The sequence below is a fragment of the Haplochromis burtoni genome, unplaced genomic scaffold (genome assembly GCF_018398535.1).
Source record: "Haplochromis burtoni strain Fernald_Lab_line unplaced genomic scaffold, NCSU_Asbu1 Contig_57, whole genome shotgun sequence".
Lineage (NCBI taxonomy): Eukaryota > Metazoa > Chordata > Actinopteri > Cichliformes > Cichlidae > Haplochromis > Haplochromis burtoni.
Genome location: NW_024582418.1, coordinates 1,204,568 through 1,331,262, shown reverse-complemented (window position 1 = coordinate 1,331,262; position 126,695 = coordinate 1,204,568). Strand labels below are relative to the sequence as shown.

The 126,695-nt window shown below is 39.5% G+C and overlaps 1 protein-coding gene and 1 long non-coding RNA gene across 3 annotated transcripts in view; both read left to right on the top strand.

The window, feature by feature from the left end:
- Positions 1-14,500: 14,500 nt before the first annotated feature.
- LOC102312708 (contactin-associated protein-like 4) lies at positions 14,501-95,033 on the top strand. 2 transcript variants are annotated; one of them, XM_005922451.3, is made up of 24 exons: positions 14,502-14,814; positions 32,335-32,445; positions 43,010-43,203; positions 48,226-48,373; positions 49,871-50,074; positions 59,275-59,450; positions 59,570-59,695; positions 61,407-61,671; positions 62,347-62,496; positions 62,727-62,898; positions 67,736-67,842; positions 70,059-70,178; positions 70,355-70,555; positions 71,187-71,349; positions 71,619-71,746; positions 71,885-72,055; positions 76,357-76,575; positions 78,368-78,607; positions 81,380-81,619; positions 86,917-87,050; positions 87,290-87,377; positions 88,731-88,949; positions 90,786-90,857; positions 92,667-95,033. In XM_005922451.3, exons 1-24 carry the CDS (start codon positions 14,580-14,582, stop codon positions 92,861-92,863), a joined length of 4,080 nt encoding a protein of 1,359 aa, XP_005922513.1. In that variant the 5' UTR covers positions 14,502-14,579; the 3' UTR covers positions 92,864-95,033. The 2 variants fall into 2 exon arrangements, with proteins under 2 accessions (XP_005922514.1, XP_005922513.1); XM_005922452.3 differs by lacking the exon at positions 92,667-95,033 and having other exon boundaries at positions 14,501-14,814; positions 90,694-90,789.
- Positions 95,034-121,351: 26,318 nt separating this feature from the next.
- The window catches only part of LOC102312491, a 9,699-nt gene continuing 4,355 nt past the window's right edge, over positions 121,352-126,695 (top strand). The window contains exons 1-2 of the long non-coding RNA XR_006054418.1: positions 121,352-121,385; positions 126,541-126,664. This is a non-coding gene — a long non-coding RNA (uncharacterized LOC102312491). The remainder of the gene's footprint in view (positions 121,386-126,540; positions 126,665-126,695) is intronic.

Below are 126,695 nucleotides of genomic sequence, written 5' to 3'. Positions count from 1 at the left end.
GCACTGAAGCACCAGGGCATCCATACGCGGCGCCATCTTGGATTCAGGTTAATCCTTTTCAAAGAAAATCAAAAAGCACCCACCTCAAAATGCCTTTATTCCATTTTTATAATGGTAAAATAGTTTTAAAAACATTTAACATAGGAGGTCTCAGTCTTAACTAACCCTAACTATGTTTTTGAAAAAAAAAAAAAAAAAAGCATTTATTTAGAATAAATAAAAAATGCTTTTTTTCTTGTTTGTGTGTTTCCAACATTTGGTAGAACAATTCTAAAAATAATAAAATAAAATAATATGTTCTGATAGCAGACGTTGTCATGGTTGTGAAACATTGCCTATGCTAAGACTGTCAAGCAAAGTGCTAACTCCAGAGCTATTAACAAAACAATCCAAGCTGCAAAAACTAAACAACAATTCAGCATAACTGATGACACTGCACTAAAATAAGTTACAGTCTTACTTCAGCAAAAATGAAGTTTTTTTGTTTATTTATTTAATTTTTTCATTATTACCACTGCAAGTGTCTTTGGCCCCACAGACAAAAGGAAAAGTTTAGTTATCTGATTTATCATCCTCTTCCTCCAAACAGACAGAGAGAGACAGAGGTAGAGGCAGGCAGCTAAAATTAATTTTAGCTCGGGTGAAAAATTGCCCACATGACGACCTTCAGTGCAACAGTGAGCAGAAACACAACAAAAAGACAATGCAAAGTCCAAAACTGCCACACAAGTAAAACAACTGAAGACTGTATAGTGTAATCAAATGGTAGCAGTACCTAAATTGTGGTTAAAACAAACAGGTTAAGGCTCTGCTTTTATGGTAAGGGACTCTTTACTCTAATATCCAGGCTGATATTAGGAGTGTGACACTGAATAACATGTATTTTAATATTGAAACTTGAAATATATGAATATCTACAGAAAATGAAAATGTCTGAAATATTTTGTCTTTGACATTACGCAGAACATATTAATTTTGTGTGTAATTTGTCTCAGACCAGAACCAAGATGAACAAAATAGATTTCTGTAACTGAGCAATCATTCCTATCATTTGGTCCTCCAGTCTAACAGCTACTACAGTCTAATAGTGAGATATTTATAATTAGAGCTATTTTGTTACATTTAGTAACTTTTGAATGTGTTGTATTGTTTAATATAGTTTAGTTACTGTCCCTACTTTCTTGGAGCAACGGTGAGCACGTAATTTCTTCAGGGATTGAATAGTATTCTGATTCTGAATACCTGTGAGCCTTTCTGAAATGACATATAGGGGCATTTTCACTAGTGAGAATCAATAAAATCTGTCTTATATATGAAGCAAGGGAGCAAGAAGCAGGACACACACGCAGCTTTTGGCCACTAGAAAGGTCTTTTCCATAGCAGTTCATTCTTTTCAGTATAAATGATAGACAGGCTGCTGACATGTGAATACCTGACTTTTCTTTGCTCCTCTGGATACACACCACACAAACTCAACATTGTGCACTTTGTAAAGAGCATGGATACACTTGACCTATCAGGAAGGTTTAGCAAAGTCTCTTTTGGACGGTTCACAGCTTTCTAGGTCTGTTCTGTGTTCCATGCACAGGCTGCAAAGTCACCTGCTCTCCGAGTCATTCTGCCCCACCTTTCTTCCTGGAGCTGAACTAGAGACCAAACCTCTGTCTCTTACAACTGCTTTTTGCTTTTGTTTTCACTCAAAGTATGACATTAAAAAATGTCAGAAAGCTTTATCCTCTGCATTTTCAAGGTTTCAGGTTTCACCCCGTCTAAAGTGGCTAGATTCATTTTCTGAAGTAGAATAGTCACCCCCACCCACTCCCTGTGTAACTAAACATGTAGGTAAACAAATATAAAGACAGAAGGTCTGGCGGTCACCACCTTGCATCATCCTGCCAGACCACAGAGTATGTTCAGTTTGAAAGTAGTGTGGAGCATTTGGTTTTGTTTCCATGAAGGTCATCACACTATTTCCCTCATCTAGTTTAATATTCCACACAACCAGATCCTTAACCTTCTGCTTTGGGTTTATATTGCAATTGATCAACGGCAATGAGTAGTTGACTGCAATTAAAACCAAACATCAGTGTCATCAAACGTTAACTATACTTATGAGAAGTGAGAACAGAAACAGTATCCAGATAATGCTTCAGTCTCGTTTCCTCTGTTTTCCCTTCTTAGTTTTGCATTTCTTCACCCTCCTATTGTCTCCTACATGCTTCATCCTGTCCTTCTCACATCTCTCTATAGCGCATTACTTGTCATCGCTGTCTTAGATAAGTAATACCCCATTAGCCTGGTGAACCTGGAACCACTGATGCACAAAAAAGCTCCATTACCATCCTGTAATGCCGTTAGGCTCTCCATTAATTCGTCATCTCCATACACTGCTGGTTTACCACAATAAACTGCCAGCAGCAGGCAGTTCAATCAGCCAAATGATTAAATGTGCACAGATTCAGTGACTGATATGGATTTGAGATGAAAATGTATTCATAACACTTCACAAAGCTATGTAAATTTTAGAAGATGAAGCTGCAGAGTTACCTACTGAGATTATGTCATTTGTTGGCTGACAGGAAGAAGCTTAAGGTTCATATAATTAAAAGAAGAGCTACTTTAGGAAGCTGTGTATGCAATAAGACACAGTTACATTTGGCTTACTGCTTAAGAATTACTTATGAGCAGCTTTCATTTAATGACATTACTTTAGCAAAATGCATGATTAATTACAAACTTTCACTGAGGAAAAGGAATATAAATCACAAATTAGTATCTCTCCTAGATTCATATAGTTATTTTCAATATTATTTGATCAATCATTCCTTTTTGGCAAATGATGTTGAAAACAACAGCTGAATATAATTTAGAATGTATGAAAATATAAAGTAGGATGGACTGATAGGATCTTTGCAGGTAATATAAAAAAGTAAAATAAGAGAAACTGCAATAGGAATTTATGGTGCACTGCACAAACAATTGCAAATCAAGACATATGGAAAGGCAATGAATTCAAAGTTTCATTCTTCAAATGACAAAAACGTCCTATCCTAAATACGAGATCACTGAAGGTCCTAAATTTAAAAATGTATTTTTATTTTTTTTAAATGACATCAGAAACAGCAGTATGCGACATTACGTGATGGCAGAGCTTCAGTTCATCCTTTGTCATTTTTTTTTTTTTTTTTCCTTTTTTCTTTTTAAGAAATAGGACAGGGGGAATGAATGAGAGAAAGAGGGGGAGAGAAAGAAAGAAAACCAAAGGGGAGAAGAGACGGTGAGAAGGGGGGAGAAAAAAAAACAAAAAAACAACAACAACTCCTGGGTCACCTGTATGGAGAAAAAAACAAAAAAAAAACAAACAACAAAAAAAAAAACAGAGGAGACAGCAAACAACAAAGAGCAACATAATAATAGAGAAAACAAAGCACCATCACAATAAACTAGCTAGTCAGTAGATATCAATAGTTACTAAATAATTCAACGATTTGTGCAGCACGCAGGATCAGACAGCGCACAGATGTGCTTTGAAGGTAGCAGCCAAGAAAGCGTAATTTAAGTCGCTACGTGAAACAGTGACACCTGTGTGCATCACCTGTGTGGATCAGCTCGCTTGCTATTCAAATGGTTTCTCCATGTAATGGTCTGCTAAGGGATGTGGGAGGCACAGCCCCGTCCCCCAGGGATGAAGCGGCATGGAGGAGATCAACAGGCTCCCAGACATCCAGAGGCCCCCAGAACACAAGAGACCAAGGAAGACCAACAGAGGGGCAGCCGCGCCACTGTCCCAGTAAGAGCTGAGGAGAGTCCCAGATGAGGGCTCACTCAGCAGCCGCGGAGCAGAAGCCAGGGGGAGTTGCAGTGACGCGCCCGTGAGCTCCGCCGGCACCAGCTGTGCCTGAGTGACCGAGCCCCAGGCCGAGAGGCCGGGGGCACCCCACCTCCAAAGGGGCCCGAGCGAGCCCCAGGCCCCAGGCCCCGACAAGCGGCCGCCAAGGAGTGAGCCGGTGTGTACCCGGACGCCCACCCCCAGACACAAAGAACCACCAACGCACCGACACCTGAGGGAGTCCGCCACTGGCAGGGGAAGTGGTGGTGGGTGGAGATAGGCCTCCAAACCTTGGAGGGCCTGAGATGTCCCCAGAGAGGTGGCGTCTGATACCCAACCTGACATATAGACACAGACATACAGGCACACACAGACACAAACATCCATTCCCACCCTCATGCTCTCATATGCACTTACTCCACACTCAACCAACGTGGAGACAGACATAAAGAGACGCTGTACACACGATCACACTCCCCAAGCGTACTCTACGAACCGGGTCTAGGTACCCTTGCCCCTGGAGGGGGGAACTGCACCCAGACCCAGGTGGTGTTACCCTTTTCCCTGCGGTGGGGAGAGGCAGACCGCCCCGACTCCGCAGCAGCAGGGAGGCCCCACACTCCAGACCGCAGTCGGACGGCCAACTCCTCCTAGCCCCTCCCGCTCCAGCAGGCCGCAGAGAATGGGGGTGGGAGAAGACTCCAAACCTCCCTCCACCCGCTCATTGTAGTGTTGATGCATGTGTGTTCTAAGGTGCAATTAAAACCCAGGAGGGCATGGAGCTACCTGCCAAGGAGCAGCAGGTAAGCGCATAGTCCCTCCTGATAGCCCTCAATGTCTAAGTGTATTTAAAATTGAGAGGTGGGCAACGACGCCAGGGGTGAGGTGTACACCCTGATGGTAATTTGGACTCCGTGATTGTGCCCACCCCCAAGATCCTATATGTATGTGTAATGAGAGTGTGAATGATGTGAATGTCTAAGTTGTGGGATAAAATTGAGGCAGAGGCAGCCAGAAGGGGACAGTGTGGGGGGGCCACAGCCCCCGTCCTCCAGGGTTTTTAAAAAAAAAAAAAAAAAAAAAAAAAAAAATGTATTTTTATTGTCAAGTTTGAATGAAAAATTAAGGATTTTACGTGTCTTTAATGACACTGAAATAATGTAAACAGCAAAAATAAAACCCAGAACTTAACCATCCAGTCATCCACGTATAGAAATATTGGATCGTCATATCTTGACTTGAAAAGTAATGTAGCTAACCCAAGTAATGGAGCTATTTCCTCAAGTAAAAGTTAGGAGATTATCACTGTGAGCACAACTGAACCTGAACAGAGAAACCCCGTTGAAATGGTTGGTTTTAGAAGAAAGAAATGAATAAACATATGTTACTTTACACTTCAGAGTTAATTGCAACTTGCAGAGTTACAAAAATAACAAAAAGGAAGGCATGCTGTACTTTACCTCCTGTAAGAGTGAAAATCAGTTTACTCAGATTAACACAGCTCTTGTCAGCAGGAGATTGTCTGAGAGGAAATTGGTGTTGGCAGTGACAGACAAAAAGGACGTCAGAGACACAAATGAAGAGACGACAAAGAGCTGAGGTAGACAGAGAGAGAATTGTTAGCTTGGATGTGGATGGAGAGTGGGTAGGAAACCAGAGGTTATCGTTGTCCCTGGTCTTGATCACTGCATCATAAGCCAGGATTGAGAAATCTGCCGAGCCGTTTCAGAGAGATTTTTGTCGCCTACATAAATTTAATGGATCATTCGCTGAGAAATGAAATGGCAGCCTCATATGTGGGATATTTACTTTATAGTGCTCCTGTGCCTAACGGTGGGGGAAGAAAGAATTCAACTTTATGAACAGATTATACACTAAACAAACCCACTATAAGGGTCAGAGGTCACCACAATGACAGATTCACTGACTGAATGCTCTTAACAGCAATGCAGGTCAGATAGAGTGAGAAATCCTTAAACCAATTTTGCTGGTTATTGGTGAGTTTTATCCACATCTCTTCCAGTATATTTTTGCCTTGCTGGAAACTTCCTTTTATAAACGGCAAAGCTAAGGTTGATGTGCATTGTCTCCCCAGAGTTGCACATTGAACTAAGGTCTTTCCTATCATCAAACCCTCTGACTCAACTCCATATTATCTCAGCACCAGTTCTGGCTGCAAGATCCTCATCTCGCTGGATAATGACAGAGTAAATAAAGGGTGAATGTAGCCTCAGCAGGTACAGGCACATCTTATTTGCAAGAAATGTGCTTGTTTTGAAGTGGTTTGCATACAAAAAAAGGAACCGCATGCTGAATTGATTTAAATTCATGTTATAATAAATGTTGCATGGTTTAGTACGTCCTCTCTGTCCCAAGCAAATTTACCCTCTGGCACTTATCCTGTTCTCTAGCTAGTAAAAGTCACACCCCCAAAGTGGTGTTTTCTTCCAGCTGAGTGGCTCCTGTCAGTCACTGCAGATGGGTAAGCATTGCTCCGAAATCGTTAAGGCTCTGAGGCATCTTGGCTCAGAGACTTGCAGCTAATATCACGCTTCACAAACCGGTCAATACCCAGCAGCTCCGTGAAAAAGCCCAGCCTGAGCCTAAATGCCCCCAGAACACTAGAGGACATGCTTTCATTCACCCCACTGCTCACTAAGGTCGGAGCCACCAAGAACAAATCAGCTGTCATATGTCTGGGAAGTGTAAGAGCAGTCACTCAATCAGCAAGACAGCCAGACAATAAATATGAAAGTCAGTTTTTCAGCTAAAGATCGCAGCTCGGGTGGTCGACTGCAGATTTTTGTTTGTTTGATGCCACAAGCTTTAAAATCATTAATCAGTAGTGACCGGCTGATTCTGCTTATAATCTTATCCAATTGAAAGTTAACACATTAACGTAATAGGGACTTTTTTGCAAAAAGCCCAGCTTAGACATTCGTGCCAAATGAACACGCAGGGACACACTAGTGAGATTTATAGAAAAAAGTTTTGTGTGGCCTGAAGCATGCGAAGATTATTTTAATGCTTTTGAACCTTCATTCACTAAGGACATAAATCAGCAATTGTGGGAGACTATCAATCCATTTTCTTCTGCTTATCCAACTAAAGGACACAGGAGCCTATCCCAGCTGTTTTAGGACACACTCTGAACAGGTTCCCAGCCTGTCATGGGATTAACACAGACACACATATGCACAGGGACAAACAAACACACACAAAGCCACTCTAAAATCATCAGTTGTCTTTGGATTGTGGGAAGATTTGGACTGTGGGTAACAGAAACGCACCCCATAAACCGAAATAAAGTGGTGGAAAAATATTGTTTCAAATCTTATAAAAACTTAAATGCATCTAAAAATTTAATATAAAGTGAAGAAGAAAAAAAATGCTAACAGGAGGTGAAACGGTCTGCTTCCAGGTGTTTGCAGCAGTTTTTCTTCTGAATGTATTAAATCTCTGCAGGATCAGTGTGAGCATCTCTGAAGTAAGAGAGCTGTGCTGATTTATGCATATGTCTCTGCAGAGAAGCAGCTTGGGTTTTATCCACAGCTGTCTAACATTGTGACAGGTAAGCTGTCAAACATGGAGGTTTCAAATAGCTTTTTGTTATTACACAGTGACCGTCCTCAGGATGAGCCCTTGGTTTCATCACAGGCATTTTATCTTATATCTGAATATTTTTTTATCATGCCAAATTATTATGATTTTTTTTATTATCCAGTCTCACAGTGGGCTGTGTGTTTGTAGCAGTAATTACATTATTATGCATACTTTGACATTAAAGCGTACACCAAAATATTGCCATATGTAGACTAGTAACAAGGAGTGCACAATGCTGATTGGATAAATTTCTATAACATAGAGAGTATCCAGAATTTTCATCAGCTTCACAGACAGATATGCTGTTTATTTGGACTGATATGGAACCATCCTCTTTCTTATGCATGCTCCATTGTGGTCTCATAATCAGTTTTTGACTTGTGTTTGGTGCCGTGACAGTCATTAAATTAATCTGCTGTCATGAGTGATTGCTGGGGCATTAATATATGGAAATTTAGAGTGGCTGATATTTTGGTAGGTTGAGCGGTGCAGTAGATCTGTCATGCAAGTGAATGGGGGGAAGGGATTGCCTTGAAAAAGTCAGAGCCCTGAGGCCCTGTTGTACTTTAATTTGCCCTTGTATTACAACCTCTGTTTTCTCCACATTCTTAGGGTTGACTGAAAGCTAAGCTACCAAATCTTACATTATGCATGTACACAGTTTTCATGGATGATATTGATTTTTCAAAACAAGAAACACAAGCGCTGTATGAATCAGTCTCTTTCATCAATGTTTATTAAAATTATTCATGCATTAGCTGTTTTGGAGGTCAGCTGAAATACAAAGAAACCAAGCATTTCTCATGGCCAGTAATGAAAGTGAAAAAAGTGAAGTCAATAGTGGAAACAGCCACTTCTGTGAAATTAGCCATAGCAGGCAGCTGCATTCCATGTAGATGAATTCTACCTAAAGTGCGCTTAGTCATATTATTTAAGAATTAGCTGCACATTCAATTGAAACAAATAATCAGCTAGGCAAACACTGCTGCTACCAAAGTGAAGATGCACTTTTCTGCAAGAAAGTGCTCCAGGCTGCCAAATAAACAATGCATGCCAGTGGTTTGCAGATACCCCTCATAAATAAGTCAGTTTCTGTGTTGCAGGATAAATTTTCATTAATATTCAAGGTGACCAAAGACTGAACATTAACAACCAACACTATTCCCCCTTTTAAGGTGTTAACAAAGAAATCTGTGAATTTCTTTTTTTTTTTCCAATGCAGTGAATGAAGAGAAAAAGAGCAACATCACCGGTTTAAATGCTTACCATTTCATGGCTATCACTAGACCTTGACTAAAAGACCATGCTTTTATTTATGTACAAATAACATTTTCTGCTCAGGAAAAAAATCTAACTCCAAGCAAATCCAAAAAACAGCTCTGCATTTGCTAAATACTTCAAAACTGACAGCATTTTTCTCAGTGGAAGTTACACTTAACATCTCTTCCTAATATTTATGATAAACACTTGTAATTGTAATTAGGAAAACAACCCATACATCACTGTTACCCTGTAACCACTCATACCCACTTCATAATGAACCGCAAAAAAGCAAAAAGCAAAATCAAAACACTGACCACCATTAAAAACTGTCCTTGGTCGTCATTACACGGGGTAAAATCAGCAGTAATTCCTGGATCAGATTGTTCTGCAGTGGTCATGAGTATTTATTGGCTCCAGCTCTCATTGTCAGTGATGGAAATGTGGTGGACATACAATTTTTTCCCCCTTTTTTTATTTCATGTCCAAGTACTTAAACCAATAACAGTGCATATGAGAAAACTGTTAAGAGATGCCTGACAACAACATGATAATAGTGTCAATAACCCATACGATTGTACCATTGACAGGATACATTTGTAACCTCACAAAATTCATATTTAGTTTAGACTGTGAGAAAAGTCTTGGATTTCCCTCTTTTGACATTTGGCAAGTTAATAATAAATATAAAAAAACAGGATGAATTTTAGCTTTCCCCAAAGACAAAATCTTTACACAGACAGTGAAGTGAAGCAGAGTGCAAGTACATCAGTCATTGGTGGGCTTTATTTGGTATGCAACAATAAAAATGATTTCAATAAATGATCCCTGACACGTGGCTTCAGAGGGCCTCAAATACAGCTGCAAAGCAGAGGGACAAAGTCAAGGCAAAATAAGCACTAATGCACCAAAAACACAATGTCAAAGTAATCTCAGTTATTTTCACTTTGATACAATTCATAGGAATTCATTAGCTGTTTGAGTTGCCACCAGGCAGATTTGGAAATGACATCCAGTCAACTACTATAGGAACATGCATAATTTATACCTTTTTTTTTCTAAGAGAGCAAAAATGGCATGGTTTGGTCGAAAAATATTTTTCACATTATAACCCAGATGGTAGATTTGTTGATTCAACAATGAAAAAATAATTCTGCATCCAGGATGAAACAGCAGGAAAAAGAAACTAGCAAAGATCTACTTAAAGGAACACTATTAATATGTGACTTAAGTAAATTAGGTTGGAAAAGGCTGTACTCAGTTGTACCACAAGAAATCGAATGGATGATACGTTTGTTGCATAATGTACAAAATACTGTATTTGTTAGTTTTGATCAAAAAATATTCTCAGCTCTCAATCTGAATAAAAAATATAAATTAATTAAGTGAATTTATTAATCAGATTTTTTAGTTGCTTCATAGGTGCAGCATATTTAGACAAACTGCTCTCAGTAAAGGGAACCACATATTGGAATAGCATATGAATGGCAATGAAAGAAACCTCTACACATCCTCTACACAAACAATGTATGATGGCAAACCAGATCTGTGGTCACATTTAGCTCACCTTTGTAAGATACTGAATTTGCTTTTGTTTTTGTTGTGTATCTTGGTTATTGTAAAGTTTCATTTGCCCAGGGACCACATATGCCTTTGTGCATGGCATTTGCCTGTTCTACCTGTGCCTGCATGGGTCGTCTCTGGGTTATCCAGCTTCCTTCCACAGTACAAAGGCCCACAGATGTCTGCTGAGCCCAGGACCTTCTGCATCACTGGGTAGCCTAATAAAGAAGAAAATCATCATATTTTTCAAAGATCCACTGAAATGATGGATAATCACTAGATGGTTTTTACATCAGTATTTACACAGTGAATCTGCTGATGACACACAGAAATATTTGAAAATGCTGAGTAAATATTATCCATGGAAATATTTACAGTCAGCTTGGTCATTACCCTACAGGGCACTGAGAGTCATCCTGTCACTTTATAAAGTCTATGCAGAGTAGAAACTTTTTGGAAATGTCATGCTTTTTAGAAATGAAGCAATGATAAGCTTAATGCATGGTAATTATTGCTTGCACACCTCCGGGATACTGAGATAAGAAAGCGTGCTCTCCCACCCATCCCCCTGGAGATTGCAGTTAGGGTTCATCAGGACAGATTCCTTATGACACATGAGCACTTTCCTTCCTCATGCAGTTGGACTTCTTAACATACCCTACACCCCACTCGCAACCACTCGCTACCATTGGGCAGGACATAGCTGATGTGTTACAATAACACACTTATTTGCTCAGGCTGTAACATTTTACACACTGGTTTCATTAGAAACTTTCACTTACATTTTGCACATCTCCCTGCCTGCTGTCAAAAACATGCATCCAGGCTCGAAAACTTCCTTAAATCTTATCCTTATCTGTCCCTTTGCAAGTTGTACCTCAATCACATGTTTTTAGTGTTTTAGTGAAAAGTGTATAAATATTTGCCAGATGTTTTAGTCAGTAAGCTTCTGTCATAATAAAGGCTGGAGATTTAACCACTCTTCTTAGCAAAATTGGTAGAATTTATTTAAGATGGTTTGTTAGATTATAGATCATGATGCTACCATCACCATGCTTGACACGAAGGTTACCATTATTCACAGCAGGTTGTCAAGATTATGAAGCTTCACCCTTACTCCTGTGTCTTGTCTTCTTGTCAATCTTCCTCCCGTCTGGGGCCTGGATCTCCTCCGTGCCTGCTTCATGCCCTTCATGCCCTATGGCTCTCTATATCCTCTTGCAGACCATTACATGTGGAAACCATTTGAATACAAGCACGCTGATCCACACAGGTGTGCACACGGGTGTTCACTGTTTGTAGACTTAAATTACACCTTTCTTGGCTGCTACTTCAAAGCACATTGTGCGCTGTCTGTCCTGCGTGCTGCACAACAACATTGAATATTTAGTATTTACTGCTGTTTACACTTAGCTAGATTAATGCGATGGTGTTGTGTTTAGCATGTTGCTTTGGGTTTTTTTTGCTTGTTTTCTATTCTTTTTCTCTCAACAGGTGATCCAGGAGATTTTTTTTCTCCCCCCCTTTCTCACTGTCCCTCTCCCCTTCTGTTTTTCTTTTCCTTCCTCTTTCTTTCTCCCTTTCCTATCCCTCACTCATGTCTGTCCCGTCTGTAACAACTGAAAATAAAATAAAATAAATAATAAAAACAAAGGTCGATCAAATGGACCAATACGGCAATGCCACGATGATCCATTTGGCAAAATAAATCCATTGGGTATCCTTGTTGGTCTTCAGACAACAATTCTGATGGTTAAAGAACCAAATGGGACAAACAAAAAAAAAAAAATCTTCCTCCCGTCTCACCATTAAACTTTTCTCCAGACTTGGGAAGCTTGGTTTCCACCCTCTTAGTCCATCTACAACTTGCTTCATTGTGGACAGTGATGCTCGTGTTACAACAATTTCCAGTGCATGGCAGGCTTGAGACTTTGGATTATTCCTGATCAGCCTAATCAATTTCCTAACTTTCCTCTTATCCTCTCAATTTTATCCCAACTTAAATCTCTTCTTTGTCTTCTGTCTCTGTCTGTTCACCGAGTTTGCTGGACTTTCTCCGTTCTGATTGTATTGGTCAATCAGAACGAATGCTTTTGGGGTTTTTTCTGGCAAAGAGAAACTATCAGTTTTACTTTATCATAATCACTAGTGTGACGTTAATAGGCCTTGGTCTTGTGAAGTTAAAAGATACTTTGGACTCTTCAATACCATTTATTCAAATATTTTAATGAGTGTATGCATATATTTGAGGCTATACATAGAGTTTTAAGCCTGTGTGGATTAGAGAAAATCCAAACTAAATTCAAACTTGTTAACCTAATTCTTTTCTTTAAAAGTCATTTTAAAGTCATTAAAGGTGCATGCTGTACAATCATTCCACCCTGAAAGAACAGAAATCAACCCCCCAAATTACCATGACATTCATGTTCATGATGGTTTTATGTAAACATCTGACCACATCTGGATATTCCATTTCTGTACCACTCTTTGCACGGCACCAAGCCAACGTCTCTTTGTGTAAAAGCTTGCCAATAAATGTAATTCTGACTCTGAATGACCTTTTTGCTGACATATAAATACTCAGAATACCCAGTGCATGTTCTATGTGCGTGATAGGATGAGAGTGGGTTTCAGCTTCTCACTTTCAGAAACGTTTAAAACTAAAATTACACTTCAATAAGATGCAGGCAGCTTCAGCCCGTATCTCTAGTTTCTCTGTCACAGTGCTTACTCATTCATATGCAGCCTGCCTCCCTGCTCCTGAAAAGCCTCTCTCACATTCCTGAGTGGCTGCATGGTAAGTCATCATGGCAGATAAAACAAGCACAGCGACGTGATCCAGGAATAGTTATATTAACTGTGATAATGCCACAAAGACCGCCGTATTATCTACTTCTTCATTCAGAAGAAGTGAGATATTTACACAGTATTCACATCAACGTGTGAAAACCCAATTTAGACAGAGAAATTACTTCTCTCACCTCCTCATTATGTGTTGGTTTCAAATGACAGATGACTGCGCAGCAATGTCGGACTTTTCAAGTGAACAATAAAGAGTATATTTTAGACATGTGGTGTTTTATCAGGCCTGTTTTTCTTGTCTTTTTGTTTGAGTACAAAGACTGGAGGTGGCGAGAAGAAAAAAAAACAATACCTGAGGCTTTCTGTCACAATCCAAGAGCATTGTTTCGATTTGGCAGTTTTTTTTTATTAGTGTTTTAAAGCTGTTGCCATATTGCCATATACATTTTAGAAGCAATAAATATTTATATCTGTTTATAATTGGTTGGAGTTTAGATTTTCCCATGCTTGGACTCGAATGTATCAAATGAATATAGAGATGAAGAAAATTTGAAGCCTAGATTTTGATTTCTAGCTTCCATGAGCAGAGAATAAATTGTTCTGGACATTAGAGGAGTTCGGACTAGTGTATATAAATACTTGCAAATTACAACTTCAGACCTAATTAAAAGGACTTATGTTTTCATGCTATGAAGCACTCATTGCCAGCGGGAATTTATGCTGTCAAACCAAAGCCAGTGTAGTGCTAAAATCTTTGGATGTGATTACAAGAGGGCGTAAACTCATTATAATTATAATTCTTCATTGATTAAAGCTGATTGACTAAAATACTTGGAAAATAATACAGATGGTGATTAGCTTGTATGTTCAAAGTGGTTATATATTTGTGCATTGACCTTATTTTAACCAGTTTATGGTGCATATGTTGCATTTATTGCCATAAAAATATTTTCATGTATTTTTGGGACAGTTTCTGGATCTAGATTTCGCTCAGAGTAAAGATTAAAGTAACAGCGCTGAGAATCAGACCTTTAATTTGAAGTCATCGTTTAAATTCCTGTATCATCCTTCACTGTGCTGCTTTGGCTGATTTGCAGTGACTGAGTAACTGTGCTGAGGATCCCGTCACTGACCACTGGACCTGAACTGTTGGATGACAAACAGACCGTGTGAGCAGGAGCCCCGAGCCCAATGGGACCTAAGATGACTCTTTTTCTCAAATGTTGCTGGAACACAATAGCCCAGCCTGCAGTGGGTTTTCCATAGTTTTCCACCAAAGGATTCGAGCACACTAGAATTTCTTTAAGTCCTCTTAATGACTAAAGTACCTTGCTTTGGCGCTGTGACATAATGAAAGCTTTCTCACTCCTCTCTCTCTCTCTCTCTCTCTTTTTCTCTTTCGCTCTCTCTCTCTCTGACTGTGTGCTTCTCTCCCTCACTTACTTCTTTCCCCTCACTCTGCAGAGTGCAGCCAAACAGAGAGCAGCCTTGCTTCTGGTGCTATCTCTTTGGAGCCAGGCGGATGTTGGTAAGCACGTTGGACGCAGAAGCAAAAAAATTCATCAGGGATCTGGGGAGTGAGAGAGTCTGGAGGACTGAAGTAAAGAGGAGTGGAGAGGCAGACTGTCTCCCTCCTTCCCCGTGCTTTTCTTCAGCATCATTTCACTTCGTCATGGATCTCTGGAGTAAAACAGTCCTGGGAATTAATGCACATGTCGCCCTTATATTATTCAGCTTGTATGGGGCAGTGAAAGCTGGTGAGTAGAATGAGATGTCATTTAAAGTTGTTTTTCAGTTTGCATTAATACAAGTAGCTCATTTGCCTTGGAGTTGGAGTTTTTGAGCTCTCAGATATTTTGCATTCTGTGTGTCATCCATAAAAACTAACTTTGCTGTTTCACATGCTTTTTACAAAAACAATATCTGGATTTGGGAAAATGCACTCAAATCTTTTCATTGAGTTTGTTTCAGTTAAAAGAAGGCACTGGGAACCAGTGCATGAAGCATGGGGTTGGGAAAAGCGAACAAGAAACAATTTCTTCTCCCAAACCTTATTAAGCAGTTGCCCTTGAGCAAGGCACCTGCTCCAGTGAAGCTGCATACTTTAGAAGCATGAACATTGTGAACCAGGGAAAAAAGATAAAATAAGTTGTTGTTTTTTACTTTAATAATTCTTCATTTATTTCCTTAGTAGAATATAGATATCAAAATGCTCAGAGTGTGAGAAAAAAGGCCTATTTGTTTCTGAAAACTTAAACTTCAGACTAAATTCATTACGTTTTACTATTTTCATCTTTTTCTCCCTGTTTGTGTTTTGCAAATTCTTTTGCAGTAACACGTTTCTTTTGATTTATTTCTCCCTTTTTTGTTTTAAATCACTTACCACGTGTTTCTTCTGATTTGGAACTTTTGAAGCACAATTGCTGATGATTTAGCAAAGCATAAAAGATCAACTGTACGCATGAATCAAAGTATCCTGCCCTCATAAAGTGAAATATATCCCAAAATGCTTGTGTCACATAATCCCACTACACCACTGGGATCCAGATCACACACTGTTTTGATGGAAATGTTAACAGAGGGATCACTTTACATCTGAGTTGTTTGCATGTGCCACACACTGGTGTATCAGTGACAAAGCTGCTAACACAGTGGAATGAAGTGGGCAAATTTCTCCTCTCCTAGAGGTGATGGTGTATTAAACTGTATTTTGAGTCAACATGCCTGAACAAATACGATTTATTAAGCTTTTCAGAAACACCACAGGCTTCATTCGGTGGAGGCAGCATTGGACAGGCAGATAAATGGTAGATATTACTACGTCAGGCTTATATTCCCCTTGACAGGCAACAGCCGCTGGACACGGAGATGTGCTGATATTATGGGCTTTGAAAGAGTGAAAAAAAGAGCTAAAGAGATTTCTCTGCCTTGGAGGAAATGGTTTGGGCTGAACAAAGTGCCTACCAGAAACTATAACTAAAACAAAAGAAAATGCAGCGGTCTCTCTCAAATCAATAAGGCGTACTTGTAACCCATTTCTGCACTCTCAGAAAGCAAACATACAGTACATCATCCACTTAATAATCTCCAGTGCCCAGACCTCTCTCCACATTTTATTTGACTTTGTGTTAGTGCTGAGCCAGTGCCATAGGCAAGGTCTGACTCAAGCTATTTGTCAGAGTGAACAAAGGAGGTAAAACCGTCAAAAGAGGGCAGATGCTTCTGTTTCTGCAGCTGGTCACAGTGACCCTGCCGTCCACCCGCTGCTTCTCCCAAAAGTACTGAAGCAGCAATGTTCTTTTGGGAGAAGCAGCAGGTGGATGGCTGGAGAAACATTTCTGTGACATGACAATTCAGGCTTCAGACAGGTCTGTGATGGGCAGCCTGTTTGCCCTATGAAGACTTCTAACGAATGAAAAGGCTCAACATCAACAACAGCAGGTTTTCTGATTAGTGGGTGCCAGCAAAGATTTCAAGAGAATACATGAATTATCTCAGGTTATAATCATTAATGTTGTAGGAAGTAGTTTGATATTAGCCATATCCCATCTTATGAATTCCAAATGATACCAGTAAAAAAAAAAAGTGGGTATTAAAGTGTACCCACATGGGAAGTGTTGTGTGAACTGGCGTGATGACCAAACACGGATGAAAATCAGTGACATTCTATGCCCAACTCTGAGGTAAGCAATTAAAGTAACTAAATTAAGAGCACAAGATACGAGTGATTGACACATGACAGAAGAGCATTAGAGGGTTACCTAGGCAACTGGAACCTGGAATGTGCGTTAGTAACCAATTGTCAGCTTCACAGTGATGTGAAAAAAATTGAATCGCTACCTGTGTGAAAGCGACTTTGTGATGGTCTGCACACATGGAAGCTTTGCTTCAATCAGTCATGTCCTACAGAATAATTTGAAAGATGCTAACAATGGACATACACGCACTGGTAATTTAATGTATTAAGAATTAGCATAAGTGTCCAGTTTTAACATTCTTAGGGTTTTAGGGCTGTGTACACTGATATACATTGATTGAGGAATAGTTTACAATTTTAAGTCATCCCTCTGGACCAAAGAACCACAAAGAAGAACTTTTTTTTCCCCTCCAGTGTGTTTCAATCAATTTGTGTTCACAATCTGTTTGTAATTTGCTCCTGATGAACTAAAACAGCTGCTCAGTTGGTGCCCTTGACTGTTTGTACAGTTATTTTCTGCAGATCATAGAAAGCGCAGATGCAATTTAGTGGTGGGATTTGTCCAGGATCACCAAGCTCCCTAATGAAGTTGTGGCTGTAGGAACAGCAAAGTAAAGACAGCTGATAACGAAAGTTCTGAGGAAGGAGGAAAGATGAAGCTGATATAGCTAATATCTCACTAACACTGCACCTAACTGTTAACATCTTATCAGAATCATTCACATCCCAGCGTGACTAGATATCCTGTTCCAAGTCTCCCCAGTCTCACCTGAAGAAAGACAACAGTGGTTGATTTTTGACTAAAGATTAAACGACATCTTGTTTGGATGATAAAAGGCCACTCACCTAAACACATGTTCCGTGTCTCCACAGGCCATTGTACAATAAAAATGACTCTCTTCTCATTAATTATGAGGCATTCATTAAATTCACATCCAACTTTCAATAACCGTTTGTTTCTCATTTCAAACCAACAGTCAAAGTGGTTCTTTTTACTCACAGGTTACAAGTCTGCCGTAACCAACGAGAGTGAAGTTTTTTAACAGTGACAGCAAAAAACCTTAGAGTGCTTAAGAAAGCCAACCCATGATCCTTCCCTACAGTATATATAAGAAAATTTTAAGCAAAACTTTCCCATCATATTGCTCCATAATGATGTGGTTATTACTATAGCTATGATCTTACCACGAATATGCTTTATTTATTTATTTCTCTGTCATCTATAAAATTAAAAGCTTAGGTTCTTTTTCAACCACAGCCTTCCTCTGTAACACCGTGCTTCAAAGACACGTTTTTCCGCTCCAAAATGGTCCCGCATAGGTTGTGTGAACCTGGCACATCCAGCTGAATGCACAGAACTACTTATCTCCTCCAATTATCTACACCACGTTCCTCCAAATTCACATGCTGACAAACACAGACCGCTAATGACGAGACAAAGCACGCGTCCAGACTGCTGTGTCTGTTCACACAAGACTTTAGACACCTAAAAGAGGTGCGAGGGATGTTTTTCTCTCTCTCTCTTCTTCTACTTGTCTCTAAAGTGCAACGTGGGATCATTATCTCTTCACTCAGCTGATTTTGGACTCTGTGAAATGTGTGTTTCACCCGGGGCCTAATGACAGATAATACCACTTCTCTTCTAACCTGTGTGTCTGTGCGTAGGAGCATGCATGCGCTGATGTGTGAAACGTGTGCATCCTCTGACAAGAGGATGTGTGAACATGATGAAAGCAGAGCAAAGGAATGCTAATAAGAGATGTGCCTGTGAATGCACACATGATGGCTAAAAAATGTTTACATAATGCATGAATCACCAGTCTTTCACACATACTAATAACCAAGAAGAGAGGTTTCCAAACTGAAACATATATACGGTACTTAAGTGGCAGTAGGTGCTGCATCTCGTAAAAATTAAAAAGCACAAGGAAGTGTTGTCTTCTTTAAGTTCAGTTTCCTTTTATAGTTAATGTCGTGCAGGCACTTGTGGAGATTCTGGGGAAAGCACAATAGAACAAGAAAAGTTTCCAGTGACCTTAAATAGATCACCTTATTTTCAGACAGGGTAAAAAACAAAAATCTGAGGATATTTCAGCCTAATAAACGTAAACATGATCAAAGGCACGGAGGCTAAAGCTTATAGAAGACTGACATTAATCTCAAGCACGGATATTTATGCCAGTAGAAGAAATTAGGAAAATATATGTACATAATTTAAAAAAACAAATGCAAAATGAACTTAAATTGCAGGAACTGAAACAGTCATATTAACGTGAAACTGCTATGTGAACCTTCAGTATTTCAGCCACCTTCTACTTTAACTACAATAATTGCTTGGCAATATTGTATCGATACAGGAAAACCAAATATTGCTTTTCTAATAAATTAAAATAACCTGGGAATAATATGAACAAGAGGATTCATCTCATGGATCACCATCTAATCTGCAATCATTCTCAGAGTGAGCTCAGCCAATCAGGAAGCTCTGTGAAGGTATGTCATTTCCTTTTACCTGGAAGCAGGAGGTGAAAGTTTACCATCAGTGCTTGAGCTAAGCTACCGGTGCTAAAGCAGTTGGTCATGAATGAATCAACTTTTGAGTACTCTCTGTGGGGTTTTAAAAATGATAAAATCTTTATATCACTAGCTGAATCGCTTGTTCTTATTATCAGCATAGCAGCAATGTATTCATGTTTAATATATATTATTAGCTCACTGATACAGTCACTACCCAATTTACATATTTTATGGAGTTTCCTGATTTTCTAATGGCTAACTCGAAATTTTGAGTTATTTTCTCAAAATGTTGCCTTGTTTCAAGTTGCACAAGTTGTTCAAGTTAGTGTATGAGGTTTGACTCACTTTTGGAGCCAGCCTCAAGTGGCCACAAGAGGAAGTACAGTTTGGTCAAGCCGACATTCTTTTGGTCACAAACAGACTGAAGATGCATTTTCTGACACAGCACATTTATGTGCTCATAACATAGTCTAATGTTCAAACGGTGGCACGGTGGTTAGCACTGTTGCCGCACAGCAAGAAGGTCCTGAGTTCAATTTCACCATCAGGCCGGGGTCTTTCTGTGTGGAGTTTGCATGTTCTCCCCGTGTTTGCGTGGGTTCTCTCCGGGTACTCCAGCTTCCTCCCACAGTCCAAAGACATGCAGCTTGTGGGGATAGGTTAATTGATTAATCCAAATTGTCACTAGGTGTGAATGTGCGAGTGAATGCGAGTGTGAATGGTTGTCTGTCCTTATGTGTTAACCCTGCGACAGACTGGCGACCTGTCCAGGGTGTACCCCGCCTTTCGCCCTATGACATCTGAGATAGGCTCCAGCGCCCCCCGCGACCCTGAAAAGGATAAGCGGATGGATGGATGGATGGATGGATGATTTTAACCAAAAACCCTTGAGCACTATAGAGTGTGTGTCTGTTTTTTAAACACATTTTGGAAAATAAAATCTATTCAGTACTCTCAAGATGATTAAATTTGGTTGAAAATTGCATGAGCTGGGTAAATTAACACCTGCCACAAGCCAAATTCCAGTAAAACATTTAAGTGGTTAGTATATTCCATTCATAAAATGAAAATCAGAAGTAATTATTTTGTCACTGGATGCTACATTTTCTCATTTTATGATGTTAATTTCTCACCCTAGTCCTCAGAAAGATGTAAGCTGATGGGTTCCCAGAATGGGCATCAAATAACACCCTAGGCAGATGACCAGTACATCATAGGTCCAACACATCAAGACAGTGATTGGCAATGTGGCATCACAGCCAAAAGGTCCTGGGTTTGAATCTATCGCCCGGCTGTCCCCCATCACTGTGAATGTTGATGTTCTCCCCGTCCCTGTGTGGGTTCTGTCTAGATACCATGACTTCTTCCCACAGTACAAAGACATGCACATTACATTAACTGGTGATGCCAAATTGGCTGTAGGTGTGAATATGAGTGTGAAAGTTTAGCTCAAATTCAAAACTAGGGAATTTTGTCGAATGAGCTTTAAAGAGATTTACACTAGACAAAGTGGGTAATTAATGAAATGCTGGATATGTGATTTTCCTTCAAGATTCGATTTGATTTCAGACTGTCCATTTCACATAGAATATCCAGATTACATTTTTACTTTTCACTGTTTTGATATAAACATAAACCTGCAAATTTCATTAGTGAGGAAAGTGTTGTGAATTTCTTTACGCCTTTGATGTGATGGTGATGAATGATTCATGAGACACTGGTTTGTGACAGCAGAGATGAGAAAAGTGAGAGGAAGCTAAGGAGAACCCCTTGTCATATTTCTTTAGTGTCATTTATGAAAATGTGTGTTCAGAGAAGGCGAGTCATGAATGTGAGTTGATGAAGTCAAGGCCACGTTACGGCGGCGGCACCCATCAGAGTAAACTTGGAGCTGTCAGTCAAGAATCAGGATTTATTAACCCAGAGACAAGTAGTTAAGTGATAAAACTGACAGTCCTGTGCGGTCCATCCATCTGAGTTTGTGACACACTAATATTTGCTCAAGGCCAATGCCCCTGAATCTCTGGCTCCCTAAACACACGCTCATTTATCACAGGGTCCTGTCATCACTGTAGATCATGTGTAGCTGGTCCAAGAATCTGTCAAACTCTGCTACGATCATTGTGTTCGGTCACCGCATTGTTGTGGGTCCTAGTTTGTATAAGAAGAGAACTTCAATTTACTGGTTGAAGATTTAAACCTTGCTGTAAAGAATCACTTGAGCAAAGTGTGAGAATCCCAACATACTAGAAGAATAAAGTGATGTTAAACCTAACTCAGGGCCAGATGTATTCTTTTCAGATTTCTAAAACTCTCAAGGATCTCAAAAGTTTGATTAGCCAGATTTAAAATCCCATCATTAGCTATGAGCGGAGTGGCTCCATAGTGTCATGGTTAATACATTCAGCTTACAAGCAAATATTCTTGTGAGCACTCCCAGCGGGGGAGGGATGTGTGTCAGGAAGGCCATCTTGCATCAAATTTGCGTGAAATCAAATATGCAGACTCATCATGTGACATTTAGAACAAGAAAAGGAATTTTAGTGCATTCTTATTTAATTTGGACGTAAAATCAATCTTTGCACAACAGGATATTAGACATGGTAATGAAGACAGCAGAAAACAGAAAAGTTCTCATAAGAAGATTGGAAGATTGTTCGTGAGTAAAAATCCTTTCTCCAAGGACACTGGCTTTGTTTGTTGGACCTTGATAGTTTTGCAATATAGTTTTTTCACTGAAAACATCGTTGAAGGGTAAATATGTAGGCCTCCACATTATATTTAAAAAACAAACAAAAAGAAGTCTCTCTTTTTGTTTTAACTTGCTCTTTTTAAGCTTGTGGTTAGGATTAGAAAAAAAGAAATTGGGTTAACCCCAAATAATAACCCCATGTTACAAAGGTCTATTTCTATTTTGCTACACTGCCAAGTCACACCCTGACAACTTGACCCCAAAAACAAGATTTTCACAGTTTTTGTAAAAATACTACCCTTGTACCAACGCAGCTGTGACATTCTGCTCCAAGTCTGAGCTCATGCACTGTATCTCTCTCATTAGCTGATAGACATATTGTACCTACATGCATTTCTTCACAGAAATTAGAATGTGGAACTCCTCAGTTACATAAAAGCCTTTCTACAGTACTTCTGGGTCATAGTTTATTATTTATAATGTACTGTTATAATACTTCTACTTGTTAGTTTTAATTACTAAGCATGCAGTATTCCTTCTGTGTTTGGTGTTGTACGTATTTATTCTGCACGTACCGTACATTGTTTACCGGTCATTTATTACATCTGCCCTGACTGTAATGCATTAACTTTAGGTTGATTTGTATTTATTCTTATTGTATTCTAATTTTTGCCTCATAACTTTTGCACTGTCCACTTCCTGCTGTGACAAAACAAATTTCCCACGTGTGGGACTAATAAAGGTTATCTTATCTTATCTTATTTAATGGATGTCGCTGACAGCTGAATGTCATCTCTAACATGCATATTTTACGAAGAACAGGGACAACGTAATGTATTCATAATTCAGAAATAATTTAGCTTGCCACATGTATGCTTTGTCATCCTCACATTCCTTTGGACTGCAAATCATCTTCTGCAACCTACCACACTCAGAGCTGCCACTGTAATTAGATTAGATGCAGCATCGTGGCAAATGTGAGAGCGGTTGAAATGCCAAAACATAATCTGATATTGAACACCTTGGGATAAAGCTGAGTCAAAGCTAAAACTTTGAGATGTAAGAGAAATGTATATCTGACAAGCAATTTAACGATTCAGTAAACGAGGCTGAAGAAATAGCAGAGAAAGATGAGTGTGCACGGTCAGAGTACTGAAACTTTCAGTTCCATTCATTTTATGTTACTTCACTATATAATCAGTTTGAGAATAGCATCCCAGCAGCTGGCAAAGATTCAAAGACAGAAATCTACACCAAACAGCTGAGAAAACTCCCACTGTAACTACTGTGACCCCAAATTATGAATAGGCTAAAACTTATGCATTTTACATAATAATAATTAGCTGGTGACATAAATATTTCTCACTGATTAAAATCTAGCATCATCTCATTTGAATTGTTTTCATCCTTCCCTCTCATGCATACTAATCCCTCTTCCAGAAGCAAGCAGAGAATTGTTTGTAATAATCATAAAATCTGTCAGAGACGCAGACAGCCACGGTTATAAATGCGTCTCTCTGAGATGAGATAATGAGCAGCAAACATTGTTTCATTTAGGAAAAACCATATAAGAATATGATCAGTAACCTAATTCAGTTCAAATTTAATGTGTAGAAAATAAGATTTCGCAGCAACACTTAAATAATTACAAATACATGCAAAATTAATTTTTTCTTCATAAATAAAAGAAAATATAACAGTTATTGTTGCATCAATGTTGCATCCTGTCATGTTGTTGGCTTTTTGGTGTATTCGTTGGCTTCTGGTTTCCATGTTTACTTTTCCTAGTTCTAGGGTCACTGCTTGCTACAGCCCATTTAATTTTAATGATATAGGTACACTAACCGGTCCCTTTGTCTGGTACCCCTGTTCAGCTGCTGGTGAACGTCCAAACCGAGCATCAAGATGGTTGAAGAAATACGATTTAAGTGACTTTGAATGTGAAATTGTTGCTGATGCCAGACAGACTTGGTTTGAATATTTCAGAAATTGCTAATTGCTAATTGCTAATAAAAAATATCCAATGAGCAGCACTTCTCTGAGCCAAAATGACATGATGATGCCAAAGATCAGAGCAGAATAGCCAGACTGACAAGCTGATAGGAGGCCAAAAGCAACTCAAATAACCACTGTTACAAAGGTGTGTAGAAGATTATCTGTAAACGCACAACATGTCGAACCCTGAAGAGCTACAGCAGCCGCAGAAGACCACAGCGAGTCCCAAGTGCTAAGAAAAGGAAAACTAAGGCTATAATGTGCACAGGCTCACTAAATTTGTCAATATGATCCAAACTCTCAGAGTAATGCTTCCAGTACCTTGTTGAATCAATACCATGAAAGTTAAAGTAGTTCTGAAGGCAAAGTGGGGTCCAAACTGATACTAGCAGTGATTGGTGAGTGTATATTCCAAAAATTTTCCTTGCGCTTGTTCCTTTTGTTGTTGTACTTCCTTTGTCTATCCACATGTTTACATTGTGTTCACATGCTCAAAAAATTAAGTGAACCTTCAGACATTGAATCTTATTGAATGGAATTTTAAAGTTTTAAATCTCTACTAACATATATTGTGCACTTTGTTAAAAAAAACAGGAAAAGGTCAGTGGAAACCAAAATAAGCATTAACCTTTTGAGGATTGGTTTAAAAAGGGGGATATACTTAATTTATCCCAAATTTAGGAAATTACTAATATTATCAAGTTTTGAAGTATGTCCTCCCAACAGGAAGTCTTATATCCTCTCCTGTGTCAACAGACCTTACTAAAAATGTGTTTGTGTGTAACGATGAATCCCTGCCAACTATAAAAGTGCTGATCATTAGTATATGGACTAATCTACTTGTGCATTACTAGTTCAGGAACCAATACAATGAGACACAAGAAAGAAAGGCAGATGAACGCTGTAAAATAAAATCTTTTGTTGATAGTTCTATAAACTCCTCGGGGTAGAGGCAGTAGCATGAAGCCATGATGAAGTATGGAGTTAAATATGGAGGTTAAGGCAGTTGGTGTAACTGTCATATAAGTTATGCACTCAATCTGTCTTTAACGCACAAATGTACAAAGATGAAATGGCTTCAGGTGTATAGCAACAGCTTAAGAGAAGTCCACGCTGTGCTGTCTTTGCACTGTTGTAAATTTATCTGCTGGTAAAATCCAGTTTTTGGAATTTGCCTCTTGGTTATTTTCTCAGATGGGAAATACTAAAAACTTGCAAAACGATAATAATAAAAATGTCATGCTGTGACAAAAAAAGGCTTCCTGTTCATGCATATATCATTAACTAGTAGCTCCCAGTTATTCCAACAAATGATAGACTTAATGTGATGAGCTGAATATTCAGTATTTCAAAAATGCAAAACAGGAACCATCAACAAGCTCTGCCAGCAATGAATTGTTTTTGTTTTTTTAGTATGTTCCTTTTGATTTCTATGCCGCATTACGTGAGTAGTTGGGAGTCCAATATTTCATCAGTAATTGAAGTCTGTGACGTTTTGCATTGCTTTGCCATATTCTGTAACCTTTCCAGCACTGAGGAACCAGGGGTTTCAGTTTTCTGTCACTGCAGATGGGATGGAAGTTAAACGTGTATGCAGAGTATTGCTCCTCTGGTACTCAAAGGATTACAGTCACCTGCACATCTCAAGTAAAGGTCTGTTTCTCACTTGAAAACATTTTCGTAATGTAGACAGCTCTCTTGATATGCTGCCAAAATCTTATTGAATCTAAATTTGGTCAGAAAATATGCTTCACCGAGCCGCTACTTTTTTCTTTGCCCTTGGCCTAAATTATATGCGAATGTGCCAAGGATTGTAGGACATGCATGAGCGAACACAAGGTTTTGCAGCAGCATGAAAGACTTCTACCTGTCTTGTTCCCTAAATATTCCTGCAATGAGCACAAAGATGCTTTGATATTGTTAGAATTCTGCACCATACACAGGGGTCAGGCCCTCCCACCAGGGGAGGAAGCCACAGTTTCTGCTCAGTGCAGGAGCCCAGTGGAGATTTAACGCGTAGCACATTTCTAGAGAGGACATGAACTACATATTTCTTTTCCTTTTTCTTCTTTGATTTCTCTCTGGTCTCTGTTTTATTTTATTTGTAACCAGAATTTCCAGAACCTCATATTTGCATACTAAAGAAAAACATTGTCTCTGTGAACTTATTTTTATCTGTTACTCTTAAAGAATGAACTGCGAAAATTCCTCAGTGATTGTGGTTCATATTTTTTTTTAGAATTGAAGACGTGTGTAGGATGAGTGGTGAAACATCTTCCCTAACTCAAAGAACTCCGGTTGGCTTTATTGTACACGTCAACATGTACAAGTTATTATGTCCATATTGACATGACACATCCCACAGCTGCCACAGATTTGTCAGCGGCACAACTATAATGCAATTATTGCAATCCAGCACATTCCAAAATTGCTCTACTGGACTGAAATCTGGTGACAGTGAAAACCATTTCTGTACAGTGAACTCACTCTAATGTTCAAGAAGACAGTTTAAGAGTTAGATTGAATGTTTTCCTGCTGGAAGCAGCCATCAGAAGATGGGTATATGGTCATAAAGGGATGGACATGGTTACACAACAGTACTCATTAAAACGATACCCAACTGGTACTAAAGTTTACCAAGAAAATATTCCCCCCACCGTTTTACCACTATGGTGATACATGGATCCATGTTGTTTACACTAAATTCTTTGTGTAGCCTCAGTTTCCCATCAGGAATGCAACCCAGTGTGGTCTTCTGCTGCTGTAGCCCATCTGCTTCAGTGTTTGATGTGTTCATTCAAACATGCTTTTTTTCATATCTTGGATATAACAATCGATTTCATTTGATTCTCTGTTGGATTTCTGTCAGTTTGAAGCAGTCTGGGCTTTCTCCTCTCACACAACAAGTCATTTTCATCTAGAGTAAGGCCTCAAGAACTCAAGAGATGGTTGTGTAGGAAAATCACAGCAGTTTCTGAAATACTCAGAGCACATCTGTCACCAATAACCATGCCATATTCAAAGTCACAAAAATCACCTTTCTTTCCTATTCAGATGCTCTGTTTGAACTTCAGTAGGTGGTCTTGAACATGTCTACATGCCTACATGCTTTGAGCCATATGACTGGCTAAACTGAAATTTATGTCAGCGAGCAGCGATTGTATTTCTGAAGGTGTTACACGATCAACAGCAACAGCAATGTAACACAGTCTAACACAATATCCAGCCTCAAATATAACTCTACTTAACATCAGCATTAAGACATTATGTGTCATTGTTAGGTATTTGAAAATAAATCTACTCATGTTGCCTCTTTAAAAAAGAAAGAAAGATGTAATACGCTTCCATTAACGTTTTGCAAGATATGACTTGCACTGGATACTGTGTTTGACAGTGAACTGAGCTACTGACTGGCAGTTTTTGAGTGGATAAGCATCCGTTTCAAACAATACCAGCATGCCAGAGGTGTTTATAACAAGGCAGGACTGGAAACATTTTTTTTAGCATTCAGTCGCAGCTCAGGAGCTATTCAATAGGCAGGCTCCTGTCTCAAGCCAGAGATACATGCTGGAATGAAGGCACGCAAGTCAGAGCAGAAGAGAGATCTCCCCGATGAAATGCCCCATTCTGCTACCTATATACACTAGCAAAAACGTGACATTACGAAGCTTATTTTAAATTAAAACACAACTGAAGACGCACATATTTAATTGGGTCTGTGTATGCGCGCCATCATGAAAAAATGCGGTCCTGAGATCCCAATTGTAGTGGGAAGTACCACAGGGATAAATTTAAGTACTTCAACAGGTGTTTAGAAGTCTGTCTTTCTCTCTTTGGACAGATTTGTCAATACAAGTAGTCCCTAGGTGCTCACAAATAGAAATATAAACATCGTAATGGGCATTGCTGCCGGTGTGATGTCACTGCAAAATGGTCTCTGGTGCACATAATTCACAGTGATCCAGAGACTCCACTATTATCTGTATAATAATTTATCACCTAGTAATTTTTTCAACATCTGCCCCTAAGCAATGCAAGCCAGCCTGGCATTGCAAAATCCGAAATAAATAATATGCCAAATGATTAAATGTTATCCCCAGAAATACTTTGCTTTTTCTTTGTATACTTTTGGTATCCTGTGATTAAAGAAAATGTAAAGGTGAGTGGACAGCTCTTTCTCTGGATGTCCGTATGTTACACCAAAACTTTAATAACTCCAATGGCAGTAAAAAAGCACAGGTGTTATTGTTTGTGGTCATGCTACGGAACTCTTACCCTGCTAATGGAAACAACTTCCTGGTGTGTATTACTGAAACAAACTGTTGTATTTGCAATAAGTACTTACAATTTTTGTTGGAGGATTTATTTAAAAACCTATTTTTTGCCTTTTTACAGCTTTATTTGAAAGGGTACAGTGAAGAGTGACAGGAAAGCAGAGGGAATGACATGCGGCAAAGGGCCACAGGTCGGACTCGAATCCGCCTCCTCATCCCAGTGAGCTTAACTGGCACCTTCTTGTTGGAGGACTGAGGAAGATTTGAGTTTGAGGCTCTAATATTTTTTGCTCGGCATTACTGGCTAGAAAATAGTCAGTTAGACATTAAGCACCACTGTATTGAGAGTCCAGTGTCATTAAGGAGCTCCATACCAATAAATCTGACAGCTCTTGTTCATTTAGGTGAAGCCACTCATAAATGCTTCTGCTATTTCACTGACAGAGTAAAGTTGACTCTATTTGGTGACACAACACGATGGCAGGATGCATGAGAGAATGTGTGTAAAGTTCATTCTTTTGGATATATATTTATTTCATACATGCCATGGGCGTGCAGAGCACTGGGAGGGGTTCTCTTTTTATAGCACTCTCAAAGTCACAGGAGTTATGATTATAAGAGCTGTCAGGGCTAATGATTCACAATATTACTATTTAGGCTGAGGGCTGTCAAGCTAGCACTCCATTACTAGCCCTAACATCCAGTCCTCTGAGAGCCTACACTGTCTGCTTCTACATGGTGTTAAAAATATGCTAAGGCTGGAAACATAAATCTGGAAAGAAATAACCAAAAAAGCAACATGGAGCAAACAGAATGAGTACCAGAGAATTTAATTGTACTGTGTGGTCTCTGTTTTATGTCTTAACTCTTCCATGAGAAACTGAGCTCCAGTTGAGTAAGCAGTAAGTGTTCAGAGGCAGCTTAATTCATTATGCACAATTCTGTGATTGTCTATGCAGCTTCACAGCTAACAACACCAGCTACTGGACCTATAAAATGTTATGATTGAGTGAGTGCAGACCTAATAGTTAAAGTTAGTTAAACTTAAGTTTTCTTAAGAGAAACCCTTAAAAGGTATTACAACCATTAGAATCCAATTTGGAAAAATTACAACGTTTATCAATCCACAGGTTTAGCTTCATATACATGAGTGTGAAACAGCAGAAGAAGAAGTTCTATTGGGCTTAGTTAGGTTGTGACACTCAGGAGGCAGCTGACAGGTACAAAAAGGACAGTTGGAGTGAGGTCCTTGCAGTACGTGAAGCAAAAACTTGGATGTAGGAGGAGTTTAGGTAGGCCATCGAGCAAGACTTTCAGCCAACATCACGGCACTTCTGAGAAACCGTCAGGTAACTGCAGAAGTGCAAGCAACCTCCTTTTCAAAGTGTATACAGTGGGGACAGAGTGGTGCTGACCTTAACTGAGGTTCTAGTCAGTTGTTGCAAAGAATACTTTAAAGAATGTGAGAGGAATTGAGGAGATCCTCAAAGTGGAAGCAGAGCAGGGGACGATGGGGATGACTCGCTTATCAGGGTGGCCGAGGTCACTGAAGCAGTCAAAAAGTGACAAAGCTTTGCTTTGGGTTTCTTAAAGTTGACTGACACACCTCTGCAGCGTCAGATAGACGTTAGGGATATTGCCTCTGTATTGACACTGGACAGTGGTCACCCTTTTCAAGAAGTGGAACCAGGAAATGTGGTCCAGTTCCAGAAGCATTGCACTCTTCAGCCTATGACTTTATCCTGTGCTTTCTGTTGCTAAATGTGCATAGGTGAACTCAGTGAAGGTCTTTAATTTCAACCCACAAAAAGCTGCATTTCAAATATGTAATAAATGAATAACTGGACACTGAACAAAATAAATAAGAACAAGGTCTCGAAGTTCTCTTTAAATTTCTTTTTAAATGGACACGAGAAATTTCAAATATATTTTAAATCATTAAAATGTTGACATTCAAGAATGCCTGAAATATCTTGTATTATAATGTTTCATAGGAGTTCGAACAATATATTCAAAGATACTGATTATTATTATTGCAGTTTTGAATTATATCTTTATCACATATGTTTGCTGGAAATACAACCAACGCCTAGTCATCCTGCATCATCACATTCTGCCTATTTGTGAAATACCTGTCTCACTATGTAGAATGTCACCTTTTCTTTTAGTCCTGGATGCACTTAATGCAGCAATATTTTTCCTGAGAAATTAAAACAGTTGTGTTTTAAGGCACAAGGTCTAAATTTGGAAGTTAGCAGGGTGTTCCGGTTAATGTCCTGTTTGGACGTTTGTGTTGCAAGTTTCTTTTTTTACTTAAAACTAACTAAAACTACATGGTCTGGTTTAACTTAAATAAATGTTTGAAAAAAAAATCAGGAAAGCGTGACGTATGAGTAGCCATATGTGACTAGTTGGAAGTGAGCTATCCATCTCACTACTGTTGCTACACACTGCCGCTAAAGGACACCTTGTATTCAAAATTAGCTTTGACAGCAACACAGAAATGGGAACCGACTACATAATAACTTCTCCGCTTAAAGAATCAAATGATCTCTTACTCATGAAAGCTTTATTTCTTATCTTTGCATAATTTTAGACGCACAAAACCACAAACAGTACACATTATACCTCTCTTTCATATTAATTTCCAAACTTGGCATTCTTGGAAATCTATATAGGTATTTTGTTTTGTGTAGGCAATGGCACAAACACCATGGTATGCCTAAATATATATACGGTTTTAATCTTCGGTGTTTCACCGAAAGAAGATCTGTTTACACCTTAATTTTCAAGTCCAGACTCTAAGTGTCTTTTTCATACACATTGAAAGGGGATGAAAAATGCAGCTGTCAGCTTCACCTCTCTCAGTTGATAATTGAAAAGATAGACTAGATGGCACTTTCATTCAGGAAGGGGTGGGGTGAAAAACTAAAAATATATTGCAAATCATCAATTGTCATAGGAACAGGAACACCTGACTGTAGACAATTGTGGAAGTCCTTTCAAGTATCAAGTAGACATTAGTAGATTTTTATAATTATGCATTCTCTTTAAGTTACTCCCCTTTATCAGCTGCCAGACACAGGTGCTTTTGTTTGGAGATGAAGTGCACAGATGTAGATCTTTCAGAGTAGAATCTTTTAAAAAAAAAAAAAAACATTTTATGCAAATAATCTTTAAACTGTGTAAACACACAAATGCCTATTATGCTTTATCAAAAAGTTCAATTGTATTTAGCTTCTGATCATTTTTATCCTTAATGTCAGTACTTTTGTTTATAATCCAGAGTAATTTTGTACTTGATTTTTAATGCTTTACTTTTTACATTGCAAAAATCTCTGTACCGTGTTGTTTAAGCACAATTAAAATGATGAAAGTGAAAGCAAAGTCAAACTTTCTGTCTAATTTCCCAGAACAGGCAGAAATCCAATATCAAAGCAGGAAGGCAAAGTCTGATTAAATCTTGACTAAACAAAGCTTAAGATGCTTCATTTATATAATCTCACCAAGAGATATCTCTCTCTCCAAGCTCTCTAAGATATTTGGCTCCTGGCCACAAAGATCATCTAGCAGGAGGATTTAGCTGAAGTCCAATCCTCAAGTCACTTCAGCGGATTACTGAACATTTTAGTTTGTTAAATAACTGTTTATCAGACATGAATGCACAAAAATCTGCATATTTCTTTTCTTTATTGCTTATAACTGACAAAATGTTGCCTTGAACTTACGCTTGCAGTGTTTTTTTAAATGAACGTAAAAATGTAATTATGTATATTCATGTAATCCTTGGAGAAACTGATAAAGCTGAAAGATGCTGCTGAGTCTGTAAATTGAAAGAAAGGCTAAATGTTGTATCGTACCACACTCGGCATCAATTTAATATAGTCAATAAGAATTAGACAGTATGAGTAGCCTCACCTGACATGACTGATCCACTCCACTGTTGGCCATTATGTTAAATGAATGTGTTTTGTCAGATGGCGAGAACACTACACAGCTTAAAGCTAATCATGAACATTAATCTCTATTGTTGTTTAACATTTGCAACAATGACGAGGTGTATGCTCACCTATTGTTTTAAATTATGTGTTCTGATTCTCAGAGGTGTGTCACAGTCCGCTAGTATCCAACCTGCCACCATCATCGTTCAGGAGCTCATCACAATTATCCGGCAGCCATGGACCCGGCTTTGCCAAGCTGAACCGGAGAGAAGGTGAGTAACAGTAATTACTGCATTTGTCTTGGCTGAAATGTTTTTGATCAATAAATCAAACTCCATTAGCTTTCCACATGGATTCTCCTAAGTGTTGTTCTTAGGGCACAAGGTAGGCATTACTTTTCATATTAATACTTACTCAAACGAAAATGTCAAACTGTGTGATATGAGCGATTCTGCAGATTTTAGCAACTCCATCCACTGCTGTGTTTCAGCAACCCATGTACAACTGTCAATATGAAATTGGAGGGCGTAACTCTAAAAGGAGCTGTTGTTAAGAAGCTAGATAAACTAAAGTTTAGTTTTTCTATATAGCACAGATTCACAAACACTTATATTATGGTAAAAAGCCCCTTAACACCTACAATATTAGAGAGTTAATGCCAATGATTTAACAGTCCTTTTTGCACAAGGACAGCATGATGCTTGGGAGCAAGATAGCTCTGAAATAACCAAGGCTCAAGTAGCAGCAGTCATCTCCCTCCCACACACTGGAGGCTTAGGGGTAAAGAAAGGAAAGAAAAGCAATACCTCTGTACAGGACAGAGTAGACAAAAGGTAATGACATGCAGTTGTGGCAGAGATTGCATGCAGAGTTTTTTAAAAAAAAATAAAAAAAATAAAAAAAGAGTTCCACTGAAGTTTCAGTCTATTGCAGCCTGACCCAGCCCTAACTATAAACTCAATCAAGAAGTTTTAAGCCTAATTTCCTGAACTCAAACTAGGAATAGTTTTCACAGCAGAGTAGACCAATAGCTAAAAGTTCAGCCTCCCATTTTATTTTTGGAAACTCCTGCAAGTAAGCCTGCAGTTTGAGAATGATGTACTATGACTAAATATTATGGGCTGATCATTCAAGAGTTTGAATCCCTTCTACTCACAAATTAAATCTGGCATTGACATTTAGGAGAAATATGATCTCTCTCCCTCCTCTCTGTTAGTGCTCTCAGTGTAGTTTTTAAACTCAACTGAATAACTTCACTGGGAGCTTTGAGAATAAGCTAATAACAAGAAATTATTATGTATAGGCTAGAAGTTAGAAATGCATGGACTAGAATATAACCAGTGTTGTAAGTGGTGGAAAAGGGACAAAAATTAAGAGGTTTCAAGGCAAAACTTAATAAACAACCTGAACCTAAGTTAGTTGGATTATAGAAGTCAGTCACAAATCCAAAAAAACAAATATAAACAGCAGAATCAAAAGTCACCCAGCACACATGAGGGACGACAACAACCAAGCAAGGGACACAAAAAATCTAACAGAGGTCAGAGGAAATATATGGCTATTTATACACTAAGTTAATTAGGACAGAGTGGAAACACCAGGGGAACAAGACACAGCTGAACCAAGTCTGAAAATGAGACATGAGGGGGTGTCCAAATTCACGGGCTGCATCCTCCTGAGGCCGCATTTGTAGGCCAATTACGTCACAGCGATGCGACGAAGGCTGTCCAAATTCGTAGACTCAAATGCAGCCGACAAATGCATCCTCATTTTCCCCAAATTTGAAGGATGGGTCGGTGTGTCCTTCGTGGCCTACCATATCCCAGAATTCATAGCGCGGCTCAACCAATTCCGTGTGTGAATTATTTAGGGCCCAAGATGCGGCAGCTCTGGTGCAAGTGAGTTTATTTAACAAAAGTAGACACAAACAGAGATGGTGAGGGTGAGCTTAAAACTAAGAAAGCCTAAACTGGGAACAACTAAGGAAAAACAAACCTGAAATTTTGAGACAAGAAACCGAGATGCAGGGAGACGGGGAGGAGGGGGAGGAGGAGGACATAGGGAAAAACCACACAGGATGACGGAGGGAGAAACGCAGACGAACCAGCAACTAACAGAGGCAGACACAAGATTTAAATACACAGAAGGATAACAAGGGAATGAGACACAAAAGGAGGGCACAGCTGGGAGTAATCCGGCCTGACGAGACAGGGGAAAAGTAAAGTGAACACACTGAGATCAGACACGGATCTTCAAAGTAAAACAGGAAACACATACACGTAATGACATAACCCACAACCTTAACACAGACTGGGGGACACAGAACATAGGAACATGAACCATGAAACAGAAGAGTACAAACACCCAAGGTAACCAAAACCACAGAATAATAATAAACTAAAACATAAACACGGAGTCACAGACTCCGGATCATGACAGGTACTAAGTTTTAAAATTACTCTTATTACACTTTCTGGGTCACAAAATAAACTTTTAACATATTTTCAGGCGAGAATGTAGCTGTGTAAACTTCAAATATGCTCAGTTTATCAAGATATCACATGTTTGCAAAACGTCTTCCGAGACGTCTGTTATCCACCAGCTCGACAGCTAGCCGGAAGCTCGAGGGTCACTGAAGCCACCGAGAACGGCACAACTCCCGGCACATCATTTTCAGATCACCGCATTCTTTCGCTACTCAGGTTAAACGTAATTTATAAGTCACTTAGACAACCTAAAAATGTTATTGTTGGGCTTTTTTCAGTGCTTAATTTGTTCGTGAGTAAATCGGTTTGATTGAGATTAAAGTTATTAGATTAGATTTGATAAAAAAAACTTTTTTAATCCCCCGGGTGGTTTTCACACAGCTGAATAAACATCAAACAGAAAACCGATTAAACAGAAGTGAGAGATGGTCGAGAATTTACACCACTGTCCTGTTATATTTTAGATAGGAAGGAGCAGACAGCTGAGTTTATTAAACTCCACCGAGACAGCGGTGACGCAGATCTGAAGGCTAGACCGTCACAGCCGTTTACTTCCGGTCTACCTGACCTTCTGAGGACCCGGCCCACTTAGACCGCGAAGGCTGGGTCCTCAGGAGGATGCAGCCCACGAATTTGGATGTGACTATAGGCAAGTAAAAGTAAGGAACAAAATACAAATGACTATCAAAATAAGACAGGAAGTAACATAACATATAAACATGTAACATAGAGACAACCAATTGATAAGATACAAACATATACAAGCTTGGAATAAACTAAAGCACAAAGGCTTAAATATAACTGAACACTAACAGAAAATAAAATACAAAAGTAGTGACAACTAAAAACTACAAATCCTAAACACTAAACACAGAATGATGATGGACTTGATGCAAAATAAAAGGAATTCAAAAACCCAAGAATACTAAAGAAAACCTACAAAACAAAGAAAACAATAACATAAACTGAATATAAAACTATGTGACACAGAGTTACAGAGGTATAGGAAACTTCATATATTAGGAATTTAGTATATTCCTCCCCTCTTTTTGAAGTATTTTTAAGTGACATTTTCAATGCTCATATTTCAGTCTGTGCTTTCACCGGTGCCTTCTAGTATAAAAGGAATCCTGGGCTTGCAAGACTTTTAAAATAGAAGGTGCGATCCTCCAAAATAGATTCATAGAGCGTTCTCCTATTGTGTCAAAGATATTATATATTTCTTAAAGCTAATAAAAATCAAATAATGGATTTGAAAGCTTCTGAAACCTTTTCATATTTCTGTGACTCACCACTGAATCCTATGATGAAAAATAGAGTAGATGCAATAATTTATTTATTTATCTGCTTATTCAAATCAATAACTTTTCCATCTTATTAAATACTGTTATTTGACCAGAATTGGGACACTGATGCAAAATGTAACCAGCTATGGGAATCCTTTCTACTCTGATCAAGTCATAACTTTTTAAAATGTATCCTCTTCACGCAGATGTATGGATTTTATTGTAGATAAACATTCTCATTTTCACTCTTTAATTCCACTGGTGGGTTGAGCGAATTTCCTGAACACGCCTCAGAGGTAGCTGTCTTTAAACCAGATGTATGCACTTCAGAACCCCAGGATCCTGCCATCTCATTGGCATTTACCAACATTTTGTTGTTTTAGATTAAAATTTTTCATGACATCTACTCGTCATCTCAGGAAACAGGCTCAAAGGTAACAGGCAAGGTTGGTGATGTAGTTAAGCCAAAGAGTGTTACAATAGTTTAACTATTCTATCCCTCCCTCTGCTATACTCACAAGTATTCACATATAAAATTTAGAAGTTTAACATTAATAAATTATTGCTGCATCATTGTCATTTTTTTAACTCTCCAGTGTTTTCCTTGAGCAGATGTAGAGGGAAGCTCTCCTTTCTTTCTGCTCTGATGGTGCAGCAGCGCATCTGATGGTGCAGCAGCACGTCTGATGGTGCAGCATGCAACATTAAAGACACATTTCAGCTGGATTCACATCAACTGACACCTTGTGATTTGACTAATCGGCAAAGAGAATATTTTGCAAACACATTAGAAGATAGAGGTCAACAACTGAATGTGTGGCCACGTGGTCACTGGGAAAAATTTTTGGTGCATCAGTCACCATCATTTGGCTGCTTTACACTCAAACCAGAGACATAAATCAAAAAGGAAATTTGATGTCTTTGTCTTTGACACAACTCAGGATGTGAATGATTTTCACCACCTAACAGACAGCAGGAAGCGCAGCCTGCAGGTTGCTGTTTCCTCGGTGTGTTTGATGGCAAAAGCTGTGAGCAAACACACCCACTGTGTTTCTCCACTTCTGTCAACCTGTTCCGTTTGTTTACGGATCCGAGTTTGATCTGCATAACAGAAGATGTGTTGCTTCTGAAGGAAGATTAAGTACATCTGAACAACATCAGTTAGTATTTCTTTCTTTTTTTTCCCGTACGGCTAAAAAAAAATCACCAAGGAGATGAAGATAGAATAAAACTTGGAATAAAAACGAAACTGAAGCTAATGATGTGCGTCAGATTTTGTGCAAACAAGAAACTACCATTTCTAAATCAGAGCACTCATTTTGCCTGTACATGTGTACTGTGTCACTCTATGGTACTTAATTTGGCTCCACATTTTGTTTTGGCATATTGTTACACTGGATATTCTTCGTGATGCAACCCGCAAGTTAGTGAAGTTTCACTTGTTAGGGAAATATGTTACCCACCACAGGGCCTTACTCATATTGATTGGTATATACACATGCACAGCAAGATACAGCTGATTTGCATGCAAGGTGTACAATATGTTTTAAACATGAGACAGTATGGAGCCTCTGAGCTGAGAGGTTTAACTGTTTGCTAATACAGAATCTTGCAGGCTCTACTGTTTAGTATCAGTGAGGATTTAAGTTATTGCTAATAATAAGAAATGCTTCATTTACTTATCTCTTGCACTAACAGCTGGGATCATTAAGGTTACAAAGCCTTATTAGTTTTCTAAATCTAAAGCTGAATTACTATGGATTCCTTAACAGATTGCATTTCGTTTTGAAAGTATTAACACAAAAACTAGAAAGAATCCAAAATTTGTCCATGTTAACAGATTAATTAACCAGAGCTGCTTTTATTTTAAAGTCCCAACTGTTCTCCAAAGAAATCAGTGAATAAATCAGCAGCTTCTGTTCATTTACGTCTCCTCCAGCTGCTGCTAACACTCCTCATACTCTATAGTTATTCTCTAAGGAGCCACCTTATTCAGAGTTAATTTACCAGCACATTTAGCAGACTCGTATGGAACAACACAGATGTTTAAGAGAAATGGATTGCTAATTTTGCTTCGAATCACTGCGCATCAGTCTTGTTGCACTGTTAACCCCAGCATTAGCCTGTGAGCAACCATGACTAGGTATGCAAATGTTGCCTAAACCTCTAACTGGCCTTCTTCATATCCTAAAACAGTTATTGTTTCCTTATTTTACTGTATTTTGTTTATTATTTTTTTGCAAATTTAATTTAAATATTTGGGAACAAATTATTGGAAAAATAAAAATGGAGCTACCATGTGTTTGTTATTTCTATGATTTCTAAAAAATAAATAAATAAAAATGAGCTGAAGGAAACAAACTGTTTAAACATTAACTGATTTCCCACCAAAATCAAATCAGAAAAACTGCTTTAACATTTAGAAACGTGCACAACCTATTCAGCCATGTAATTCTGTGTGAACTGCAGGCTAATCAGGAGTACTTAAATTAGATGAGAGTAAATGCAGGGGTGCACTGAAAACAGATCTCATCCAAGAAGAAGAAAAGTTTATCCTACTGTAGCTTGCCATGCCAACATATACTGTGAAATCTCAGAAGTAATGAAATAATGATTACTGTTGTTTTTACTGTAATAGTAACAATAGTCATAAGAATGCTAATCTTGTCATATCACCTACCTTCATGATATCATTTTTTTTCTCCAGTGTCCAGCATGGACACCAGCAAACGCTGCAACCAGTGAAACTGTCACAAATATTAAACCAAACCTTCACAGTCCCGGGTTCTTGTTTACTTTTTATTAAGTTTTGGTTCTTGTTTAGATTTTACTGTTTGCTTTTATATTTGTCTAAACTCTTATTGTTTCATTCTCCCCCTTATCAGTTCCCAAGTAGCATATCCTCTATTCCTGCCTTTGTTCCTCCCATTAGAGATGGGATCAGAGGAGGCGAGGAAAAGATGCAAAGGGAGAGGAGTCAAAGCAAACAAAATGTAACAAAATGAGACCTGTTTGACTTGGATCAAATATTTTAAAGTGTCAATTAATTATGATGTTTGATGCAATCAGATCATAAATAGTTTTGTTCATCGCCCAACTACATCTCTACTTTATGACATATAATAGTATTAATGATATTTTTTACATTTATGACTACTTTTAATTCATTTCACAACATGTGATAAGATATTATACCTTCTTTTGAATATACATGGAAACAATGAAGGGCTGTCAAAGTCCAGTCATATGATATGAATCATATGAATAAAACCAGTGAGTTGCTAAAAGAGCACTCGTTGTTTGTTTACAGTAGCGCTCCAGTCTTTGGGTTTGTCTGTCCTGACTTAATTTTTTCCACCTGCCCCATGTACGTCCCCATGTACGTCCTCCATGTGTGCATGCATTCTCTTTGTCAGATCATGTTGGACTTTTGTAGAGCCAAAAACTCAACAATTCACTTTTCTTTTTAAAACCTGCTTATGTGTCCTGTGTTTGGGTCCTCTCTCTCTCTCACCCAATACGTTAATTCTGATCTGTTCAACCTGAAAGCTTCAATTGCTACACACAGAAATTGCTGCAACATTCAAGTACAGACAAGACAACTTGCCATTTTTTGGATAGGTTTGGTGAGCTGCGGTATACAAGATTTGGACAGATGAGCACACCTTGGAAAAAAAAATCAATCAAGCAGCTGATCAGACAGCCCAATTTTTTTCTTTTTTTCCCATTTCTATTAACTTATGATCGATCAAATGTCCACAAAGAACAGTACTTTTTAATCTTTAATTAGATCTGTCCAGTTTTTCTCAGCCTGACATAATTTATGCAGTGAGACTGACATGCTTGATGTCTTTTGTCCATTCCTTGCTTTTCCCCATTTCAATCTTTTCCCTTTTTTCCTCACATAGCAGAAATAATGGGAAAACAGACTTTTGTTAGCTACATGCAGCTAATTGTGAAGCTGTCACTATTGAGGCGATCTGGCCATGGCATTGAACACATCTGAACTACCAGATGAGGGTATTCAATCATCTGTCTCTTTGGACAAACATGCAGAGTCCAACTTTGAGGTCAGCTTCAAAATCCTAATGTGTAATCTCACTGTAATTAAGTAGAAAAGCTGGAAATCAAAATGATAATATCTCGTTTGGAGGGAAATTGATTCCTCGAAGAACTATCAGATTCTGGTTCCAAAAGGGTTGGCTGTGTGAAAGTAATATCACTGGCTATGCAAAAACATTTAACTTTTTCTACATTAAATTGGATTTGGGAGGCCTTTAATGTTCTCTGAGAAAATTCTGGAACTTCCTACTCCTTGAGAAGATACAAAGGATTAAGTGAGCAGAGCAGAAGTGATTTTTCTTTAATTTTTGCTTAAGTCTCAAACTCAAACTTTTAATTCTACTGATACCAAGTGACTCAGCGGGCTTTAATCACAGACTCAAAAGTTTTTCACAAAGAAGCAGACATTGCATTGATATATTTCTATTATCATTGTCTTTCATTATAAAAAGAATTGTGCTGGGAAGATAATGATACTGATGATATTTGGTGATATCTGTATGCATTCTCCTAAATCCACATTTAAACCTTTCAATTCTGTGTATCACTGTACCTTACAACTCATCACAGGTGATTCTTCGTCAGCCATGAAAAATGTGATAACCATGTATGTACGGTGTTTATTTAGAAGGCTCTATACTACAAAGACTGCCTGCTTACTTCTGTTTTCTGACTCAAATTAAACACAGCACTTACAATATCAGATCCCAGGACACTTTAACATTAGCTGTACCTCTTATTCAAACTGAGCTTGGAAAAACTGGATTTAAATACTTTGCTGCCTATAAATGGAATGAGCTACAAAAAACCCAAAACAAAACACAACAAAAAAACAAAGAACTATGGCGTAACATTCTCTAATCTCTCTAACAACAACAACAACAACAACAACAACAATAACAATAATGAACAATAGATTTGTCAGCCAAAAACACATATAATTGAGCACAAGCTGCTTTAACATCAGAACGAATTATAGCTGTTTTTGGTATAATCACACTTTCTCTATAAGGACCATTTCCTTTAACCTTCACAAAGTTGTTTAGTGTGTTGAATAATATTTTTTATGCTTTGATTATAATTTCAGCTTGGCCTGGGATATAAAAAGTGACTGATGCTGCACAATTGACTGAGAGTTACAGAACCCCTGAAGTCCAAAAAGACATTTAAAAAAAAATTATTATGTGTCCAAATTGTTATCTTGATAAGATAGTTGTCTTATGAGAACAAATCATCTTATTCAAACTGGGGTTGCTGATTCATCAAATAGGAAGTTGCTAAATATTGTTTTTTTCTTACTAACAAAATATGTTTGAACACTTGTGTACTGTTTATATCCATAGTTACATTAGATATTGTTTTGTTTTTTACTTTGATGACAGATTTGACCTTTTCATATTATTTTATTTATATATTATTTAATTGCTTTACCCATTATCCTTAGTGTACAAGGACAGTTGTAGGCTACAGAAGACATTAGTGCAAAATATATAAATAGACATCTGTGAACAGATCCTCTCATAGGTTGTCCTCTGTGTCCACATATGGTCTAAAGATCAGTCATTACTGGGCAGAATAAAACAGCTGTCTATAAAGGACATGATCCTCCCATAGTTTTACTGCTGTTCTGACATTGTTTCCACTAAGCTTTCAGTGGAAACAACTTGTATTCACAGTGACAGTCACATCTATTAGTGTGGCAGATATATATAACAAGGTGTCTGCGAACATGGGAAGCAACTCTAGTGTTGATTGTCTCTTGTGTCTAATTGTGTTAGGTTCTAAATATCTCTTTGTGTTCATCTAGCGCTCTGTTAAGGACTCTAAATTACCTTTATTCTGAATAGTGCAATACAAATAAGTTTGACTTGACTTGCCTATGATTATACTTGCACTATATGGTCAAAAGTACTGGGCCAGGACTCTTAGTCCTTAAATTATCCTGTAGTCAAAACCTGCAGGATATTTTTGAGATAAAGTGTTAATGACTAATTTGCAAACAAATTAAAAGAAAAAATAGGAAAAAGAGTTATGAACTCTATAAGAAAGGCAGTTAAGTTATGAGCCAAAAAAATCAGATCTGCTAATGAGGGAGAAGCAGGATTAACAAAAGCATCTGTTTATAGTTTGTATACAAAAAACTTTTTTTTTTTTTTGGTAACATCTATTGTTATTATCTAATTTCAGTTGAACGTGACCCAGTACTGCAAACATAAAAATCACCTTTTGGTATTTTAATTATTCGCTTGTCAAGCTGTTTGTTTTTGTTTTTGCTTGTTTGTCAGTGAAATTGTGCAAACATGTCATTTGTTTTTCCAAAGGAAACATAATGAGGTAGAGGCCAAATAGAAAAATGCTGGTGCAGTGCCTTATAGCTTTCTTTAACATTTCTGACAGGGAGAAATCATCCTGGGAGGAAGAATTCTTTGATTTTATCTTGTCTTCACCGTATTATGAGCCTCTGCCATGTACGGAGGTAATATGGAGCCCATGAGCTCAGAGCGTAATTATTGTGTACTTGAATTGAAATGTCTTAGTTGCAGCTTTTATTATGCACAGAAAATATTTTAAGCCAGAGATTAAACTCCTTACTCCAAATTAAACATTAAAGAAAGAAGCTGATAAAGCATTTGCATTTAAGGTGCTTGTACTACAAAAAGAAGTTTGTTTGGTGAAATCAGTTTCGGAAGAACTTGCTCAAATTTGCCTGAATGCTTTTTTGTTCTTCTTAATTATGAAATTGTATTTAAAGCATTCAGCAGATGTTTTTGTATAGCTTAGTGCTTCTTGATACTATTTAATTGATTGTATTCCCCTTTGGTGTTGTTTTAGTCTTAACTTTCTTGAGAAAAGTTTAAAGGTATTGTACTGTCAAGGTTTAACCATTTTTTTTTTTGAAGCTCCAAAAAATATATAATGAGATAGAAAAGTCAACTCTCAATTCCTCTGGTTATTAAGGGTGTTTTTCTTTCCCTCCCCTCTCTCTTTTTCCCTCTGCCCAGGAGCTGGAGGTTGGTCTCCTCTGAGTTCAGACAGATATCAATGGTTGGAAGTCGACCTGGGTGGGCGGACACGAATCACTGCTGTTGCAACACAAGGCCGCTATGGCAGTTCTGACTGGCAGACAGCCTACCTGCTGATGTTCAGCGATGCAGGGCACAACTGGAAACAGTATCGACAGGAAGGCAGTATAGGGGTGAGTTTATTGTAATAGCTCAGAGTCATCAGAGTTGGAGGAAAGTGAGCCTGAAGCGTGACTAAAGAAAACAACATTTTCTGGAAAAAATCAAGGGAAGGTGGAAATGTATTAAGGTTTCCATCATCTACAATTATGTGAACATTTTGAGCTGTGGAAATAGAGAACAAATCTAAGTCTTCAGGTGTTTGCTATTAATTTACTGCAGAGGGAGAGCATCAAGAGAGATTTAAAATGTGGAAGTCAAACCTCTAGTGTTAAAAAAAGAAAGAAAAAAAAATCAGGATGGTGTTTCATTTATTTAGTGTATTGGTTAAGTCAGGTTTTTTCTAATGCTAATCAGGAGAAGTTGTTTCATCCATCCACTGGTTATATGAAGTGGGAACAGCAGGCTAAGCAGGTTATTCCAGACGTCCTGCTTTCTAAGAATGCTTTCCAGTTCCTCCTGAGGGATCCCAAGGTATTCCTCAGCCAGATATATAATCTCTAGTGCAGGTTCTGGGTCTACCTCAGGGTCTGATGGAGGTAAATATCCACAGAAAGACCCTCAAACTACTATAGTGTTCATGACCATTATGTTATTATTTACTGGTTATGAAGTTTTAATACTGTAACTATGAGCTTTATGATCTATCGCCCTGCTAGCTATACTAACAAGTTGACTGCTAGTGTCACAACTCTAACTCCACATGTTCAACTCAGTAGTGAATCCGAATGCAGGACGCAGGGCGCAGGATCTATTGATTAATATTTGATTATTATTGGCTCCACTCGCCACTGTCTTACTTTTTTTCCCCTCTTCCTCTTTTCCTGTCAGTCACAGAAGAATAACTCCTCTTTGTTGTCATTACATTTGCTTAAACAGAATCATGTACACAACTTCGACGGCAGTGAGTGTAGTCAGATGGAGCCCCTTGAGGGAGGTCGAGTCTCTTGTACACGGCCACTGTTGTAGTTTAAAGTTTGTCAGCCCTTGGGGGTCTCCCCACTGACCTGGGGCCCTAACAGTTTCTAGTTTTAACTAGTGGCAAATGGCGCCTCTGGGCACATATGAGACACCCTAATTAAATGCCTGAACCATCTCAGCTGGCTTCTTTTGACCTCTGACTTAACTGCACTGGAGATATTGCCCTGAAGCGGGGAAAAAATAGCATCAATTTGCTGCCCTGTGGGTTAACCACACGCCAAGACAGACACTAAGGTCAGGTGCAATGTGACCCAAGTGGGGTGCAGTGGCAGGGGCCTGGGGAGACTGACCAGCTGAATTGCAGACTGATTTTGGGGGATTTCGATGTGAAGGGAGTTACTGTTGAAAAGTATAAAACAGAAATTATTCATTTTATTGTAAAATATATGCTTTTTAATTTTGTATTATATAAATATGTGTATTTAGTAAGGTGCCAAGCTTGCATTGCCTCTTCTGACCTGACCAAATTTAGGGGAACTAATTCTAAAAAAATCCCCTGCAGTGTTAATTTAGGTGATGCTGCTTTCTCGTCATTGGTGGCAAAGATCCAATGTTGTTTAATCTGCTAATATAACATCAGTCTTCAACACTAATTGGTAGAGTTAAAGATTGGGTGGAATTTAAAAGTTTTACATATATAATATATATATATATATATATATAATATACTAATACTATATATATATATAATATAACAATTCTTGCCCTTGAGAATGTCCATGTTATTTTTGTAGAATGATAAACCAATTTTTCCAATTGTGGCAAGGATAGAAAAAATTACAAAGATTTTTATATTTTCAGTTTTTCTTTTAAAGGTTTAAAAAAAATGCTGAAATTAAAAAAGGAGTCTAGAACCACATGGAAAGAAACAGTGCAATGTCATGGCAGTGAAACTGAAGGAGCTAAATGAAATTCAGCTATTGTTACTTTCTTTCTTAAACCTCTGTGTTTTTTCTCCTCTATGTTCTGATGTCTTTGGACCGTCCAAAGACATGCAGCTTGTGGGGATAGGTTAATTGGATAATCCAAATTGCCACTAGGTGTGAATGTGCGAGTGAATGTGAGTGTGAATGGTTGTCTGTCCCTATGTGTTAGCCCTGCGACAGACTGGCGACCTGTCCAGGGTGTACCCCGCCTTTCGCCCTATGACAGCTGGGATAGGCTCCAGCGCCCCCCGCAACCCTGAAAAGGATAAGCGGAAGCGAATGGATGGATGGATGGATGTTCTGATGTCTTCTTTGGTGGAAGCAAGACTGAAAAAAATTATGTTATTATAACAGCATTAATAACTGTTAAAAATATATGACCGAGAGTGTGTTCTTAGGTGATCTTGGGCTTACATCCAAATGCATTGTCTTGACTAAAATGCTGGATCTAAAACAGAAATCTGTAGAAAGTAAGCAGCAAAAATATAAAATATCAGAAGTCAGTAAAGCAGATAGCTTTTCAGTCAACTAAATAAAAAGATCACCTTTCCAGGAGTCTGCATTTCATTACTAGTGATAATTTTTCTTGGCCAGAAACTGAATATTAACAACTACCTTCCAGTTTATTCAAATGTACAAAAGCCAAAGTAATTAGCATCGCATTTTCTGATCACTTTCTAAGACAACTTTTTGCTTAAACCACACCTAGTGGGTAATGAATCCCAGTCATGCTGATGCTGTGGCAAATAGCTTTATTTTAAAGATTAGGAGAGTTAAGACTTTCACTGCAAGGGTAAAACTAATGTCAGCTTAATACTCCTTCTGAGGGAGAACAAAAAAGACTTCTCACAGCTTAAGAGCTTGTTGATTTCACACACAGCATAAGTCGGTATAAATCTGTGGCATGTCTCAGAAGTCCTTCCAAAGCTCTGCATATTAGTCAGCCTAGTTTATCACGGCTTTCAGGGTACAGAGTCGACTGCTGAGCAGCTTCATCAGTCACAATTCCTCCAGGACCTCTTTTTCCTTTAAGCTTAGAGGACAGAGTTTGTGAGGCTGAGTGAAGCGCTCATTCTCCAATTTTCGCTCTCATCGTCTCCTCTTTCATGCTTCGCATCAGCTGTTATGGTATAAAAGAGCAGGTTGTGTTGGGGATATATATACTGTTCTAATTAAGAAATACAAATTCTTTAAGTGTCAGTACAGGTAAATTTACTAGATTTGCATAACATATTTTCATTTCCTTCTGATGCTGATTGTCTCTTAAATATTTTTCTGTTAATGTTAGTGCAGCAGATTTGTCCTGGTCTATGTTATGACTCCTGGATGTTCATTGACTTTGTAGGTTTAGTAGTGGTTAAAGTGTTCTGAAGCAGCATTCTGGCACCTTCAGTTCACAAGCAATTAAACCTTATACACAGAATAATACATATTATGATTTAATTAGTTAGTTTTTTGTGTGCTGCAGATTGACAGCATGGAGATTTCTTGCCCAGTAATAAGAAAATAATTACATCCCACAGCCCACTTACACCTTCAACACATCCCTTCTGTTTTCTCTTCCCTTGAATTTGTTCATAGTCAAAATGTAAATAAAGTCTTGGCCACAATTTAAATGAAAAAACGTTTCTTTTTTAAGAGGCCGGTCATTTCAAATGAAATTATTCAAGCAGCTCACATATCATCATATGTAAACATAGATGCATTTAGCATTTCTGTGCAGTTTGTCACAAAATGTGTCCTCTATCAAATTCACATTTGTCCTACATATTTGACACTTTGAGTGTCATCAGTGACGTTTAAAAAAATGGAAACTTAAACTATGCATATATTGTCTTGTTCATTTTAAACTACTGTTTGTAAAGCAAGTGATATCTAAACGTGTGTTGCTGAATTATGTTTGGTGCACAGAGGCTGTGGAATTCATGGTCAAATGTTAGGATGTAGATCAAGGGTATTAGATATGAGTCTATATTTAAGGTGATGATGCCTCAAAAAGCAGTGAATATGAGCTGATCACAGCCAGCTGAAAAACCTACTGCAGCTCACAAAACAAGTTATTATGAAAGAAGTATTTGCTCCCTTTGGATCATCATACATATGTTAATGTAAGATAAAGATAACCTGAGTAATAATTTACTATTATTATTATCTAACCAAACCTACCTGGCACTTCAAACAAGGTCAAGAAGTCCAATGCAGTGATTTGAATTAGCGGCTAACCTCATGCTCCACACCCTCCTGTCAGAGCCTCGAGCAAGTGGGGACTGAATGGTTTGTTTAAGGGCTTTCCAGCTGGGCAGATGTCCTCCATGTGAAGGACGTTGCTCACTGAGCCATCCTTTATTTCCGCGCAGAGCTACAATTCTGCTGTTTAGGTTGAGTTTACAGTATTTGCATATTAATTAAAAATAATGATCAGAATAGGTACACAAAGTAACCTTTCAAGTGAAACATTTTAATTGAAAAGCACCAAGAGAGGGAATATTAAGAAAAAACACAAGCACTTGTATTTTAGGAAAACAGACTAGGTTCTGCAATTTATAATGGAAGTCATTTACTTATTAAAAGTCTTTTACTTATGTCCCTGTTGGGTTCTGGGAGGGAGAAGAAAAGAAAAACAGTCAGTCAGCTAAAGGTTTAAAACGTACATAGAGGAATTTTAATGCATCACGTTAAGTCCAAGTTGAAGCTGAAACGCTAAAACAAAATGCAGACAGGCTGTTTTAGGATTGCAGAAGTTAATAAATGTTATTCTCCACGGACCATATGTTTACCAAAGCATTTAACGCACATAAAACTACAACTACTGCTTCACAAATCTAATTTTCTACCTGATTGAGAAACCATTTACCAGAAACCTGGCCCTATCTCAACAATATTCCCTCCATTAGGAGAAAAATCAAACACATCACTTCTCACAGATACCTTGGGGATAGTAGTTCAGCTTCAATGAAGAGATGAAATGTTCATTTTCTGTAAGAATCCTACTACAATAAATGTCCACAGGAGGAAATTTTAGTTATCTTTGTAGTGTCTCACAAACAAAAGATGAGTCGACTGATGCATGAATGCAAAGCCACAAAACCAGCTAACTGTGATTTTATGTCTTTGTTTGTTTTCTTTAAGGCATTTGCAGGTAACAGTAATGCAGACAGTGTGGTTCAGCATAAGCTACAGCACCAAGTGATCGCTCGCTACGTCCGCCTGATTCCTCTCAACTGGAATCCAAATGGTCGGATTGGACTCAGACTGGAAACCTATGGATGTCCTTACAGTCAGTTTTTGTTTTTCAGTACTTGTTGCTCTACACTTACAGACATTAACTGAAAGCATGACAGTAGATTAGACACTTAATTTTGTTTTTGCGTCATGAAAAAATTATACAACACTTTGTATTTACTGTATATTCCTATTTGTGTGACTTTGAAGCATATTTTGGGGGTAAAATACCAAAATGTTATTTTTTTCAGTGTCTCTTTTCATTTTTTTTTTGTTATGCTTAGCATCTAATAGGGACAGGTTTGCATCATCTAGCCTTGTGAAAGGGTTGGACATCAATGCATTTGCTAACCAATTCTTAGAATTAAACAATAAATTTCATTTCTTTTACCTTTGGAACCTTACCAAAGATTTCTTTCCTCAAAAGGCGTAAATAAAACAATGTGTACATAAAACAGGGGATGTAAATGTACCTTGGGGGTCGGTGAAGAGGTGGCAGATCAATGCTGATTACAGTAGAAATGAGCCATAGGTGAAACAGACAGTAGGAGCTCACCAAACACCTGCTCAGAGGAAGTGTTGATGGAGAGGGTTAGGGCGGAGCTATGGCCATGCTGGTTCAGCACGGTGTGAAAATATAACCTTGCAGCTTTACTGTTAATGGTGTTGATGCTAATGGGTTTAATTAGACTTTGACATGTTGCTGGCAGCGCACAAACGTTTTGTGACTTTTCCACACATCTCTGTAACTCTGTAACTGCATGTGATCTCCCACTTTGTAAATAAAAAAACAAAAGTCTTTCAGATCCCCAAAGATTTACCCCACATAAGGGCATCTTATATGAGTTCATTTTATTTACTTATTAAAATCTTATATGATTAAGGAATTTAAATTAATTTTTCAGTTGTTTTTTTTTTTACCTGCACTAACTTCAGTGTACACACTTTGGTAACAGTGGTAGAAAAGAAGATTTATGTAAAGCATATAATATACCAGCCCTGACAGACAAACTTTTGAACAATTTCAAGGCATATTTTTTTTCTGGTGCTTTCAGCCTTTCTGTCACTTGTAGAAGTTCACATGCACTGGATCCAATAACTCATGTGTCTGAGTTGGCGTTTCTAATTTGACGCTTCAATAGAGACACTGTAGGCTAGAGATTTGTGTTCTTAAGCAACACTTTCACCATTAGTGTATAATTTTCTTCAGAGTGACATGAAAGCTGCACAGTGGTCATTAATCTGCTTTCTATAGTCAGACATCATTTGAATATTAGCTTCTCTTCTTCTTTTATTGATGCTTAAATATTAATTTGCCTTTGGGAAGCGTTTACTGTAATATTTTATATGTATATGAACACTGCAGGTAGAAGATGAAGAATCCAGAATGTATGTTTTGCAACAGAAAATTGCAAAATATGCAGCATATCAGATGGGATTTCTGGAAAGCAGGGTTGCATAATTAAATATTTAATGAGTGTAATGAATTATAACAATTACAAGCATCTGAGTCCAAGGTAATGATTTTGTGTGTGCGTGTGTCTTTTTAAAGATTCTGACGTGTTGAGTTTCAATGGCCAAAGCAGCCTCATCTACAGGTTGACTCCCAGGCCGAGGCAGATGTCCAGTGATAGCATCAGCCTGAAGTTTAAAACCCTGAAGAACTCTGGGATACTGCTTCATGCAGAGGGACAGAACGGGCACAGCCTCACCTTGGAGTTAGAAAAAGGAAAACTTCAATTGCTCATCAGAAAAGGTACAAATCTGATGTTTTTATTTATGCAGTGTGGAAACTGCCTGTGCTGCTGTTTTTATTGAACAAACTAAAAGAACTAACAAACAATTTGTTGGTGAATTACTAGTAGCTATAAAATGAAAGTTGTGTTGACATTGCAGCATTTTCTGGTGGATGTATTTCTTTAACGTTGCTTGGTCATCATTGTTATTAGACAGAGGGGTTTGTGTATATGCATAATCTTACACCTGTTAACTCTTAGATGAAAAGAGCAAAGACTTCCCAATAATAATAATAATATAAAAACATGAAAACAAATTTCACTACAAGGGAAACCTCACTTTCAAGGTCAGGGCTTATCATTCAAGGTCTAGAATTCTGGCTCACTCAACTTTACAGCACTCCTTGAAGTTTGTGGATTTTCATTTATGCATAGCTCTCTTAAGTTCTCACCACAGCATTTCAGTTGGATTGATGTCTGACTTTGACTAGACCATTGCAACACCTTGATTCATTTTCTGGGAGATCCCTTCCTTCTGCAGAAGTGAGTGGGCCTTAACGCCCACTCACTTCCTGGGCCAATTGATCATAGTAAATCACATGATAGGGTAGTTGATAGGGTAGGCTAGCTTTCACAGTGTGTTCACCCAAAACTAGGGATGGGTATCGTTTAGGTTTTATCCGATACCGGAGCCAAACTGGTACTTTTGAAACGGTGCCTGTGCTTAAACGGTGCTCGAACCGGTGCTTATAGAATGGAGAACACAAAATTGGTCCAAAACCCTCTCATGTTCAGCTGTTTTCCACTTTTTCTTTGGTCATTTTAGCCTTTTTGGCCAGGGTGACGGGAGTATCTGCCATCAAACAAGAACACCGCTGCATGTAACTATGACGGTGTTTGCTAGTTCACCTTACATGCATTAATTTAATAACGTGGTTAGCCAACTCAACGTAAATTACACATGAACAACATTAAGCCACTCACCCAGAGAAGAACGGCTGCTGCTGCCATCATCATCCGTCATCATTTCTGCTACACTGGCAGGGCTAGGGGCCAGGACTGTCCTCTTCGGGTTCTTGGGGAATGTTGCTAACTCCGGGACTGATAACAGGCACCACACCCGCAGTAGATGTGCTGCTAAGTGTGAGGTCTTGCAGCAAGCTATCAAATACGTGCATTTCTCGGCTTTTAAAAAAACACTATGCGTTGCCGGGTGTTTCATCAGATTCGAGGTGTTACCTCCTTTGCACAGTATCAGCTTAAAGCACTTGTTGCAGGCTGCTGATTTTGTATCTTTTACTGTGAAGTACAGCCAGACTTTTGACCGCTTTGCCTTGGGCATTTTTAATCTGTAGCTCTGCTCTAAAAGAACGTACGTACCTGGGTCCGCCTACTATCCTTTGAAAGGGAAAATGATTGGCTCGAATCAAAAGTATATGACATCTCAGGGGAAAAAAAGCACCAAAATAAAGCACTGAAATGTGCGCTGCTTTTCGGTCTGGTTACTACTGTTTATGTCAGAACACCGGATACCCATCCCTAGCCGAGACCTTGGCTGATTGTGACCCACACCCGTTTTCACACCTTGGCTCATGTGATTAGGTAGAGGATCAACAAGGGGTCCATGACCCATTCTGTTATAGATTTGCTAATGTGCTTGGGCTATTGTCCTGTTTCATGACCCAGTATCATTCAAGCTCTGTCTGGCAAATAAGAGATGGAATCATGTTTGAGTCTAGAGTACTTTGATACTCAGAAGAGTTCATGGTCGACTCAATGACAGAAAGAAGCCCAGTTGGTATAAGGTGCTGATATGCTGTGTTTGGTTTTCACCAAACCATACTTGTTCAGTCTTTTTCTAATTGCAGTGTTATGATAACTTTAGAGTCTGAGATGTAGTTTGTCTTGCAGTTTATCTGAAGCATTGCATTTTCTGACTTTGAGGTGAATTTGCTAGGACATCCACTCCTGAGAAGATTTTGGCATTGTGTAGTAACACACACCTGAATGCCAAAACCTCTGCTTTTATGGAGGTGATGATGTCACATCTGATGATGATCACTTAGGTGGGCTAGATTAGTAGCACCTGGCTGCTACCTACCCTCCTGATTCCTCTGGAAGCAATAAGGTTGTTTTTTCCATTATTGCACAGAGTCATGAGAAAACTTTCTTTTTCACAGTATTTTATTCCATCACACTGCTATTTCAAAGAAGTTTGCTATGTTAGATAATATTAAAAGAACTGTAAAAAATATATATATATAGTTTTTAAAGAAAAACTCAAGTAAGAACCAGCTGCCACAAGATAACCTTTCAATGGTTTATTTTATTGGTTTTTCATTTGGTTGGCAAACTTGCCAGCTTTATTAATGTTATCCCAGAGATTTTATGGTGGAGAAGAACACATTTATCTATGGTTTATGCTTCTTCAGTTCATCACTACAGGATATGCTGAATTTACATTTACCACGTGTAGTACAGTAATATTTCATAAAAGATCTTCCTCCAAGTAATTCTCTGGTTTTAATTAAACGTCTAACCTTTATACTTCTGCTGCGCTTCGTTTAATTTATTTCACTAAACAGGATATTCATTTTGCTTTTATGTGGATAAAATGAAAATATCCTAGATCCTATCTGGGTTCAGTATGTCATCATAGGGACTTATTATTATTATTGTCATTCTCCAATCTCGGTTATGCCTCAATTAAAAACAAAAATCCACTCTGTCCATATTTGATTGGCTAGCTGACTTTTTGGGCATGTTTTCTCTCTGGTATTTTACTTTTGTCATTCCACTCCCTATTTTATTGGCTGCTGTGGTTGGGTTTATCTCTGCCCCTCTGCCCTCTGCACTCAGTCTCTTCTTCTGCCTTAACAGTTCTGCATTAGTAATTTATCACCATCCTTTGAATATGTCATTCCAGTTCTCTGCTTGCCTTTCTTTTTATGTTTTGTTTTGAAATTGAGTCATTTACCTTACATTAACTGTGGGACTGTGCTTATTTGTCCTATTCTCTCTCATTATTTTCCCACCTACTTGCCCCCTTCTTCCTATATATGTGCAACCTGAAAGCAATACTTTCAGGTTGCATATACAACTAACAACTTAAAAATATACATTTCTGTGAAATTCGTAGTAAAGTTCCAAAACATAGGGGGTGAGAGGCAACACATTATTCCACTTGAATTACACTGGTCTCAAAGTTATGCTGACCCATGAGACCTGACTGAAATGTCTAATTTACAACTGTAGTTCCTGATTGTACTGCAGCGAAAACAAATTCCTCAGCTTGAACATGATCAACACAGATTGCTTAAATTTGTTGAAGGTTTTTAAAGAACTGTGTGATAATAGATTTATGTTTTTTCACTTTTTGGACATGCAAGCTTGAATGAGTTCATTCAAAAACATTTTTGGCCATGACAAAAATGTCACTGTTGGAATGGCGACAGTAAGGTTAATTTTGTAACACGATCTTTTCTCTTTTTTTCCTTTTAGCTGCTACACAGATATGAGACTTTGTCGTGAGTTTCTGGTGGAAGTTGTTGGCTGAAGCAGCTCTCTGTGATTTGTGTTTGAATTTTGGCCTAAAGCAAATTTTATTGCTGAATGTGTTTTTCTTTAGAGAGCATATGAATAAACATCAGTTCATCCAGAATCCATCCTCGATCTGTGGGTTTGTTCCAAGATGCTGAAAAGAATAAATGGAAAAGGCATGCAGCCCACTGAGATAATCACTATGAAAACATTCAAAGATCAGGTTGAAGTTGACTGAGATGACAGAGCTTTTTGAACGCTGACCTCTTGATCATGACAGCATTTGAAAATCAGTTTTTTTTACACCAGCCAAAGATCAACCTTGGATCAAACCTTGAGTTAATGTAAAAAAACTGACAGGAGATTCTTCAAAACACTTCACAGGTAAAGAGAAGAAAGGACAGTGTAGCTTAACTTTCACACATGGCTGAAACATGCATTTTTGGATGTCCCTCTTTTTCTGCACATATTCACAGAACTGCATGGACAGAGCTGGCCGTGCTATGTCTGATCAGTTTTGTTGGCCCAGTGAATCACTCTGTGATAATTCAGCCCTTTGTCATTCTGTGCACTTCTTTAAAAGTTTAACTTTCCAAATTACAGCAAAGGTAATAACTGACTGATTTGCACCTGTACCAGCATTAGATTGAGAGTTTTATTTGCCCACGTTCACAATGCAGCCTTCAGCAGTATTTAACAGACGATGCTTAGCTTTCGAGCCCAGTTTGAATAAATATGCTGGCTCATTAAAATTCATGGGTTCTTTCCAGAAGCAACCCATTTCATGGTTACTATACATTCATCAAATTCTTGGATTATAGTTCTCAGGGTCATACCTATTTAAGCTTGTAATTAAGCTGAGTTCTCTTTTATTTTGGCTTTTGATTATTTAGTGAAAGCAAATCTGCCAGCAGTCATTGTTCACTGATCTTGTGCCCTCTGGTCAAGTGTTTTTGTTAGGTGAAGAATGAAGACAGTGCTGCTTAAAAAATGTAGCACTTTTCTCTTGTAAAATAAAGAAGCTGCCTACCAGGTATAAGATATAAATATATACATATATATCATGGAAATATTGGAGGTTTTCTACATGTAAAAATAATCCCTTAGGAGACAGGTATAAAATATAAATGCCTTTTTTTGCCTAAATATGTAATATCAAAAAAATGACAGATGAGCAGACAACATTCCCAGAGTTTTCGCTATAGCTCCTACAAACACACTGTAGATATTTGCAGTAATAACAAGGAAAGCTCTACTTAAGGCCCTTTTTTCAGGCACCACAGGAGAGGGGGAAAAAACTCCAAAAGGGACTCCTTCAGGCTTCCCCAAAATAGTGAGGTTCCACTAAACAGAGGGGTCATGTCCCAAGGCCAGTAACTATACACAACAGTATGCATTTAAAGTTGTTGATAAAGTGTGTCTCTTTTACTCATGCTCATTTGCACAAACAGAGTACAGTTCATTTACTGTCCATGTAGGCACACATGACAAATCAAAATGACAAACTGAGGAGTCTTAGGCGGCACATCAGAATGCCGAGCATGTCAAAAGTGACTGGTCGTATTTTACTCCCAACAGGCAGCTGGGAATCGCCTGCATTATTATGAGCACTCAGAGCTTTTTATAGCACATGATGAATTATTACAGGTGTAAAATATTTAAATATTTCCTGTCATTTAGTGGCTGTTCTTCTCGACCCTGCTGTTGGATGCAGGTGATGACTCATTCTGCCAGCTCAGCTGTCACAGTGAATGGTGGGCTGCATGTCATGTTCAATACCGTCTTACAATATTGACTTACCTTGTTATTCTGCTCTGCCTGTATTGACTGATACGAAGGCGTTGCAGGTTTACTCAGTCTTACGGGGTTGCAAATAAGCTGCTTAGCTTTCATCCAAGAAGCAACATGCTCATGTCAGAAGGAGCCGACTGTGTTTAATTTTACAGCCCACAGCTGAATCATTTCAGTGACACAGAGGCTATGTTTGACTCACAACTGTAAACTGATTAGCTGTAAGCCCTGTGAGACTTGGATGGTCTTGAGTTTGGAGCAGGCCCAAATGTTTTTGGATTTGCTTGCTATGTTTAGAAACTACTGAATATGTTAATTGATCTTCTGGATATTCCATATTGCTTATGCTTATACATTTAACAATGTAACAACTCGGGTACATGTCCACTTGCTTTACTTTTTGATGCATCTCAGAAACAATCCAGCAGTAGAGTAGTTGTACTGTAAATTCTTCATATTGACTTGATTTGCTATGTTTCTTGCTTCCGTTTTGTTTTAAACTGTAATTCCTTCTTTTTTGCTTACTTTTTTTGCTTGCTTGAGAAACTTTTTCTCCTGGAGCAGCAGCTTGTGTTGTGAGCACATTTAGAGGTTGTTCATTATGCTTGTGTTGACTGATTGTGCACACCGTCTCAATCATTTACTCTAAATAGAATAAAATGAAAATACTGAAACAATTATATCAGTCTGTCATCTATCAGTGCCTTCTAACAAAATTAGATTTAGAGCTGCAGCGAAGTGCTGAAATGCAGAAGTAGACAGCAGATTATGAGGCGGTATTGCCCTGGGTAGCTGTCTGAAATGATTTAAAACAAGGACCTATGTGAAAATTAAAACAGCTTTGAGGAACTTTTCACAGTAAAAAAAATCTTTTTTATTCTGAGGGCATACTCTAAATTAAGATGATGTCATACTGGGAAATTTCCAAAAGTCCATCAGATACTTACACAACAAATATTCCAGAGAAGGACTTTCTGGACAGGAAAAAGCTTTTATGGTGGGATAAAAAATTCAAGAGTTTCACATTGTTTTGCTTATCTTCGTGGTTTTCGAATAATTTAAAGATGTCATGTGAACTTTTCTGGTAAATAAAAATTATGTATACATTCAACAAATGTGCTGAATGCATTTCCTTCCTCATAAAACATTTTTAAAGTTGACTTCTTGCACAATTTGAACTTGTATTGAATTGTTTACCTCCATGTTCTTTTTTCCCCCAAACCATCTGCCTCTGTCTTGCTTTCGGTGCCATAATGATGTAATAATTATAATAAATGTATTTGTCTCTTTGGCACCTGTTGCCAGCTGTTTAACACTGGAATATTGTGAAACCATTGGTATGAAGGTGTATTGCATCACTGGTATGTGTGTGCATGAGAGAAGAATAATGTGGACTCAGCTGGCACGAGAGATGGTGGTTTTTTTATTGATATTTCCAGTCATCTGCTGTCAGGTTTTGGTGAGCACGCGTGGATTGTAGCCTCAGTTTTATGTTCTAAACTGACTAGAGTGGCATCCAGTGTGGTCTTTTTCTGCTGAAGCCAATCTGCTTCAAGGATTTATGTGTTGTGTGTTCAGAGATGCTCTTCTGCATTCCCTGGTTTTAGAATAATCCTTTAATTGTCCCACAAGAGGAAATTTGGATGTAACAGCAGCAAGAAAGACACATATACAAACAAGCAGTACACAAGACACAGAACAGAAACATACACAATTTTTACATATTTACATCAAGGACAATGGTTATCAAAAACAGATTAAATACAGATTAGAGGCAAACCCTGGTTATAGTGTGAATCGGTTGATAAAATAGTGCACGTTACAGCGCTGATGTAAACATCTATGTTTTTTGGGAGCAGTTTTGATTGTACAGTCTGACAGCTGCAGGGAGGAAGGACCTGCGGAAACGCTCCTTCATGCATCGAGGATGCAGCAGTCTGTTACTGAAGGAGCTCTGCAGTTCAGCAACATTTACATGCATGGGGTGGGAGACTCTGTCCATCAAAGATGTTATTTTGGCCAGTGGGTCCAGGGTGCATCCCAGAACAGAGCTGGCCTTCCCAATGAGTTTATCCAACCTCTTCCTCTCAGCTGCCGATAAACTGCTGCTCCAACATACAATGCTGTAAAAATGACAGATGCCACCACAGAGTCATAGAAGGTCTTTAAAAGCGCTCCCTGGACTCCAAATGACCTCAGCCTCCTCAGCAGGTAGAGTCTGCTCTGACCCTTCCTGTAAAGAGCATCAGTGTTCTGGCTCCAGTCTAGCTTATTATTCAGCTGAACACCCAGGTACCTATACGAGTCCACTATCTCAATGTCCACTCCCTGGATGTTCACCGGTGTCAGTATGGTCGGTCTGCGTCTCCGGAAATCCACCACCAGCTCCTTGGTTTTCCCAGCATTGATCAGCAGGTGGTTCTGCTGGCACCAGTCCACAAACTCCAGAGTCCACTGTCTGTACTCTGAGTCATCCTCACCTGTGATGAAGCCGACTATGGCAGAGTCGTCAGAGAACTTCTGTAGGTGGCAGCGTGGGGAGTTGATGGAGAAGTCTGCAGTGTAGAGGGTGAAGAGGAATGTTGTCCCTCTGATGTTGTCCTGTTTTGGTTATTTGAGCTGCCTTCCTATGAGCTCGAAGCGGTTTATCCATTCTCCCGTGACCTCTGGCATCAACAAGGCATTTGTTGTTGATTCTTTGTAAACCCTAGAGATGGTTCTGCAGACAAATCCCAGTAGATCAGCAGTTTCTGAAATACTCAAACTAGCCTGCCTGGGATAGTGTGACAATACCACATTCAAACTCACCTAAATCATCTTCTCCACTGTGATGCTCATTGTGAGCTTGACCAGGTTGTTTTAACTATGTCTACATGATTACATGCATAGAGTTACTGCCATGTGATTTGGTGTAATGAGCAGCTGAACCAGGTGTAAAGTGGCTTGTGAGTGAATATTTTACCCAAAACATAGAAGTTATTAGTATAGTAAAAAAAAAAAAAAACAGTTGTCAGTAGACTACACCTTTGCTCAGTTTCCCTGTTTCTCTTCATCCTTGTGCGGTGCAGACATCAGTCTGCTGATCAGTGATGACTACTCCCATCTCTTTCTCAGGTCTCTCCCTCTTTTGTGCCAACTATCTGTTTGACAGATCAATTATGATTGATGACAGAACACAGTGAACTTGGCCCCAGTCTGTCTCCCTTTCTCATTCACTCATTCTTTCTTTCCCCACACAGACAAAGTAGTCTCCTTTCAAACAATATCTAATTCATATTTAATGACAGAGTGCATTTAGCTCCCCCATCACTCAGTGAAAGTGCTTCACTCTGCTGACACTTTGGGGAGTAGAAAGAATCAGAAGCATTTCACTGGTCATTTTTTTTATACCCATCTACCTCTCTTTCTCTTTTTCTCTACCCCATTTAGTGTTAATTACTGAATGTTTCGCCATCTGCGTTTTCTGGTTCTTTCTGAAATGTAGACCTAGCCTTGGTTTTGTTTCCAAGATATAAACCCCGGCAGAAAACTGTGACACCGTGGCACCACTTCAGAGACCTAGAAAACAGCGGGGAGTTCAAGTTGATGAGAAATTTGAAACTTCATTTCCAGAGAGGAGGAGGAGGAGAAGCGATAGCTCCTGCTGTGCAGTTAGAAATAAATATGTCAGAGTCAAATTCTTTCACTGCAGAAATCATTTGGAGGAAAACAGAATTAAAATAAACAGTTTCTACATGGAAAAGGTCCTGACAGCCTGCAGAAAGAAAAGTCAGTGATGTAATACTTATCGCCATCGGTAAAGAAAAAGGTTTTAAGATTCAATTGTTCTCTCTTTTAACCACTGTTACTACATGATCGTGTCATTCTTCGTCTTTCTCCCACGCGCCAGGAAAAAGTTTGTCTCCTGACAGCCGGTATCTTGTGACTCTGGGCAGCCTGCTAGACGACCAGCACTGGCATCACGTTGCAGTGGAGCATCATAGCAATCACCTCAAGCTCACAGTGGACAAAAGCACAGAGTGGGTGCACATCTCAGCAACATTTGCACATTGGGACCATGATCAGGTCTGTATTTGAGGATAGGATGATAACTCATGAAAAGACAGATGGCAGAAAGACACCCACCTCGCAGCTGCAGACATTTTATTGTATCTGCTTGTTTGTGTACTCTGTCTCCTGTACAGATGATACTGGGAGCAGAGCAGGGCTTCAGCTATACGTCATTCTATGGCTGTCTAGAAAACCCACTTTACAATGGCCTGAACCTGGTAGACCTCGCTAAACAAAAAGACCAGCGGGTTACAGTGAAGGTAAACTTGCTCATAGTGTGCTGCTGAAAAAGCTATTTTGTGTATCTTTCACAATGTGTAGACAGGAGTCAAAGTAGAACTACCTATTTATAAGTAAAAGTACTTGATTTAAACAATAAACAGATAAATAATTCTTAAAGGGGCAGATGTAAAAATAATGTCACAATATTCATGTATTTAAATGCATGTAAAAATGTGATTAGGAATTAATTTAGTTTTAAAAAGTTCAGTATAGTTCAATGTATCGCTCTGCATATTAAATATTTTCTGTCAGGCCTCTATTATGATAAAAATGGCACCCCAGACCAACATCTAGTCAATCTAAACTCCAGGTAAGTTCTGTCCTCTTGATGTCTGCCTGGAGGTCTCTGTCCAGGTGTTTCTTGACTGTCCTTTCTTTCTCTTTCCTTCATTGCATGTTAGAGCTTCTCTGGTGATGCTTGGTGATGGTTTTATGATGACCTCACCTGGCCAGCTGCTTTTGAATCTCACACCGTGAGATTAAAACTTCCAGATGTTGATACACTGATAGCTTTTGAGTCTCTCTCCTTCTGTGAGGGGAGTATCATCTTCCAACTTGCCAGTCCTGTTTAGCTGGATGGCATCCACCTCATTACTAGCAGAGTGATCTTACATTTATGTCTATGCTTTACACATATTGACAGCATGGGCACATATTGTATCTCATTTTTCTTGTCCTGTTTTTTAGAGGAAAGTTTGACTTTCTTCTTTTTTCTCATTAATTCTGGAGGCCCTTCTGCTATCTACACAAACCTCTAACTATTCATAATGTGGAATATTTGTTTATAATGAGCATGGATGCTGAAACTGACTACAAACACACTTTGTAGAGACAATTTTAATGGATGTTGAAATGATGAAGTTGGGTAAAAAACAAATATTTTAGTAAAAACGGTGGAAAACTACAAATGCAACACATAAGAGAACATACTGGCATTTATATAGTGTCGTTCAAGTCTTTAGTGGACCACTCAAAGTACTTGTGCCTGCAGGTCACAAAGTGCCTCATCACATATATTTATGCAGCACTTGTTTTATTTACCTTGTGTCCACATCTGCAGTCAATTTAAATTCACCAATTAATCTTGTTTGCTTGTGTGTGTGTGTTTGTGCACATGAAAATGTATGCGTGGCTTTTAGATCTCATCAAGCTACAGCAATATGTACAAGAAAACTGACCATCTTTAGCTTTCACCTCTTCAGTCTGCATTACTCTATATTGCTTTGACTACCCCACAAAGAGCTTTTAGATTTGATCAAGTGTCAGTGTGTTCTGTGCTGAACTGAAAATAGAAACCCAGTATTCCCACTAGAGGACACGGAATGGAACGTATCACTGTTGCTGCCCCAGCGGTGGATTTACTGCAATTACCACTTCTCGAAGCCTGCTTCTCACTCTCTCGCTATCTGTTTTTGCCTCTCCAAACTTCTGCTCCTTGGTGTGACCTTAGAAATCTTTTGGCTGACATTGGTCTTCACTAAGATCTGTGCTTATATTAAGCCTGACTATAATCATCATGGTAATGCTCCTATGCTTTTTAAAGGAGAATTGCTGATGACATCTTTGTGTATTTGGGTAGCACCAGACAGCCTTGGAACTAATTTATATTCAGACATGATTATTTTCTATACTCATTCCTCTCTATTCATATATTTTCCTGTCTCCTCTTCTCTTTTCCATCTGTCTCAGGGCAATGTGACCTTTTCATGTTCTGAACCCGTTTTTGTTGCCATGACGTTCACCGGCCCCCAGAGTTTCCTTCGGTTACCAAGGATAGATCAATCTTCACTGGGTATCTCAGTGGGGCTTCAGTTTCGGACATGGAACAAGGCCGGGCTGCTCCTGACCTTTGAACTCCCAAATCGAGAAGGCAGAGTCTGGCTTTACCTGAGCAAAGCCAGAGCACATTTACAGATCCACAAGTCTGGCAGGGCACCCCTGGAGCTCAACGCAGGTCAGTCTGACAACTCAAATTCATGTTAAACTCTTTCTCATGTGCCTCCATCCTGCCTGCACTTACTAACTGGACTAATTTAAAGCCGTGATGTAAAAAAGGAGCTTAATGTTAGAAATTCAGTATCAAAAATCTTGATAAAAAATTTCTGTTTTGAGCCCAAAACACTGGAAGGCAGCAAGCTGATATCATCTAAACATCCAAATTTACTTATCAAGATACAAAATCCTGACCAGCTCCAGAAAGACATTTTTGTGGTTAAAACTGACTCCCAAACATCAGATGTCCAAAGTGAACCATAATAAGTCTGTAGTATGAAGTCTGTTTGATGGCTGTGTTCAAATGTGAGAATTACACAGGTATTTTTTAGGTATTCTTCTTTTTGTATGCTTGCATGATTTTTCCAAGTGTCACCATTTCCTAATAGAAACTACTTCCAGGAGTGATAATAGAACTGAATGAAACTATGTCCTGTTATAGGCTGTGTGGCATTTGAGAAAGTGCAAATTATTCGTCAAGCATTGTTGGGAGTTCTTATGTTAAAGTAGTTGTAATATCACACACTTAGAGATTCCTGAGCAAGAACCATCTTCTATTTTTTCCATTTTCAACAAATTAGAATTGAAACATGATATCAACATAAAAACACTTAGACATATATGTGTGGCTCTTCAGGTTCAGCTCTGAATGATGGTCAGTGGCACTCTGTGGACTTGATATCAGGAGGAGGACGTCTGACCATCACAGTGGATGGTGATGAAGGAGCCAGTGCTCACGCGAGCCCCTCATTTTTAATTACCACAGGAGGTCATATATTCTTTGGTGGTAAGCGAGAAATGAACGATAAAACACATGCATCATTATTCATCTTTGTCTATATAATCTAATCTTGCATCGCAGCGCATTCAGTTTAGTTTTATTTATATAGCGCCAAATCACAACAACAGCTTTATATTGCAAGTTAGAGACCCTACAATAATACAGTGGTATGGTAGAATGATGGCTTGATTTCTCTTGTGTTTCATTTACTGATTGATGTTTTCTCTTCTGTCCAGGTTGTCCTGCTGAAGAAAATAGCCAGGAGTGCTTGAACCCCTTCAAAGCTTTCCAGGGCTGCATGCGTCTACTGACTGTGGACAACCAGCCAGTGGATCTGATCAAGGTGCAGCAGAGGCTGATCGGAAACTACAGTCACCTGCAAATCGATATGTGTGGCATTATTGACAGGTAAGACCTAAAGGGGCCGTTTGCGACACTGATTTATGTAAATGCCATGTATTGGGTATTGCTTATGTCTGTCTCTCCATTTGTCCAGGAAAAGAAACGCATTATTCTATGTAATGCATTTGTTGTATTAACGAGGATTGTCAGAAAAGAGGATCCACTGGCATTAAAATGTTTGATTTTGTTGTCACGCTTGCTTTGTAAACCTCCTTAATCTCCCTCTGAAGCCTTTTTGTGAAATGGGGTCGCATGTGGATTATTAGGCAACAGTGAATATGATACAAACGCAATATGGCGTCAATGTTTCCCGAAATGTGTTCTGGTTAAGAAAACGTCATAATTTTTCATGTAGCTTGTCTCTGTTTCAACTGGTATGAGGAAAATAAACCTGGAGGCGTTCACACACACACACTCCGAAGCAATTAGTGTTCAGCAGCGTGCTGATTAAACTTTTTTTCAAGTTTCCTGATTGCTGCCTCTTCATTCCTGCTCTTCCAGTGGTTATCTGTGTGGCTGTGCTCTACATCTGGTGCTGTGCTTTGTATTGACAGTATAACATTTTATAAGGACACCAGCACCATGTATGCATACATGCTGGGGACTAAAATGCTGTAGCTGAAAAATCCTTTTTTACCGTCTGACAGAATCAATATTTCTGGGATTTCCATATCATAAAATAGTCGAGCAACTGCAGCCACTAACATGTCTATTTTCTCTTTCCATACTGCAGAAAATGTCAAGTTAAGCTCCTCTGTGTGAGTTTAATGTTGTGCTGTGTGTGAGCAATAACACATTGCTCTCAGAACATGACATTAGACCTTTTTCCAAATCATTAGAGCCCACTGGTGAATGGCACACATATTACCCACAGAGCAGCTTTTGTTTCAATAAAATGTCAACTTGAAAAATTGATTTACACTTCTCCAACCCCTCACCTCCAACCCACAGCACACTTTGTTGAAATAAGTGGTGCTTGATTGATCATATGTATACCAAATGTATCAGTGGACTCTCAGGCTTGATTGAAAAATGTATAAAAAAAGAATGATAAATGCAAATATTTAAAGTGGTGGAGGAAATACGGAGTGCTGCACCTGGCTTCATGTCAACTTACTTTAAGTAGAAAAGAAGCAAAGAAATTGGGTGTTAAAAAAACAAACTTTACCATCTGACAGGGCTGCTGAGTAAGTCTTTTTCTAACAGCAAATTTCTCCCTGACTAAAAGATTAAAAATACATGCTGCTCTCCCTCCCCTTCTTTTTCACTCTCCGCAGTCACAATTTGCTGACCTCATTTCCCCTTCCAAATATATTTACGTACTCATTCACTGCTCTGTTCATCCAACCTTCGTTCCCTTTGTTGCTCATTCCTCTCCCTCAACACACCCCAAACTTTATTTCCGCTTTCCTTTCTCTCCATGTTCTTTTTTTCCTCTTGCTGTTTCTGATGTTCTGCTTCTTTTCCTCCAGTCATCCGCTTTGCTGCTTTCCGTGTTTTACACAGGAAGACTGAGGAGGAAAAAGTTAACAGCAGCACAGTTTTCTCAGACTTGTTCTATGGTGTGTAATTTTGACACGAATTGCTGTGAAAATTCAGGTACTTTTGTCCAGTGATGTATTATTCTCACACATACAACTGTGTACTGTAAATCTGCAAGTTTCCTTTCAATCTTATAATTCTATATTTTCCACTTAGGTCAGGCTTGACTCTCATGCTTGAAGCTGCCAATGCCTCATCCAAGTAAAATCACAATGCATTAGGTGCAATTACTTTATTTAACACACACTCACATTAAAAGGCATGAAATATTTTAGCAACTTGAGGTGGTATTTGCTCAGCATACTGATGGTTCTGTTTGCATCCATAAATAGGAGATTTTGTGATGGCTGTGCTGAATTTAAACATCACTTCTTGTGGATGATTAATCTGGTTTTGCAGTATTTAATATGTGAGGTCCATACAGCACAAGCAGGGCCTGTAGTGATTTATCCTGTATGAGGGTGTCTTACTCGCCCTCTGGCCTTAAGTGCCACCCTCCTGTGCAGCTGATTTTACTCAGCAATTAGGCCACAGTATTAAAGACCGGGGGGGCGCTCCAGCCCTGAGAGCCTTTGTAGCTTTTGCTTGTGAGCTGTGTTTGGCACCGCGTCATCCCACTCAGTGGAGAGTAGGGTGCTTGAGTCATTTTGTCTTATTGACTTACTGTTTTGTTTGGCAACAAACTTACAGTTTTATTGTCTTCTTGTCATGGTCCTGAGTCCGACGACTCAGTGCTCTGTGTTTCTTTATAATATTCTGTGTTCGTGTTTATTCTGTTATGTCTTTGGGTTCGGTTTGCCATTCGTTAGGGTTTTGTTTTGTGCCTGCCTGCTCCCACTTCTCTGTGTTTCCTCTGTCTGTCTATGGTGTCACTGTGTCTGCTTGTGAGTCTGTCTGTTCAGTTCAGTGTCTTGTCTGGTTCTGTGTCTGTTAGTTTCCTGTTTTATTCTGAAGGTCCTTGTCTTATGTGAGTGTGTTCACTTTACGTTTCCCCTGCCTCGTCAGTTGTGATTTCACCCAGGTGTGCTTCCCTCCTGTGTGTATTTAAGCCCTGTGTGTTCTCCTGCCTGTTGCTGGTTCGTCTGTGTTATTTGGTGTTTTCTTGTCTGTGAATCTCCCTCCGTCATCCTGTGAATTCTCCCTGCAAGTCGCTTTCTCTCGTGTTCAGGTTTGTTGTTTAGGTTTTAGTTTTCCCAGTGTAGTTTATGTCTAAGTTCGGTTTTTCGCCACGCTCTCCTTTTGTTTGTTATCACTCGGGTTCTGTGTCAATAAAGCCCTCTCACTTCACTGCATATCCGCATCTTGGGTCCTTTGTTAAATTCACATGGTTTTCCCCGGCAACCCGTGACACTTCTCTATTTTGATGGAACTTTTTTAGTTTAAATACCCCCCTGGACTTTTTAAGGAAACATAACAGTGGTTAAGAACAAGGTTTAGCCAGCAGTGGGCTTTCATAGACTCTTAGTGAATAATGATTTGCGTCCAGTGTGGGTATTTTTAAAAAGGTAATATTTATGTAAAGAAAATTGTCGCAGAAGCTGAGATATTGGCATAGGCATGTTATGTGTGTCATACACACACCTGCACATACAAATAGCAAACCCAACCTTCTAATTTAGTGGTCTATTTCTGTACAACTGGCACCAGTCTGCTTTGCTGTCTAATGTTTCAACCCCTCCACCTGTCACTGGGTTTTGTAATATATTTGTTTTAGATTTTTATATAAGTTGGGTTTTTCGTGTTTCTATATGTGTATAGTTTTGTTTTTTTCCACTGTCTTTATTGACCATCTTTTTATGCGAGGAGAGGAGATCATTCCATCCCAGATGTCAAAATGAGGCGCCACCCAACCATTTATTAAAAATATCAACTTAATAGGCAAAGTGGCACACATCATGTAAATATTAATAATAAATTTGCTTTCCATTTGCATGACCTGCTGGTATGTTTTGAATTTTTCACAACAGGCTGTCAAACTCATAGCTGGTGCAGCTGCTGTAATAAAATCTGCTTCTTGTCCAGATGTTCCCCTGCATGAAGAGCGTAGAACTATATGAGCTCTCTAAATCAAGTTTATGTGCTAATTGATCAAAGTTCACTATAGTTCAGTTGTCTTTACTAATGCCTTGGAAATGATGATGAATTAATTTTCACTTTGACTCAGCTGTGGTAAGTGACCAAAGTGAATTTAACTTTGGTCACAAAACTCCAAACCAAGGAGGGGTAATTGAGTTGGACTACTTTCCAGCAGAAAGCCTATATGTTATCTTTAAAGTTCCAACTTTTGTAATGGCATTATTTTTATGTTGTGGTAAAAAGTTTAAAATAACAGAGTAGCGGTAAGATACTCATTTTGTAGTCCATCTTATGAACAGATATTAACATTCTTAATTCAAGCCCATTAGACTTTGTGTAATGTACACATTACTAGAGATACATTTCAGGAGTGGGTCCACCCCTCCTAACCTTTCGGTTCTCACCTATGTATGTTCCCCCAGTTCACCAAGCTGTTCATTCTTGTTTACTGGCCCCACCTTCCCTCTCCTTTTCAATTCTTGAACTTCTTCACTTCTATTTAGTACATGGGGATCTGCCAGGCCCGGGAGCCATCACCAGTCCCCTTTGAGGCCTTCCCCAAACCGCAGCTCAATTCATGTCCAAGCCATTCACCTTTACCTACTGAAGCACTGTCAAACCTAAAATGAGGACGTGGGCCCAGCTAGTGAAGTTTATTATAAATAGATTCATGAAATCCATTCGCTTCTGCTTATCCTTTTCAGGGTCGCGGGGGGTGCTGGAGCTTATTCCAGCTGTTATAGGGTGAGAGGTGGGGTACACCCTATACAGGTCGCCTGTCTGTCGCAGGGCTAACACACAGGAACAGACAACCATTCACACTCACATTCACTACCGCATTCACACCTATGGGCAATTTAGATTTTTCAATTAACCTATCCCCACAAACTGCATGTCTTTGGACTGTGGGAGGAAGCCGGAGTACCCATCTTTTGTCTTCAGTTGCCTTTGTCTTTGAGACTAAGCAAACAAGTTTTAATAAGACCCCAGAACTGATGCATTCTCTCCCTTTCTCCACCAAACTGGGCATCGAGAGCTACTTGCACTGTTCTCTCATGACGATGGGGTATTTTAAAGCAATTGCCTCACTGAATAACTGATGCATTAAGCTGAAGACCAATAACACAGAATGATGTGTGTCATAAAGCAGTTCATTAAGTAGTTCCCCTGCAACCATGTTACATAGATATGGAGACGTGTGCTTTCTTTCCTGTCTCTCTCTCAGATGTTCCCCCAGCCACTGTGAACATGGAGGCAGCTGCAGTCAGTCATGGAGCACCTTCCACTGTAACTGCTCTGGGACCGGGTACAGCGGAGCCACTTGTCACAGCTGTAAGGCCATGATGGTTTTTTGAGTGGTGTCGTTCAAAGGTCACAGATCTGTATTTCAACTCATGTTTGGGAGTTTCTGTTAACCAGCGGTCCCCAACCCCCGGGCCTCGGAGCGGTACCAGTCCGTGAGTCGTTTGGTACCGGGCCGCGAGAGTTGAGGCTCAGGTGTGAAATGTATGGTTTTCAGGGTTTTTATCAGTTTTCAGCGTTGTCATTGTTTTTATCGTTAACTCTGTTTTCCTGGGTCTTTTCACGTGTGTTATGAATAAATCTTCTTTTTTTCGGTACCGGTACTAGTTTTATTTTGTTGTATTTATCCACGACACCTTAAAGGCCGGTCTGTGAAAATATTGTCGGGCATAAACCAAACTGAATTAGACAGCCTGCTGCTTTAACTTTCCCTTCAGACATTTTTGTGGCAGAAGGTCAAGCAGAGATCTAACTTCTTTCCAGCAGTCATGACTGTAAGCACTCATGGGATAACTCTTAGCACAAAAACAAAGTGATTTAGAGGTCACACAAGAAATAATGAAAGAAATGATACACAACTCTATTGGAAAATACATCCTTTATAACCACTTTAGTTTAAACCATGAGGCAGTTTCTAAGACAAGCATGTAACATGTGCTTCTTTTTAGACAATTAATGAATTCTCTTTGCAAAAGGGTTGCTATTTTCTTTTCTTCTTTTCGGGGCTTTGGAAAGTGCTCCTTTTTGACCATCTAACAAAACTGAAAATCACTGGATATTTTACAGGACAAGCATGGCTATGCAGTCTTTGTTCAGTAGTGGCAACAGCAGCCTCTGTAAACCATAAGTGGTAATTACAAGATTCTAGTGCATTAAATTAAATGGTAAATGGACTGGTGCTTGTATAGAGCTTTATGTAGCACTCTTGTAACTGGGCACTCAAATTGCTCTTTACACCCATTCACTATATTCACCCATTCACAGTGTGCTTTATTCCATGCTTTCAAGTGGTTTCAAGCAAGCACAAGAGCACAAGATATGATATCCACATCTATTCATTTGCTGCTGAATAATTTTTGTTAATCAAGGTGCACCAACCTGTGGACATAGATTTGGGTTTAGAGAATATATCTTCAGCTTTTATTGAGGTTTCCATTTTTTTTTCATTAATTTGACCAGTATAAACAGTACAATTATAATTCATATTAATATAATAATTACAATTATTAGGCAATAATTAATTTTTTGTTGCTTTGCACTAATATAAGAGTTTAAAAAAAAAAGACCAGCAAAATTAAATCAGATATATTAGCATAAACTTTATTCAATAAGTCTTGAAGATATATAGACAGATACACTTGCAACCATTAGGTGCACCTTTTTTGTACCTGGTTGGACTTGAAAAAATGTTCTCTAGTCTGATGATTCTCAATCTTCTATTGTCCAGTCTTGGTGAGCTGTGAATTGTAGTCTCAGTTTCCTGTTCTTCCTCAGTGGCACCCAGTGTGGTCTTCTGCTGCTGTAGCCCATCTGCGTCAAGATGTGACATGCACCTCTGAATGCTTTAACTCTACTGGTAACTTCCTATCAGCTCAAAGCAGCCTGGCCTTTCTTCTCTGACCTCTGGAATCACCAAGTCACTTTCACCCAACTACTACTCGCTGGATATTTTCTCATTTTCAGACCATTCTCTCTAAACCCTAGAGAAGATTGTGTGGGAAAATCATCAATTTCTGAAATACTCAGATCAGCCCTCTATCGCCAACAATCACGTCATGTTCAAAGTCAGTCACATTTATTCTCAGTTATAATGTTTTCCATAAATTAAAAAATACTAGTGCATTAAATTAAATAGTAAGTGGGCTGGTGATCTATATAGTATATAGTTAACTTTATGAGATTGTTTTGACCATGTCTACATGCTTACATGCATTGAGTTGGAACCATATGATGAAGTAATTTAACATATTCATTAACCAGCAGTTGCACAGGTGCACCTATTAAAGTGATGAGTGTATTAAATGGTAACAATAATATCACTAAAATGTAGCTAAACAGATAATCCAGTGGAGAAAAGTTGGTCCCTCTGCATCTACATTGTAAAAAAAATCTTAAGTTACTTGCAATATGTTGAACAAGACCAGATTCTGAAAAACAAAATGAGCAACCACTGTGCAGTTGCATAGACAGAAAAACAAACTTAAATGTCTGCAGTGATGATGACAAGGATGTCTCTCTCTCTTCAGCAATATACGAGCAGTCCTGTGAGGCTTACAAACACAAAGGCAACATTTCGGGGTATTATTACATTGATGTGGACAGCAGCGGACCCATCAAGCCACAGCTGTTATACTGCAACATGACAGGTAGCTGATACACACATCAAAACACACACGCATCAACATGCCTGGCGCACAATCTCTTCCCCTCTCTCTTTCATCCTGCCTTATTCTTCGTCTTTCAGTCCTGCATACATACAAATACAGATACAGGTGAAAATTAAAAATACACGCTTTCCCTTATTCTTCTTTCATTGCACCAGAGGACAACACATGGATGGTGATCCACCACAACAACACAGACCTAACGAGAGTCCAGCCATCACCAGAAGTGAATACACATGTAGTGCATTTTGAATATGCATCTGATGAGGAGCAACTAGCAGCAATCATAAGCCTATCAGAGCACTGCGAACAGGAAATTGCTTATCATTGCAGGAAGTCACGCCTACTCACCTCACCAGGTAAAGACCTTGGATGATCTTTAACGCCAAATTTATGTATTGTTGTGATGCAGTTTAAACAGGCAGTTGAAGTTATTTTGGACCAAGCATGGGTACTTCAAGACAATAGTTAAGACTCTTGCATAGTGTGTATTGTGTATCACATTGCATCATAACAGGTTTCTGTTTTTAATAATAATTAATTGTTTTTTATAATGTGAGATATGATCAACAGAATGTCTGTTTTACCTTTGGCAGCCAGCAGTAATAAAAAAGTAGGACCTTTTGACTCAAGGCAGCACAGGTCACTGTGGTTAGCACTGTTGCTGCACCGCAAGAAGGTCCTGAGTTCAATTCCACCATCAGGCCAGGGTATACCCTGCCTCTCGCCCTATGTCAGCTGCAATAGGCTCCAGCCTGACCCTAAAAAAGGATAAGTGGAAGCGAATGATTGGATGGACCTTTTGATTGAATTTACTACCATATAGTTGTGGTTGTGGTATAAAATCATTCAGTATAGCCATGTCTTTTTCTTTTTGTGTTTCTTTTTTTATTGATTACAATAGTCTACAAAAATGTGTCCCATTATAGAAACATAGCTACCATCTGGGGATCGGTCACTTGATATAAGTGATATGTCTGTGTGTTTCAGAGGGCTCTCCCCTCAGCTGGTGGGTAGGAGGCCCAGGTGTGGGACAAATGCACACTCACTGGGGTGGAGCTCCACCAGGGAGCCAGCAATGTGCCTGCAGTCTGCAAAATAACTGTGTGGACTCCAGATATCACTGCAACTGTGATGCTGACAGCAATGAATGGTACTGTATATCATAATACTCATATCAAAACAATTATAGTGTGACGTGTTCTGCTATAAAAATAGCTCATATCCTCACTGCATTTATAAGTCACCAAATTTGCTGCCAGTGCAGCAGATTTTTGTAGGTGTGGCAGCTGCAAGAGCATAAATCAACAACATGTATTATCCTTTACAGTGAATCACATTTTATGCTAAAGATAGATATGTCTTTCCCTCCTCTAGTTTGGAGTTTGTTTTTAATAAAAAATTCTGCTCCTTATTTTTTAGGACTAATGACTCAGGCCTGTTGACCCATAAGGAGACACTCCCGGTTAGATCTCTGGTGCTGGGTGATATCCAGAGACCTGGCTCCGAAAGCACCTACAAGGTGGGACCTCTCCGTTGTCATGGAGACAGTAAGTCGAAATCAAAGTGCCAATGTCGGTTTGTCACTTTGTACATGTTTTTAAAATGATGCAGGTGTGTCATGTCAGAGTTGTAAACTCATTCCTGTACCCTGCTTCATGTTTAAAATGCTTTCATGCATTTTGCAGAAAATGTTTGGAATGCTGCATTTTTTGACAAGGAGACATCATACCTCCACTTTCCTACATTACATGGAGAGCTGAGTGCCGACATCTCCTTCCTGTTTAAAACCACTTCATCATCTGGTGTCTTCCTGGAAAACCTGGGCATCAAAGACTTCATTCGAATTGAACTCAACTGTGAGTAAAACCTCTCTGGTGAGATGTCTAATCTAGACTTCACTTAGATGTGAGTACAAACTGAGCAGGAAGAAGAGTCCTCCGAGTTAAAGTTTCATGTGGTTTTAACTCAGCCGAGGTGATGGTGTCCATCAACCCTTCAAAAGAAATACTTTACAGCAGCACTGCCATTTATTTCTCCTCCTCTGGGAAATCACAGAATTGTTGTTCTTGATGTTGTTGTTGCAGCCAGCTGCAGTGCTTTTATAACCACCAGAGCGTGTAGCTCTCTATCACTCTACTTAAAACACTGAACTACCATGTAAAAGAAACATTTGACCCACCTGCAGTCATTTATATCTGCTGGTGGAAGTCCCCACAGACATCCCTGCAGAGCAGACATTATGACCAGGGGTGCATATAAATGGTCTGTAGGTGTGCATGTGCTGTCAAAATAAAAAACGCGCACCAGATAAGAAGTTGCAACACCCGTTTACGTACATAAGATTTTCTGGAGGGATTTTCAAGGCATATTTTGCACCACATCTCTGTTCATCATTTGTTTGAAGGCAGCTCACCTCCAGTAACGACTTTTCCGAGAATACGCACTTCTTTTGCGGTTCGGACTCCTTCTGAAATTTCTTTGGAGGTGGAGGAACACCAAAGTAATTGCTTAAAGGAGCCTGCTTCTTCGACTTTTTTAAAATTTCTAAACAAATGTCTGTCTTTCTCCAGAAAATCTTATGTACGTAAACGGGTGTTGCAACTTCTTATCTGGTGCGCGTTTTTTATTTTGACAGTGTATGCGCACCTGCGGACCACTTATGTGTACCCCTGAATATGACAACAGACTAGTCTAGCATAGTATTAAAAAAGAGATGCTGGCATGGTCTGTGTGTCAGTTTATGTGAACTTGCACTGAGAGCATATGATGTGCCGCTGTAGATCAGGAGGCAGTGCAGCCTGTCCAGTAATCAGAAAGAGTGTGGTTTGATCATGGGTCTCATGCTCAAAGTATCCCCAGGCAAACTACTGAACGCCCAGCATATCGATTGTGTGTGTAGTGTTATTGATAAAGTATGCAGAATAAAGTGGTGTATGCAATGTATGCTTGAATTGCCTTGTACAGCAAAAAGTGCTTCAAGTGGTGAGTAAGACTACAAAGGAGCTGTATAAATGCAAGTCTATATACTTACAAGTCTATTTACTATTGTAGTTCAGCTTGACTGAATTGCTCCAGTTCAAACACTGATGTGTGTGCTGTTGTTGCTTTCCTCTTTGTTCCTCTCTTGATGAGGTGCTTCACTTCATGTGATTGCAAAAGAAATCGAATCTACCGCTGTAGCTGGTTTTACCTTAAAAAGAAGTCCATGTAACTATATATGCTTAAGGCTAGCAATCAGATCTGACACTCGATTCAGTACTTTCACAGTATTTTGCCGTAAGGCTACAACTGTTGCACTGTAAGCAAGACAGTATCTGCAGTGTGGAGGTACTGTTACTTCCTTTCCTTTTTTATATTCTCTTATATTATTTGTTTCATTTTCTTTTCCAGACTAAGCAGCTAGCTTAACATGCAACATATTTCAGTTAGAATAATTAGAGCTTGAGTAATAAAAATGATGAAGGCAACAAAGCAATAAAGGAGAGTCGGTCCTGCTGAAGATAGAAAACAGGAAGAGGGAGAGCTAGCCTTGAACTTAGATGTGGATTGCTGCTCTCTGAACATCCAGAAAAGGGATTAGAGACTAACGGACTGATAGCAGGTGGATGAGGAGGTTATTTGGCCAGGGGAATGATGACAGAATTAAGAACAAACTGAGTTTGGTAGCATGGGAACTCAGAAGTGAGGAAAAGAAGAGAAAAGAATAAGGATCTTTTCAAATATCCTTTTTCCTACTTTCCTACCTGCCTGACGTTCCTTAAAAGCAAACCCTGGAAAGAATTTTAAAATGGCAAACATTTACAGCATATATATTTTTGACATAATTTCTCCTCCTGTGAACACCATGAATTCCTTGTACAAGACTGATTCTTTTACTACTTAAGTGATATATTTTTTCATATTACTTAGGTAGTAAAAGAACTTCCCCAGGATGAGGCTTGTCCTGAGTTCCTAAAGGCTCTGGATGTTATAGGGCTGTCTTGGTTGATGCAGCTCTTCAATGCTGCATCGAGATCAGGGGCGGTACCTCTGGTTTGGCAGACCAGGATGGTGGAGACCGAAGGGTGTGTTCCAACTATATGTGAATCACAGGTTCAACCTCCCCAGGAAAGTCTGTGCCAGGGTGCTGGAAAAGAGAGTCCATCTGTTTATCGAACATCAGATTCAGGAGTTGTCGTCCAAGGTTGCAGAACACTGGACCAGCTCTTTACCCTCTCAGGGAAATTTGAGGGTGCATGGGATGTACTTCTGGAGTATGGGGTGTCTGACCCATTCTTTGCAAGAGCTTGGTCCACATAGCTAGCAATAAGTCAGACTCATTCTGGTAGGTGTGGACTCCACCAGGGCTGCCCTGGGTGCTGGCCTCTCCCTTAGAGATAGGGTGAGGAGTTCAGTCATCCTGGAGGGGCTCAGAGTAGCCGCTCCACATTGAAAGGAGCCAGTTGAGGTGGTTCGGGCATCTGACAAGGATGCCTCCTGGGCGCCTCCCGGGTGAGGCATTTCCCACCTGGAGGAGGCCCCGAGGCAGACCCAGGACACGCTGGAGAGATTATATCTTGGCTGGCCTGGAAACACCTTGGTGTTTCCCCAGACAAGCTGGAGGAGGTGGTCAGGGAGAGTGAGGTCTGGGCTTCTCCATTTAGGCTGCTGGCCTTGTGAAGCAGAAGAAGATGGATGGACATTGACTCTACATCAATAACTTTAGCTTGTTTCTGTGAAAACAAACTAGTGCTTTATCTTTGTAGCTGGTTGTCACAACTACAGTACTTCATTTTTATCTTCCAAAGTTGTCAGCAGTTTTATGTGACATGCTTACGAGCTGCTTGGTGTCAGGTTGTGTTTGCATCACTTAGGTGATACATTACTTCAGCCTGAAAGTGTTTTTTCTCATCAGAGTTCCAGTGGTGCTCGTGTGTCAGCTGCCTCTGTTCCTTTTCTTTCTTCCACAGATGATGTACTGTAGTTCTAACAGAGAATGAGGACTTCAGAGTGAGCATGCTGACAAGTAAAAGGGGAAAGCAAGAAAGAGTTTAGCAAGATAAAAGATCCTTTGTGGTTCCACTATAAAACAACACAAAGTTGCTGGTGTTCAAAACAAAGGAACATGCTCTACTGGTAATAATTCCTGGCATGCAAACAACTTGATGTGATCAGATTTGGCTATGAAAATGTTGCTCTGTGTCCTTTCTTTCTATTTTCTGGGGGAAAATAAATAAATATGACAGACAGATGACAAATTAAAGGACATTGTAGTGAGTGGATGCAGTGGCTGTGTTTAGCTGTGGATAGTGTTTTACTGGCATGGTTTGTGTCCACCTGTCTCTTCAGTTTAAAAGGTTATTGTAAATCAATACAAAATGGCTTTGAGTTGATCACCTTTAACCTACCTGAGTCAGAGACTCACCAGGCAAGGCAGGAAACTGCAGTGGGCTGCCAAACTTTAAGCTTTAGCAGTGGCAATGCTCAAAATTTGCAGTGACAGTGGGAGAGACCTGACTTGACCTGGCCCGGCCTGACTCAACTCATTCTGCTTACCGACCGAATGCAGTCTTTGAGCCTGAGGGACATACTATAATAAACAGCATTTGCACAAATCATGGCCCCCAACCAATATTCACAATGTTTTTAGATGGTGTCAAAATAGTTATAACATAACTATGATGAATGCTGGTTGTAGAGGCCTCCTGTGAATTGTTGCCTGGCGCCTCAACCGACTCTAGAATTACCACTGAACAAAGCGGTCTCCTCCAAGGTGGAAATGCTCCCATCCATATGATGTTAGAAAATGATTTGAATCATATGCTATGGTCTTTGCAGTCATCAGAACTCAAGCCACCTGAAAGTCTATTTGAGTTTCTGCAGAGAATCAATACAAAGATGCAGTGAAGGTCTTCTTTTGGCAAGGTAATAGCTCAATACATTAGTAGGATAATATTTTTTCCTTTACACTTGTTACCCACCATTAATTAGTTAGAGGTTAGACAAACAAAAGCTCACTCAGTTAAATCATGCAAATAATGAGCACATCTTTGTGTGTGAGCTGCCTTGTGTGCGGGGCAACAAGTACCAAACAAGCTGCAGGTAGGTATAGGAGACACAGAAGGGGCTTCTTACATGTTCTAAAATAAGTCTTATTTTTCTTTCCTCTCTGATGCAGCCTCCAATGAGGTCCTCTTCTCCTTTGACGTGGGTAATGGTCCATTGGAGGTTTCGGTGAAAGCTGGATCACCTCTGAATGACAACAGGTGGCATCGTATTCAAGCTGAGCGAAACGTTAAAGAGGCATCGCTTCGCCTCGACGAGCTTCCTGCTGTCACGCAGGAGGCGCCGGCTGATGGGCACATCCACCTGCAGCTGAACAGCCAGTTATTTATAGGTGTGCAATCAATTCAAAGCTGCTTTTTTTGAGGTCCCAACAAAAACAATGCGACATTTGGTTTTTACTCATGTAATTATTATTAGAGATTAGGATTTCTTTCATTTCAGCCCATGCTTGTTGTTGGAGCTGTCAGATTTCTACTTTTATTTCTTAAACTTTTTCAAATAGTCTGTTTTCTGCTCGCTCTTTGTTTCATTGTGTCCCTTATTTTTACACACAAAACCGCTCTGTGCTCATAGGGTACATTTTCATTGACCCCCTGGGAGGTTGGTGGATTTGCATTCTCGTCACAGAATATATAATCTTCCACGACTCCACACTTCCCTCATAGTGCACAAAGAACATATTGCATTGTCTGCTTATTGATCCGCATTGATGCTGACAGGTTTAAACAAGTCCACAGTAAAGCAGTTCTTGTTTCTAAACCTTACTTCGATATAAGCTTAATAGACTTAATAGAAAATCCCCACAAAGTGATAGAAATTCCCTGGGGATGTGTAGAAAAAAGTCACAGTTTTGTGGTCAGTGTCCTTGCAGTAACCTTGGTAGAGTGTTTGAACTCAGTCCATTAGTTAAGGTAGTCATTTCCTGACAGGTCCTGATGAAACTCTTGGCCCTGATACGAACCTCATCAACTCTGCAGCCATGGGAAACTGTTTATCTCATCATAACAGTCTTGAGATTGCCAGTTTGGCAGTCTGAGACAATTATAATGTTGCAGAGCGTGAACTCTAAGGACAGCTGGAGGTTGTGATGCGAAAACTCAGAAAACAATAACTTTTTGAGTTTAAATTCTGACCTGGAAGGAAAAAAAAATATTTTCCTGTCACTGTCAGCCAACCAGACAGGACAAGCAGACTGTCAGAGCGATTGGCAGGTCGCTAACTTTCTAGATAACAACAATCAGCTTGGTGCTGGGTGAGTAGAGCCACAGCCAGTGAAATGTCAATTTCTGGAATTTTTCACCTGCCAGTTTGGGTTTCATTGTGCTTCATTTTAAAAATTCAGTATGAAACCGATGACAGGCCTTTTTTTTCTTGGAGGTGCAGACTATGTTCTGCCATTAATAATAGAATCAGATCAGTCAGTTTTGCTTAAGAATTTGATAACACAGATTGTTTGTCATTCATGCGTGTCTGTACAGTATGAATGCATAAAAATCATATAGGTAGTGTTTTAGATTAAGATAAATTACATCTAAAAAGATAAAGCACTGCAAATATGTCTCCTAAGTTGCATTGTCCTGCAGCACTTTTATTTCACTGTGAATGATAAATATAGAAAAATAAACTGGTTAAAATAGAGTTACATTCAGTTACATTCATAACTTTGTTAGTTCCAATTATCAAAATGTTGCATCTCTTTTTCACCTATTCATCAGGTAAATCCTAGACAACCTAAGACCAGGTGGCTAAAAATGTTCCCACAGACTGCCACAGTTAGAAAAGGTGTTTTCTTTTTTAAATTAACAATAGATACATCAGCTTTCAAGAAGGGAACCTTTCTGCATGTGCAAGAACCATATTTGCTAGATTAGTTTTATGGCAACTGTTTCTCAAATGCGAGGATTTGTGATTTATGCCACTGTGTTTAAATATATTTTGGGTCTTGGACAAACCTGCAATTTTTAACTTGTTCTCCAGGCAACTGTTAAATGTTTAAACATCACTGGGATTATATTATTTCACATTGGTGGTTTGCACAGAAACACAAGTAGAATAAAATAGACAACAGAGAAAATTCATTACAGTGTATGCTTTTTTTTTCTGTGTGTCTCCTGTGTGTTCAGGAGGCACAGCTTCAAGGCAGAAGGGCTTTCGAGGTTGCATCCGCTCTCTGCAGTTGAATGGCGTCACTCTGGACCTGGAGGAGAGAGCAAAGATCACCCCTGGGGTTCAGGCAGGATGCCCAGGCCATTGTAGCAGCTACGGCTCGCTGTGCCAAAATCAGGGTCGCTGTGTGGAGAGACCCACCAGCTTCTCCTGCGACTGCAGCTCATCCGCTTACACTGGACCTTTTTGCAACAAAGGTACAGAGACTTGGTCTTCAAGCTCAAAGATGCACAATGTCAAATTGAAAATTACATTAAAAATCACTTAAAAGCTTAAATTTGGGGTTTAATAATATGTAGCCTTGGGTCACTTTAGCAGTAGTGCAGTTCTTGTTCTTCCTCTATCAAAAGTCACATAATCCAAATTAACACAGGAACCTGAAGTATGAGTGTGTCTTTTGAAATTTTTAAAAACCCAGTCAGCATCTCTTGAGCAACTGTAGTTGCTGACCTCCAACACAGCCACCTTCATATGCGCTACAGTGCAGCACTTGGATGGCCTATAAATAAAACACATATACAGTAATGTCATATATAAGTGAGGTCACACCCAGCTGTGCTGGGGCACACTCTGCATACTCTACTGTATATACACAAGGATTAGCTGAGAGGTTTGGTTTGTACATGTAGATGTACGACGACCAGTGTTGGAGACCAAAGTACAACCAAAAGTATTGCTATGATGTGCAACAGACGTGTGCTGTTTTTGCCTTTGAAATAGTAGTTTTAAAGATAAAGATTAAGAGATGCATCATAGACAAGTTGCACTTATCGACACTACTGTAATTGATTGTGACATGTTGGCCTTTCTGTTTATATTTATGAATTAGACAGGAATTATTTGCTAACCTTTAGCAATCCGTTTGAGAGTGATTGCAATCAGTCAAAGCTGGACAGCAATAGGAGACAAGTTGCTTCCCAATCAAAAGGCAATCAAAAGTGGTAACCCAGAGGCAGTGTCACATGCCCAACTTCAGATTAACTATTTGCAACTACTTGTAATCAGTTGGTGAATGTGTACAAACTCAATTAAAACTTATTTATAAAACACAAACAAGGTCAAAAAGTGCCTAAAATCAAGAGAAAATATAAATAAATAAAACAAATGAATGAACAACACTGTTAGAACATAAAAGATACAAGCTTACCAGCTACCTTTTCTATCACCTAAAAGCTACCAGTTTTTCCTAGTCTTTAGCAGGTTGCTGTCCTATTTTCGGTTTAGTGTGACTGAGACATAGTGTACTATCACTTGTGTCTTCATTCTGAAAGGCAAAACTAAGTTTTAAAATCTACTCAAATCCTTTTTAAACTATGATGAAAAAGGATCAGTACCGCTGCTGACCAACACTGCTGCATGCAGGTGTATTTGATGTGGCATCTGCCGTCAAATCTAAGCCAAAATGCTTCGCATTCATTTTGGCTTGGTCCCAGCACTGAGAGTGCAAAAGCTTGCAACCTTAATGGCAGGAGTAAAGCCAGCCCAGGCAGGAGGAAAAGATAAGAGCCAAAGAGGAGACGTATTGATGTGGTGAGAGAGGAAGATCAGTTATGTTGACTTCTTAAAGAAGCCAAAAGAAGAGGAGGATTTTAAAATGGAAACCAGAAGCTTTGTGAAGATTTTCAACTGAACTTTTCTGACAAATGTTTCATTTTCCGAAAACTGTCAGTAAAGAAGCCCCTGCTGGGCATCCTGATGGAGGGAATGTGTCATAACACTAGTGCGCACCCATACTTCTTTTTATTTAAGTTATCAGAGAAATATTGAGTCATTACATCGGCATAGTAACACAGCTTATCTATATTCAGTTATTAACAATCCCAGCTGCATTGCTTGTTGGAACTCTGCATTTTTATCTACAGTGGAAATCATAACTCTGACATCCGACTCTGTTATAATTAGAGAGCCAGATTTGTTGTTTTTTTTCACCTGTCAGCTGGTTTCCTGTGGCTGCCTTTTCACCAGCTCACTAATTAGGTGTTGTCAATGAAACAGAGGCACAGCACATTTAAATATATGAATCATTGATATTGTCTCTTGTGAGATTAGTTGTCAGTATAAAGACATATTATTTATAGCCATGTAAATCTGTCACGGTCTGGCTGGCAGACCATGGGGATGTGGGGAAGGAGGACCCAGGCGCGGAGCTCAAAGTTCAAGCAGTGCGTTTATTTACAGAGGGTGATATCAAACAACAATAAATCCCCGTGTTTTTCCCCAGACTCCCGTGTCGTGTCCTCCAAGTGCTCTCTGCTCCCGTGTCTGCACTCCCGGTGCTCGCTGCTCCTTAAGCCTTCCACGCTCCTCCTGCGGGAAACAATAGCGGCAGCAGTCAGGACACTGAACAATGGCAGGCATACACTACACGACCAAAACCTAAACTGGGTAACTAACGTGAAGTCCCAAGCAATGATCCCGCGTCGGTGGGAGCTCCAAGACTCTCTTAAGTAGCTCCCCCGACGAGGCCTGATCAGCAGCAGGTGTGTGGCTTCGGGTGTGGCCAGTCCCCTTGCAGGGCCACATCCTCCAGGCCTGACGCCGCCTATAAACAAGTGCTCAGCCACCCACACACACACACATACACAAGCACAGAGAAGGGGAAGCAACACCAAAATACACAACAATAACACAGGTCCATGACTGCCCAGGGGTCCTGGGTCGCCCAGTCCCAGGACGCTGACAAAATCATACTATACAGTATCTGCAGAATGATGTGGTTCAGTGAAATGACACGACTGGGATAAAATGTTTCCGGGGCTTATTTATCAGGTATAATGTGTATGAAATGGTAAAGAAATGCTTGATGTGAGGAAGAAGAACTCCTAGCTAAAATCTAAAAGCTCAAGTAAAATCTTTCACAGCTTGTAAATTAATCATCTACATATTAAAATATAATGCCCGCCACAACTACTGCATAACTGCTGTAACTTCTATGTTTGTAATTCAATTTGTCGACTTACTCCCTACAGAGGTTTCAGCCAGCTTCAAGTCAGAAACATCAGTCACCTATGCCTTCAAGGAGCAGATGGTGAACGAGCTGAACAGGAGCAGCAGCAGCAGCAGCTCCTTCCCCTCCTCCATCTACTCTGACATAACCCTAAAAGCAGAAAATGTGTCCCTGAGCTTCAGGACCAGCCAGAGTCCTGCTCTGCTCCTGTACGTCAGCTCCTACCACAGAGAGTACTTTGCTGTGCTGCTCAGCAAGCCAGGTGAGCACTGAGATCCTCTCTGTATTTTTAATAAGGAAAGTGTTCTTGCATCAAATACTTTGACTTCGCCTTTATAAAATAACCATGACCTTTTGTTGCTTATATTTATAAGTTGTAACAGTGGTGTTGTAGCATAAGGCAAAAATTGTAGCATCGCAGGAGCTCGCAGGAGTGGCACCCAGTATGGTCGTCTGCTGCTGTAGCCCATATGATTCAGGGTTTGAGTTGTTATTTGCGTTACTGTTGCCTTACTATCAGCTCGATCAGTCTGTCTATTCTCCTCTGACATCAACCAGATGTGTTCAGTATTTACTCTTTTTTTAGACCGTCTCTGTAAATCCTAGAGATGATTGTATGGGGAAAATCCCAGTAAATCACCTGCTTCTAAACCAGTAAGCTTCAGAACCAGCCCGGACAGTCTCATTCAAAGTCAATTAAATCTCTTTCCTTCCCTGTTTTAATGCTCAGTTTCATCAAAATGTAGACATGGTCATGGTCAATGGGCCTCCATGTTGCTACCATTTGATTGGCTGATTGCGTATTTGCCTTAGTGAGCAGTTGAACAGGTGTAACTAAAAAAAAAAGTGAGGAGTGTTACAAAAAATGAAACGTTTTTTCAGTCTTATCAAAATAACAGATTTAAATGGATTTCTAAAGCTATTTATTGGTGTTTCTGTAATAGTCATGTAATAGTGAATGACATCAAAATCAAGAATTCAGGCTATGAAGGCCTCATCCATAATTTCAGCTCTTCTCCGTTTGTCATCCTTCTTTTTTTTTAATACAACGAGTCTTCCTGCCCTCACTCACCTTCTTTTTCCTATCATCAAGTTCCCCTCTTCTCTATTCCTGTTCACTTCTGTGTTTAATCAACTCACTGTGAGTTCAGCCAAAAAAAGAGACAAGAGGGGCCCATCTGAGTCGGAAAGGACAAAGAAGGCTGACAGACCTATTGAAAGTGGGATACCACCTAAATTAGCTGTAAATAGACTGCGAATCGGCTGCTTTAATAACCCAGGAGGAAGCTGATGACCAGGAGGTCATACAGTTTCCATGGTGATCAGGTAGTCAACATGACAATAAACTGAAGCACCCCATTAAAACTCTTGGACAAGCCTTTTCTGGTGAAAAGACTCTGTGCCAAGACTGCGAGCAGCTTGGTTGATGTGTCGCTGTTGCTGCTGTGGTGTTACTGCACCTGTGTAACATTTTTATTTTTGCTGTAGTTTTAAACAGGAAGATTATATTTCATCGCATGTCTAAATAAAGGATACGTCTGCTGAAATTCAGCACTTTTGTGATCGTCAATAAAAAAGATGATCAAGCCAATGATTAACCAATCTACCACCATGTTTTGGTGGGGCACTCGGGCTCAGAAGGCAAAGTTGGTCCCTGTCTCCTCTTGACTGCATGTTGAAATGTTCTAGAAAAAAGTAAGATACAAAGGTCTGTAAAATGGCATTTTAGTGTGAAAGTGCTTTAAATGGTCAGTAAGGCTAAAAAGTACTGCATGAACACCAGTCTATGCACCATTACAATTTACACCAATCAATATTTTCAGGTCTTGTTCTCTGCTGTCGTAAAGAGAGGCGAGTGTGAAGTCATACACCAGATTGATTAAACTATCCCTGGATCTGTTCTTTGACAGAAAATGTCATCAGCTTCATCCTTTTGGCAGTTTTAGCCCACACCACACACATTGAGATGATTCTGGGACCGTAAACATGGTTTGCACTGTATTTGAATTTTAGTGGAAAAGTCAGCTCGTGAAATTTATCTTACTAATATTCAGTGTTCTGTTATGAAGCTAATGTTGTCTTGTAGGCTAACAGCTGTGAGTGAACACAGGTTTTGAAAATCCTGATGCTGAAGAATTTAGAGCTTAAAGCATTGCATTCAGGGAGCTACAATAGTGAAAATTATACTGAATACAGCTTGAATGTGGTAGTATCATTACATAATTTACCATAATTATACTTTTTTCTTGTTTTAAAAAGGTTAGACGGAAGGGGCTTGTCTTCGGTAGCTGACTGAAATTCCTTTTATAAGCCGTGTTTCCACTTTTATGCTTATAATTCGTGAAACCAGTTGTTAAATCAGTGAGGCTCCACCTTCACTTTCAACCATTATATATATCAGACTGCTGAAATGACAGAATTAATACCTCTCATTTCATCTTGTTTATCTAATAACTCCACCGCTGAGCTCATGTGGTTAATAAGTACATAAGAGGTAACAGGTGCACTGAAATTTGTGATTCATTCGTGGGATATTTTAGCTACCTGAAAGCGGTGAAAGTGAAAGAGTGATTTGACTGTCTGTAAACAGACTTATTCTAGTTTAGACCCATCTAGTAAAAGCATGGAAATGCCTTTTCCCACACTTGAACTGTTATTTCTACAGGAAAATGTGTTTTAGACAGCATTTTATAGGCTTTTTTTAGGGAGTCTCTACATCCATTTGTGGATGATGATAAGAGCGGAAATTAGCCTCGGGCACATACAGATAATATATTTCTAATAGACTGAACAAAAACAATGTGCATGCAAATTTCTCTTTTTTTCCACACAGTTTTAGTTGTGAATCTCTAGAGTTTTATACTTCTGGCACCTGGTGTTGTTAGTGATGGCTGAACCTTTCATCTTCAGTATTTGCTAACTTTTTACCACCTACTAGCTTAAAGCTTGCTGACAAACTCTCTCTGTGGAGTAATTTCAGTCTGTCAGCTCAGCAATCACCTCCCCTGACTTGTTAATCGTGGTCATTACGGTGTGAACACACTTTATAACTGCCTTTGGCTCACTGCTGTTTCTTCACCTTTAATAAGCACGGTTCAGAAGCCAAACGGGTGTTAAAAGTATTAAATTGTTTAAAAAAAATTATTAGCAGAGCTGAAAATATGAATAATGCATGATTTGAAAGTTGGAACAGGTTTCTTTCTCACCCCCATTTTTTTTCTGCTGCTCTCACTTTGTCTCTCCTGTCATTGTTCTCATAAGCAAATTATTATTAAAGATATGCTGATATGAATAGGAGTAAACTAAAAATAATGTGTTTAAATTCGCAGTGGATGACGGAACATTTGCTTTTGAGAAAAGCCTGATCAGCAACACATCTTCCTACAACCAATGGAGATCAGTCATTATTCATTTAAAAAAGGTGTGAGGAAAATCAAAGTACTTCATGCTGTAGAGAGCCTGGCTTTTCCAAATACTGAATTATTTCGGGATATTTTTTGGATCATTGTTCAGTTGCTAATACCCTTGAAGAGCTAGATCTTTTGAATTAATATAATCTTCAATATATTCATGATTATATAATGAGGCATGTTTATGGAGAAAATTTGATTGGGTCTATTTTTAATATAAATAGGAAGATGGCTTTTAAAATGCTACAAACGTAAAAGGTTTATGTTTGGAATTAAGTCATGAAGGTTTGAAATTAGGAACTGTGCACTCACCGGCTGCTTAGTTACAGTTTTTATAGTACTGGTTAGGAATATGTTTTGTCTATAAAACTCTCTCAATTCTTCGTGACACCTTTATACTCCATTCTCATGCTAGGTTTGAACTTCAGCAGCAGAACTTCTAAAGCCCCCCTTATTTTAAGCACAGGCTGGAGGATCCAGAACAAGGACCTCTGGAGCATGTAAAAAGGTTTAATGGAGTGAATAACACCAATATAGAGAGCTGTCAAAATGTCAAAAGAGGAAGCACATCAAGTAAATGTGATGAAAATGGCAACAGAGAGTGGACAAGGAGGGAAGTGGAAAAACCTTTGCAGAAGAGCAAAAAATCACTCAAATGTTATCAGAATCAGAATCAGAATACTTTATTAATCCCTAGAGAAATTTTGTGGGTTACAGTTGCTAAAGAACAGTAGCATTAACAATAACAAATTAGACTATTTATCAATATAATATGTTAATATATGAGGAATAGCACAATATATACAACAAATACAAGTCACCAAGTAATAAATATTCAGGGTTGACAGATGTGATTATAAATAAATATCAATAAATTGACAGCAACATTACAGAGTAAGAACGAGTATGTGCAAAAAGGATGTAACCATTGCTTAATACTACACTGATAGCAAAATCAAGGGAAGAGTAAGTGACACGACCGCATTATATATGCAACAGGTTGATGAGTGGATGAGATCAGGCAGAAACAACATAAGCAGTTCTGAGACATGACAAAAACTATTTACTGGATGTAGACACTCCTCCACTTCATAATTTGCATCTAAATTTGCCATTTACACCTCAAGTTATTAGACACTGCAATTGAGACTTTTCTAGGGAAGAAGTGCAATTTTCATTAACACATAAGTGGAAGAAAGGAAATGTGAGTTTCCAGAAAGATGGCTCGAATAACTTTCAAAGCAAAAAAGCAACAGAGGATCATATAAACAATCCTACAATGAAAGCACACTATTATATAAATGAAGTTACTGATAACATTTACAGTAAAGTTGAAAAGGTAAACTGTGCATATTGACAGTGGTGTGTGAGTTTGAAAACAGAAAATGTAAATCTTGGCTGTTTTTGTTTCATATTAACCTCCTAAGACTGGAACTCTTTCATGGCATGCATTTTTAATTTCTCTTTGCTATTTGGGCTGATTGGGACCTGATGAATGTGAAAACAAAGAATTGCCTGATTTTTATTTTTTACCTGATTTTGTTTCTGACAAAAATGATCCACATATGAGGACATTCATTTTAAATTTCAAAAGAACAGTGGCAGTATATGTCCTCGTAAGTGGATATCAGGCCCCTGTGGGGCAGAATTTGTTTTTTTTGGGTCTAGACAACCCAAAATGTGATGTCTACATATGTTGACGCCAGGTTCTAGGAGGTTAAGAATTATTTTTTTATTTCCTCTTCACCTTATAAAGTTCAGCATGCTCTTGAAAATGAGCATCACATAGTCTAGAATATGCATGAGATCCACACCAGCCACACAAAAATCAGTTGGTATGAAGGAATTCCAATACTTAATTTGGTATTTTAATATCTAACGCCAGCTTATTAAAAGAAAGGCAGGGACAATGAATCCACACAATGGACAGAGATGGCAAAGGGGAAGGATGCATGGCGGCAATGAAAGCTTTCTTTTTTGAATATAATCGGAGAAGAATATCTTTTATGTAAGGTGATTTTAGACAATATTTTCTTCAACTGCAGGAGCTTTTGAAACTTCCCATTTAAACATGTATTCAATGTTATTCAGTCCTGTCTTTTGTGCCACACAGAAATATAGCAGTTTACTGTGCTGTTGTTAACCACAGATAAGCTAGAGGTGAGGTACAGACTGGACAGCAGCAAAGATGCAGAGATACTGAGGAGCAAAGTGAAGAACCTCGCCGACCGACAGCTGCATGTTATTACCATCAGTCGACTGGCAGACGTTGTCTCTATGCAGGTAACACACACGTGCAAACAAAAAGCACTCAACCCGTCTTCTTAGTCAATAATAAACAATAAGTCAGCCTCTGTCAGCGGAAAAAGCAACAGACAGGAGGTTTATGAAATAAAACCTCCCTGAAAATCAGTATTTACATTATATCATTTGTTGTATATACCAAAGTACTTACTAACTATTCAAGTGTTGGCGTTTATTTGAAAGCCCGTTTTGAAGGGAAACCTTTTATTTTCTGTCAGATTGACCAGAATCCCAAAGAGGACTTCAACCTGACATCTGGTGTAGAATTCAATGGCATAAGGTCGCTGGTTCTTGGCAGTGTGCACGGTAAGTGAGACAGCAAGGCCTTTCAGGCTGAAGAGCACTCAGACAGAATATTATTTTTTCTGCTATATCAGACAATAAGGCTTTCAAACCTTTCCTCACTGGTTCCCTCACTGGAGGCAGTGTTGTCTAGACTATAGGGTGTATATGACACAAGGTTTGCTTTCAGTTTTACTGCACAAAATGATAAGAACAAAACTCCTTCCAGGCCAGAAACAACTATTCCCTGCTGTTAACATAACACCAGCTTTACTACAATTTTACAACTTCATTAAGTGCTAACCATAGACAGTATACAAAATGAAAGCTGCTGTGACATCACCCACCGGTTCCTGAAAGACTGAGACGAATGTTTCTGCCATTGCAATCTTGGTTGCATTCAGTTTTCTGTTTTTGAGACTTCTAGATCATCTATGTATATTTTCCCCTTCTGAAAAAACGAAATCAATTGCTTAATATTTTTTAAAGGAATTTAAAAAAAAAAGCCAGATGCAGCAAAATACATTGCAAGTTAAATTATTTTTATACAAATTCATCAGATGGCTTAATAAAACTTCTGTTTTATAAACATTTGAATTTTCTGGCAACTATTTAATCATTCAGGCTTTAAAGGGTTAAAGCTGTGTGTCCCGACTCCAGCCAAGCAGCTAAAGCTTGACTTTCAACAAGTAACAAAATCAGGGACCTCAAATGCACTAAGATTCGTTTCAGGGTCACGTCACAGGCAAAAAGTACAGAGGAGACAATGAGCCAAAGAACAGAAAAGCTTCATATGTGTCTTCATGCTTTCTTGAGTATTTTGGGACTTTTTTTGTTTTGTTTTGTTGTCGCTGTTTTGTTGGATCCTCCAGTAACCTTGTTTTTGTTCCCAGCCATTTGTCAACATTATTTGTCCTTTTTTTGTTTAAAAAACATATAAAACATTTGATCATTTGTAACAACTAAATGTACAACATTAGCATCTTTAATAGAAGGTTCACTGATGCCAGTTTTCACCTCATAGCGAAACTGCATCAGTAACCTCATCATTGTCATCTTCTCCTAGTAATTATGAGTGCATTGCAGTGGAGTTAATAGACCTCAGACTATTTGGAAGAGAGAAAACCACACACTGATTATTTGGTCAATACTCTAAATCAGCCGCTGCACCTACCACTTTGAAGCAATATTCTTTCAGCTTGTTTTCTTATTATCTGCTTTTGTTATGCCCAAAGTATTATTTTTCCTTTTTGTTCTTTAGCAGAGTTACGGTAGCACTTCTAAAGCAAAATCAATTTTAAAAAAGTGAAGTAATCACCATCCTTACTGTACATTTTATAAAACATCACAGTCTGTGTGCTTGTCTTTTCTCTATAGATTCTGAAGGGTTGGATCCGGACTTGGCTCAGATTGCTTCTCTGGGTTTCACTGGCTGTCTATCTGCTGTCTTCTTTAACTCCATCAGCCCTCTGAAAGCTGCTCTGCTCCACCCAAAAACTAATCCAGTTACCGTAACTGGTCCGCTGATCCAGTCCATTTGTGGCTTTACTTCAGCCAACCTCTCTCATGCAACAGAAACCACACACCATCTATCAGGTAAGAGGGTTATTTCCTTGCTCTCTTTATTGGTATTGGAGATTGAAGGAGATTGGAGTGGTGGCAATGATGGTCAAACTGTGTCTCCAACACAGTTTTGTTCTGTCCCTCGCATGGCTTCAAATCATGCAGAGAGCATTTCAGAAGCAGAGCATGTTGTCTGCATGGGGTCATCGGTTTTGAAAGTTGACTGGATTTTCTCTGCTGTTCCTGTATCTGACTTCCTGCTCCCCTTATCTGATTTGTTCAGCTTGAAATGGCTTACATAAAAAAATAGAGCTGGTGCTATTTGCGTGACGCAGAGTGATTTGCTTTGAAATCACTGGCTGATTTATTTTCTTTTCAGATGCTTTTTATTTTTGTTTCTTCGGACACCTCAGTTTAGGCATCTAATTCAGGCCTCTTTACACTAACTCTGCATGTTGCAAAGTGTCAGTTAGCTTGTGCATGTGAATGTGGCATCAGGAGATCCTTTAAAAGCATCCATATGGGACGAGTTAAGAATGACACCACTGCTACTGCCACAGCAGAAATGCCAAAGGACACCCGAGACAGCAGGTGTTTTGCCAAATGAGAATGAAAATTAGAAAGGACTGGTGTCTCATAGGCAGAAAAAGTATGACTTACTTTAACTTTAGACCGTATATGTGTTTAAAACTATTAATACGTTTTGAAAATATAATATTGTGTCTCTACCAATGATATCTGAATTTCTAAAGCTGCACATCCTATTTAATGAGCTGTTGCTTCCTCAGTTGTGTTATATGCAGATCTGAAACCACGCATAACGACTAGGTGAAGACAATCTCGACGTTTCATGGGGCAATTTCTGCTGGATGATGGTTTTTCTGCATTATTCCTGCGACTAGGATAGTGTCAAACATCAGTTTTTTTATGTCAGCCTCTACAGATGTTCTTTTTACAATTGCAAATGCATGTGTCAGGGAAAGGAATTAAATGTAATGACATTATCCTGGTGGTTTGCATAATTAGAACATCATCCAAATAGCTTTGAATATCATCATAAATGCAATGTCTGGTCTCCCCCTGCAGATTTTCAAATAAACACTGCTACAAAAAAAGAAAAGAAAGATGCTAAACTGCTTACCACTCAGACTTATCATGTCTCAGGTTTCTGCACAGTGGAGCAACAACAGTCATAAAGGTCATGTGCTATTCTTGTAAAAGTCAGCCTAAACGTATTACAGAAAATAAAGGCATATATTAAAACACAGATTTGTGGTTAGGGGACAACGCTTGGACATGTCTCATCTGTGAAAGCTACAGCATCCTCCACACAGGTCAGATAGTGAGTAGCAAACACATCCTCCAATATTTGTAATGTTCCTTTACCGCACAGCCACGGGATTATGTTTCCCATCAGACTCAAATAATTAATATTACTGAAATTCCTATCATAGGCACTTCTGTGTGGGTGATACCTCTCCAACTTCATGATGTGGATGACTCTAATGCTGTTGTGCACTGCAGTAACGGCTAGAAAATGAGGCAATTAATTTGAACCAGTGGTGAGAGTTTGCGTTGTCATATCCTTCCCCTGTGGTCACTCATCTAATCCACTCTGAAGTCCCACCGTAGATGATTCCTGTTTCCCCCTCTCTGCATTCTCTTTTGAGCATGTCGCAATATCTATTTTTCGCCTCACTAATGGCCATCCTTTGCTTCCTTATTTTTCTTTTTCTCTTATCTATTCTCTGTACTTTATTTCATCATCTTCTTTCAGTTCCCCTGTGATGCTTGTGCTGCAAATTCCCTCTTTTCTCTTTCATATTTTCATTCTCCCTGCACCTTTTCTTCTATGTCTCTGTTCTGCAGGCCAGTCTGGATCAGTGGGAACAGGTCAGCCTTTAGTGAATGCCATCAGGAGTGACTCAGCTCTCATCGGAGGTACTGTGGCAGCAACCTGTTTCAATGTGGCTCTGCCATTATCATCAATCATGAGACAGAAACTGTGTACAAAGCCAACGGGGATAATGTGATGTCAAGTCAGTTAATAGACAGTTTCAAACTTGTTCTCCTATCACATCTTTTTTCCTTTATTGGAATTCATTTATACCTTTCTTTTGACACACCTCAGTGCAGAGGAACTGGCAGTGAAATGATGATTAAAACTGAACTGCATGTTGTGCAAATGAAAGCCCACAGCTGCCTCTCAAACAGCTTGACTGTGTCTGAATACACAAAGGAAAACATGGCTAATTAGAATACAAATTACGTTCGACTCCAAGTACAATTCCTGTCAGTTTTTGTTATTGCTAACATCAGTGTAGATACCTTCTAATAGCTCAAATTGCCCAGGGAGCCTGGAGAAAATGTGGACCCTGCAGTACTAATGATGAAGCAAAGCAATTTTGTTTCCTGTGTCTGTTGGGCCACTGACCACTCACCTTCAGATAGGAGTTTTATTTCATAATGTTTTGTTTCCAGTTTGGCTCTCCGGTGATAATTTATTCCAATTGAAAATAAGACAAAAGCACTCAATTGTAACCAGTTTAGTTTCCTGAATCTGCTTTCATTGTAGAACAGCAATGAATAGTTTCAGCCTTTTTCAGGAGTTTCCAGAGGTTGTGTGTGTCCTGCATTATGATTTGCATAAAGTAGTCCAGATGGTGGGCACATGCCATAAGTCTATAACTGGTTTTATTTCAATATGTAAAGGATTAAGAGAGTTGCAGTTATTTTTACAAGAAGAAATGTTAAGATGTATGCAAACTTGAAGAAACTTTTAATTTCAGCTTTGACAGTTAACAGGTGTTAACAATTCATGATGCATAAAATGTTTTTTCTTTTGATTACATATAGTTCTGACATATTTTAAACTGTTGCAGGTATATTTTCAGCAACGTATTATAAAATAATATCTCACCTCCATGTTACACATATGGCTGGGTGTTTCATTAGAGACTGCTGCTCCTTTTTCTCCCGACTCTCTTTCCTTTACTGACAGCTTGTGTACACCGTACTTGTGGTTCTGATGAATCATGTAAAGCAAACAAATTATGACATCCTTAGAACAGGGTGATATGTGCTGTGGCTTTCTGTGGAAGTCTTGTGAAAGACAAAAAAAATGTCCCAATAAGGCCAATTGAAATTCCCTGAAATGTTCAAAACTCAGTCCAATCCACAAATTGCTGGCTTGAGAATTTCACAAGTTTTTCATTAGACATGAAGAAAAAGCAGAAACATAGACTCAAACAGATTGTCTCTACGAACACTGACTTTTAGGAAAAATGCTAGTGTGATACCAAGAAATTATGAACAAGAGTTTTCATTTTTATCAAAGGCAAAAAAATATGCTTTGAATTTCAAAATGACATTTTTAAAACTGTTCCATTAACACTGTTCAGGTGTGTTAATGGAATTGTTCACTGTTCACTTTTTATTTTTATGAGTCAAATCAGAACTTTTTGATTGCACCTCATAGTTGCATACCCTGTATTTGCTTTTTTAAGTAAGGCTGCCGTTGTCGTATACAGTTTGCATGGAAGAAGTCTCCAACAATTCTCTATGTCTACAGAACTGGAGCCTAAGCTAAGGGATGTTCCTATTGGCTGCTTTAAGGCACTTTAGTATCAGCTTTTCAGACTGAGAAGTTACATCCACTGTTTATGTGAAGTCTATGGTTGATGTCCTTAACATATACTTATATTGCCTCTGCCATACTGTTATAACTTTGTCCATTTATTTGCTTTGCAGGTGTGATAGCTGTCGTGATATTTGTAACCGTGTCTTCATTAGCCATAATGGCCCGATTCCTCTACAGGAGGAAATGCACATGTCAGCGCCAGGAAGTAAAAACAGTGAAACCCGAAGACAATCCAGAGTTGCCATTCAGAAGTCGGATCACTTCACAGAACGGTCCCACTGAGAACCAGAAGGAATATTTTATTTAAGTGACGGTTCAACTTGCTTCTGACCTGGCAGTGTTGGAGCTGAGGGGACAGACAGAGATAGAGATGCCTTGTCAAGCCTCAGTGCTTTACACAACAAACTGAGCCTGACTACTGGCTCAACAAGACAGGAAGACACAGACAGAAACTCATGTTCTTTCATTTTGTTTGCTTTGTTTTTGCTTCTATGGTAGTGTTTTTAAACAGACTCTAAAAATGGTCGTATGTCAATATCATCGGTGGAAAAACTGTACATAGAAAATGATGTAAATGTTACAATTCTGACTTTATATCAACCACTCTTGTGATTATAGAAAGAACAGGACAAGAACAGGAATGATGTTGATAATGAATGTCTGCTGTTTTGTCAGTGAGCTCAGTTCATTTATTTTAATGTTATATTTCATGGTGGGAAAGAAAAGTGTATCTGTTCACAATGAACATGTTTGTGTTCTCTTTTCTTTAACATCTGTTATTCATGCTTCTTTCATTGTTACACAAAGCAAAGTATGGCTTGTATTCATTTTCTGAAATCTGTTATCTGAACAAAGGTGGAAAAACCACCGATTGGTAGAAGTCGAGGTACTGATTTAACTTCTTTGCTCAAGTAAGTAAAAACCAAAAGGCTTTGGTTATTTAAGGACATTGCTGACTATTTTGGTTCAACGATAGCGGACTAATGTCTTCATTTTCTCTCACGATGTCACTTTTCTCTAGCGCAGGCATGTCTTTGCTTTCCACTCATATTCCCTGCATATATGTTTTTCGTCTTTCATCTCTATCACATCTTTTTATATCACGCATGATAAACACCAGTAATGGATACACCACACTTCATTACTTCCCGCCTCCGGTTCCTATGAAGGCATTCCACTTTTTGTCCCAATATCATTTTTTTCCTTTTATCTGAAAGTCAGTTAAGTATGAACAACATTTTTATGTATCAACTGGTGCAGACCTAAGGACTATATGAAAAATGTATAACATAAATATTATATTTTGAGCCAAGTACCTCCAACCCACTCTCTGGCCAAATAAAAAACCCAAATTGCTCCTATAAGTTTCACCTTCATTGAAAACAACTTGTTTAGGTTTATCAAGGTTTGGTTTAACAACACAAGAAATATATTGCTGTACTATGTAAAATATTTTGTCAACCCATCACTCCACCCCAATCTCCTCTCTGTGGAAGGTTAGTGAGATTAGAAAAACCTCATCTAAATTCTTCAGTTTCTCTCATTGTGTTCATTGCTCTTAGCCGGGAATGGTGTGAAAATTAAATGTAGTGAACCGCTTGCATACACAGTATACGGTCATGTTTTTGCTGAGAACATTGTAAGTTGTCTTTTTCTATGGTGTATTTTAAGCAAGGACTGGATTTCAGTTTTATTGTATTTTCTCTTTTCATCCCAGATGTCATTAGATTTTATTAGCTGATTCAGCAGCATCTTCATGTGCAAGTTAAAAATTTTCATTAAAAAAGTGAGTAAATGACCCCTACGATAAACCCGAGTTGAACTGAGGAGAAGTCATGGAAGTGTGTTTCAATGATGGCACCAAATGCTTGAAGACGATGCAGGGCATGCTGGGAAAAACGACATAGCTTTATCACTCCACTACATGTAGAAGCATGCAGACGGGCCTGGAGGATGTGGATGTAATGAGGAACAGAAGACCAAATAATAATGTTGATTAAATGCAAAACCACAGACTAAAGAGGACACTGAATCAGTTTATATAGTGTGAACTCTTTAGTGAATGTCGTGTTGAGTTGTTTTGAAGAGTACTTTTCAAGGTGGTGTTGATAGGTTTGGTTCTCTTCTAGTAGTGCTTCACTTCTGAACTATAGCAGCACAATCCTTTTTAATCGTACTGAAGGTTTACTGTGGTGTTAGTGAGTTAGAGTGACCTGCTGTTAGAGTTTAATTTGTACAGCTATTTTAGTAACAAACACGGTTTTTTGTTCGTTGAATTGAAAATAAATGATCTTTTTCTGAAGTGGCTTTATCTTTTCTTTCACCTGAATTATAACCCTGCAATTTTATTGCATTATTAACCTTTTTGTTCTGTTACTGAAGCTGTAATTTTTCCATCACTGACTCCATTAACATGAGCACAGTCTCTGCGAAATGGTACAGAGTAGAGTTGAATCGATGAACATGAGCTTTAGAGCTTGATCAATGAGCGGCTTTTAGTACTTGCAAGACGCTCCATCAATTGAGATTTAGACAGCTAATGTCTGAATCAATTATTTCTCTGCTAAATTAAGTCGAAACAGCAAATTTAATTACCATACATTTACATCTCTGAATGTTAGGCTCTATAAAAGTTAGGTGGGACTTTTTCTTCGCCATGTGACATTTCTAATGGATATGAATATGCATCTGTCTGCAGAGAGGAGATAACTTCACCGTTTGCTGCTTTGTGATGCATTCAGGTGCAGAAGATGTCGATGTGCACCTAGCCTCTCTCCGAGCTATAACAATAACACGTGAACACAAAGCTTTGACATGACTGTGCTTCCCACGATTGCTGTCCACCTACTTTGTATGCACTCACACACATACACACACATGCCATGACGATTCAGGTGACAGCAGCTGGGTGGCTGTCAGCAGGTATTATTTACAGGAAGAGACACATCGGTGCCTCTAATAACACCTCATTAGGGAGAACAAGAAAAGGACTTGTTGTAATGACACATGCTGCGGCACTCGGAGGGAAACAAATCAGATCACGAGTCAAAATTATTGTCAGTTATTTGAGGTAAAGCAAGTTTTCAGCAATGTGTGAATGTGTGACAAGGCTGATGTTATTCTGATTGCTTAAATTAGATTTGATGATTACCTAAGGAGATACTGACACCAAAACTGTGAGTTTGGTTTGGTTTGAGAAATTGCTATCGTTTTTGTAAGCCAATGAAGCAGATGGAATCTGATTTTCTAAGAAGGCGAGGGAAGAAAAACAGAATCGACTATTATTGCATGGTGATGGAAAGACTGTCTAAAAGCTTTTTTTAAGCTTTAATTTAATAGGGACAATGTAGTTTAACACTGGTCCAAAACAGAGCATGGAACTGATGTACTGCACAGAGTTTACAAGTATTGCTTTTTTCCAACTGTGGTCCCCTATTGGGCTTTTGTATACATAGTACACAGATAGAGAAGATTTACAGTGTTTAATTACATAAAGCCAAAATACACCATATTCACAAGACCATTGTGATACCAATCATCTGTGATTGGGGTTTTAGGTTTTGTCAAGTCAGCAGTAATCTCCTCAGACACGCTTGGGAAGTACTTGAACTGTAAAAAGCAGTACATTATATATACAGTCTGGATTACAGACAGCCATGTGTAATTTGTAAATCTCATGGGAGTTTACCAATATAAACTCACTTACTTGTGTAAAAATTCCCATCATCATAAATACCATCATCACTGACTTTGTGTTTCTGCATGCACTGTAAACATGAGGGAGAAAAGGGTGTCCACAATGTGCATGCAGGTTTTTGATACTGTAAGAATCTGCTGTTGACAGACTCGAGATCCTGCTGTGACTCGTGTCAGCTGGTCAGCGATGTTAAAGAAACCTCGCTGACAGCATGCAGACCTTCTGTGCTTGCACACCAACAGTGATGTCATTGGGGTCAGCAGCACGCAGGCCACAGGCGGGACTGCTCAGGCGAGACAATTTTTGTGTGTGATGATTTTGTGGCTGAAGAAGTCAACGGGGACACAATGAGACAGGGACCACGAGGATCATAGGAACAGCTGCTTCTTCTTTTTCTTTCTTTAAACCTCCACCACATTAGTGACCACAGCAGGGTTATTATTCTGTCCTCCCTTCTTTTAACTTCTACTTTTCTGAATTGTGTGATTGCAGCACCCGTGGGACAAATCACACACCGGTTCCCATTGATGTCCATTCTTCATATAAGATACTGACAGCAATATCACCGCCATGTGGCCTCTTAAAAGTGGATGTAAAATTAGCGCATGCAAAATTATTTCGTGGTTACAACCTGCAGATCAAAACAGCATCATAACTACCTGCCATTTACTATTTTTGCATTTGGATCACTTGCGTGCTACTAGCTTATCATTAATCTTTTTTTTTTTTTTTTGCACAATGCTCAGTCTTTTTGCACAACCAACTGTCATTGTTTGTTTTGCACAACCACCATCATTGTTGCACTTTCTATTGCACTGGTATGTCTGCACTGTCTTGTGTGTGTATCGATCTGTTCTGACTGGTGTTGCACTGTTTTTGTTTTTTGCATTTTTTGCACACTTGCACTATATGTAGTCCTGTGCTGATTCTCTGTTATATATTATATGTAGCACCATGGTCTTGGAGGAATGTTATCTCGCTTCATTGTGTACTGTAACAGTGCACATGTTTGAAATGACAATACAGCCACTTGACTTGACTTGATCTCTTATCATCTTGGGGGCAGAGCATGACGGGTTGTCAGTTAACTGGATGGCAAATGGCTCTTCCAGGCCATATATAATATAATTTGTGTTTAGTGTTGAATAAAATTGTATTAAATTTATTTGGATTGGAAAATGTGGCGTATAGATGTGTGTATAATCCGTATTACAACAGTTTCTTTGTTTTTTAAACACAATTACACTGAGCCTGAAGTATTCAAGGAGCTGCAGTTTGTGGGACCTCAACACTGGCACTTGAATTTGTGGGGACTGACTCACTTTTGGAGCTTGCCTCAAGTGGCCACTATGTAACTACTGGTATAAGTGTAACCACTTTAGTAGCAGTCCCACACGTGATTCACCATGTTCAGTATTAAATTGAAGAGCTTGTATTTTGGATGTTTTGCTGATGCAGATGGTGTTTGTTGTCTGTCTCATTTGGCTCTGTAACATTTTTTTCCTCAGTCAATGACTTGTTTTTATTGAGAGTTAATTTAAATGGCCCTTCTGAAAGTCTAACAGTCTTTTATGGTTTATAGAAATGGCCCCAAACTGCAATGAGTCTTTGGGGAATATCTATGAGATTATTTTATTTGAACATCAGATGCTTAGCTGAACTGAGCTTGGCTGCAATGAAGAATGAATATACCCAGGGGATGTCACTAATCTGTAACTCCCAAATAACAGCTCTAGAGGACAACTTTTAATCAGAGTGTCTGAAGATGTGACTGAGTCTCTTTGTGAGTGAAAAGCACAAGAAATGTTGTTGTTTTTTTAAAACAAAGTGGATTTAGCCACAAAAAATATTACTTTCACAGGTTTCACAGGATTTCTTGTTAAGTGTGACTTGTAAAATTATATATATATATATATATATATATATAGTAGGGTGGGGTGCACTTACTTACTCACTCAAGTTTGTGAGGAAGTGGAGTCCAATGTTTTGTGCGGCACGCCCTTTTGTGTGAACCTGAAAAAGAAACTCTGGGTTAAAGAAAGTTGATGACCACCAATGTGATACCACTTAACCACACTATAACCAGAGATTTAGCCAGTTAACACAAAGCCTGGCTTTCTTCATCATGGATGAGATCATTTGTCATTTCATGGACATATTAACAACATCATTGTGAACAAAAACAAAACTATTGGTCCTCATCACTGGCTCTGTCCAAATGTTGTAAAAATTTTTGGAGGGTAATTCAAATTACAGCAATCACACATCTTTGCTGGCTTGGGTTCCTGAAATCTCAAATGAATGCATAAAACTTATCAGTGCTTAAACAGATCCATTTGTAAATGCATTATTCATATTCCCAAGGTAACCACAAACATTTTTGAAATAGCTCAGTCTTTGATTGCTTACTTCAAAAAAGCCCCCTTGCTTCTGAGTGGATGAATACATTGGCCTTTTGCAGAGCTGTTGCGCAAGACAGGTCAGGACTAATTAACATTTCTAAAGATCCTGCTCACCTTTGTTTAAAGATGTTTTAAAATACATTTGCAGAGTTAAATTTTCCCAAGCTTCTCCTTGTTTTCTGTTTTTACACAGTACAAACTTAAAGTAAACTCTGATTTGAAGGTGTAGCTTCACAACAGCATGTTCAAAGCTCATCCACTTCCACATCGCCTGTGGTAGTAATATAGTGAAACTTGGCAAGCAGCTGTAATCAGGTCCAAGTATTTGATCAGCAGCTCTTCAATAAAGAAGACTTTATTGAACAGACTGAATTCTAAAAGCAGTAAAAGTTCAGTTTGAGTTTATACTTTAAAAATGTGGTGCAGTCAGTTCGGAGGTGGTAGACTCAACTTTTGACAAGGAGAATGGAGTTCAGCTCTCATCTGACATCAGCATTAAGTTTTGGTTTCAGTTCCTGTTTAAGATTTCCAAAAGTACTTTGTGTGGTTAGCAAAAGATCTGGTCTGAGTTCAAATACACTCTTTTTACAGAATATAAAACATTCAGTGGCTTTTGTCCCACAGTGAAATGAAAAGCTGATGCACACAAAGATCTATATTCTAGGTGCTGCCATGTGTCTGTGCCTTTTAAAAGTCAGTGCACTGTTGGTATGTTTGCCCACCCTAAGTGACTTTCTAACTCTGTCGAGTTTAGGACTTTTTTACATCATGTTATGCTTAATTTATGTCACTGCAGTTGTGTCTAATTTCATAGATATTACTCTGCACAATGCCTACTACTTTTCATTTCTTTTAATAATCAGTTTCAATTTAATTATTCACTTCACTTTAAATAACACAACCCACTACGTCAAAGCACTTGAAGGTGGGAAGGAAAAACCTCCTTTTAACAGACAGAAACCTCAAGCAGAACCAGGCTCAGAGTGGGGTGAAGGGAAAGATGGAAAGAGTACAGACCAAGAGAGACAGGACAAAAGACACAATATACAAGAGATCCCAAGTTTAATAATTACTAATGATTAAATATAGTAGTGAAGCACAAACACACGGGAAGTCAAAAAGAACTATATGATATTTAGGAGCATTTTTTGGATGAACTTGTAATGTTACTAATTATCATTTTATCACTGCCTTCCACAAAAGTAGTCAGGGCACCTCTGCACAAGCTTGATTCACTCATTACAAAACCGTCTCACATGACTTTTTGTAACACCGACTAATTGTGTTATGTGCATCAAGTGTGTGTCTACATATCACATTTTCAGTCATGCAAATATTCATTAAACACCAATAGGAGGTTCAGAGTGACGGTATGCTCGCAAGGGGACGTTCCAGCTCCACCACGGTCACCCACACGCAGTGATTTTCACTCTGCATATAATCGTCTTTGCAGCAGCATCTGTGTTCAAGTTACACCTCTCCATACATATTTATAACCACTCGAGAGACAGCCGGGTTATGTGCTAAGTTTCCTCTCCTCTGCTGTGTAATTATTCAGTCTCGGTGGCTACAATACATCAGTAATGCTGTTTATGACCCAAGGTCAGGGCCAAATGTCCACAGAGATGAGGCGGTGATGGATTACTGCTTTTCAGAGTCTTGAACTCTGTGGAACAGTGACAGATTTCAGCAAATCAAAAAAGACATTTTTCTCTGAGTCATTTTATTGACGCCTCAGACCTCTCAAAGTAAAACAACCTAAAAGTTTTCCTGTGTGTGCCCTCATTTGTCTTTTACCCAATCTGCTCCATCTAGATAATCAACACTCTCTTCAATTGTACAGAGCGCTTTAGTCTCTGAGCTCACTGTTTTAGTTTACATGTCCACCTGAAAGCAAAAAACGCTAAGCTTTGGAAAACACAGTCTGTGCAACCTGTTCTGTTTTTAAACACCACAAAGCACAAAGATAATGTGGATAAGTGTGTAAAAGGTATATTGTTCGTGGTGCAGGGTGTATTGTGGTGGTGATTGTTGTTTGTGTTGGTTTTAGCATGTGTCTCTTTGCAGATTTGAGCATGATAAACAGTCAGATTCAGCATGGCGCACTGTTCATGCATTAAAAAAGTTCTCTTTGGTTTCACTGAGCTTCTAGTGCTTGTTCTTTTCCTCTTTTTAATTAGGCTAAGTTCTTTATTCTTGAGTCTTTGGTTTTGCATTTGACTTGATGATCAGTCTAGTGATAAAATTGAGTTTTATAATCGTGTTTTGGTTTATGGTTTAATTTTTGTTCTCTAAAAAGAAGAGGAAAGAAGACAATGGATGGATGGATGGATGGATGGATGTTTTACTTCCCTCAGTGTTCCTGTCTGTCTTGTCTCTTTGTTTTCATGTTCTAATGCGAGTCTTCTTGTTTACATACTCCAAGCAGATGTCTTTTCTGTTGCTTCTTGTTTTACTTTGAAGATCAGCCTTCTATGTCTGTCATATGTCTATTATGTGTGCACCTACATGTCTTTATCTTTTTCATCTATTAATATTATTACTATTAATAATAATGTTTTCTTGTTTTTTAATGAGTGCCATGGGGATTGACGATTTTTATTCTGTTGTGCTGGTTACAATGACAATAAAGTTAGTCTATTCTATTCTAGTCTATTCTATTTTATATCCTAATTTACCTCCTGTCGTTGTAATCCATGATTCCTAATTGTTCCCCGTCTGTTAACTGTGTGCACCTGTGCCTAATCGGCTGTCTCCACTTTCCTAATCAGCCCTCTGTGTATATATAGTCCTGTGTTACCCTCACTCTTTGTCAGTGTCTCTTGTGCACAGCTGGTTTCTCACTGCCCGCTGACATGCTATGACTTTTATACTTTTGTTACGTTCACATTTTGTTTTTTCCTGCATGATAGATAGCTTGATTTCACTGCAATCTACAGTGTCCGGCATTTGGTTCCCTACTCCTGCACTTTATCTGACTAAACCTGTTGGAATTACTTGAAATTATATTTGCCTGTGATTTTAAATCACTCTCTCAGAATAGTTTACTCTAATCTGACTAATGTAATCACTGTTTAAATAAAAGTAATTGGCCTAATGTGTCATTTATACTATAATTGTGATTGCAGTGTTTGCCTGAGTTCAGTTTTGTTTCTTTGACCTCTTTTATGAGCTCAACATTTATTACTTTTGTAAATATAATTTTTGGGGGTTAAATAAATGAAAACCATATTTTTCTAATAATTCCTGGGACTCCTCCTGTTTTTCAACTCGGTCCATCACATGTGGTCACATTATAAATAGCTGGGAGTCTCTGCTGTTCCCTCACTTTGAGCAGTTTTGCATTGTCGCTGTTTGATGCTGCTTTTGTAGAAATAACCCAATTCTTACTTACTTGGAAGGCTTCCAAGAAACAGGTGAATTTGTCCTGGAAACAGAGAACACTGTTTCAGTTGGGATGAGTTGGATTTGATCTGTAAATTCAGCTTGTCACAAACTTGGATTTATTTTGGTGGTTATCATTTTTTAATGTCAACATTGCTTTTAACATCACAGGACATTTGAGCTGTTGGGCAGATAGCCTTAAAGCAGATCTGCTACTGCTGTGCTTTTTGCTTTGCCTCCTTTTTAATTTTGTTTTGGATGTTGATGGACCTGGGTACATGTCTTGAAACCGGTCAGGTTTTTTAAAACAACAAATATTTACACATACATCTTTGTGTGTTATATGAAAGGCTTTTATTGTTTTTAATATATTAATTTTGGTTTATTTTAGAGCAGTTGGTGTGTGGTTAACAACTTCATAGTACTAATAGTTACTTTATTTGCTTTAAACAGCACATTAGTTTATTTTTGGTTATTTTTTTTATTGTTAATTTGTTAGACTACTGGAAAGAGGCCCTTCTTATAGCTGCTGATCACCACTCTGCTCCTGTCATAGAAAGAATGTATTTGATGGTTTTTCTTATGTTTTGGATATACAAAGAACACCTCTTTCTCAATCCACACTAGCAATGTGTACCTAATAGTAAAGTGTCTAGTGAGAGTATACAGTTGTGATGGTGTTATAGTCCACATAAGTTATATAACAGCTGGGTAACTTTTCATTGATGAATATGTGTGTATGGGCTACAGGTTTGTGTTAAAAAAAATCTCCAACTGTTAAGCTGTGCTGTGGCTCTATTTTTTTTTTATGTATATATATAATATATATATATATATATATATATGATATATATTATACATATATATTTCTGTTTGTTAATAAATATATATATATATATATATATATATATGTTATTATATATATATAATATATATTATGTCATTCCATTTCCTTTTTTTTTTTTTTTTTTTTTTTTTTTTTTTTTTTATTTAATCGTTACTTTCCAAAGTTTTTAAAAGCACAACTCAGGACTAACATGGGAGCCACACAGATAACACAAACATGCAGATCAGAGGTAGAAAGTTGCCAGGTTTCCACAGAGGGTGCTTTTTATTGTGGGTTAGTCATGAAAATGATGCAGAAAAGTTAGACTCGGAAAATTCTGCTGCCTCAGAAACAGTTTTTATCAAATTATTTGAAATGGAAACTCATTTTCTTTGCATGCTGTTCCATACACAAGCGTACCAACACAGAAAATGGCATCTTATAACATCATTTTATTCTCATTTTGATATCTGCACATTGTATATTAAGCGTTAACATCTATTCTCAGTACGCAGTTAACACTTCCAAAGTTAAAATTTTCATGTACTCCACAGATTACACCAATATCCCAGTTGATGGAAAAAAATCAGGCTCCATCATTATTGTTAAACCAAATATTACATTTTCTACCCTGAAAAGAAAATGCAACATCTTCATTTTTGGTCAGAAATGAGTTTTGGACCGTGTTCACTAATGTCTGTGTTAGACACAAGAGGATGAACGATAAACAATAATCTTGCTTGCTCAGTCAACATATTACATTTTCACATTCTCTACTTTTGGCTCAAAGTACAAAAACAAGTTGTTTACAGCTCCACACTGAACCGTTGTTACATCTTCTGTGGAGGTTATATTTTGTTAGCACGACGTCTCAAATGTGAACATTTTAATTAAATTTTGTTGTAAAGTTTATCTGTGGATCAGGAAAGAAGTGATGTTGGTGTGTTTGTGCGTGAGTGCACACAGGTTCAATAAATATTCATGATTTCTGCTGAACTTGTTACTGAAATAAAATTGGAGTGTGTGTGTGTGTGTGTGTGTGTGTGTGTGTGTGTGTGTGTGTGTGTGTGTGTGTGTGTGTGTGTGTATTCTGATTCAGAATTATCCAACACATTTCTACCAGTTTGTTTGCTTTTTTTTTTTAAGCACTGGAATACAAAACACTTTTTCTTGTTGTTTGTTTGAATTAAGAAGCTTTACTGTATATGTATATATCCTGTGTTGGGTGCCTTAAGGAGATTTGCTGGTATTAAACTATTTTATTTTTAAAGCCATGCCATCTGCATCTTTCTGTGTTTTGTGTAAATGCTATGTTAAGCTATTTTAAGCAAACGTTTTATTCCCAGCATGGCAGACACTGCCATTCATCAAAGTCACTGAAATGTCATACAACTACAAGTTTCACCCTTAGTATCTATGCCATGGCTATATGCAGCCCATTCTTTTGTTAAAGCCACTGGCTTTAAACTAGGAAATTTTTTGCGTCAAAACCTGGTCAAACAGAAGTAAAAGTCATGTGGAAAATAAGAGAAATGCACATAAAAGCCAGATGCCTAACATAATGGTTTCAGCAAGAATAAGGAAGAAATAAGAGGCAAACACATCTTCACCATATGCAACACTTCCAACCTTCTGATGCAGACTTTATTTCTTTCAAATGGCGCTATTATACCTCAGGAAATCTAGACTCTGGTCCCCACTGTATTACGAGGGCACCAAAGGAGCCTTTTATAACAAGGAAACACAGCATTTGGTCCATGGACAGCTGCAGACACAAAGACAAGCAGGTGTTCTTTGTGTAGTACACTTTTTGTGTTCCCAGAAAGAGGCACACCAGGGTCACTGCCATAAATGTTTTTAGGGGTTAAAACACGTGACTTGCCATGTCTAAAGATTCCGCATTAATAAAAGCTCCATGTGTAAGAAGTCTTTTAACTAAATATCAATAAAAGCATTTCTGAAACAACACAGCCTGTCTTCACTTAAAAGGGTGAAGACTGGAGGTGGTGCAAAGAAACACGACTTACAGCTGACCGACTGAATGGAGTTCAAGTCTTTTTCACCCTTGAGCTTGCGCAGCTTTTCAGCTGCCTCTTTCAGCTCAGCACAACACATGCAGCACCTCCCGTCAGGTCTCGGCATCCCATTGAAATAGGGAATGCATGATATGGTGATGGAGAACAGCTGTGTGAGTCAGCCTCCCCTGACACCCCCCACTACCTCACCCCTCCCCTGCAGCTGAGCCACAAACCACACATGTGTGTAGTTGATCTCTTGCAACTACACACATGGTTTCTGTTAAGGTTTAGTACAAGAGCTCAGGGAAAGGTTACCAGTCTTTATTACAAAAGCCCTCCAACAGATATTCTAAGAATATGCACGGACAGGAGGTGGAGTCCAAAGAGGGGTTTTCAGTGAAAGTGAATGTTGGCCATTATCCCATCAATACTTCTGTGGTTTTCATATGTACTTAATAACTGCACAACCTCTGCCCCTAGAGAGACAAATTGTATTAAACAAGCAGGAGAAACATAATAATCCTTGCATACCTGCATTCAGTTTTATTCTAGTTTTAAAAACTTCATAGAACAGCATAGAATGTTCAGTATGAATAATCTGTGGTATTGTTTTTTACTGTGTGTAGGTGGGCAGAGTACTGAATCACTGCAGTGATGTTAAAGAATGAGCAGCTGTTCAGTCATCGGTATTTGAAGTGTTGAGGTGTCTCTAAAACTTACTCAGTATTCAGTCTGTTGCTGCTCCCTGTGGACTGATGACTGAGAGCTTCCTACTTTGTCAAATCCTCAGACACTGTCAGCATACCACAGTGCAGTCCCAGAGGCTCATGGGTAATCTTCAATCCATTGACTCTGTGTAAATACAAGTGTCATGATCTGACTTTTGATTTGTGGGCCTCACCAGCAAACACTTCGAACTTTGTTCCCGTCTTGTTTCTGCGACAGCTTGACTTCTTCCTAATCTGCTTCGGTATTCTTTTTATTAAATATTTGAATCAAACACAGCCTGGCTGTTCGTAAGGTAATTATGGGGCATACCGATAAAGAAAATGATAATATAGTTAAGGCTTCTGCTTTAGCTTTAACTATCAAATACTCCTTACTGTATGTTGAAAGGTGAAAGGTGAGTTGTATGAATCATTTCATTTATGATGGCATCATTTATTTTCAGTAGGTGTAAATATAGAGATGTACTTCCAAGGCAGAGGGTTTACAAAAATAAAGTGTATCCCTAAGATTAAAAAAAGAGAGAGATGAACTAATAAATGGTAGAATTTAGTGACCAAAGATGAAGGACGAGACTTCTTGGATTGTCTCTTGGTCCAAATAATCACACACACTTGCCCATATTAAAGAGAAAATTCAGGCAAACACTATCCACTCCTCAGTTTAGTAACTTAGACTGGCTGAGATGAAGCCTAGCAAGCAGCTAGTGGTTATAGCCACCTGTCAGTAAAATAGTTTTGCCCTGGTGGTACGAACCATAACCTTTAAAATTCAATCAGAAGAGTTCTAAAAAATAACATGCAGATATTATGAAGGACGATATTAATTATAGATATTAAAACTGTTTGGAGAAACTGCAGCTTTTTGCACGACTGAATTTTTGTCATTTTTCAACCTGATATATGGCTTAATCTCTTATGGTTTCAACCGTAAAAAAAAAAAAAGAGAAATCAAAAATTAAGTCATCAAAAACTCCAAACATGAAGCCAGCTTGGATCACAGACATTTTGAGAAAAATGTTGTTTTTAAACGATCCTATCACCAGGCCAGAGCAAATTCTAAAACATGATTTCGTCTGATGAAACTCTCTAAACAACAGTCTTCTACAAATGAAACCCTGATTTTACTGAACCTGTTCTGAAAGTTCAGCTCTGACAATGGAAATGAAGCACAACCATCCTGCATCTGTTTTAATTACAGTAGCACCAGGTGGCCTCCACTCTAAATGTGCCAGCCCCCTAACCATAGCAGCAGAATGAGGTTTAATAATAGATGCACACTTTCACTGCTGTAGGAAACTCCAGTGAGGAAAAGGTTAACAAATACAAAGAATTAGTCATATTACAATGACGTCACATTTATAACATCCAAACCAGGCTGAATCAGAGGTTTCAGAAAAGTTTGGTTAGGACTGACCCACAAACCCATGCCACAGGCCAATTCAGGAATTCTCTACTACACAACAAACCATGCACATACAAAGAATCTTGCACATATCCATCGGAAATATTTTACTAGGATGTTTGTCTTTTTTTTCTGGGGGGGGGTTTCACTTCTTTCTAAAAGGAAGGAAACAGTTTACTAAGAAACTCGGTTAGATTCTAAATAATGTCCTGTAAATTCCTCAGTCCAGCTGGGGAAAGCACTGTACACTTAATGGTATTCCAGTGAAAACACTGATCCTAAAGATCTTCCACAATTAGAAGATCTTTATTTGATTGGTATGCTATGCAAAGTTGTTTTCACTAGGTGAAAGTGATTTTATTTTTTTAATAGGCCATTGTATAGGCCATATTTTAATGTGCAGAAATTTAATATGCAGGTGAGAGGACAGGAGGCGTAAGAACAAGAAAGGCCGCAAAAACAGAGTGAGCAGAAATCACAGAGGAATGTAAAGAAAGCTGTGACCGGAAAGCCTTAGCCTTAGGTTGTGGAGTTATGCTTGCTATGGACATCCAGCATAGAGGAGAGGCCAGATTCAGCAGTAACACTCAACATGCAGCACGAGACAGAGAGTCAACTCAGCTGCGAAAAGCAAAACTGAGTCTTTCTGTTACTGTTGTGGAAATGTTTTTTTACACATTTTTTTACAGCTTTTATATGCTTAAGAGCTTTTAAGTATTTCTATATATTTTATATTTTCTTGTAATTTATTTCCTTAACTATTACACTTGTCTGTTTTTCTTTGTCACTATGCTTTTTGCCTGGTCTCCACCAGTTTCCCCTGTTAAATAGTCTCTGAGCGCTCCTGCTCTTGATCTAAAAGAGAGGTTGGAGCACAGAAATGAGAACAAACAGGAGCATTTATAGACATATGAGAAGGAGGGGAATGCATGAGGCATGGTCCTGCAGCTGAACTTCAGCTAAATTATTTCCAGCAAAAAAGCACAAAGCTATTGTGTTGTTTCTGGGATGACGTGACAACTTAAAAGCAGAAAATGTGCAAAAATCCTTTGCACATATTATATTTTTAAATTCCAACACCTTCACCAAATTTTGAAGAAAACAGTGAACATCCTCCTAGCTGTGCTCATGAGCTTGGACTTGGACAGTTCAGGAGCTTGTGACAATCCACTCAGACTGTGGATGTGAATCTCTTCAATAGCAATGTGTGGTTAACTAAATCGCGTGCATGATATCAAGCTTTGGTGAAAAGAAGCATATTGAAAGCAATTAATGAACACATGCAACTTCAAAACATGATGGCCACACATTTGTTCTTTTAGCTGTATTTCCCAGATAATAAAACCTTCAGAAAATCAGGAGGCTTTCCATTTTCTTGAGCACGTCTACACCAGCTGCAGGAATACGGATTGTGTCGCTTTACTGTCTGGACTGCAAATGAGTCTGAGCAGCCCAACATGAACCCGTCAAATAATTTAGGACCAAGAACCATCCATACAGAACACAGCAATTAGAATCAAATTAAAGCAAATGTGAGTAGAAATGAGCATGGTTATTTCTTTGAGTCAATGGCAATTAAATTGACAACACTAAATTGAAGCTTAAAACAAACCCTGAGGAATAAATGCTAGAGGCATCATGGCTGCTATGTTTGATAATTTTTACAAAAGTTCTAGTGAAAGCCAATTAGTTGTTTTAGCATGCAGGGAGTACAGACTCCCAACAAGATGTGCTCAGAAGCATCTAAAGGCTGCTGTTAGCAGTGCTGCAAAGTCTGTGTGACTCACGTCCAACTCGCAGAATTGATCAAGAAACTAATTTGATTAGCAAATTTGGCAGCTGAGGTCATCCATCAGACGCGGGCACTGTTTCAGCTGGCTGCAGTGTCTTCACATCTTTTCTCCTTTTGGCATTCCTCCTCTTCCTCTGAGAGAATAGCGATCAAACACATAATGAATCCCTGATGATCCACACATGCTCGCCGTGCGCACACACACAGACACACAGGCACATGTGCACACAGACTTTGGATGAGCTCCTAAGTCTCTGTAGCTGTTGTCACTTTGTTTTCACCTTACCACTCACTATAGTGTGTGGTTGTGTGTAGGTGTGTGTATGTGTGTCTGTGGTGAAACATATAACAGATATTTGTTTTTAATTATTAAAAAATGAACTATCTCAGTTTGAATTTCATTTATATAGGTCTAAATCACAACAATAGTTACCTCAAGGCACTTAATACTGTAAGGTAAAGACCTTTCACTAGTACAGAGAAAATAGATAACACCACAACAATCATATGACCCCCTATGAGCAAGCACTTAGCAACAGTGGGCAGGAAGTACTCCCTTTTAACCCCCAGCAGAGCTAGGCTCAGGGTGGGGCAGCCATTGCCGAGACAGGGTGGGTGCAAGGTGAGTTGGACAGGACAAAAGAAAAAAACTATAGAAACTAACTGATTATGTCAGTTAGCCTACATGTCTTTAGAGCAGGGGTGTCGGACTCCAGGCCTCGAGGGCCAGTGTCCTGCAGGTTTTAGATATCACCCTGGGTCAACACACCTGAATAAAATGATTAGCTCATTACCAGGCCTCTGCAGAACTTCAAGACATGTTGAGGAGGTCATATAGCCATTTAAATCCGCTGTGTTGGATCAAGGACACATCTAAAACCTGCAGGACACCTGCCCTCGAGGCCTGGAGTTCGACACATGTGCTTTAGAGCATGGGAGGAAATCAGTGAGTTCAAACCCAGGATCTTATTGCAGTTTACATGATCGTTTTTGTCCAGATTTATAATAAACATTAGTGTCACCAAATCATGCCACAGGCTCCATTCTGATCCTGAGATGTGACATTGAATAATGGCCAGAAAAGTGTTTTACAGAATATGATTTTCCCTGAGTGAAGTGAAGTGGACTGGCATTTATGTAGCACTTTTCTAGTTTTGCTGATCACTCATGATACTTAACACTGCAACGCGCATTTGGCTTTTTCATACATATTCATTCAGCATTTTCTTACATTTAAGTGCTTTATTCAACTTAAATTAGGAGCTCTGGCACATTTTGAATAGCCTTTTAATGTATCATGCTTTTCTTTGACTTGGGAGGAATCTGGTGGAACATGCAAACCTTAAAGACCCCGAGCAAACCAGGAGCCTTAAACCAAGAATCGCTGTGACTCAGCTGTAGAACGAGTGCACCATGCATAGAATTGATCCTTGACATCTAGCATAAAAATGCTCTTGCTTAAGCATTTTTGACATTTGTATTTAAATTCAGAAGAAAGTGACCTGAGGTCACAGAGACCTTAACCATCGACTCTAAATTCCAAAATCTAGTCAGTTCTTCCTTGAGGCCAAACACGTCTTTGCCAAATTTGAAACAAATTCCCAGTGTCCCATGGGTGTTGCTGGTGGATATTATTGTCATCAATTGTTTCATTTTATTTGTTTGATGCTGTGTTTTTTTTTTTCCCCCAACTTTTCCCATTGTGTAATGCACATGAACAACATTACTAAGAGACACTCCGTGTAATAGTGTCATGCCCTTTGGAAGTCATCAGAAATAGATCAACAGTGTTTGGAAGACAAAGAAACTGCCTAAAGCTGATTTTTCTCAGGAAACATTCTGTGTGCAACACTTAATAATCGACAACAGATGCCAAAATGGGGCTACTGGGCTACAACTGTACATTTATTTACAAAATATGCACTAGGCGCATAATATCACAGAGGTCTGATACATAATCCCATAAGTCAGGGAGTAACAAGAGTTTGTTTGTTGTTTAAAATTGCTGCCTTTCTCCACTGTAGCCTTGCTGCTGTTCTCTGCACTATAATCACTTCTTAACCTTCTCTGTGGTGTTGATTCTTGGAACCTTTTTGCTGGATCCTGACAGCATGTTGGCATGTTGATACACCTCTCCTGTTTGGAGAGGAGGAGAGTGGGTTTCTTTCTAGCTTGTTTCTTGTTTTGTTTTTGTTTGTTTTTTTCGTTTGTTTTAGTGCCAAAACACGAAGAACGATCCCCAGTTGTATCACAATGTGCAAATAAAGCAGCACCCTTCGTCTTCCTCCTGCTGTTGTTCATTAGGTTGGTCCTGACGTAGTGTTTTAAGTGTTATTTGTTTTTTGTTTGTTCTTTTCATCAGTTTGGAAACTTTTCCTTTAAATGTTTTTATATCCTGCTGCCGTTTGGTTTTACTACGTCTCTTCCTAAATAGGAGTTTCATCAGTGATAGCAGAGATATCTAAACAACCTCTGCATGTTCCATGGAAATTTCTAAGCCTGGACTTATTCCAGTGTTGAATTGACTCTCAAGTGTCAATTTAAAATCTTTAATCTCAGGTTTATTTGGGCCAAGTCAACAAACATGCTAACATTTCAGCCTTGTGCTCCTCATAGGACATCAGAGAAAATGAAGGTCAAGAAGATGTCTTACGTGACAGTCTCTGTGACAGTAACATTTATAGATTTCACTGTTTACTGGAGAAGTTAGACTAGCTGGGAATCTGTTTGACTTCATGATTGTGTTTGTCTGTTGCATTTTTCGTTTGAGTCCTGCTCTGTAATAGTGTCACAGCTTCTCGTAGACCAGGACAAAACATTGAGTCAGAGGCAAGACAAGGTGGTAACTTAGAAAACAAAGCATGTGTTTACAAGCAGGTCACTTGTATAATGTATGCATGGACTAGTTAATGAATGAATGAATGAAATCATGCTTTAACTGAAATGGTCAAAGTCTGGGAGCCAGTGTCAGTCAGTGCTTGTGTGGCCCAGATCACTGGGCACAGGTGTGGCTCACTGCAGAATAAAGCACAAAAAACAAAACAGCAACAACTAGTCCCCCAGGCGGATGCAGACTGATGGTTGTGGGTCTGTGGCTCTTTCTGTGAGATTATCGTGAATTCATGTGCTTTTATTAAGCATATTCTTTACGAAACTGAGACTGGTCTACTTTGTCATGATGTTTTGCTTAAGTGCTATCTTTTTACCTTTTGGTATTCAACACGAAACTGCAAGATTTTGGTTTAGATTCACAAAGAAGTATGCTCTTTTGACTTTGTTATTTAAACAAGAATGTATTTGTTTACATAACTGCGCTACTTTGGTATGTTTGCTATGCTGCAATTCAATTTCATATGGCATGTATTTTATTTTTCAGCATTTTGCTCCAACTGCTTATATTAATCAAAATAAACTAAACATAGACACACGTGAGAGAGACATTTGTTAAAGAAATGTGTTAAACTCATTGCTTGAGTTGTTTCTCTTTGACTGATTCTGATTCTGCAGTTGTTGTCTTTGCTTTGTGCAGTAGAAGCTGTAATAATGGATTGGATTTATATAGCGCTTTTCAAGGCACCCAAAGCACTTTACAATGCCATTATTCATTCACTCTCACATTCACACACTGGTGGAGGCAAGCTACGGTTGTAGCCACAGTGTAGCCACAGCTGCCCTGTGGCTACACTGTGGGAAGCGAGGCTGCTATCTCGCGCCATCGGCCCCTCTGGCCAACACCAGTAGGGTAAAGTGTCTTGCCCAAGGACACAACGACCAGGACAGAGAGCCCAGGGATCGAACCAGCGACCTTCCGGTTACAGATACGCTTCCCAACCCCATAAGCCATGGCATCTTGTTCATCCTGTTATTTAGCTGGGAGTTGTTCCTCCTGTGGGGATATTAGTAAGTGAAAGACTGATTGCCGATTGCAGTAATGCGGTCATAGAAAGTCTCTAAATAACAGAGGGTTTCCTTTCTCTGAAGTTTATCTAGAAGGCAAACGCAGCACTTTTTACAGCTTCTGTAGCTGTTTACTCAGGTTAATGTGAGGTTGTGCTTCACAACTAACATACACATAAATATTCAAATAACCATGTTGTGTGAACACAAGCAAATTCCTACACATACTGATAAGATTTTTTTTCATTAGTCTTTTTTTGAAACTGAATATTCAAAATACTTGGATTTACCTTCACAGTTTTTCCGTCCTGTTTCTTTTTCTTTCCTCGTTATCTCGTCACCATCTGCATATCTACACAGGCTTCTTTAACTATTAATCTAACCCATTCGATCAGTGTTCCATGTGTTTTTCTTTGTGCTACTCATTATTCTCTTTGTAGCTTAGATCTGGCTCGTGTGCCAGCCTGCCACTCATCGGCTGCCTGGCAGCTATCTCATCACCTCACCAGCCCTCTCACCTCTACCAATCCAGTCTCTCTCCATGCTCTGTCACCAGCCAGCCTCAAGCTTCAGTACTTCCAATACTCGCTTTTTACAATAAAACATTTAAAACTGACTCCTGGTCTGTTAGAGTCCATTTGATGCCTGTTAACATTTTGCCTGTTATTTTATCTATAACCTTTGGTTTGTACTGGGCCTTGTTCAAAAGTCAGAGTGAGAGATCAAAGCCAGATTAAGAAAAACCTAAACCTAAATCCTCTTTTCTAAGGGATTCAGATGGTTTCCTTTTGAGCAGGAGGCTCACTGCAGAAAAACACAAAGTCAATGAATCCTATGCTGGAAAATTATTATGCTGATGTGCGTGGCTCCTCCAGAATCATGATGACCTTCGAGAGGTCACTGAATGTTTTGACGAGTATAAATGATGTGAAAATGGTTGTCATCGTCCTTGGTCTTGAACACAGAGTTGAGTTTTGGACTTTTGCATTTCAGTTTATTTAGTATTCTCTGTTTGGTTCTTAATCTCTTTACAGGTTAAAATTTCATGTACGTCCATTAATATTTTAAATCTTACTTGTTAATTTTAGTTTTTGGCTATATTAGAGTTTATTTGATCCTGCAGCTGTTGCCCCATTTTAACCCCATGTGTCAAGTTCTCCTGTTACTCATTTTCACTCTTACATTTGCATTTAGGTTTATTTCCTGCCATTGTCTTTATTTATTTTACCTGTGTCTGGTTTCCCCAGCTGTGTCTTTTGACCCTGTTATCTTGGCATTTGTGTGAACCATTTTCCTACCATTAAAAAGTGCATTTTGACTTTATTTTTCCGTGTTTTGGACTCATTTGGACTTTCATTTTGTTCCTTATTTTCTAAATACCTTGACAATGGTCACCAGATCTCTCGGGCAGATCTCATTAAACACCTGCTGGTTATTTTGGCCACTAAGGTGATAACGTATCTTCTCAAAAATATTACACTTTCAGCTGCATAACCTGAGAATTTGGACAACCAAGACATTTCTTTCATCGTAAAGGTTATGTCATGATTATGCTTGTGCTGAGTGTGTTGTTCAGAGACAAAATAAAGATATTTAAAACCTAAATGGCAAGGCAAATGTATTTCAGTTACAATGATGACAAATAACGCTGACATTTGGCGAATAACCAAACTTTATAAGCAAGTCTTACCAAAGTCTAAAAGAATGACATTATACCCACAGGCTAATGAGCACTGACTCTTCTGTGTGCATCTGACGCATACATGAATCATAAACTTTACCGAATATGTTTCTGACAGCTGTGAAAGTCATGTTGGCATTCCCTTTTTTCAGGATTTCTTAAGAAAGGAAGCTGTGATGAGACGGACGGGACAGACAGTAAAGGTCCGTCTTTGTCTACCTCGACAGCTCTCATCTCCTTCTTTCTCTGTCACCCTTTGTCTGCCACTTTTTCTCTGTACTCTTGAATCTCTTTCTTGTTGTTTCACTGCAGAGATTGATGATTCAGCCTCTTGGTTCACTTTAATTTATCTTTCCTTTGTTCTACAGCTGAGATCAAGCTGCAATCCTCCGTTTGTTCTGTCCTGTCTGTGTGTGCATTCTTTAGGATACTTTTTCCTTCAGATTTCCTTCTTTCAATAAAATTCAAGTTGTAATTGCACGTATGATTCAGGCCATTTTCTTCTGCTTTTCACCTTAAGACATTGGTGCAGTGGTTATTACAGATGTTTCATTTTATTGGACTTGCCAGGTCAGCTTGGGCAATTATGTGTAGAATTCTCCCCGTGCTTGCATGGATTCTCTCCAGGTACTCCCCTTCCTCCCATAGTTAATGTTGATTCTAAATTGTCCATAGATGGGATATTTGCAATGTATCACACTGCCAACCTGTAAAAATACGCAGACTCCTACTTGCCCCAGGACAGCTAAAATATACTCATGTACCAACATATATCCAGTCTACTCAAATTAATGTTCCTGAGACCTTGTAGGCGTTGTTGTTGTTTTTTCTATATTTCAGTAATATACTCAAATATCCTAATTTTTATGCCTAGTGGCCTTCATTTGGAGTAATTTCAAAGGGATATGGACAATGACTTTCTAATTCTATAAATGGAACGTCGCTTCTGTTTATGAAAGCTTAAGCAGTGCCAAAGTGCTCTAAACCTGCTGGGTGAGTTGTGAAAGACCTGGGGATTAACCTATTCTATATTCATACAGTAGTGACTTATCAGACAAATCCACCCCTCCCTGGTGACAAACAAAATGACAAACCTAAAAATTTAAACTGGATTCCATCCATCAGTCAGTGAAATGAAGCTGGCTGGAGGAATGAAAGTACCATCAAAGATATTTAATAATTTATCAATTATGTCCATACAAAAGGCACAAGGTAACAGTCGAAAAACACACCCCATCAACAGGGAGAACAGGGAATTTTCAGGAGAGCTAAACAGAAACAAGATAAACCACAGAAATAAGCCAAAACACAAGGAAACCCCAAGAACCTAAGCTCAACAAAACCATGAACCAACCGCACATTGGGTTGTTGGATTCAGGCTTCTCGCCTAAACTAGCTCAGGTAAACTAGACTACTCGAAAAACAAAGGCAAAAATACTGCCGGTAACTCCCAACTCATCCTATACTCAATAAACAAAGATTTAAAAGCAACAGAGAAATAAAGTCAGTGGTGATGGAGGCAAGGGAGGAGAAGAGAGGGACCAAGAAGCCAGCTTGCGATCTTAATGCTCTGCAGTCTACGGGTTTGTATTCATACGGTGAGCCTTCGTCAATCAATCAGCACTGAGAATATATCAGAGACGTGAGAGAGAGGTTAGGGTGGTCATACAAACGCAACAAGATGATGATTGGATCAGTGCATTGAGGTTGCATTTAATAGCATAAATAGAATTAAACTCCTGTCACTCTGATAAGGTGAACAGCTGAAGTTAGTTGTATTATAGTGTTGATCAATGGAAGTGTCTTTCTGGCCTGTAAAATCACTGTATCTGATATATCCTTGTGGCTCCATGGTGCAGTGGTTAACACATTCACATTCACCACGCTATTGTACTCCTAGTGCTGGTCCCAGACCTCAATAAGTGGGAAGGCTGTGTCAGAAGGAGTGTGGGCCAAATAAAACATGCAGATCCAAGGGAGCAACCAAAACAGCTTTCGTCACGTCTGATGGCTATTACAGGCAGTATATGTTAGTTATCCCTGGCCCACATATTTATTCTGCAGGATCCATTTGCTGTATACAAATTTGACCTTTGACCTCTCTCAAGCTATCATCATTATTACAAACTATAACTATGAATCTTTCCCTACCATAGAGCTGCCAAAATGACAAATGTGTGGATGTCCAAGCTGACATGTAGTATATCCAGATACTCCGAATAACCTCCAGGGCTCCTTATCTGTAAGCACTGGCCATCTTCCTCATCCTGAAGCCTCTCGGTCTGTCAGTCAAATACAAAGTGACGCAAAATGGGAAAAATACAAATATTAATGCAGATGATCAAAAAATCCTTTCTCTCTTCTTAAGCTTTTGTGACTGAAATCACTCCACAAAGTGCTGTGATAGATTGGCCTTAATTACCAGCTTAGTGTTTCAGTAAGAGTTGTGGGGAACTCATGATTAGATGCTCTAGCCACAGACATTAAACGGCAATGTTTCCTTTTGTTACCATTTGCAGTAGCCAGTCTTGTCCTGTCAGCCCAATGCAAAAAACACACCATGATTATTCACAAGGAAAACAAAAAGCACTTTTTAGATGCAAATGCATGTTGATAAAGACATCAGATTCACAAGGGCTATTGTTTGGTTTCATCTTGATAAAGAAGACTGGGAGGAAAAAAGTTTTGCAATGCAAACACGCCCAGATTCTAAAGACATGCAGAGTAACTTTAAAATGCACACAGGGATACGAGCAGAGTCTCTTAGAACCACCATCCACAGCTTATTTTTCCACAAAAAGTGAAGCAAAGAAAAGATTATTATATCTTAGCAAATCTCTTCATTCGACCTCTGATGCTTCGGGTCAATGGTGGAAATTGTTTTTGTGGCCACAGAGAGACAGAAAATAAAACTGAGCTCAGAAGTTTGTAGAGAAGGTCTCTGCTTTACTATCAGGCACTAATTGGTTTTGCTGCCTGAGGGGAGGTGATGGTAAGCTGACGCGGCAAAGGGCCAGAGAGCTGGAGCCACAACCAAAGCTGGAAGTGATTGACAGCTCTGCGGCTCGGAGAGTCATCTGCAGGATGGGTGTTGTGTCCAGATGGAAAATGAGTCAGAAATGTGTCCTGAATGATAGTACAATGTGCAGCTATTTAACAGTGTGTACAAAACTAATAATTCTGTGTGTACTTGGGAAAATTCCAGGGTGATCCCAGTCTTTTTTGTAAAGTGGGAAACAGATGGAACTTAATGAAAAACACACATCCCATTAAACTACTTTGTAACCCATTTTCTCAGATGTCATGGCTTTTATGACACTTTTGAGAAGATGACAGCTAAACGGATAAGCTCACTATATGTTTGATATAGCGTGAAAGAGCAGACAGTGAGCTGGAGTTTGTCATAGGAAACCACTAGAAACAAAACATGTCCACCTGTTTTTGTGAGAAACACTTTTAGACCATCAGAGCGATGACAGTTCCTTCACACCCCTTCAAAGGCCAGTTTTAGGTTTAAGACTCCACAGCAAGGTAAGGGTTTGGCATGCAAACAGAGATGTGTAATTGTTAGTAGCATTCGGTGTACACTTCAGCACTGGATACAAAAACATGGCCAGTTTAACCTCGTCTGCAGTCACTGTTTAGTAAAACTGAGCAGAGCATGAAATGCAAGTTTTACAACCCATGAAATGAGACCAAGGCACTAACCACAAAACCAAACACAAATTAGTGTGTTCAAAATCCCCGTTTCTGTACTCTTACTTCAAACTGAAAGTAAAAGTGATGAGTTGTTGTTTACCGTAAAATTTAACAGCAGCAAAAGAAAAAAGGACACGTTGGCATACACACCCAGGAAATATCATCGCTTTCTGTTAGAAACTGTTGAGGTTTCACAAACAATTGTAAATACATATTGATGTGCTTTCACTCTCTGTACCGTCATAGTCTAGCACTTCCACATATTTATGTTTCATTTGTATTGACATTATGATGATGAATTCTGTAGAATCAATTATTTATATTTATGAGCCAGTGCATTAAAGAGCAAAGAAGCAGAACTATTCACTTCTTGTGAAAAGCACACTTTCTGGTGAAGCCGATAAGATATCTGAGGCTTTACTGACATCTTGTGGGATGTCATGCTTTTGGCCCAACATTGCCTACAATGATAACAGGAGGTTATATTGACCAAGAACACCACATGTGCACTGGTTTTGATAGGTTTCATAAAGACAAATTTGATGAAGCTCTAAAGCCAAAATGTGATCTAAAATGTATTTAAATTTAACACATCAAAGCTGATAATAAAATGAAATGTTTAGAGATGTCATGTGATAGATGGAATTTGCAGATAAGATCAACGCTCTAATTTCTCAATGCTGTTGTAACAGGCCCCTACTGAGCTGGCTGCCAGCAGAACCTGAAAGACAATAGGTAATGTTTTTTCCTATCTCACTTCTGCAAAGTCTCCTTTTTTTTACACATTCAATTGTTCCAAATGCATTTTAAAGTTACCAATGTCATTACGGTTGCTCGGAGGTAATAGTTACACTCTTTTTTCACATAGGTTGACAGGACAACTCTGCACAAACATGGCAGAACTAAGAGAATTAATATAACAACTGTGGACAGTTATTTTGAAGGCACTCAAAGCAGCCTGTGTGAACTCGTTAGCTTACTTCTATGCAAAGGATGCATGCTATGCAAAAGTTTAGAGAAAAGACAAACAGAATTGGCACACCCAACATTTGTACTTCACTTGGTATGTCAGTTATATGGACTGCATGTGAAAATTAAGGCCCTTATTTAGCAAAGTTACACATGAAAAACTTACACAAGACAAAAAAAAAGTATCACATAATATGACCACACATTACAATGTGTTACTGCTGTTCATAGGAATCAGTTTTACAGTATATTTTAAGCAACACTACCATAAATCAAGGCTTTTTTCTTTCAAATAAGAGAAAATCCCTTGCTAAGTGACAGTATCTAATTTGGGAAACTTTGCAAAGAGAGTAACAATACAATCTTAGAGCGGTACAAGACGGATTAAGGAAACCTCCACTTGCATACAATCATCGCAGTGAAAAACAGTACCAAAGCTCAAATACTGTTACTATGTATGGAACAGGGCCCGTGTTCTTCTCGTAATTATTCCGTTGACCTCAGGATAATTTCCTTGAGTAGATTCCTCAGTGCTGTATCACAGTGCTGTATGCTCTCATAACAAACAAATCACAAACAATGAACCATGTTTACCTGCTTGTTGTTGCGCTGTGGCTTCAGTCAAAGCAGACGTGACTGACTGTTACCGAAGTGGCATAAATCACACATGGGGAGTTGTGTAATTTTTATCTTTTAGTCAGCCTTCCAGTTAGACTGGTCTACCAAAAATCTGTGAGCACACTAGCCAAATATCTTAATAAAATACACCCCAGAGGCTAAAAATACCCAACAGAAACAAAGAAAAAAAAAAAAAAAAAAAGAAAGTACAAACTAACTCCTAGAGAGCCTTACACTGAGGCTATGGATCCAACTCTTTGGCCTTCCTTTTCATGTGACCAGCTGGTCACCTTGGAAACCTGCTGAGTCTATGGATAAACTCTTCCCCCAAATTTTAGGATCATTAAATTAGTTCACCAACTTTTCCTTTCACAATAGATGATGCATAAATGACTCATACATAAACAATCTGTGGTAAAGTCACGGTTGCTTTTCTTGCCTCTGAAATGAAAAACCTCATTTGGATTGCAGGAACCGATGCATAAAACCAACGTTATGCTCTTTCACCCCTCGCACACACAAAACTGGTTTGCAACCACCAGTTCACTCACAGATGGTGAGACAATAAGCATAGTCCAACATCTGATAATCAGTACAGAACCTGGAGCTTTTTAGAAAAACTTAACTTTGAGAACTTTCAAAAGCACAGTGCTCCTTTTAGGGGAATTTCCACCCCTTAAAACATTAAGACAAGGTTTATTCTTTTAGTTCAGCCATTCTACATTCATTCTATAAATAATACCTATAAAAAACAATATTTAAATCCATTCATTTTAGCAGATTCAATCCAATGCCTGAAAAAGTCTTGAACTTCAGAGGATTTAGAAGATTTACTTTGTGGAAAGTCATTGAAGACTCACGATAAAGCACCTCAGAACAACATCAAACTTTTTTTTTTTTTTTTGTATTTCCTCTTCCAAGGAAGCTAAACAGACTTACTGTGACTGCAAAGACTACATCTCCTTTTGGAGGGGGATTAAATTATATGTCATGTGGTTTCCCGTTTATTGCAGGTTTAACCCTAGCTGTGCTCTCTAGAGCCACCTTTTACCACAAGTGACCTGACAAGAATTGTGGCAATTTATTGTAAATGAAACATTTCAGTGAAGTGGTTTGCATGATAATGACCTAGAAGTGACATAGTGGTCTGTGAAAGAGCATAAGGCACTTGACTCAGTGATAGGTTTGTTTGTGTGAGGACACACTGAGAGAAAAAATGATCATAGAGATATAGGTTCTGTGGTTCACAGAAACCACTGAAACTTTTACACAAGTTCTGCTTGCTCAATAAGTCAGAATATCTGTTTGCAGCTGTCGTGTCTTATCAGATTTCCCGTAAATTAGAAGGGATTGGGGGAAAGGCATTCAATTTCAAAGAAGCTGATATTTCAGTCGAGATTACAAAAACCACGAAGTAAAGTGGTGGTAACTTCAGGCAGACTTTGCAAACAGGTTTGCATAAAAACATCTATTGTCAATGAGATTTTTGTTTCCAGATGATTACATATGTTGGTTACAATGTTTAAGGGATCCATGGGAGACATATAGTGCATATTCTTCATTCTATTTACTCATCTGCCTACACATCTTTTAATTGTCTCATTAAACCCTGCTGCAGGTATGACACTTTAACATAATCAATTAACTCACACCTGTTAGGAGGTGGTGGGTAGGTGTATTGTTGTTGTTTGGTTTTTGTTTTCCTTTTTGGCATAGGTAGGCGAGGCGGGGCTTGATGGCATTCCGGCACACCTGCGGCGCATCGGACGTCATCAGTGAGCGCTTTTAGGGAGCAGAGTCACGGACGTCTGGTGTCGGAGTATTATCGCTGTCACAAGTGGTAACGAGTTAGCACAGGCTGCATCTGTTGATTTTACGCTTTGAGCTGCCATGTTTTACGATCCATTTGCCTCTTTCTTTGTCTTAGCCTGTTCCATCGCCTGCCCGCCTACCTAGGATTTTGTGTTGGCTATTCTGGATCCGCGACGGAGTGCTACGTTACACCAGTCTGTGATCACTGCTACAGCTGTAGTTTTGTGTTTCAAGTAAGCTCTCCAACTCTCTCCGTCCACTTTAGTTTAAATCTCGGCTGTCGACGTTACTCCGTAAACTCTGTTTGTCCCTCGTTTTCAGGTAGCTCCGGTGCGTCATCTGCCCACCCGCATACCTTGGCTCTGTCTCATCTCTTCGGCTTTGCTCTCCTTGCACATTTTTATTTGTCACTGTATATAGCCCCCTCCCTTGTAAATATTCCCCATCATTATAGATAAACTTGCATCACAATTCTCTTGTGCCCGTGTGTGTTTCTGCCACTAAATCCATCCGTGCAGTTTTCCTAACAGAATACTCCGACCACTCTGATGGATTCGGCAGAACGCGCAGGTCCCGCTTCCGGCGAATTACTCCAGAAACACGAGGAGTCTTTGTCAAGCTTGTTTCGGCAGTTTCAGGCATCCGAGCAATGGGCGGGCCAGGTTAATGAGACCCTGACAGCCATTCAAGAGACTTTAGCTTGGTTAGTTCCTCCAACCGTTCCCACTGTTTCTTCCCCCCCACCCGTACCGTCCGCTTCACAGAGTTCGGGCTCTGTTCGTGACCCCGCTCCCCCGGCTCTGGTGCCTTTCACGGGAGAGTTGGGCCGCTGCGGGAGTTTTTCGATTCAGGTTTCCCTGCTTTTTCAGCGGTTTCCCCAAGCGTTTTCCGATGATGCTTCTAAGATTTCCTATGTTATCGGTGCCCTTCGTGATCGTGCTTTGGACTGGGCCGAGTCTTATCTCGCTTTACATCTCCTGGAGACTGTCACGTATATGCAGTTCGTTCGGGATTTTAAGGCTGTTTTTCATCACCCCCTGCACTCTGATGAGGCCGCACGGCAGCTGCACGGGCTCCAGCAAGGGAGCCAGTCGGTGGCGGAGTTTTCTATTGATTTCCGGGTTAAGGCCGCGGGTGCGTCACGCGGGGCTTTCATCATCGGGTTAAACGATTGCATGAAAGATGAGCTCGCCACACTGCTGAGGAGCCTATGCAGTTGGGTCGTACACGGCTTACTCCGGAGGACCGTCGGAGGAGGTTTGAGGGGCGGTTGTGTTTGTATTGTGGCCAGTCGGGCCATTTTGTGTCCACCTGCCCGTTGCGGTCAAAAGGCGGTGCCCACCAGTAACTGTGGGGGTACTGGTGGGTAGCGCTTCCTCTCTTTCCCGAGTTCCCCGCATGCAGCTTCCTACTATCGTGAACACCGCATCTGGTACTTTCTCCACTAATGCACTTTTGGATTCTGGCACTGAGCAGAACCTTATTGACGCCGGTCTCACGCAGCATCTCGGTATTCAGACGCGGCCTCTGCAGGTACCAGTCTCCGTTGTGGCTCTCACCGGACAGTTACTACCCTCAGTCACTCACGAGACTGAACCAGTTTCATTGGTTCTTTCTGGTAATCATCGCGAGCTTCTTCGTTTTTTTGTTTTTTCCTCCACAGAGTCTCCCATTGTTTTAGGTTACCCGTGGTTCGAGCGTCATAATCCTCATATTAATTGGTCCACCCGTCGCATTGAGAGTTGGAGTAGCCACTGCTTGTCTCACTGTTTACAGTCTGCTCTTCCGCCCTTGCCTATCTGCTCGTCTAAGCTGGCGCCTGAGGAGTTGGATCTTCTGAACAGTATCATGATCTGGGGGCGGTTTTCAGTAAACGCTGTGCGCTCTCGCTTCCCCCCCATCGTCCTTATGATTGTGGCATTGAACTGTTGCCTGGAGCTCCTTTGCCCACCAGCCGGCTGTATAACCTCTCTGGTCCGGAGAAGGCGGCCATGGAGAGGTATATCACGGAGTCACTGGAGGTGGGCTTGATTCGTCCGTCGTCTTCGCCGTTGGCGGCGGGTTTTTTCTTTGTGGATAAGAAAGATGGATCTCTCCGACCCTGCATTGATTTTCGGGAGTCTTAATGATATAAATGTGAAGAACAAATACCCTCTTTCCCTGATCTCTTCTGCTTTTGAACCTTTACAGGACGCGGTCATTTTTACGAAACTGGACCTTCGCAATGCATACCATCTGGTGCGCATACGCCAGGGAGATGAGTGGAAGACTGCCTTTAACACTCACCATGGACATTATGAATATCTGGTAATGCCTTTCGGTTTGACGAATGCGCCGGCGGTGTTTCAAGCATTGATTAATGATGTGCTTCGGGACTTTTTGAATCGGTGTGTGTTCGTTTACTTGGATGACATTCTTGTTTTTTCGCGGTCTTTTGAGGACCATGTTCAGCAGGTGCTCAGCATTTTGCAGCGACTTCTGGAAAACAAACTTTTTGTGAAAGCAGAAAAGTGTGAGTTTCATGCTAGTTCTGTGTCGTTCCTGGGCTATGTTCTTGCTAAGGGGCGGGTTGGGCCCGATCCTGGTAAAATCAGAGCGATCGCTGATTGGCCGACTCCTTCCTCGCGCAAACACCTGCAGAGGTTTCTGGGGTTTGCTGATTTTTATCGCAAATTTATTAAGAACTTCAGTCAGATCACTCTTCCGCTTACCCGGCTGACGTCCTCGGCTCGAGTTTTCAGTTGGTCGCCTGAGGCCGAGCAGGCGTTTGCTCGGTTGAAGGAGTTGTTTTGCTCCGCGCCCGTTCTCGCCCACCCAGATGGTACCAGACAGTTTGTTGTGGAGGTGGATGCTTCGGATGCGGGTGCGGGAGCAGTGTTGTCGCAGCGCTCGCCTGACGATGACCGTCTCCATCCGTGCGCGTTTTTTCGCGGCGGTTTTCTCCAGCTGAGCGGAAGTATGACGTGGGTAATCGTGAGCTGCTGGCGGTTAAGCTGGCTTCGGAAGAGTGGCGTCACTGGTTGAAGGGGGCGGAACAGCCCTTTGTGATTTAGACGGACCATAAAAATCTCTCTTACATTCGGAGGACAAAGCGGCTCAACTCCAGGTAGGCCAGGTGGCAGCTGTTCCATTTTACTATCTCTTTTCGACCTGGTTCTCGCAATACTAAGCCTGACGCCTTGTCCCGTCAATTTTCTCCCGCGTCTGAGTCTGCGGGGGTGGCTCCTATCATCCCCTCGTCCTGCGTGGTGGGGTCCGTGACGTGGGAAATCGAGAGCCTGGTGCGCCGTGCGCAGCGGCTGGATCCGGACCCTGGTTCAGGCCCGCCTGGCAAGTTGTTTGTTCCGTCGGCCGTGCGCGCGCGCGTTTTGCACTGGGTACACACTTCTTGCTTCGCTTGTCACCCTGGCGTGCGTCGTACGGTTTCCCTGTTGCGGCGCTCTTTTTGGTGGCCCGCTTTGGAGAGTGACACCCGCGAATATGTGTTAGCCTGCGACACCTGTGCGCGTAATAAGAGCCGTCACCTGGCTCCTCCCGGGCTGCTACACCCCTTGCCTGTCCCAGGTCGGCCTTGGTCGCATATTGCGGTTGACTTTGTTACCGGGTTACCGCGTTCCGCGAATCACTCGGTTATTCTCACCATTGTTGACAGGTTCTCCAAGGTGGCGCATTTTGTCCCTCTATCTAAGCTCCCTTCTGCCCTTGAAACTGCTCACTTGCTCGTGGATCACGTTTTTCGGTTGCATGGGATTCCTTTGGACATTGTGTCTGACAGGGGGCCTCAGTTTGTTTCTCGGGTGTGGAAGGCTTTTTGTACTGCTTTGGGGGTGGGGGTGAGCCTTTCCTCGGGCTATCACCCGCAGTCTGATGGACAGACTGAAAGGGCTAATCAGCAGCTGGAGTCCGCCTTGCGCTGTGTGGCCTCCTCTGACCCGGCTTCCTGGAGTGGTCATCTTGCTTGGATTGAATATGCTTATAACTCCCTCACCTCGGCAGCTACTGGTTTTTCTCCGTTTGAGGTATGTCTGGTATATCAGCCGCCATTGTTTCCTTCTCAGGAGGCGGAGATTGCGGTTCCGGCGGTGCAGGACCATTTACGTCGCAGTCGGGGGATGTGGCGCCGAACTAAGGCAGCGCTGCTCCGGACCGTGCCTCAGACTCGCCGGGCTGCTGATCGGAGGAGAACGCCCGCGCCTCAATACACCGTGGGCCAACAGGTTTGGCTGTCCTCTGCAAATGTTCCTCTGAAGTATGTGTCCAGAAAGCTTGCTCCACGCTTCCTGGGTCCTTTCACCATCCAACGCATCATCAATCCTGTTTCTGTGAGGCTGCAACTGCCGGCTTCCATGAAGGTTCATCCCACGTTTCATGTTTCTCAACTCAAGCCTGTCTCTCGCAGCCTGCTGTGCCCACCCTTGGAACCTCCTCCGCCTGCCCGGGTTGTGGACGGTGGCCCTGTCTATTCGGTCCGGCGGCTGCTGGATGTGCGCCGTCGTGGCCGTGGTTTCCAGTTTCTGGTGGACTGGGAGGGGTATGGCCCGGAGGAGCGCTCCTGGGTCTCTGGGGCCTTTATTGTGGACACGAGTCTTATTGTGGATTTTTACAGGAGGCATCCTGACAAGCCTGGAGGACAGCCGGGAGGCTTTCCTTGAGGGGGGGATACTGTTAGGAGGTGGTGGGTAGGTGTATTGTTGTTGTTTGGTTTTTGTTTTCCTTTTGGGGGGTGGCTGTAGCTCAGGTGGCAGAGCAGGTCAGCCACTAATCAGAAGGTCGGTGGTTCGATCCCAGGCTGCCTCCTGGCTGCATGCCAAATATCCTTGGGCAAGATACTAACCCCGTGTTTGCCTACTGGTGGTGGTCAGAGGGCCCGGTGGCGCCAGTGTCCGGCAGCCTCGCCTCTGTCAGTGCGCCCCAGGGCAGCTGTGGCTACAATGTAGCTTGCCATCGCCAGTGTGTGAATGTGTGTGTGAATGGGTGAATGACTGAATGTAGTGTAAAGCGCTTTGGGGTCCTATGGACTAGAAAAGCGCTATACAAATGCAGGCCATTTTTGGCATAGGTAGGCGAGGCGGGGCTTGATGGCATTCCGGCACACCTGCGGCGCATCGGACGTCATCAGTGAGCGCTTTTATGGAGCTGAGTCACGGACGTCTGGTGTCGGAGTATTGTCGCTGTCACAAGTGGTAACGTGTTTGTGCAAGCTGAATCTGCTGA

What these genes read in the sequence shown, in the direction of transcription:
- LOC102312708 (XM_005922451.3), top strand. Translation starts at nt 14,580, where the DNA reads ATGTTGGTAAGCACGTTGGACGCAGAAGCAAAAAAATTCATCAGGGAT. An exon ending in GTTATACTGCAACATGACAG is followed by an intron (nt 70,179 to 70,354) that starts GTAGCTGATACA and finishes TCATTGCACCAG; the next exon opens with AGGACAACACATGGATGGTG. An exon ending in AACCACACACCATCTATCAG is followed by an intron (nt 88,950 to 90,785) that starts GTAAGAGGGTTA and finishes TCTGTTCTGCAG; the next exon opens with GCCAGTCTGGATCAGTGGGA.